The 109,210-nt window shown below is 41.6% G+C and overlaps 1 protein-coding gene and 1 non-coding gene across 3 annotated transcripts; both read right to left on the bottom strand.

The window, feature by feature from the left end:
* Nucleotides 1–16,282: 16,282 nt before the first annotated feature.
* ACTR2 (actin related protein 2) lies at nucleotides 16,283–53,652 on the bottom strand. Of its 2 annotated transcripts, XM_038751100.1 has the most exons (10): nucleotides 53,561–53,652; nucleotides 40,940–41,050; nucleotides 38,294–38,308; nucleotides 33,871–34,086; nucleotides 31,223–31,295; nucleotides 28,520–28,656; nucleotides 25,255–25,404; nucleotides 21,905–22,050; nucleotides 20,854–20,986; nucleotides 16,283–19,029 (listed from the first exon to the last, which is right to left on the bottom strand). In XM_038751100.1, the coding sequence occupies exons 1-10, from the start codon at nucleotides 53,606–53,608 to the stop codon at nucleotides 18,859–18,861; spliced, it is 1,200 nt and encodes a 399-aa protein (XP_038607028.1). In that variant the 5' UTR covers nucleotides 53,609–53,652; the 3' UTR covers nucleotides 16,283–18,858. The 2 variants fall into 2 exon arrangements, with proteins under 2 accessions (XP_038607028.1, XP_038607029.1); XM_038751101.1 differs by lacking the exon at nucleotides 38,294–38,308.
* Nucleotides 53,653–89,237: 35,585 nt separating this feature from the next.
* Nucleotides 89,238–89,375, bottom strand: LOC119932688. Its single transcript, XR_005452429.1, has one exon. It is a non-coding gene; the product is annotated as a small nucleolar RNA SNORA7 (small nucleolar RNA).
* Nucleotides 89,376–109,210: the final 19,835 nt, after the last annotated feature.

The raw sequence follows: 109,210 nt of genomic DNA, 5'->3' as shown, positions 1-109,210 counted from the left end.
TCTCCCAGGTGTTGTGTGGGAAATACCACTCACTAACATTAACTTGACTTACATTAACATTAACTTGTACTTCCCAAGCGCTTAGTACAGTGCTCTGCACACAGTAAGCGCTCAATAAATACGATTGATGATGATAACAAACTCCCTTGATTGAGAAGATTGAGTTCCGGCATCGCCAACCTCATCTCCTCTGTGATAAAGCCCACAGAGTTGGAGGTTCCCCATCAGATACCGGTTGCCTTCTGGAAAGCAGGGCTTACTCACCAATCTTGGCCAGTCTTCTGCACGTTTCCTCCCAGGCTGAAGAATCTCCCCAGTCTGAAAGCTGTCATGGTAGGCCCTGGGCAGCCTGCAGGAACCATCTGTGCTGGGAAGGTAGGGGTGGAGGACAAGACAGGCAGCAAGAGGGCAAGTGAGAGAGTGGGCTCATGGAGGAACCAACGCACTGAATCAGCAGTACCTTTCCAACAATGTCCTTCAGGCCCAGGAAGTTGTAGTTTGGCATTTTTTATAAATGGTATTTGATAGAGCACTTACTGTGTGCCAGACATTGTGCTAAGCGCTGGGGTAAGCTACAAGTTTATCAGGTTGGACCCAATCTCTGTCCCACACAGGGCTAACAGTCTTCCCTATTTTACAGATGAGGTAACTGAGGCACAGAGCAGTTAAGTGGCTGTCCCAAGGTCACACAGCAGAGCTGGGATTAGAACCCAGGTCCTTCTGACTCCAGGTCCATGCTTTATCCACTAGGCCACTCTGCTTCCTTGGCATCATGTATTGAATGAAGGGCCCTGCTTCCTTGGCTCCTTGGTGGCCCAAGTGGAAAGAAATGTAAAGCTTGTTGGCCCCAGACCAAGGGAGAGATATTTGCATAGTGGAAACTATGTCTCTCCTTTTGACTTCAGCAAATGAATCTCAACAAATATTTTTAGTCAGTCCTCTCACTCACAGCCCACCGATGTCATTCACTGAGACCGGCTTCATTTAGCGGGGTGGAGCTGCAGGAAGAGGGGACTCGTGCACAGGACAGACAGACAGGAAACTGGTGCGGGGACGGGCTGACAGAAGGGACTGGTGAGGGGGACGGGGCTCTTAACTGGTGATCCTTTCTCTTGCCAAAGTAGAATTAGCCAAAAGGAGGAACAAAAGGTAAAATGTTTTAGAATTGTGGTAAGTTAAGGGTTTGGTTTAAAATAGAACCCAATTCTACTGCTGTAAAAGGCTTCAAAGAGTAGAGGAAAACAAATCTAGAAAAACAGGAATGGGGATCAGCTACCACGAGGAGGGGTGTCCTAAATAAGTACCCATCCCGTCCAGCCTCCCCAGGAAAGCCGTTTCTAGAAGAGAAATGTGGCCTCTAGTAAGACCTGCAAGTGGGGGTGTCTCTGTCCTTTTGCCTTTGTAGTATGGCAGAATCTATGACTTGGGGCTGAAGCTGTGAAGGGATTTCACAATCAATCAGTGTGGTGTTTATTGAGCACTTACTATGGGCAGAGCACTGTACTAAGTACTTGGGAGGGTACAATATGATAGAGCAGGTGGGCACAATCCTTGCCTACAAGGAGGTTGTTGTCTAGACAGGGAAACATTTACAAAGTTACAGATCAGATGTACCCAAGGGATGTGAAGGTGGAGTGAATAACAAAGGGCTTAACCCTTAAGGGTTACAGACCCAATTGCATAGGCAACATGGAAGGGCAAACAGTGGAAGTGAGGGCTTACTCAGGGGAGGCCTCTTGAAGGAGATGTGATTTTTAGAATGGCTTTGAAGGTGGGGAGAGTGGTAGTCTGTTGGATATGAAGGGGGAAAGGAGTTCCGGGCCAGAAGGAAAGTGTGTGCAAGGGATCAGTGACAGGAAAGATGAGATCGAGGTACAGCCAGTGGGTTGGCATGAAGTAGGAGATCAGTGAGGTAAAGTAAAAGGAATAGAGCTGACTGAGTGCCGTAAAGCCAATGGAGAGGAGTGTTTTGTTGCATGTGGAGGTGGATGGGCAACCATAGGAGGGGAGATGTGGACTGTGATTTTTTTTTTTTTTTTAAGAAAAATGATCCAGGCAGCAGAATGAAGTATGCCTTGGAGTAGGGAGAGACAGAAGTCAGGGAGGTCAGCGAGGAGGCTGATGTAGTAGTTAAGGTGGGATATGGTAAGTGTTTGGATCAGCGCAGTAGCAGTTTGAAGTCTCCCAAGCACTTAATACAGTGCTCTGCACACAGTAAGCACTTCTTAATGTGATTGACTGATGGAGAGGAAGGAGCAGATATCTGCAGATATTACAATTATCACTATTATTATTGTTAAAACACTCTATTGGGAGAGTGCAATATATTTGGTACAAGCCAAACCCTACTCACAAGGAGCTTACAATCTATACAAGATAACCTGGTCAGTCCTACTGTCTGTTCCACATAAGGCTCACAGTCGAAGGGGGAGGGAGAGCAGGTATTTAATTTCCATTTAAAGATACAGAAACTGAAACTGAAGAGAAGCCAGGTGACTTGCCAAAGGTCATACAGCTGAGAAGTGGCATGGTGCCACTGACACCCCTGAATCTCAGGTCCTTGCTTCTTCTACTAGACCACACTTTCCCCCCCACTCTGTACTGTAAGCTCATTGTGGGCAGGAATGTGTCTCTTTATTGTTGTATTGTACTCTCCCAAGCATGTAGCACGATGCTCTCTGCACACTGTAAGCACTCAATAAGTACGATTGAATGAAAAATTCTTCGGGAAGTTGGGGGCAGTGCTCCAGACCTTAAGGGGTTAGTAGCCTCCAGTTCATTATCTTAATGCTGTAAGTCTACTCTAGTTTTGGAAGCAGCCAGAACCTGCTGAATGAAGGCAGGGCTCAAGCTCATCTTACTAGGCCGTGGCCTCTAGTGATGTCCCAGCCGAACTGATGGAGCCGAGTGAGTCTGTTGCAGCGGAGAGAGGAGAGTGGTTGAAGCGTTCTCAGCTTCAGACTGCTGAACCTGTCTGTAATCCTCTACGAGTCACTGCCCTTACCTTGTCCTCAGTCTCAACCCCTTGGGTTCCCAGTCTTCCTCCTGCTGCTGCTCCGCCATGGCCGCTTCACCTTCCAGTTTCTGCGACTTCTGACTTTCTTCCCCAAAAATGGGAGGCTTCCTTAGGCTGGTACCCTCCTGTGGCCATTTATTGGAACAGTAAAGTGACAGCATCCCCATGGCCTCTTGGACTTTTTCTTCTCATTATTATCATTATTATTTGTGGTATTTAAGTCACAGAAGCAGCGTGGCTCAGTGGAAAGAGCACAGGCTTTGCAGTCAGAGGTCATGGGTTCAAAGCCCAGCTCCACCAATTGTCAGCTGTGTGACTTTGGGCAGGTCACTTCACTTCTCTGTGCCTCAGTTCCTTCATCTGTAAAATGAGGATTAAGACTGTGAGCCCCCCGTGGGACAACCCAGCACAACCCAGAACAGTGCTTTGCACGTAGTAAGCGCATAATAAATGCCATCATCATTAAGAGGGATTGGTAATAATAATAATAATAATCGTCATATGTGTAAAGTGCTTACTATGTGCTAAGCACTCAGGTACAGTCAGATCAGACACAGTCACTGTCCCACATTGGGTTCACAGTATAAGAGGGAGAGCACGGGTATTTTATTCCAGTTTTATAGATGAGGAATCGGAGGCACAGAGAAGTTGTGATTTGCTCAAGGACACACAATAGGCAAGTGGTGGAGCCAGGATTAGAACCCAGCTCTCTTGATTCCCAGTACTGTGCTCTTTCCACTCGGACACTGTGCCTTATTACATACACTTAGTGATTCTCTTTCAGTATAACCTCCTTGTGGGCAGGGAATGTGTCTACCAACTTTGTTGTACTCTCCCAAGTGTTTATTACATTGCTCTATACACAGTAATCACTCACTAAATAGATTAACATAACGGCATCTGTACATGTGAGTAAAATCTCATTAGGCCAGGCCCTCTAATTTAGAATTTGCGACCAGTTTAGAAGCAGCACCTTTTTGGATGAATGTCACTTACAAACGCCCTGCTGCCGTCCTTCTCCTCCCTCCGCTAGTGCTAAAGCAAAACAAGTTTGGGCTGAAGAAGCGATCAATCAATATTTATTGAGCGCTCACTGTGTGCAGAACCCTGTGCTAAGCGTTTGGGAGAGTACAAATCAACAGAGTTGGTAGACTATGTACTCTCCCAAGTGCTTACTACAGTGCTTTGAACACAGTAAGTGCTCAATAAATACTGAGGATGATGATGGTAACAAGTTTACAGTCTAGAGAAGGGAGCTCTTGCCTTATACTCGGATAATGAAGAATAACAGGAATCTACTATATTTAATTGAAGCAGTGGGTCTCAACCAGCATGAGTGATGAAGACTTTCTGACTACCCATGCAACCTATTTAATTGAGAGAGAGAGATAAGAGAGAGAATGAGAACCAGCCATCACAAATGTTAGGCTAAGCTCAGCCCACACTTTGGGGTGGCTATCCTCACACCACTCACAAGGTATTTCTGACAAGTGGCATCTTTTAGACTATCCTTCCACTTGGACTTTTCATTGATTCAGCTAGGACTTCAACATCTCCTCCCCCATAATCACAAGTTAGGGAGGTTTTGGAGAATAGAAATTTGGCAAGAGAGAAAGCAAGGAATAGATTTAAAGCAATTCAGCTGGGCCAAAGTGCTTTCGAATTGGCAGATCTTATATATGAAGGGGAGAAAGTGAAGCCTTTTAAAAGTTTCAATTAATAAAAGTGAAAGGTTTGCATGTATTTTTAACTTGACAGTTAATCCATTGCCCCTCTAACCCAAAATCCTTTGTGGCACTTTGGTTCATGGTTCAACCCAGAGATGGTTACAATGGCTCATAGTCATCCCTACCAGACAGTAAAAGCTCTTTGAAGACAGGGCTTGAGGAACCACATCTGGTGGGGCTCAGTAGTCAGCAAAGTGTCTGCCAACTCTATTGAATTGTACTCTTCCAAGTTCTTAGTGGAGAAGCAGCGTGGCTCAGTGGAAAGAGCTCGGGCTTTGGAGTCAAAGGTCATGGGTTTGAATCCCAGCTCCGCCACGTCTGCTGTGTGACCTTGGGCAAATCACTTCACTTCTCTGAGTCTCAGTTACCTCATCTGTAAGATGGGGATTGACTGTTAGCCCCACATGGGACAACCTGATCACTTTGTATCCCCCCCCCCCCAGTGCTTAGAACAGTGCTTCGCACATAGTAAGCGCTTAACAAATGCCATCATCATCAATCGTATTTATTGAGCGCTTACTATGTGCAGAGCACTGTACTAAGCGCTTGGGAAGTACAAATTGGCAACATATAGAGACAGTCCCTACCCAACAGTGGGCTCACAGTCTAAAAGGGGGAGACAGAGAACAAGACCAAACATACTAACAAAATAAAATAAATAGGATAGACATCATTATTATTATTACAGTCACTGCAAATAGTAAGTGCTCAATCAATACAGTTGATTGACTGGTCAGAAGAGCCCATGTCCCGGCTAACCCTCCTCCAACCTACTGCCAAGAGATATCCCCACTAGACCTTCCCATCCCTTCCCCCTGACTTTCCTCTGGTTAGGGAATGACTAGATGGAAAGGCAATGTCCCTCTAGACTGTGAGCTCTTTGTGGCCAGGGAATGTGTCTACCAACTTTTTCATTCATTTATTCAATCGTATTTATTGCGCGTTTACTGCATGCAAAGCACTGTACTAAGCACTTGGGAGAGTATAACAACAAACAGGCACAATCCGAGTACAGTCTAGAGACGAGCTTACAGTCCGTTGTACTGTACTCTCCCAACAACATAGTACAGTGCTCTGCACACAGTAAGCACCCAAATACAATTGATTTGATAGCTAAACAAGCTAGTTACTGCTCAGATAGCCCTGGGATAGATATGCATGTATATTTGATAATATATTCATTTTTTTATTTTGATATTTCTTCCACCTTCACCATTCAACTACTTAATCCTTGTTCTTCATATTGCTCCCACTATCCATAAATATTTTATGTCAGTCTCCATGATCAGTACCTTGTGAACAGGGAATGTTTATTGTGCTGCTATTGTATTTTGCCAGCCACTTGGTAGAGTGTATTGCACTCTAGGTACGAAATAACACCATTACTACCCTATCAATCAAGCAGTAAATCAGTGGTATTTATTGCGCATTTACTGTGTGCAGAGCATACTACTGAGCATTGGGAAAGTACACTATAACAGAGTTAGTAAATGCAATCCCTGATCACAAGGAATGTACAGTCTACAGGGGGACAGATTAATCTATTAATTAATCTATAATTAATTAATATATTAGGAATAGAGGAAATAGTAGAATATAAGAATATTTATATAAGTACTGTGGCATATCAAAGTTCTTAAAGGGTACACAAGCAAGTTTAGTTAACAGAGAAGGGAGGATGCTTAATACTTCCCCTACTCCTCCTGCTCCCACCAGTACTATCACTAATTTATAGCCTATTTAAGTTGCCCCTCTTTTAAACCGTGAGCCCACCGTTGGGTAGGGACCGTCTCTATATGTTGCCAACTTGGACTTCCCAAGCGCTTAGTACAGTGCTCTGCACACAGTAAGTGCTCAATAAATACGATTTGATTGATTGATTAAACTGATTTCTGAGGAATACATGCAAGGCCAATTTCTTCCTTGGAGGAAAAGGAAATTGCCCTGCGCCCATCCAGCTAAATCAAGGTATTGCTCTACAAGCCAAATTTCAGAGGAGCCCAAATTGCCAAGAGGTAGATGATTAAGTGGGCATATTGAACCCCAAACCCAACTGAATTGTTCTAGTACCCTCAGTCTATGCCCCACTTAAAATAGACTCCTTTTAGGCTTATTGGCAGCACTTGTATATTTTGTCCTGGAATGACCCTTCTCTTCTCTAGCCTGGCTTCAGCCCACTTTATTCAACCCTGGATTTTCCATTCTTTTGGGCTATTTGAGGATTCATTCATTCATTCAATCAATCGTATTTATTGAGCGCTTACTGCGTGCAGAGCACTGTACTAAGAGCTTGGGAAGTACAAGTTGGCAACATATAGAGATGGTCCCTCCCCAACAGTGGGCTCACAGTCTAGAATGGGAAGACAGAGAATAAAACAAAACATATTAACAGAATAAAATAGAATAAATATGTACAAGTAAAATAGAGTAATAAATATGTACAAACATATATACATATATACAGGTGCTGTGGGGAAGGGAAGGAGGTTAGGTGGGGGGGATGGGGAGGGGAAGGAGGGGGATATAAAGGAAAGGCCCATTAGTGTGTTTTAGGATGAAATATGCTATAATTTATAAGCAGCACTATGCAAACTACTCACTTCTCCCACATTTTTGCAGGGCACCTTTAAATGCTTTTGAATAAATTCTTCTGCATGCATTCAAGAACCGAGGAGGAAGCCCTAATTATCTCTTTCCAAACTGTGTAGTGAAGCAAGCTTTCATCTGGATCAGTACTTCAGATAAAGGAAGGAGCCGAGGAGCTGATAGAGAAGTAGGAATTATTTAAAGGAAAACTGATCCTCCAAGACCTGCTCCTAAAGAACTGCACTCGAATCTGCATCTTCATTAGAAATGCAAAAACAGAAAAACTTTGATTTTGTTCATCTGAACGTTTCGGTGCAAAGAAGATTTTTGGCAGAAAAATAGAGAAGAAGTGTGGTCCAGTGGGTAGACCACAGACCTGGGATTCAGAAGTTCTAATCCCAGCTCCACCACTTGTCTGCTGTGTGACCTCAGGCAAGTCTTTTAACTTTTCCTTCCGGGCCTCAGTTACTTCATCTGTAAAATGGGATTAAGTCCCACGTGGGACATGGATTGTGTCGAACCTGATTAGCCTGTATCTACCCCAGCACTTAGTACAGTGTCTGGCATGTAGTAAATGCTTAACGAATATCATAAAAGAAAAAAAATCTTGGCTTTCATGTGCTTTATATTACCTCAGACTGATAGTTTCAACTGTGGTTGAGAGCCCACTGGGTGCTGAGCACTATATAGCCGTCTCCTGTTATAAGAGGGCTCTTGAATTTTTTCCTCCAATCTTACTTCCTGCTCTCACTCCCTTAAGAGATAAAGCAAAGTTTACTTCAATGTAAGCACTTCCCTTCCCTTTTGAAGTCTTCTGACTGACTTGACAAGAGTGATTAACTCCATTTCAATTTAGCACCAGGTCAGGACAGATCTATTTAGCATAGATAATGGCAGACCTGTGACACTGGTGTCCCTTCGGCCTTGTCAAATCCGCCTTTCCTTACCTTGCTCCTTCAGCATTCCCGTTGCCATCTGCTTTTACTCTGTGTAATTCAAAGTAGGCCTATTGAACTTCGTTGTGCTTCTGTTTTACATCTACTTTCCCCTACTCATTTACACCTATTTGATTTGATTTCTTGTTTATGCTTAATACATCACTGCTGTACTCTGAGCAAACGGGGGTCCCTGGTGGTGAAAAATCAATGGTTTTCAAGGAACCTAAATACAGTGTCATTGCTAAATAAGTGTTCAGTAAACCTATTGCTAGCTTTGGCTCCGAAAGACAAAAGACACTCGGACAAGGAATCCTTCTGCTTCGAGCTGAAAAGAACTGCAGGTATTAAAATACAACCGTGTAAATTTGTTCTTTTAACCCCCATTCACAGCCACGCCCCTCCCAGAGAGATAGATAACAGGAGTGGGTTTGAGGTCTAGTTCTTCTAGACACTTCTGATGAGGGAAAGAGGCCTACAGAAAGGGAACTTTTCCGACCAGGAACAGAGCTGGAGCTGTGGAGACAGAATTTTTAACATTTTAGAAAGTAAATGCATTCTTAGATCATTTAGCTAAAAGCTTTGGAACTGTATGCTGTATAATTCATTGTCAAGCCCTGATTTCATTTGGATGGAATTGCAGAACATACCTTATATGGAAAGTATTCTGGCCTGAACTCTATTCTATGTTTTCTAGATTTCATTTAATGTCATCTTTAGGAACCTCCCATCCCTCCCCAATCATAAATCAATCCATCCCTTCCACCTCCCAAAATGTGGATGAATTAGGATCTGTACCCTCTAAACCCATCCTCAGCCCCACAGCACTTATGAACATATCCATAATTTATTTTAATATGTCTACCCCTATACATAATTGTTGTAGTTAGATACTTACTATGTGCCAAGCACTGTACTAAGTGCTGGGGTAGAGTCAAAATTACCAGTTCAGACACAGTCCTTGTCCCACACGGGGCTCACAGTCTAGGTAGGAGGGAAAACTGGTCTTGAATCCCCATTTTACAGATGAGGAAACAAGGCCCAGAAAAGGTAAGTGGCAGCAGGCAGCAGGATTAGAACCCAGGTCCTCTGACACCCAAGCCTGTGCTCTTTCCATTAGGCCATACTGCTTCCCTAAGTTTGTACATATTTATTACTCTATTTATTTATTTATTTATTTTACTTGTACATATCTATTCTATTTATTTTATTTTGTTAGTATGTTTGGTTTTGTTCTCTGTCTCCCCCTTTTAGACTGTGAGACCGCTGTTGGGTAGGGACTGTCTCTATATGTTGCCAACTTGTACTTACCAAGCACTTAGTACAGTGCTCTGCACACAGTAAGCGCTCAATAAATACAATTGATTGATTGATTCCCTGCAAGCTCAAGGTGGGTGGGGAATCTGTCCACCAACTCTGTGGTATTGTACTTTCCAAAGCACTTAGTACAGTGCTCTGCACACAGTAAGTGCTCAATAAATACCATTGATTGAATTTTCCATAGCAAACTTAAGGTTTGAGGCCTTTTCAGTTTAAACTTGAGATTTATGACAGGATAGTTGTCTGTACCTGTGTCTTTCTTGTTTACCCAGGCCAAAGGTTGATCTGGAAAAAAAAAAAAAAAAAGGTAGGCTCTTGGTGGGGAGTTAGGTGAGCTGGTATCTTTCTAAGCTTTCCAAGAGAAGCAAAGTGGCCTCGTGGATAGAGCCCAGGCCTGTGAGTCAGAAGGACCTGGGTTCTAATCCAGGTTCTGCCACTTGTCTGCTGTCCGAACTTGGGCAAGTCACTTCATTTCTTTGTGTCTGTTACCTCATCCCTAAAACAGGAATTAAGACTCTGAGCCCCATGTGGGACATTGATTGGGTCCAACCCAATTAGCTTACATCTACCCCAGCATTTAGTACAGTGCCTGGCATATAGTAAATACTTAACAAATACCATTAAAAAAAAAAAAGTGAATCATGGTGAGCTTTAGAGAAAGGCAGTTAACCTGTGTCATAAAAACAGGCCTCTCATCCTGGTCAAAAAAGCCTCTGGGACTGTTGAGAGGAGCAGGGTGTAACCCAATGGGAAGTGATCCAGTCACAGAATACAATAGTGAAATGTCCTGGATGTACAGATTGTTTGGTCAAAAGTCAATTTTAGCCCTGCAGTGATTTCTCAAAATGCTTAATGGGCACAAACTGAAAATCATTACTAGGGTGACATTGATTATTTTTTTTCATCACCAAGTTAAATTTGACAGATCATCTTCAAGCTAATTTAACTTGGCCCCGGCTTGTCTGCCTGGTTGCTTTTGTTTACATGGACAAGACCTGCAACAAATTTGGCTAGGACACTATCCAGTCCCCAAGTCCCTGACAAGAACAGCTGCACAAGACTTCAAACTGCAACATACCATTTGGCTTAGTAGTACTTGGCAAACTTTATGCTGGGATAATTTGGTTGAGTTGTAAAATGCATACTATTTCTAATTACCAAGGTGTTTGTTTTTTCAGTTTGAAGGCCAATTAAGACACATATCCTCCTCTCTGAGGCAGTACACTTAGCAGCAGGTCAGATTGAGTTGTTTGAGTACCATGGAGGGCTTGGATTTGATTAGCAGCTTGGGATCTGTGACCTCAAGAACACTGAAAACACGGGATAACCTAAGATGCTAGCTCAGTCGCTTCCCTTCCATGAAGGGATTTTGATTTGATTTTGACTATTATAGAGTGGTCTCTCAGCAGTATAATCATTTTACCAGTTAATTCCCAGTGGAAAAAAAAAATCAAACATTCTCCATACTGCAAACTCTCTGTGGTCAGGGAACAGAACTACCAATTCTATTATAGGGTACTTTCCCAAGTGCTTCATACAGTGCTCTGCACACAGTAAGTGCTCAATACAATTAATGTGTAGTTAAAATGATTAATATGTGGATTAGGATGTTTAAATTGACAGAAACATGGAACTGTTCTGTTTCTGATGCAGCTTTCAGGAGAGTGACGCTATCCCTTAAGCAAATCTGTATGACTTCAATTTTATTGGAAAAGCATTTAATATTGGCACTGAACCTCAGACCTCCCACAAATATCGGGATTTACAAATTTTTGCTCATCATAAGGGCCTTCCTGAAGCTTTTTGTTTTTGTTTTATTTATCCTACGCAATTTCCTTCCTCCTTTCCAGTTCATTCCCCCGGTTGTGGTGGGGAGGATCTCCTACAGACTAACATCTATTCATGCACTCCTGCCCTAGAAGCCCAGATACAGGCTTCCTCCCTCTGCTCCCAGTCAAAAGGAGGATGTAAGTAGTAATGGTGATCGTGAACAACACTGCTATTCATTGTTTGGGAGATCTGGGGAATATTCTTGAATTCAGCTAGCTAAATTAGCTGCCGCTTGAGTGTCTCACAGCTGCTGCGGCCTGGTCCCAAAACATCTTACCCAAAATGCAAGAGCTCTGGTTACATGAGCTATTCTTCACATATGGGCCTTCCATTAAGTTGTCATCACAGACGTATACATGAAAGTGTTCCCTTGGACTTACCCCTTTCCGAAGGGGCTCAAAGGGAAAGTCTAGTTCTGGGAGATTTGACCTGGTTTAACGTACTTCACGACTGCTCCTCCTAAAGTTTGGATGACAAGGGCTCTCCTAAGCCTAATCACTTGAGATGCTATTTCTTGCCTTACTGCTGTGATGGAAGATTTGGGAACCCCATTCATTTACTCCCTTGTCTAGCCCTTCCCCATGTCAAAATGAACACCTGCTCTTCTAAGTTAGTTCCTGCTTTTAAAAAAAACCAACACTGATCCTAGAAGTGTGACAAGTGTCCAATTTGATCCAACATGCTATTTATTAGTTAATGGCTAGGGCTGCCATTTAATTTTCTTCAGGGGCAGAGCTCACCAGCTCTAAGCAGAATAGCCCGCTCTTATGAAGCACTTCAATATCAAAGCCCATTTCCCACAATAATTGGGCCTCAACCACTCCTGTAAAGCCTGTGGCATTAGACCCACTTTTTTAGTAAGTTAAATTAAGGCATAAAGAGGATAAGTGATTTTTTTTCCAAGGCACTTAGCCGGCTGAGGCTGGGGAAAATACTTGGGCCAACTGAATTGGGCACACACTTCTTCAACCCCTCGAGCACTGTAGAAATGTCACGTCAAGTGGAGATGACCATCTATTCCACATTTCTCATAGCAAGAAGTCAGTGTTCCCCCCCAGAACCTGGCACTCTAAGACAGCCCATCCATCACCTTTCTCCTCCAGCCCCAAAGCTGAGCTGGAGCAGCCGAAAAGCGCAGCTGGGAGGAAGAGCACAAGGCTTCTCTCACAAACCTGCGGCTCACGAAAGCCCCCTTAGACTAGATTTTTCCAAGTTCAAGACAGTTGAAGTGCCTGATTACACGTGCTGAAGAAACCTTGCCCCTTGGCTCACTTCTGAAAGTTGTGGTTTAAAGATGCCACATGAGCCTGGCGGCCAGCTCTTGGGCCAAAGAAGGTCAAGGTGCAGGAGGCACAACGGTTGAAATGACCCATCTGTCGTTTCTAACTGGAAATGGTTTTCCCAGGGATTGTCACACATCCAAGGTATCTGGGGTTAAATGGTTTCCTCAGCTTTTCCCCTTAAATCAATCTACATTTTCTTGGCAAGCCCTGGGACTGCATGGTAGGCAGCTGTGATTCAAGCAGACATTTTTTTCCTTTTCTACTGTCCTAGTCTTCCTGTCCTGTGCAGATGTGATTCTTTCCCCTGTCTGCCGAACAGCTAATTATTTTAGCAGCAGGCCAACAGCCTAGAGAAAACAGACCATCCATATTCTCCAGTGTAATAACTCTACTAAAAGCTAAGGCCCCTCTATCTGCCTCTTCCTGGACAAAACCTACTTGAGCAGCCACCATTTGGGGTATTTTGGGGCATTACTTTATACTTATTCTAGTGTTCATCCTTCTTCCAAACCTCACAGTTCTTTAACATTTTATTTCCCGAGCCTTCCTCATCAATGCCGTACTTCGGAAGAGGGAAACCGCTAAATGATCCACAGAGTTCATCTAGTTGCCAGAAAGATCTCTCTACGTTGACGGCTCAGCAATGGTGACAGCCACAGTCCCCAAATCTCTTCCAACCCATCTGGGTTAGTATATGCAAGGGGTACAGATGTGGCAGCAAATGGCACAGCGTCTGCCACCTTCCCCAAGTCTCACCTTCTAAATTCCGTTTCCAAATCACTGATAGGTGGCAAAAGCTGGCCTTTCCTGGCAACCAAGCAGTGGTATTCACTGAGCGCTTATTGTATGCACACATTCCCTGCCCATAAGGAGCTGACAGTCTAGTTGCAACCCATCTGATGAGAATCCTGATTACATTCATAATGCAGTTTTTCGACATGTTGGATAATGCACTATAACAACAAAATAAGCAAGACCAGGGAATTACTCTATCACCCCATTATAATAAAATCAAAATTATCAGGAAAAAGGCTAATCTTACATCCGGGAGTTAAAATATTGCAGCACTACTTTCTTTCTTCCAATGCACAATGGTATCTAAAGACATATCCTGCAGGCATCAAGTATTCCACTTCAGAGAAAACATTTCCAGATTTGCTGTCACACAACATAAAGTAGGATCATGAAACTAAACACTATAGAGTGCTGCAACAAGACTTTCGGAAGTTCAGTGTGAGGAACTTAAACCTTATCAATATTTGGCATGCATTTTTATAGCAATCAATCAATGGTAACAAATCAGTGGTATTTACTGAGTGCTTACTGTGAACAGAGATCACTGTATTAAGCACTTGGGAAACTACACTATAAAAGAATTGGTAAAGGTGGTTCCTGACCACAAGGACTTATAGTCTACAAGGGGCGACAGCCATGAAAATAAATGACATAAAGGGGAAATAATAGAGTATAAGGATATTTACATAAGTGCTGTGGGGCTGGGGTGTGTATAAAAATGAAAATGCGGATTCCAAAATCCTCTGAGAAGGAACTGATTGTCCTCTTTGCCATTTTCCGGACCTGAAAGCAAAAAAGCAACTTAAAATACAGGGAACCTGATCAGTGAAAAACAGAAACTATAACATGGTGGGAGACATGAAAGGGGCAAATAAATTAAGTGGGGTGGGGGTGCAATGTATGTATGTAGGTAGGTAAGTTCTTGAATATTAATACCCAGGAACTTGGGAATCCTGAATTACGGTAGCAATATTATAAAGCCTCCTTTTATCCTTTGGGTGAAGGAGGACAATATTACGATATTTAGTATTTGCTTGCACTTGCCATAAAAGGTATATGATAATATTTCTGGGCAGGGATGGTATCTACCAACTATTGTACTGTAGTCTCCCAAGCACTCAGTAAATACCTCTGCTGATTTACAACTCTCCATCAGCTCCTCCCATCTTATATAACAGCTCATCTCCCATTATTCCCCAACTTCCATTCTTGGTGCCCTCTAAGCTCATGCCTCTTACCACACCATTCTTCTTCCTCCACCTCTTGCTCACGCTGTCCCTGACCTCCCTCCCCAACCCAAATCAAACCACAGCCTGCCATTTTAGAAGCTCTTCTATCCTACTTCCTCCAGGAAGCTTTCCTCAAATAATTCCCAATACAGCCATAACAACCCAACAGCCATGCCGAGTACCCACTCTTTGCTGGCCATAGGAAAGTTAAGCACTTTGCTCAAGATCTTACACAAGAACTGAAAAGGGGACAATCCTTCTATGGCTTGCCTAACTGTATAAATTGGATTGTTCATGCCAGAGGGAAGTAGTGAAATAAAGAAATATCTAGCAGACAGCTCTTTGTCCAGCTTGCATCTGGTTTTTCCCTTAACCAGTTCCAATATGGCATCCCAGTGCCCTGCACACAGTAAGGTCACAATAAACATTATTATTTTTATTTTAGATGTGCAGCCTCCCTCTCCTACAGCTTTTGTCACTACGGCACATAAGTAGAGCCTGTGTTTACAGGGACCTAGATTGTAAGCTCTTTGAAAGCAGGGATCATGTCTACCTACTGACTTGTACTCCCTTAGTACAGTGTTCTTCACCCAGTAAGTGCTGATATACCACTGATTGATCAGGTCCACTCAGTCAGTCATATTTATTGAGTGCTTACTGGGTGCAAGAGTACTGTACTAAGCACCTGGGAGAGTACAACCTAACGATAAACAGATATTCCCTGCCCATGAGCCCAGCGATACACTCAAGAAGTTTATGTGAGTTCTGTGAACTTGTGTAAAAAATACTTTTTTCCAATTGTCCCTTTGATTCTCCTATGCAGGTTACGCCACAAGGTCAGCAACAGGTGAAGTGGAGATGGGAGGACAGGGACTGGAATTCTTTAATGTGGTAATAACAATAATAATACTAATTTTGGTATTTGTTAAGCGCTTACTAAGTGCCAAGCACTGGGGGAGATACAAGGTAATCAGGTTGTCCCACATGGGGCTCACAGTAATAATCCCCATTTTCCAGATGAGGTAACTGAGGCACAGAGAAATTAAGTGACTTGCCCAAAGTCTCACAGCTGATAAGTGGCAGAGCCGGGATTAGGTGGTCACATTAAATATCTAGCCACCCCCCTGACAGCTTGGAACCCTTAATCCTTGAAATAGGATGGTTAACAATTATTTACTGTCAATGCTATAGAAAGCATGATTGCTTTCCCCCCGACCCCTTCAAGACATAGTACTTACCCTTTGAGGAAACTAGCAAGCTTAACCTCAGTTAAAACTGTGACTTCTTAATACTGTCTTATAAAACCTTATTGAAATAACATCAAAATAACTTAATATACAACCATGGAATCTGACATATTGATCTTTGAGCGTCTCAGCCAAGGATTCCGGACCCACTTACACAGCATTAGCCAGTGAAAAGAGTTTGGGTGTTGGCTAGCCTGGCTTTCCTCCCAGCAGACTACCCAGGGTCATATGTCCATCACAGTTCTAGGTCAGGAGAAAAGAAAGCATGAATGAAAATGAAACAGCAAAAGAAAGAAAAACAAAATGTAAAACTACTTTGAAAAATCTGGTTTTATTTTTTTTTTAATCAAAGAGGTGTTTTCAAATTATATTTAAACTGCTATTTAGATTTCCACTGATGGTTTTAAACTGCTTTCCAGGTGTTGTATCATTTCTCAAAACTGTATTGAAGCCTTTGTAATAAGCTACCTTGGTTAACAGCCTAAATATCATTGTTGGGGGTGATTTTAGAGACACAAGTTTAAAAGTAGGACGTAACATGAAGAACACGTTCAAATGTCAAGGCATCTCAATTTCTAATTTCAAAAAAATGAAAGTATTTCAAGCTAATTGCAAACTTTAATTTAGGTGACTATGGACTTCCAAAGCTAAACAAACCCTGGCCTGTTTCATAGCAAAGTTCTAAGCTGTGAGGGCAGGAAGAAAATACACTGAGGGAACTTCTTCCTACCCACTGAGAACTCAAAATAAAACATCTATATCCAAAGGGATACATTTTTTTCTAAAGTCATTTTCAACCTGGAGTACAGAACATGGCCTTAGTTGCTCAAAGCACCAAGAAGTTTAGTTAAAAAAAAAAAAATCCTGCCTTTATGAAATCTGAACATTTTTGTGTTTTTCTTTTTTAAAAAAGGTCCCATTTCTTTCTTTGGTTTAGTCCATGGTTTCAATGGTGTGTCCAAAGGTAAATCATTCTATTTATGATGAAAACAACACCTAGTACTTGTCTAAATGCAGGTTCTCTAAAAGTTGACACATCTATGATACTTGTAAGAACATCTCACCTACAGAGTTCACTCAGAAAACTTGAGGAATTCAAGGTATCCATAGCCCTAAAACCTAGTAACCGTTATAAGTGCATGTACTGAAGCATGTCCAGCATGCCAGTAAGTTCAATTTGTTCAAGTTCAGGGCAAAAAGACTTCAAATGCCCTCATGAAAACATCATTGCATAATTACAACTAATTTTTTTGTGCTTGTTTCATTCAAATAGACGACTTTTGACTTAATTCCCTTCTCTAGCAACGCACAGCAATTCTTCTTTAGGTTTTAGTCAGCCAAGAGAAAGAGTTTTCCTAAATAGATCATTATTTGCAAATACACATTTCTGGAATGAAAGGAAGCTTTGTGTCTTCTTTTGCAGTTGGAAGTTTAAAAACTGATAACATTTTTTATTTTATTCTCCAGCAAATCTGGAAATAATTCACGTATGAATGATACTATCAGTTTTCTTCATAAATACCATACAGAAGTAGTTTATGGATTTGGTTTCCTGGCATTGACAGAGTTTGCTATGCATTTTCTTATACATTTGACTTACACAACTCATTTTGTAAGCATAAAGGATGCTGGATAGATAATTAGCAGTTCTTTTTCCATACAATTAAGAACTTTAATCTTGTTTTTTTTTTTGTAAACAATATTTCCAACAGATTTCACCACTTCTCCTTCTAGGTATCAAATCAAGGCAAGCAAAAATGACTTGTGGATATTTACCAACTGGCAACAAGTCCCATAACTCAGTTGTTTTTAACCGAAGCAAGTAAAGGTAAAGTTTTGTAATTTTCTGCCAGTGACTATAAATTTCTGCTCACTTTTAAATATGCACTGGTCATTTTTCTGGATGATCTATTTGCAAGAACTGTACTTGGCACTGGGTTATTGTAATTGCGAATTTTAATAGAAGTGCTTCGGAAATAAACAAAAGCACTTACAAAAATACCAACTTTTACAAGGTAATGCTTTTATCTGTAAGCAGAGTGATCACAAGCATTTTTGAAAATGTTACTTTTCAATCGATGGACTGCAGGGAACCCAGTCCCAGATTTTTATTTATTTATTTATTTTTTAAACCATAGCTCTTAGCCACATGGCAAGGGAACAAATAACATAATACTACTCTTACTCTCTATCATATGGAAACGTATCATGGCATACCAGAATTAATGGAAAACCTACAAAATAAAGTACTGTAAAGTTCACCCTACATATCCCATAGCAGAAAAGATATACAGCTCAAAAACCACCCTCCCCGCAAAAAAATCCAACAGAAACTGATTTAGTTCATAGTCTGACGTTTCCCAAATAAGATGATAATACTGGAGGCTTTATGGAAGTTTTGTAGAGTTGTAGCAATAATTACTTAAAGCTCCACACTACAGGGAAACGCAGTTTAGGGTGTAAAGGCACCCCTTCCACACTAATGTGATGTCAAAGCTGCAGTTAAAAGTTTTTCTTATGCTAAGAAAGGCAAACCACCTGGTGTGCTAAAGACAAAAGCTAGCAGCATTATAGCAGTAACCTGGAAATAAAAAGCCTACCGGAATTATCCAAATGCCTACTGAGAAGGAACAATGCAGCAGACAGGCCCTTTGGCTCTCACGGTTTGTTTGCGGGGGAAGTGGTCGAATTAAATAGTCAAATTTAGCCACATTAACAAATATTTAACAAAAGCTTCCCCAAGGAACCAGAACAAAACCTGACCTTTCCAGTCAAAGGGCACAGACAGGCCTTTCCATGTCATGTAGCTGAATGAGTTCAAAGATTGGCAATAAAGGAAAAAAAAAAAAAAAGAAAGCTTTAGGGACGTGATGGGAACAAGCTTTTGGGTTTATCGAACAGTCACACCAAGTTTCTCCAGCACACGCACACCCTTTTCTTGGTATTCTTGTCGGGTCATCCAGAAGTTGTCTTTGTCTTTCATGATGTCTGCTAGAACAGCCCCGCCCAGGAATACCATGTGCTTTCGGCGTGGAGGGTCCTCAATGCGGATCTTAAATTTCTATAAAGGGAGGAGGGAGGAGTTGTTAAAGCCTGAAAAGGTAGACTAGTACACTAATTGGATATTCTCTTCCCCTTAATTCACTTTTCTATTGAATTAAAAGGCAATATTATAGAAAACAAAATGGGATCTTTAAAAAAATCATAATATGGGTTTTTGGAGTCACTTATTGGGAAGTGCAACTGATAAGGTTTAAAAAAGTCTAGGGAATGCAGTAAAGAAAGCAGCCCCACATCAACTGTTGTGTTACAGGACCTGACCACTTCTTGAGGCAGGTGATGCCCTCAAACTACCCAAAATACGTGGTGAAACCACCCATTGTGGGACAACTGGCTACGCAGTATGACAGATACTGAAAAAGTCTACAAACAAGCACATCCATCAGCATTTAAAAAAAAAAAATAGCACCCTCAAGAGAAAACTGGCAAATCATGCACGTAGTACAGGGAACTCCAAAGCAATGGATTAAAAAGACATCAATCTCAGAGGGGACTACACAATGGAACAGAAGAAGAGAGTTTTGGACATTCATCTGCCTGCTGCAGTATTTGCTTTTGCCTGTTTTTCACTTAACAGATTAACCACCGAGGTATCGGGCTCAAACAGGAAACAAACGCAAAACTCCAAGAGTTTGCAGCCATTCTTTCCATCTGCTTTATACTCTTTAACAGAATTTCAAATTAATCTAAAAAATTTAGCTATAGATCAAATGAAAGTACTTCAATGAAAGTTTTCGGTGTCCTGAAAACTTAATGTTGTTGAGATACTCTTAAATTAAATATATGCAACAGCCTAGGAAGACTTTCACGCCAAACTGATCATTCATTCATTCAATCGTATTTATTAAGCGCTTACTGTGTGCAGAGCACTGTACTAAGAGCTTGGGAAGTACAACATATAAACATATAAAATACAACATATAAACACGGTCCCTACCCAACAACGGGCTCACAGTCTAGAAGGGGGAAACAGACAACAAAACAAAACATGTAGACAGGTGTCAAAGTCATCAGAACTAAATAGAATTAAAGCTATATGCACATCATTAACAAAATAAATAGAATAGTAAATATGTACAAGTAAAATAGAGTAATAAATCTGTAAAAATATATATACACAAGTGCTGTGAGGAGGGGAAGGAGGTGAAGAAAAAGAGATCACCGAATTTGGGCCACACTGCCTCTTTGTGGATTCAACTCCCAAGCGCTTAGTACAGTGCTCTGCACACAGTAAGCGCTCAATAAATACGATTGATGATGATGATGATGAACTTCAATCCAGGAAGACCCCTCCACTGTTATATTTGGATTACACTGATCTCTAGTTCATGATTTGAGAGTAGATTTCCTTACAAAAAATTAAATAATTAGTTATAATAAACTGGATAAACATGTATGCAGAACTTCTTCCAACAGTAGAAAAAGTCCTCCAAAAAAAATCCTGTGAGCCATGAGAGAAGACGGAATAGAGTGTCAATGTAGTAGGCCAGCTAGGTCTGTAGAGATGGATTCCAGTTTATCCAAGTCCATAGGACCCCACTCCATTCACTCACTTGAAAACACGTTGAATCATAGAGGATGGGCCATAACTGAACTGGGCTCTGGATTGGGGATGGGGAGCTGAGGGTAAGATTTGACTGATGGAGTGAGGAGGCTGGCTAGCAAGAGGAAAGAGGATACAGACCAACCAACAGCTACTCTTCACCTCACTGCAGCACTTTCTTCAAACTGGAACGGGGTTCCTGAAGGCTATGAACTCGACCTGGCTCCCTCTGGTAGTTTTCAGGACTTCTCCTCAAAATTAACCACCACGCTCAAGACTCACCGAGAGTTTTTCCACATCTCCCTTTAAAACTCGTTCCAGATAAAGCTGTTTAAGTTCACGTTCCAAACGCGAAGGCAGCCCAGGATACATAGTCGAACCCCCAGAAAGCACAATGTGCTTATAGAATTCAGACCTGGAAAAGAAACCAGATTTTAATGCTTAGCAAAACCCACAAGCCATCAGGACCAAGAAGAATAATGTCAACAACAATTGTGGTATTTAAATCCTTACAATGTATCAAGCACTATATTAAGCCCTAGGGTATGTACAATGCAATCAGATTCTGCATAGCCCCTGACCCACATGGGGCTTATGGTCAAAGCACTCTAAGCACTTATAAATTACTTGCAATTAAACTAGTGTACATCCTATACAAAGATAACAGATGATACATACTGTCTCAGTATAGTTCAAAATAATGCCTTGCACAGCATATGTGCTGGAAGTATTAAACAGCACTGAATGAAGAAACCCCACAAAAATCCATTTACGTTGACTAATGTTTATATTGTTCCTTAAACAAGACTATCTACACAATCCTCTGTATTAAGAGTTTATCATGATTAGAAACAATCTAGACAAAAAATCTGACAGTCTTCTGTTAGCACTCCAATTTGATTTGTCACTCCAGCACACATCTTCCCCTACTCATTAAACTACCAACTCCTTTGTGCAAAATATTGTATTCGGCCCTGAAGGGTATTATAAAAATAGGCAGGTGTCTATTTGAGGAGTTTACCACCTGTGTGACAATCTAATCTCTTGTTCATTTTCGATAGTCATTTTCTGCCCCAGATATCTGCTTAAAATCGGAGCCCCTGAAAATCCTCCAAAGCAATAGGATATTAGACAATAAGTGCTTAAAGGTGAATCTCAGAATTAGGCCATTATTACATAATTTAATTTATTTGATGGTCACCAGCACTTCATCAAAAAAAAATTGTATACTAATTCTCACAATACCAATAAATAACGTGCTTAATCACTACTACCCAACTTCTCCTTTAAGCAGTTCTGAAAGACCAAAACAGCTTAAATGTTCTGCTCTTACCTAGTGTCAATGTCGGCAGCCTGAATTGTGTTAAACAGTAATTCAGCGACACCAACTCCCTCTACATTGATCAAATGAGGCTGGAATAAAGCTTCAGGTGCTTCAAACCTCTCACCACCAACTTTGATAATTCTGCCATCTGGGAGCTGGAAAAGGGAAATCCTAAATTAAAACCTATATTTTAAATATTTTCACAAGCCAAATGGCACACCCTGAAATGAAAATCTTTATCTTTACCATTCAACAGATGAGAAAATGGAGAACTGGACTGCATTTCTATTTTATTAAGGGAAACTGTTGTTGGGAATGCCCTCTAATGCAGTTTAGATCACTAGACTGAGCTACATACCAACTAAGTCTAGCAGCATATTGGCATTTACTACATTTCAGCATGTGAGGCTAAAATTAGGTGCAGTATTCAAATATAGTTGTATTTAAAAATTGTATCTTACTTGATAGTCAATCATTTTTTGGAGTTCAATAAAATTAGTCACAAATACAGATAATCTGCTCATAACAAAAACAGCTCAAAGCAACTCCCAATTAACTATCCTGTCCTGATTAATCATTCACACAGAGTGTCTAGTCACAGAGTAAAGAGAACAATGCAGGAGCCCAAGTTTACTACCATACACTGAAATACCTGAAGTTTCACAGAGAAAATATTTCTCAATATATCTCCTCCTCAAAATCTTATGTGATTTTACAAACCACAGTGAAGCTTGCTTAAAATAAGCTCCAGAGGATTGGGGGTGGAGGGAAGAGGTTACTGTAAACATGGTTTTGCTTGAGGAAAGTTCCTTCCTCCCCTCAGCTTCCCAAGCATTTCAACCTACCTCAATCAATCGTATTTATTGAGCGCTTACTGTGTGCAGAGCACTGTACTAAGCGCTTGGGAAGTACAAGTCGGCAACACGTAGAGACAGTCCCTACCCAACAGCGGGCTCACAGTCCAGAAGGGACTCCTGTACCTCCCACTTCCCTCTTCCACTTCCTTGGTCCTGCAAAGTTTCTAAGAGTCCATCACCTCGCTGTACAATGAGGTAAGTGGGAGTTTAATGAAGGAAGTAGAAAATACTTCACTGCATTCAGTTCTGGAGTAAAAAAGGACCGCACTGTGCATTTAGTCACCAAGGGGCATTTTACCCAACTAGGGAAAAGTGAATTAAGATGGGATGTAGAAGGTCCTCTGCCTGGACAGAGTGCAATGATTACTGGAAAAAAATCCAGCCACAGCAACTCTGATAACCAGCTGAAATGTGCCATGGAAGTGAAGTTAAAGATTTCTTCTGATGGACAAAAATCAAGCAAAATAGTTCCTCTGAAGGGCTTCACCGACTCAAATGAAACAGCGCCACCTACTGAACTAATCCAAGCCACCAGTTGGGATAGTTTTCTTATTAAATCACGGTTCAATACTGGCCCCTTCTGTCAAAAGTAGATAAAGATTATAGCAACGGGGGGGAGACTTTCACCTTCCACCTTCTATTAAAAAAAAAAATCTGAAAATAATGTGGGTAAAACAGATTCATTCAATCGTATTTGAGCGCTTACTGTGTGCAGAGCTTACTGTGTACTAAGTGCTTGGAACGATCCCTGCCCACACCGAGCTTACAGTCTAGAAGGGGGACATCAAAACAAGTAAACAGGCATCAATATACATAGAATTATAGATATATACACATCAAAACAAGTAAACAGGCATAAATATACATAGAATTATAGATATATACACATCAAAACAAGTAAACAGGCATTAATATACATAGAATTATAGATATATACACATCAAAACAAGTAAACAGGCATTAATACAAATAAATAGAATTATAAATACATATATACACAAGTTCTGTGGGAGGAGGGGGGTAGAGCAAAGGGAGCGAGTTGGGGTAATGTGGAGGGGAGGGGGAGCTGAGGAAAAGGGGGGCTTAGTCTTGGAAGGCCTCTTGGTGGAGGTGAGCCTTCAGTAGGACTTTGAAGGGGGGGGAAGTGGGATTGGCGGATTTGAGGAGGGAGGGCGTTCCGGGACACAGGTAGGACAAGGGCCAGAAGTTGACAGCAGGACAGGTGAGAACGAGGCAGTGAGGTTAGCACCAGAGGAGCAGAGTGTACAGGCTAGGATGTAGGAGAGAAGGGAGGTGAGAGGTGGCAAGGTAATGGAGAGCTTTGAAGCCAATAGTGAGGAATTTTTGCTTGATACAGAGGTTGACAGGCAACCACTGGAGATTTTTGAGGAGGGGGGTGACATGCCCAGAATGATTCTGTAGAAAGATAATCCGGCAGCAGAGTGAAGTATAGACTGAAGTGGGGAGAGACAGGAGATTGGGAGGCCAGAAAGGAGGCTGAGGCAGTAGTCAAGTCGGGATTGGATGAATGACTGTACTAACATGGCAGCGGTTTGGATGGAGAGGAAAGGTGGACCTTGGCGATGTTGTGAAGGTGAGACCAGCAGGCTTTGGTGACAGATTGGACATATGGGGTGAATGAGAGAGCGGAGGCAAGGATGACACCAAGGTTGCGGACTTGTGAGATGGGAAGGATGGTTGTGCCGTCCACAGTTACGGTAAAGCCAGGGAGAGGACAGGGTTTGTGAGGGAAGATACGGAGCTCAGTCTTGGACATGTTGAGTTTTAGAGGGCAGGAGGACATCCAGGTGGAAATGTCCTGAAGATATTAGGAGATGTGAGCCTGGAAGGAGGGAAAGAGAACATGGGAGGAAATATAGAGTTGGGTGTCATCCGCATAGACATAATACTTGAAGCCATGGGATTGAATGAGTTCACCAATAATAATAATAATAATGATGGCATTTGTTAAGCGCTTACTATGTATGAAGCACTGTTCTAAGTGCTTCAGCACTGTTCTAAGAAGGGAGTGTAGATGGAGACTAGAAGGGGACCAAGAATTGACCCCTGAGGAACCCTTACAGTTAAGGGATGAGAGGGGGAGGAAGAGCCCGTAAAGGAGACTGAGAATGTACAGCCAAAGGGGGTAAGAGGAGAACCAGGAGAGGATGGAGTCAGTGAAGCCACAGTTGGATAACATGTTGAGGAAAAGGGGATGGTCCACAGTGTTAAAGTCATCTGAGAGGTCAAGGAGGATTAGGATGAAGTAGGAGCCATTAGATTTGGCAAGGAGGAGGTCATTGGTGACCTTTGAAAGGGCGGTTTCCGTGCAGTGGAGGGGGTCCAGGAAAGAGTTGGAGGAGAGGAATTTGAGACAGCGAGTGATTTCTTACAGATGATTTCTTACCAAAAAACAAAAACTATTTGGTTTAAAGTAAAAAAAAAAAAAAGAATCTCTGCTTATGGCAATTTTAAAAGTCACTGAAAATCTCATATACTTACTGTGTACGATTCAACTAATACTGTGGTTTCTAAGGCCAGTTTCTGCTCCTGCTCAATATTGTATCCGACATAACACAGTTTTTCCTTTATCATGCGGACGGTTTCAAAATCAGCAGAATGGTTGAAGGCGTATCCTCGGAGCAGAAGCAGCTGATGTGAAAACAAGTGGGTTAGCAATAGATTGAAAGATGCACTTAGTCTTATCTCCTGGCTAACAGTGCTCGCCAACTACATACCAAATAAAAACAAAATGCGGTGAAAGAGAAATTCCTCAACTTCATTCCCTGTTCTCCCAAAAATAATACAGATGCTACTTGTGTGAACAGAAGAATTAAATAATGGCTCAAAAAGGGAGCAAATGATTTAGAGAAGCAGCACGGCCTAGCAGATAGAGCATAGGTCTGGGAGCCAGGAGGACCTGGGTTCTAATCCCAATTTTTCCACTCATCTGCTGGGTGACCATGGGCAACTCACTTAATGCCTCTGTGCCTCAGTTACCTCATCTGTAAAATGTAGATTAAGACAGTGAGCTCCACATGGGACATGGACAGTGTCGAAACTTGATTGGCCGTATCTACCCCAATGCTTAGTATAGTGCCTGGCACATGGTAAGCGCTTAACAAATACCATAAAAAAGGATGATTAAATAGAAGGTTGAAGAGATGTGTTGATCTTACAAGGTGGATATTTTTTCCAGAGTGATTTTAACAATGAAAACTGCTTTAACTTAACTCTCATTATGACCTCATACTCAAAGTCACCTGTGCTATATTTTCTTGAGACTTGGTTTTTCAGTGTCTCTTGAAGACTAGACAATCAATCAATCAATCATATTTATTAAGCGCTTACTGTGTGCAGAGCACTGTACTAAGCGCTTGGGAAGTACAAGTTGGCAACATATAGAGACAGTCCCTACCCAACAGTGGTCTCACAGTCTAAAAGACACAGTAAATGACATTCAGAATACCATAACTGGAACCTTTTTAATACAAAAGCTCTTTTTGAATTAAATTCTTAAGTGATAGACCATTACATATAGTCAGACAAGTGAGAAATCAAGGAGCTCACCAGGCCAGAGAGGGAACTAATATAAGACCAAATCACAGACATCACTACAGAAAATGAACCAAGGTTAAAGCTCCCCACAAAAATAAATTCCTCTAAATATTTTCAAGCCCATGTAAAATTTATTCATTTTGAGTTTTATGTTACATTTACTTCTAACAATAACAGTCTTTACCATTCTAAACTAAATTACCTGTATGTGCATTTTTATAAACGAAATTTCTCAAAGAGGCAAATGCTGCACCACCTAACAGAGCACGATGACTCAATTTTTCAGTAAACCATCTTCTGGTATGCTCTAATGTTTTCAGAAGTCTGTTCCATTTCAAAGATGGATCAAAATTATGGTTTGAAAGATGCTCATTCACACAAAGTTCTTGGTAAAAAGGAAGAGGCAACAAAACGTTTTTCCCTGCTGTCTGTTCAAAAACAAAAGTTTCCAGTTCATAGTAGTACTTCATTTCCTTAGTGCCTTCTGTGTGATAAGTGCTTTACTAAGTCCTGAAAAAAAATACAGAGGTAAGGTCCCTGCCCTCCAGGGGCTCACAATCTTGTAGGGGAAGAGGGGACTGCTCACAGAACCATAAGGAAAGACAGAACATCACAGAAACATAAATGACAACGACAAATACTAAAAATACAAGAGCAGTATGGTACCGTAGTTGGAGATGCAGAGCTTTGGGCTCCTCATGGCTCAGAATCCAAAAATCACGTGGCTAAAATAGCAAGTTACAACCTACCCCACATCCTAAATTGTGTGGAGGCTGCACGCTGCCCCTACTTCTGTTCCTCCTGTCCTTATGGGGGGTAAGGGTGATATGGGTTACCAGCTCTAGGCACATCTTCCCACTCCTCAAAAACCTCTAATGGTTGCCCATCCATCTCTGCCTCAAGCAGAAATACCTAATCAGCAGCTCTAAAGGAACAGTCAGCTCTCCTAGTCCTACCTACCCTCACTCCTTTCCCATGACAACCCAGCCCCCATACCTGACTCCCACAACACCAACCTACTCACTATACCTATCATCTCTCTCACCACTGACTCCATGCTCATGTGTCTCTCTTCAGCCTGGAACTCCCTCCCTCTTCGTATCCGACAAATCATCACTTTCCTCATATTCAAAGCCTTACTGAAATCATATTTCTTCAAGAAGCCTTTCCTGACTAACTTTTCACCTCCTCACCTTACTTTCCCTCCTCTTCTATGCTGCCTATGAACTTGGGCCTGTATCCTTTAAGTACTTGGATAATTAATAAGTCATATTTATTGAGCGCTTACTGTGTGCAGAGCACTTTACTAAGCGCTTGGGAGAGTACAATATAACACATTCCCTGCACATAAGGAGCTTACAGTCTAGAGGGGGAGACAGACATTAATACAAGTAAATAAAATTACAGATATGTACATAAGTGGCATGGGGCTGGGATGGGGGGTGAATAAGGGGAACAAGTCAGGAAAAAAGGGTTTAGGCAGGGATGGCCTCTTGGAGATGTGCCTTCAATAAGGTTTTGAAGTGAAGGAGAGTAATTGTCTGTCGGATATGAAGAAGGAAGGCATTCCAGGCCAGAAGGAGGACGTGGGTCAGAGGCAAGACAGATGAGACTGAGGTACAGTGAGAAGACTAGCATTAGAGGAGTGAAGTGTACGGGCTGGGTTGTAGTACAAGAGTAACAAGGTGAGTTAGTGCTTTAAAGCCAATGGTACGACTTTTCTATTTGATGCGGAAGTGGATGGGCAACCACTGGAGGTTCTTGAGAAGTGGGGAAACATGGCCTGGACGTTTTTGTAGAAAAATGATCAGGCAACAGAGCAAAGTATGTACTATTTGAAAGGTGTCTTGAAAGTAAGTAGTTCTTTGTAACATTCGATGGTGAGACTAGCCTAATACTAGAATCCCCGAACTCCAACTGTATACTGAGTAGAAACAAAAGCAGACTAAAGGGGCTCCAGATATCTGACAATCTCAACTAAAATTATTGCCAAACACAAGTTAGGAGTGTGTGAATCTTTTAAGTTTTCCTTGACTCAGGAGGTAGATGAGGAAACAATAAATATCATGGGGAAATACAAAAGAAATAACTATTTCTGGTGAATGGTGTCTAGTAGTAGTAGTGTGGCCTAGTAAGCCCCCCAGTACACTGGACTGTTAAGTGATCTTTGATCTTCAAATGACAGAGTAAACTTCCTCTTCCAGCTTACCTTGATAAGGTATCTAGTAATATCCCTCCCAGCTATGTCCAATCTTCTGGTAAGATGAGGAAGGGAGAAGCCTTCATAGACTGGGCAAATATGAGTTACACCATCTCCGGAATCCACAACCACACCAGTCAGGAGACCTAGGTAAAAACAGTAACATTTGAAATAAAAACAATCTGGCAGTGAGTCAATCAATCAATTGGTATTTATTGAGCACTTACTGTGTGTACAGCATTGTACTAAGCGCTTGGAAGAGTACAATACAACAGAGTTAACATCCAGAACTGGATATCAGGTTTACTGATAACAAATTCTTGGGTTCTCTACAATTTGCTCCAAAATTTTATTCTTTTCAGTATAATTAAGCAACTTTCCTACTTCTGTAACTGAGACTGACACATAAGTGTATGCACAGTGTTTGCTCTAATACACTAAACAACCTGAAGGAGTTACTGCTTCACCCAAAACACAACTTACTACCAGGGAGAAACAACAGACACTGGGATGATCATGAAACACAAAAATAGTAATCAAACTACAGAAAAATGAGAAAGCATTTCACTGTTTTAACTTAATTTTACCTTGTTTTAAAATGATATAGGGTATTATCTGAAAATTTTGGAGACTTCACTGGATGCTTTCTTTCCTATATCATTTTAAAATATTAAATACAACTTAAGAAGGTACAGAGCCTAAGGGGACAGGACTGGGAGTCAGGAGACCTGGTTTTGATCCCAGTTTGCCTACTCTGTGACCTTAGGCCAGTCACTTAACTTATCTGTGCCTCAGTTTCCTCACCTGTAAAATGGAGATCAGATATGTATTCTCTCTTTTCCCAATCTCTTTGTGAATCCCTTGAGGGTCAGGGACTGTGTCAGATACAATTATCCTATATCTATCCCAGTGTTTAATACAGTGTTTGGCACATAGTAGGCCCTTAATGAGCAGCACAATTATTATTGGTGCTGGCACTGCTTCTTGGGGGAATTGCCCTGTATAAGAAATTCTTGATTTACAACATTTTGAGTTACAATGAGAAGCATTTTCAACATTCTAATTCACACCCTGTTTCAGCTGTAGAGTGGTTCTGACTTTACAACACTAGTCTCCCTTAAGGCCCTATCTCTATTTACTGCTGATGGTTACTTCATTGGGAGGGGGTTGGAAAGCATGCAAGGGAGTGCCATTTGTAACACTGTTACATAAGAAAATTTGTTTCCACTTAAAAACATTTTGACTTTAGATGCAGTTTCAGGAACCAAGTATGTCCGTCACCAGACTGTCAGGTCCTTTCCATTATACATAACTAAACCCAGAAGTGCTGTTATACACTATTTAGCATTCTTAACTGTCTCACTGGAAATAAAGACTTTAGCCAAAGAGCTCTAAAGGATAGTTTTCCACAGGAAATAAAGTGCATTAATGTATTCCCAAGAGCCAAAAAAATTGTCTTTTAATACATTTATATTGTTTCAGTCAAGAAATTATAGTTATGATCAAATAATGAAAATACCTAGTTCTATAGTGTGAGAGAAATATTCTTGCAAAACCATGTATTATGGAAAACTCACACGATAAATAATGACACCTCACACGAGTCTAAGAATGGTTTCTTTGGACATAGTGACGTACCACATCCCAATATGTTCTTGCTGTTGGATGAATACTCTAATTCCCTAGTCAACACGCTAAGTGAAAATATGTGCTATGGCGCAACTGAATATACCAATAAGACTCTGAATTATTTTTTGTGTGAGGAGAGCAAGTAAGCTCTAATTGAGTGCTTTAAACCAATGTTCCTGAGTTTCTCCTTAATGCAGAGAGAATAGACAACGATAGAAAATTTTAGAGGAGTGGGGAGACGTGCAAAATGATGTTTTATAGAAAACAATTCAGGCAGGAAAGTATGGACTGAAGAGGGGAGACAGTCCAGAGGCAGAAAGATCAGTAAGAAGACTGATGCAATAGTCAAACTGGGGTATTACAAGGGCTTGCAAATATGTGGCTATTTTAGTAGTTGCCAAACTTTAATGTTTTCTCAGCCCCTTTCTTCCCACAAAGGCAGGAGAGGGGGAGAGTTTTTTGCTATCCATTTCCCACTTGCATTTAAATCCTCCAGGTGTGACAATGTCACATCCAGTTCTCCTCTACTGCAGGGGGTGCACTCTTACAGAACTTAATAATAATAATAATAATGGCATTTATTAAGCGCTTATTATGTGCAAAGCACTGTTCTAAGCGCTGGGCTTCATGTTAAAGGAAACGCTAAGTGCATACACCGGCCATTTCTTCCACACTGCATCATTTCATATCCAGAAGGATATGTGTTGCTGGAAGGACATTCCATTACAATTTTCTTTTTAGGATATTTGTTGGGCGCTTATTATGTGCCGGGCACTGTACTCTGTATTCTGCCATCTCACTCCTCATTTTGGATACAGTGTCAATACCCACTCTAGCCAAACTGAGTGTATTACAAAGGTAAAAATTAGCTAGGGTTTTAAGGTGCAGACAAAAATGAACATTTTTATAGGAAATATTTTATTACTTTAGTTCTAAAAATTTATGGGGTGTACAACAGCTATGGTTTGGAAAAGCTTTGCAGTGTTGAAATGGATGATTTATATTCAACTATATTGTCCTGGAATTATTTGAACAACAATTGAAAAATGAAGTGAAAAATATTGATGGTCAAATTTAACTTACCCTGTGCATACAAAGTAAGAACAGCCTGGATGGCTACATATACTCCAGAAAATTGGTAAGTCTCAAACATTACCTGAAAAACAAATTAAATGTAAATATAAATGTCTTGATGAAAGTGAGGGAAATAATTTAAGTATTAGAGAAATTACGATATTGGACTTGTCCAACATCAGAGTGAAGCAGTGGCTCAGAACAGAAGTCTGGAGTTTAAGTATTAGTGTCAAGATAAACCCCAACTACTATCTTCAAACCAACCCTGTGAGCTACAGACAGGTATGTATTATATAGGTAGATGATCCGACTGAAGAAAGACTGATGACTTGCCCAAGATTGTCCAGCTGGCAGGGGCTGAACAGGACAAGAATCCAGGTCTCCTGACACCTACCACTCTGTACTATAGAAACCTATTAGTCTATAGCACTTGTATTTATTTACACCCAACCTCTGCTCTTACACCAGCAAATATATATATATACACACACATATATCCAATTTATTCTGATATAACTGTTTTAATCATTTCATGTCTATCTCCCCCGAAAAAGTGGAAAGAGAACATATCTTGTGCTCTGGGTGTAATTTCCACAGCCACTTGGTCCAGTGCCTTCTACTCAGTAGATGCTCAATAAATATGATTCCTCTCACGATCTCCTTGAACCATGCACTTTTCCCTATACCTTCCTGGCTTACCATGTTGTTGAGGTATGTAAAATCTGAAGCTGCCGATTTTCAACTTCTCTGTATTTATGTACAACACTTAACCACACTAAGTATTCTGACAAACATGTCTTCCAAACATCCTCTTTACAAAGGCAGAAACGATGGAAGACAAGTTAGTTTCTCTTGTGTCATTTGATGAATCAGATGGCAAATAAACATTTACTTAAAGCACTAAAACAATAAGACTTCCCTGATGAGAGTATTAAAGTAGTACATTACGAACCACAGTACAGATAAAAGCTCATAATCTAAATACTACCAAAGTATTATGCAAACTACATGATAGTACAGTTCCTAAAGGCTTTAAACTTATGATAAAATGAAAATTATTAATTTGTGAGTAAACCTCCTTCAAAACCTCAGAACACAATGTGGTTATATGGACTGCACGGACTTTATGCTATAATAGCAAGAAACAAAAACCTCTTGAGAAAGTAAACTGGGAATATTCAAATTTAATGATTTGTTGATATAGCCATGAGATGGCATAGAAGATTTTTATGTTCTATATATCTGTAGATTTAAGTTTAAAGAAAAATGAACAGCTTCTCATGCTTTATGAAGAAATGCTTAAAGCATGTATATTATACTACAGCTTCATGAAATCGTTTACAGTATAGGCAGTTCTTAACTCGACATTTCAAGTTATGACAAATGGCACTTTCAACATTTCTAATTTTACATTCTGTTTCAGCTTTTACAACCTATGAATTTTAACTTTAGAATATCGCCCTCCTTTATGGGACTAACTCTGGAGGTAGAAGGTGTTTGTAGGTGGGGGCACTTGAGAGATGTATAGACGTGGGGAAACAATTTTAAAGTTTCAGTGGGGGAGAAAATGCGGAAGTTTAAAGATATCATTGGAGGTTGAGAGATGTATAGACGTGGGGAAACAATTTTAAAGTTTCACTGGGGGAGAAAATGCAGAAGTTTAAAGACATCACTGGGGGGAGAGAAGAAGATGCAGTTACCTAATGGCCATGAGGAGTCAACAAAGCAAAAGTCCAAGAGAGTAAAATTCAGCTACCCTACTGTGGAACCTCTGTGACCTAATGTAGATTCATTCAATCGTATTTATTGAGTGCTTACTGTGTGCAGAGCACCGTACTAAGTGCTTATAGTAAATGCTTAACAAATACCATTATTATTATATAGATACATTAATGTAGATATATTAATCACCTATAATTAACTAAATACACAATTATGGGTCACTGGGTATCCAGCCTCCTATTTATGACATTGTTTCTATGAAAAAATTGCTTCTGACTTCTGCGGTTTCAGGAACTATGTCATAAGTTGGAGGACTGCATGTGTCTTTATGCCAGTGTACCTATCAACAACACTAAAGGCTTGGGAAACATTCAAAAAAAGAAATATGATACCTTCCCTCAGGAGATTATAATCCAACGGAGGTAACTGATTAATATACATACTCACGAAAGATTAGAAACGATAGACACAAGAGAATGCAGCTTTATCTGAGAAGCAGAAGGGAATCATTGAAAGTTTTTTCTGAAGGAGCAATGAGCAGAGATCTACACTTCATAAATATCATAAATGCAAATGCAGGGTTACGACCTACTTAAAATATTTCACGAGTTAAGCATCTAAATTGTGGATTACCCAAGTCTCTGTTTTTTTTCCTGTTGCCCAACTTTTGATTGTTTTCCACTGATCATCTATCTGCCTCTCACTTTGGAGATAGGGATGAAGAGGAAGGGGAATATTGTATGCCCAGACTTCCAAATATTACTTGAAGTGCAGTCTCTGGCAATCCCAATCATGGGGGCAAGCTGGTGGTTCCAATTTCCCTGCTACCTGGTTGAAGTTATTACTTACAAGATAAAGCTGACGGATTATCTATGGATTTTGTTTCCCTATAGGCATTTTAAAAAAATGAAAGCATTGCACCACCTAAAACTTACCTCTACAATCTTCTCTCTGTTTTTTGTTGGATTCATAGGAGGTTCTGTGAGCAAGATTTTACAGTTTCTGGTATCAATGTTAAGTTTTTCGGGTCCAAACGTGTAATCCCACAGATGTTTCATATCATCCCAGTTTCGGACTATGCCATTTTCCATTGGATAATTGACCTCTAACATTGAACGCAATTCACTTGCTTCATCACCAACCATAAGATCCTGCAGAGTCACAAAATGGAAACTGTAAATTAACCACACTACAGAAGAAAACATGACTTCACTAAATTCTCAAATTACTGAAAATAGGGCCATGGTGTACTTGAACTGTTTTTCAGAATTGCAAGTTTTTCTTGTAAAGCATGTTTATAAATACTGAAATTGATCTTACCTTTAATAATTATGCTTCCAAACAAGTAAAGGGCTGTATACAAACCCATTCTTTTCCCCCCACTGTAGAACATTGTATTCAAGTAGTAAGGTTCACAATAATGTACAACAGCATACAGAGGACAGAGAGGTTGGTAGAAAGTGTTCCACGCATGCAGCAATTTACCAAAAAAATGAGTGCTGCAAAGCATATGGAACAAGTAGCAAAAGCAAAAAGGACCAAAAATTTTACAATAGGTGTTAGAGTAATTCAGGCATACTGGTCTATTAGGCAATTCAACTTATTCATGCCACACCAGTATTTGCTAATCAATGTGTATGTTTTATGAACTATAAATTATAAGCTCTGGGCCTAGGTAGAACACAACTGATGAGAATAGTTAGCATTTATGAATCCGATCTTTTGACTTCATAAAAGAACATTAAGTGATGGACACAGGGATAATCGTGTCTGAAGAAAACAGCCCTTCCTATTTTATCCACCTCAGGAGTGCTAATTTTATCACTGAAAAATGGCTCTGAAAAAGTACATTATCACTCACTTATAAATTCACAACCCACAAGCTTTGCCTCCAATAATAACTTTTTAAGATAGACCTCCAGTGAAAAATTTCCTGAAGCTATTTCGGGGAGAGAGGTAGGGAGGAAAGGAAATCCTATTTGGAAATGTATGAAAATGCATTTTTAAATTGTTATTTTAAAACTACCGACCCAAACAATTTCCGCACACATCCTGAAAACTCTTAGACAGCCATCACTAACCCTATTAACTTTAATACAACAATCCATTATTAAAGATGACAACAACTGTGGAATTTGTTTCCCCACTCCACTCCAAACTTCACTCTACCGGATCATTTCTGTACAAAACTGTTCAGTCTATGTTTCCCCATTCCTCAAGAACCTCCAGTGGTTGCCGATCCACCTCTGCATCAAAGAGAAACTTCTTACCATCAGCTTAAAAGCACTCAATCACCTTGTCCCTTCCCACCTCATCTCATTACTCTGCTACTACAACCCAGCCCTCACATTTCGCTCCTCTAATGCCAACCTACTCACCCGTACCTTGATCTCATTTATCTCACCTCTAGCCTGGAATGCCGTCCCTCTTCATATCCAACAGTCTCTCTCCCAACCTTCAAAGCCTTACTGAACGAGCATCTCCTTCAGGAGGGCTTCCCTGATTAAGCCCTCATTTCCTTTCTCCCACTCCCATATGCACCACCCTTGTATTTGGATTTGCACCTCTTTTTCACCCCTGCCTCAGGCCCACAGCACTTATACACATATCCCTAGCTTATATTAATGTCTGTCTCCCCCTCTAAACTGTAAGCTTGCTGTGGGCAGGGCACACCTCTACCAACTTTCTCCCAAGCGCTTAGTATATTGCTCTTCGCACAGTAAGTGCTCGACAAATGACTTGATTGTTTAGTGCTTACTATATGCCAAGCACCACTACTAAGCATTGGGGCAGATCACAGGCCCTGGTCCTACGTAGGGCTCACAGTCTTAGGGAGAGAGAGGAGAAAGGTACTAAAACCCCATTTTACAAATGAGGAAATTGAGGCACAGAGAAATTAGGTGACTTGCCAAAGTCACACAGCAAGCAGGTGGCTGAGACAGAATTAATACCCAGGCTCTTACTGCCAGGCCTGTGCTCATTCCACTAGGACAATCAATTATTGAGTGCTTAGTATGTGCAGACCACTGTACTAAATACTTGAGAGTACAAAACCAGAGTTGGTAGATATGTTCGCTACCTACCAGGAGCCAACCTCATTTGATCAAGTGTAACAAGTATTTACCTATAAAAATTTATTTTTAAAGGAGTTTATTGGTCTACACAAGTCTGATATTTAAAAGGCAAACTGCTTTATTTCCCTAAAGGTCACAGAGAAAGGTTGGAGGGGAGAAACAGCAATAATAATATGAGGCCCTGAAAACATGATAAAAGTTGCCTATTTTAAACATCACACATAAGAAATAGGCTGCAAATAGGAAACTGTAGGTGAAGGGGAAAATACAGTCAAAAATATTCAAAAGAAAAAGGATTTAATCACTAAGTTGTGGGTTTGACATTTAAAATAAAACAATGTGTCATGGACATCTGTACCAGAAAATAAATTTTTGGTTTGATTTTATATTTGAACAATTCATATTTTTATATTCTATATTACCCAATGTCTTCAATATTTTCTACATAATGATTAAATAACTGCCCTCCAAAAAGGAAGCTTGCTTTTAACTAAGAGTGCTTCAAGATCTGTATTTCTCCTTTTTAAAGACAGCTGATTTCAATTCAATAGAGATAACAGCTTTACTGGGCAAAAAAAGGGACCTCAGAAACCCAGGTCACTCAGTGACTTTGGGAAGACAGGGTTCTGAATATCTATTTCTACTTCTTTACAAAATGAACTACTTTTGTTTTTTTAAAGAGAGAAATTTCTGGCAAAGGACAAAAAATAAATTATGATTATCTTCTCCACTGTTCATTACAGTGCTATGGTCTTGTGGAAGCTCAATAAATGCATTTTGAATCACTACGCCAAAACAGATGGGAGATTTGATTTTTAAAAAAATATTCTGAACAATTAAGGTAAATCTTACAATCACTTCAGGCTTATTATTCAGGTGTGATTCTGAAACAAATAAAAGATATGGGGAGGGGGGAACACCATTCAAGAATATTGAGAAAATTGAGCAACTTGACCCTAAACCTCATTCATTCAACAGTATTTGAAGAGAGAGCTGTAACCGGTGCTTAAAAACAAGGTGTGTCATAAGGTCTAACCTCAGGTTTCACTAGCAAGCAACCAGCCTTCATTGATACTGAAGCCTGAACACTACCTTTAAACTGAAAAAAACTTCATTACAAAAGTCATTATGAAGACGCTAGCACAATGTACAGCATGATTTAATACAAAACATGGGCGGTGTAGATTATAATCTCATTTCAAATTTAGGCTTCATTTTGAGCTGAAAGTTAATAATCACCTTCAAGAACTTCATTCCACTTTCTTATCTTAATTCTAATTAATAAGTATATCTACATAGACTTTGTTTTAATATAAAATCATAATGATCTTCATAACTATCTCTAAGGTAAATGATGCATTTCATTATAAATTACATCACTGCTTTATCTTCTAAATTGAACGCTTGTTTTGGTCTTCAAAACTGAATATGCCATTTTTGACTACTAAGGATTTTTCCACCCTCTCCAACTTCTGTTCTCTTGTAAGAAACAAATTTCACAAATTTCAGGCACTAGCTTGGTTAAAATAATATTCATTACAATCATATGACATTTATCTTCTAAATCTGAACTTGATTATATTTTTTTACTTTCAAAATCAGGTAGAAAGAAATAAGGCAGCAAGGCCATTTTCATCTTTTTTTCCATTTGAAATAAACTTAAAAACAATCACTGAAATAAGGAGTTTCCAATGACACCACTTCCTCCCCAACATACCATATATTCATATTGAAATGTTATTAAGGAGCTGAGTTCATAAGACATTATATTTGATGCAAATTTATTTTCACATTAGAAGGCTAAGCAAAATATCAAACTTCTGCCTAATTCTCAAACTATTTTTTCCCCCAGCACTTTACACACAATTGGATCTTAAAAATACTACTAACTACTACACGGCAACTATAGGGAAGAGGTTGAGGATGGGAGGACTCTCATACTGAAGGAAATTTTTTCATACGCAATCCTATTAAAAGCTACTTGTTCACAACAAACACCACAATCCATTTAAACTAACAAAGATATATGAAGAAATGTGTTCTTACAGCTTCATCGGTTAGCACATATTTGGCCCTTTGCACATGTTGCATTCAGAAAAGTACAAGGCTTAAGTTAGTTGCTACTACATAAAAGCAATGAAACCAAGTTAAATTAAATGACTTTAAACATAAAATATGGGAAAAAGGCCCCAAAATATATTTTAAAAGGGACACAAAAGAACGGCTGTAGGTCCCATCAAGCAGAAGTGGAAAACAAAGAGAGCATATCTGTAACCTCACTTACCATCTTTTTGTTATTCTACTTCAACAGGTCAAGAAAGATGGAGAGAGAGAAGAGAGTCAGAAAAGGCCAAAATAAAATCCTCACTAAAAAAATTTAAACACATAATCAACAGAGACAAATTAAATAGAAGACAGGTGCAGTTCAGCTACTAACATAGAATTAATAATTCTGGGCCAAGTGAATAGAGTTGAATATCAATACTCTGATGGAAATGGCTCTAAGTAACAGTTTCATGAGTTAAATTTTAATTACTTTTTTCTTTTGTATTATGATGCCAGATAGGAATGCAAAAATGACATTCTAGTTAAAATATTTACCGGATTTGGGATTTCAACAAAAATAGAACTGTTTGTGCTCACTGATGGGATTAAGGAATTAACTTCTGATTTTTTGAAAGTTAAGGAAAATAAATGAAGACAAGTGGGGGAAACACTCTGTGGGTGGCTGCAAGGTCAAGTACTTAGGGCTTCTATTCCTTATTCCAGAACTAAAGATTAGTAGTAATATTTTATCTTCAGTATTCACTTATCCAATGCAAAAGATGAGGGACAATCATCTCTTGCAAGATTTAAGAGAGGATGGCCCCATCCAACTATGAGCAGACGTCTTAGATGCCAGAATGTGGATAACAGACATATTTCACCGCAGATCTCTGCATGAGAGCATGATGCCTAGGAATGCGAGTTTACTTTTCCTAGAAAGAAAGGGGAGCAGGCAGGGGAAAGGAGGTAGAGGGTAGAATGGAGAGAAGGGAGAAAGGGGAGATACAGGAAGGGAGATGGGGGAGAGAGATTTTATATTTACAGTCAGCTATGCCAAAACATAGGTTTTCTTTAGGCATTGTGGATATAATTTCTAATGAGGAATAAGGGAATGGTCTTTCCACAACCTGCCTCTGGACTGTTACAATGTTATGTCAGTATCAGAAGAAACGGTTTTTCAAAGCCCAAGTACAACGCCATGCAAGTCCTACAACATGAGGTTGCTCAGGAACAACACCCTCATGTTACAAGAGAACTGGCTTTATAGAGCTTTGTATACACACGTTCCAGGGGCAATCACTGTTGTGTATCATGCAGTAACCTCCCATGTTAATTAGATTACTAAGGGCAATGGGCCATGATGCTTTTCAGCCTAGGCATTTATATAAAGCATAATCTAACATCCTACTAGATCTTTTTTCCAATGAAACTATGCTCATTAATTACAAATGATAAAAACAAAGCATATTTCAATGTTTACTAATAAGAGCATTTCTTCATTAAAATGGTCAATAAGTGGAATGGTTAATTTGATGCTATTCAAAATTTGCCAAAGGATAGGGTTTATTCACTTAATTTTTGACTGAGCTCAAATTTGGAATTTAAGATAAACGTTTTTAAGACTGGCACTCTCAAACAAGGGAGATTATATACCTGCCTATGGTAAAAGGTTTAGATTTGCCATAAACCATTTCCTATTTCAGTTTTCTGGCTCTACTATGAATAGGATTGGGAGAGAGGAGGACTGCCAAAACCAAGTACCACAAATACATTTTTCCACTGCAATCCTAAGATTAGATACAACTTCAAGGAAAGTCTGCATTTAACCCACTTCCTAATCACCAAATGAGATAAGACTATAAAACTTCAATCCTACTCTACATTACATATCATCAAAATCGCTGTGGCTGTATTCCAGCCCAAACAGTGAAAAAACTCAGTTTAGTTGCTCTATCGCTACTCCAATCACTTAATGTTAAATGGGACCTAGGAGATAGAGTAACCAAGATAACTACTACATGGACAATTAACAAAGGCAGCTCCTAGCCCCTTTTAAATGATCCATTTCTTTCATAATAATCTACTTCCCAGCCCAATTAGAAGTATTTTGTTATTCTGAAGTACTAATGTTCTCCCTGCTTGAATATTCTGATATTTGTTTAAAAATGCCCCTTTCTCCCTATTCAAATCTTCTTTTTCAGTACGTATAGAAAGGAAAGATCTAGAATTCCTATATGTTTCCTTATGTTAACTCAACTGTGTCAGCAATAATGCCAGACACATGTTAAAGTATATGGGCCCAAATGAAGGTCTGCACAGCCTTTTCCAGCATACTAGGCAGGATCATGCTGCTGCAATAGCTGTAAAGCAGAAGAGCCTACGAAGCTTGCAAAACCCCAGACTTTCCATAGCTATATTTTGTACTGGGAAAGTAAAAGACCAGCACTTAGAAATAATTTAAGTTCCCCTATGGTGGGGGGAACCCCACAACTTTCTATACGGTAAAATTGAGAAATGACCATTTCTCCTTCTGAAACATCTTCCTCCACAAAAAGCCTATAAATTTCCCATTGTCTTAACGCACTTCAGCTAAAAACACGCAGAATATGGTTTGACTTCAATTATAGTTGTTACACTACGAGCTGCATCACACTGATATTGTTTGGCATTTTCCCCCAAATTCAAGAACAGAAGTTGCAGAATCAATAACATATATAAAACCCAAAAATATATTTTATTATTTTATGCAATTATTTGTGCCAATTTTCCCAAACATTTCTAATATATATTCAAAAGAACTGTAACACTTTCCTACTCACTGCATTTTAAATGAACAATTAAAGCATAATTCACCCCTGAGATTTCAGGCTTTATGATGCATTACCTTGATTTCGATGTTTCCTACTTTAGTGGTGGATCTGATAATAGGTCTTCCAACCAAAGCTGGGAAGATGTGTTCTGGAAAATTAGAGCCAGCATAGCCGCACTTCACAAACTGAAAAATAAAAAAGGGATATTTACGTCAGTGTGCTTACTGTGTAGCATCAACACTGAAACAAAAACTTTAATATTATTGCAAAATGAAACATTTTTAAAAAAATGTATATTTGAAAATAAACTGTCTGAAGATAAGATGAACTCTCCTGTTTTAATTCTGGCTCTCCTACTGGCCTTGAGCAAGTTAACCACTCATGCCCATCTTCACAATTGAGGAAAGTAGTTTTCTCCCTTGGGTATTGTGAACTGGTGGGCAGCAGCAAGTCTAGCATCATGTGGGGATTTAACATACTATCAATCAATCAATGCTATTTACTGAGCACTTACTATGCACAGAGCACTGTACTAAGAACTTGGGAAAGTACAGTACAGCAGCATTAGCATACGTGTTCCCCGCCCACAACAAGCTAAGAGACTAGGTTATAATTTGAATGTTAAAATATTTTAACATGGTATTTAGTAACTGGCAGCAAACGCCTAAAGTTTACATGTAAACTTTAAAAAGTAAATAACAATACTTTCACACAATTGATCTCAACAACATTCCTGAGGGGGAAGCATTATGGTTTGCCTTTCACAGACAAGAAAACTGAAACCTATGGAGATTAAATGACTTCACTTTAGTCACACAAAATAGAACTCAGGCTGATTCCTGGTTCGATGTTTTATTCACTAGATTATAGTGCTTGCTACCCTAAAAATCTACAAAATACTCAGAGTGGGTTCAATGCCTAAAACTGAAAATAAAGCAATAACAACAACTGCTTTCAGAAGGATTATCAGTATCTGTCTAAACAATATTGCTTTGACATCCTATAATTTCATATGGCAGTGTGGTTTATAAATACCTATATTTTTGAAAGTACATTCTGTTTGTTCCACTCTGGATTGCCTCGATCAAAGCAACAGGTACTGGAACACAATCCCCCCTCAGCTTTCTGTTTTTTTAACTTGAATTTTTGCCTTTTCAGTTATTCATCTAGGTACCTAGGTATAGAGAAGCAGTGTGGCTCAGGGGAAAGAGCACGGGTTTTGGAGTCAGAGGTCATGGGTTCAAATCCCAGCCCGGCCAATTGTCAGCTGTGTGACTTTGGGCAAGTCACTTAACTTCTCTGTGCCTCAGTTACCTCATCTGTAAAATGGGGATTAAGACCATGAGCCCCACGTGGGATAACCTGATCACTTGTAACCTCCCCAGTGCTTAGAACAGTGCTTTGCACATAGTAAGCACTTAATAAATGCCATTATTATTATTACTTACATCCCATTTTAATATCCCATTTTAGAATCCGCAGAATATTCATCTGAAAGTCCACCTTGTCAACACAAAGAATTACAATAATAATGTCTGTGATATCTCCTGAGCTTCGCAATATGCCAAAGCACTGTGCTAAGCACTAAGGGTAGACTTTAAATAATCAGATTAAGCACAGTCCCTGGCTCATATGGAATTTGTAACCTAAAAGCAGGTTTCTTATCCCCATTTTACAGATGAGGAAACAGACACAGAAGGGTAAACATTCTGCCCAAGGCCACAGCTTGCCAGAAGCATAAGCAAGACAAGAATCCAGGCCAAGTCTCCTGACTTCTAGTTTTATGTTCTTTCCACTTGGACATGCTGCCACTCCTCCAGAATCTCATCTGAGGTTAATTCAGCTGACCTCAGACCCAGGACTCCTATTTTCTTTTTTAACTTCATTCATCATCAGAGGCATTTATTGACCGCTTACTGTGTAGTTTTAAAACTTAGTGATTAAGCTAGTCGTGTATGCATCTAACATACACATACTCCAGATGATTGTCTTTTGGAATTGCAGATAACACAACTGATGGTTAGACTTTTATCCAGGGGCAAGGTTAAAACCATATCTGCTCCCCAGCCTTAACTGAATGGTATCTATTTTTTGGAACTGATTGATTTTGGATTTCCTCACTAAGATTAAAAAAAACCCCAACAAACTGCTAGAAGGTTTAGGTCAGCATTTGAAGCTACTATTGATGATTTGTGACCCCATCCCAACAGCAGACAAGTAAAAAAAAATATCTCCTAGTTCTAAATTTTCTTCAACTTGGGAAAAAGTGTTGACTAAACTTTAACCAACACCCCCAAAATAAAAGAAAGACTTTTTGGTGATGATTTTTCTCAAGAGTTAAAAGATATCTACGTACCACAATATTTCACCTCAAATTTGTTGTCAAAAACCTAACTCCACATCTTTCCCCCTAAACCCACTCCCTCCAACACCCAACTTTCCCATTTCAATAGTAGTAACAGTATTTATTAAGTGGTTACTGTGTGCAGAGCACTGTACTGAGTGCTGGAAGAGAATACACTGGTGGGAATTAGACACGATCCCTGCCCCTCGGGGTGGGGGGAGGCACTCAAAAATCTAAGAACACAATCAGTCAACAATACCATCCTCTCCATCCCAGCAACCTACAGACTTGGTAAAGTGATTCCACGTATCATTCAGCTCCCCCATGCAGTTCGCTGCCAAATCCTGTCAATTTTTTCCTGCGAAACGTTTCCCTCATTCACCCAGGTACAACCTCGGGCCTTGCAACAGCTGAACTTTATATTAGCCTTCTCCCTGGTCTCCCAACTTTCAGGCTTCTCTCTCCTGTGTGCCCTCCCCCTCCAATCTGTACTCCATGCTGCTGCACAGATTATTCTCCTGAAAAATCACGTGGGCCCACATCTTTCCTCTCCTCAAAAATCCTCCACTGGCTCCTGTGCCTTTTCACATCAAATAAAAACTCCACAGGCTTCCGGGCTCACCAAACCGATCTGCGCTCTTCTTCCACTAGTCAACTCACGGTTTTTATTCCTCACAAGCCAACCTTCCAGGTTTATCTCACTCTAGACTCTCCTGCCTCCATCCCTTCAAGCTGTTACCCCAGCTTTGAATGCCATCCTTCCTCGCGGACATACTTTTTATTTTTTGGATTATTTGTTAAATGCTTACTATGTGCCAGGCACTGTACGAAATGCTGGACTAGACACAAGCTGATCAGGTTGGACCCAGTCCCCGTACCACATGGGGCTCACATATCGTATCTCCATTTTACAAATGAGGTAACAGAGGCACAGAGAAGTTAAGGGACTTGTCCAAGGTCTCACAGCACGCAAGGGGCAGAGCCAGAATTAGGACCAGGGTCCTTCTGACGCCCAGGCCCATGCTCTATACTCTAGCGACGCCGCTTCTCTCCCCACATCTCCCCACATTCAAATCCCTCTTAAAATCCCACCTCCTCCAGCAAGGTTTCCCAGCATCTTCAGCCCACTCTAGCATTTATGAACTTACTTTCACTTTCTTTAGCATTCAGGTATAGATGTCTGCTTCATTTTTGATTTAAGATTTTTATAATTGTCTCCTCCATTACAGTATAGCTCTGTATGTACAGGGAATGTGTCACTTTGCTATTCCTTGCTCCCCAGGCATCTAGTACAGTGCACCACACCAACTGGGCATGCTTAAGTGCTACCACTACTGCATTTCTCATCTTTGCACCTATAAGGTTCCCCCCACCCCCCGACATTGCATCCATTGATGATAATTAATAATGTGGCATTTGTTAAGTGCTTACTATGTGTGTCAGCGTTGGCGAAGATACAAAATAATCAGGCCACACAGGGCTCACAATCTAAGTTGGAAGGAGAACAAGTATTGAACCCCCATTTTACAGTTGAGGAAACAGGCACAGAGAAGTTAAGTGACTTGTCCAATGCCACACAGAAGGCAAGTAATAGAGCTGGGATTAAAACCCAGTTTTTCTGAGTCCCAGCTCATACTCTTTTCACTAGACCATGCTGCTCCTCTAATAATTGAAAGATAATTGAAAGGCTCTCAGGAATAAGCATTTATCTGAAAATTGAAAATCTTTAAAATAATGAACAGAAGCGATGCAGACCAAAATGGGCAAAGCAGGACAGGAAGGTGAAAGGGAGAACTCTAGACCAGTAGACTTACTTCGGCAGTTTAAAAATCAACCACTAAGATCAGGTAATTTGGGACTTCACTGAAAATTTTAAGAATAAATATATAATCCAAAATTCTTAAATTTGCAGACAAATACTACTTCATCAATTGATAGTATTTATTAAGCATCTATGTGTGCAAAGCACTGAACTAAGAGCTTGGAAGATTCCATTAGAATTAGTAGACATGATCTCTTCCCAAAGGGAGAGACCAAGATTTGTGAGCACCTTGGAGTTTAGGTAGCATAGACTTATGCTGAATGGCACCTGGGGGATATAAAGTGAGGAAATTCGAAATCAATAGGGGTTGCCCTCCTGGAGATGTGATTTCAGCAGTTTAAACTAGAAAAAAAGATTTACATTCTACCTAATTCTACCACAAGCCCAATGGAATTGTTGATGCCTTGGCACATGAAAATACTGATAATCAGAAATGTATTGATAGAAAATAAAAGCGAGGTAGCAAATCATTCCTAGTATTTCTTCTCAGAATTAATACCCAGACCAAAAAAAAAATTGCACCATACTACGGCATACATTGTCATTCACTTCATAGTTTAAAGCACTCATTTCTTCCATAGAATGATTAGAGTTCACTCCATATTTCACAAGAGTTAAAATGACAATGTTCTTTTTTTTAAAATGGCATTTATTAAGCACTTACTATGTGCAAAGCACTGTTCTAAGCGCTGGGGAAGTTACAAGGTGACCAGGTTGTCCCACAGGGGCCTCACAGTCTTTATCCCCAGTTTACGGATGAGGGAACTGAGGCTCAGAGAAGTTGTCACACAGCTGACAACTGGCAGAGCGGGATTCGAACCCATGACCTCTGACTCCAAAGACCGTGCTCTTTCCACGGAACCACGCTGCTTCTCATATAATGATGGCATTTATTAAGCACTTACTATGTGCAAAGCGCTGTTCTAAGTGCTGGGGAGGTTACAGTGTGATCAGGTTGTCCCATGTGGGGTTCACAGTCTTAATCCCCATTTTACACATGACATAACTGAGGCACAGAGAAGTGAAGTCGCTTGCCCAAAGTCGCACAGCTGACAAGTGGCGGAGCCGGGATTTGAAACCATGACCTCTGACTCCAAAGCCCTTGCTCTTTCCACTGAGCCATGCTGCTTTTCCGAATGCAACATGTGCCACTTCTACATGATCAGAATTCTTCCTAAATCCTTAAAACATTAGTACTAGATTTCAATTAGAAAAATATTGCATTAGCACTCCATGCCTAATATATATATTTTATTCTACTTTGCTCCTCAGAACAAAAGCGCTCACACGCTGCAAATGCTTACAAACATACATCTTAGTTCTTTGATGCTAGCAAAAAGGACATATTTAAGAAATAGGTTTTACCATATATAGCTTCCTCTTCATAGCATTGTGGTTTGAATCAGCTTTCTTACTTCCCACTGAGTCATCAAATGGTAAGAAGCACAATAGAAATATTCCCTCAAGCAAAAATTAAGCCCTCTGTCTACAGATGCTCAAACACTGCTTTTCCCCCATCTCTTACAGTAAATAGGTATATATTTATGTCCCAGTTCAGTTTTACAGATCGTAACTGGAAGCTGCGGGACTTGACAGAGCACAGGTCTCGGAGTCAGGAGATCTGGGCTCTCTTCCCAGTTTTGCCACTTGCTTCCTGTGACCTTGGGAAAGTCACTTAACTTCCCTGTGCCTCAGTTTCCGCATCTGTAAAATGGAGATTAAATACCGTTTTCTCCACACTTAGACTGAGAGCCCCATTTGGGACATAGCCTATATCTGATCCGACTGGATACCTACCCCAGTTCTTAGTAGTGTTTGGCACTGTATCGACACAAACAATCACTTATATACAAGTATTATTGTTTCAACTTCAGTTATTTTATCTAAAAATTTAAAAGTGTTCATTGTTACCCTCTTTGTGTTCCCAGGCCAGACCACATCCTATTTGTTCCAGAAATTTGTTCAGTTCTTCTGAAGTCAACTTTATTTTTAAAACTGGTATAGCTTTGTCAGTGTGCCTATCTTTTTATTTCATGTGCTTTAATATAGCCATTCAAATTAGGGCATGTCCTCAAAAGCAATCAGGTCATGGTTAAGAGTTTTATTAAAAACTGAAAATATGATTTAAAGCACTGGTTTTAAACTTTGTGCTGATAATGCCTGCCAGTGAATCAGTGAATATACCTGGGAGTAAAATTCCTCACCATCTAGATTTCCTACGGGTACCTGAACCCGGCCTTCCCAATCTTTTTTTTTTTTGGTGGGGGGGGGAGAGGGACGGAGACAGTAATGGTATGTTAAGCGCTTACTATGTGCCAGGCAGTGTAATAAGCACTGGAGTAGAGACAAGATAATCGGGTTGGACACGGTCCCTGTCCCATAGAGGGCTCATAGTCTTAATCCCCATTTTACAGATGAGGGAACTGAGGCACAGAGAAGTGACTTACCCAAGTTCACAAAACAGACAAGTGGCTAAGGCAGGATTAGAACCCAGGTCTTCTGACGGCCAGATCTGTGCTCTTTCCACTACATTACATTGTTCCCCCATCTTCAAAGAGATGTATTATTAGACTCCTCCCTCAGACTTTCACCTGCCAACTCGTCTATTTCCAGAGGGGGAGAAGGAGAAAGAAGATCAGATGGAGATCAGATGGTAGACAGTACTGAAATAATGAGTTTCTTCTCTCTTGCCATGACCCTTCTCCACCTTTACTTGCAATTGGGATCTTAAGGGTTAGGTGCTGGAACTGTGTGCCTCCATGGTAAAAAAATTTCCGATCCTTTTTGCACCACCCACTTTTCAGATCAGTTTCAGGGTGGAGTGGACAATTCTCAATTCTGTCCACAATGCAAAGGTCTAATGCGAGTGTGGACCTTTGGGGCATCACAGTTGTGATAGCACATTATCGTTATCATTCTACAAATTATGAAAAGAGCTCAGGCAAATATAGGTGACTGGAAAAAAAAGATGTATGTATGGCCCAACTAGTTCATTCCAGTTTTTGCAACCTAAGAGGCTGCTCTTGTATTTTAAGATCATAATGAATCTTTTGAGGTTCTAAAAATTGAGGTCATTCAAAATACTTCTGCAGGTATGGGAGAGAAGATACAAAATTATCTTCATTCTTTCATTTCAGTAAGTTAAGGAATAAGGTTTATTATAACAATATGCAACTTTGCTAATCCTATAATGATGACTAATTCTCCTAGAATCCAGGTCCACCAATGTAAACACTTTTTTTTTTTTACTTCAACAAACCAATCACTTTTGGCCGAAAGTGATCATACAATTTTTCCTGAAAAGGTAGGAAAGTCAAATTCAGGATTTAGAAGTACATTTTACCACAAATCATTCAATTCCTCAAAACAACTGTTGCTATCTGTAGTTTTTATGTTTATTTCATAACTAATATTTTCGGTCCTTTTTCTCTCAAAAACCTAAATTTTTTTTAAGTCACAACAAATATACTTCACAGAGCTTAAAAATACCGTCCATCCAGTGGAACGCTCAACATTCACTGAACATGAAAACTGAAACAAAAATTTTCGTTCACTGTTGAAGTAAAAATGCAACAGAAGCTGCGGTTAGCACATTCATATTTTAGATCGTAACAGGATGTCAGAAAGAACTCATTTACATTGTAAAGAGCCTCGGCACCTCAACAAGATAAAACCTGTTTACAAGAAGCCCTAAATTGCTAAAATAGTTTTGAAATGCACCTACATTCCACATTTAAATGTATTTCTCATTATTTCACAATTCCTTTTCTCATAATCCTGAATGAAGAGCAACGGTGCCCGAGAATTATAAATCTCAACGTTTGTGTTTAATCTCATTTTTAGAGGCCTCTTCTACTTAACAGGAGGAAGATGTTTAACCAGGGGATCTAAAAGACCATAACATTTTCAAATGAAGACTGTGTCACCCTGGCTTGTTCCGTTTATTCATCCCCCTCTCCCAGCCCCACACCACTTAAGTACATATCTGTAATTTTATTCATATTAATATCTGTTTTATATTAATACCCGTCTCCCCCTCATGGACGGGGAATGTGTCTGTTATATTGCTACACTGTACTCTCCCAAGTGCTTAGTACATCACTCTGCACACGGTGTAAACTAAAACACGACTGACTGAATCATAATTACTGGATCACACTCAAAGCAAATCACATTTCAATCTTGTGGCCTGCTCTTCATGATCCTGCTGCCAAGAAGAACCCAGTCTGGGAGATCACCGGATTTCTTTTTTCTTTTTTTTTTTTTTCCCCAAGGGGGCCATCAGAATGGGTCACTACTAGTTTGGAAAGTTACAGTTTGTTATGCCTCCTCCTACCCGGGGCCATTCTGAGACACTTTACAATTAACGATCTGCGTTTTCCAGTTAGGGGAAAGAAAAAAAAAAAGAGGAAGGAGGTTCAAGTTAACTTCCCCTTAGGTCACTGACTCTTGGACTCCCATTTGGTCCTCTTCACCAGTTCTAGGCGACCCCTGACCACCCGCACCCCTCTGTCCACCACCACGGGGAGGGTCTGAAAAAAGCATCCCACCGTGGCTCAATGATGATGATGATGGCGATGGCATTTATTAAGCGCTTACTATGTGCAAATCACTGTTCGAAGCGCTGGGGAAGTTACAAGGTGATCAGGTTGTCCTACAGGGGGGCTCACGGTCTTGCTCTGCACACAGTAAGTGTTCAATAAATACGATTGATTGATTGATTTTACAGATGAGGGAACTGAGGCACAGGGAAATTAAGTGACTTGCCCAAAATCACACAGCTGACAGTTGGCGGAGCCGGGGTTTGAGCCCATGACCTCTGACTCCAAAGCCCGTGCTCTTTCCACTGAGCCACGCTGCTTCTTTCAATGGAAAGAGCCCGAGCTTGGGAGTCAGAGGTCACGGGTTCTAATCCCAGCTCGGCCCACTGTCGGCCGTGTGACCTTGGGCAAGTCACTTCACTGGGCCTCAGTTACTTCACCTGTAAAATGGGGATGAATCAATCAATCGTATTTATTGAGCGCCTGTGTGCACAGCACTGTACGAAGCGCTTGGGAAGTACAAGTTGGCAACATAGAGAGACAGTCCCTACCCAGCAGTGGGCTCACAGTCTAAAAGACGGAGACAGAGAACAAAACCAAACGTACTAACAAAATAAAATAAATAGAATAAATATGTACAAGTAAAATAAATAAATAGATTAATAAATATGTACAAACATATATACATATATACAGGTACTGTGGGGAAGGAAAGGACTTAGTACAGTGCTCTGCACACAGTAAGTATTCAATAAATACGATTGAATGAATGAATATTTATTTTACTTGTACATATATATCCTATTTATTTTATTTTGTTAATATGTTTTGTTCTGTTGTCTGTCTCCCCCTTCTAGACTGTGAGCCCGCTGTTGGGTAGGGACTGTCTCTAGATGTTGCCAACCTGTGCTTCCCAAACGCTTAGTACAGTGCTCTGCACACAGTAAACGCTCGATAAATACGATTGAATGGGGGGGATGGAGAGGGGGACGAGACTGTGAGCCCCACGTGGGACCACCTGATCACCTTGTATCCGCCCTGGCGCCTAAACAGTGCTTTGCCCGTAGTAAGCGCTTAACAAATACCATTATAATTATTATCACCTCAACCGTCTGCTAATAACCAGAGGCAACGCCGGGCTGCTGCAGCGTGGCTCAGTGGAAAGAGCCCGGGCTTTGGAGTCAGAGGTCATGGGTTCGAATCCCGACTCCACCACATGTCTGCTGTGTGACCTTGGGCAAGTCACTTAACTTCTCCGCGCCTCAGTTACCTCATCTGCAAAATGGGGATTAAGACTGTGAGCCCCACGTGGGACAACTTGATCACCCTGTATCCCCCCCAGCACTTAGAACAGTGCTCTGCACGTAGTAAGCGCTTAATAAATGCCATCATTATTATTACTATTATTCCCTCAAGACCTGCTGCAGCAGCTCGAAGCTCCCTCACCCCATCACTTCCTTTTTTTCCTCTCTCCGTTTCCTGCCTCGGCCTCCTTAACTACAATTTACAGGATAAGAGCTTAACAAATACCATTATAATCACTATCATCGAATAGTCTTCTAATAACCAGGGGCACATAGTAAGCGCTTAACAAATACCATTATAATCACTATCATCTAATAGTCTTCTAATAACCAGGGGCACACAGTAAGCGCTTAATAAATGCCATTATTATTATTATTATTATTATTCCCTCAAGACCTGCCGCAGCAGCTCGAGGCTCCCTCACCCCATCACTTCCTTTTTTTCCTCTCTCCGTTTCCTGCCTCGGCCTCCTTAACTACAATGTACAGGACAAGCGCTTAACAAATACCATTACAATCATTATCACCTCAACCGTCTTCTACTAACCAGGGGCAACGCCGGGCCGCTGCCCCGGCTCCCCTCAAGCCCTGCTGCAGCAGCTCGAGGCTCCCTCACATACTTGTTACTCTATTTATTTATTTATCTTACCTGTACATACCTATCCTATTTATTTTATTTTGTTAGTATGTTTGGTTTTGTTCCCCCTTTTAGACTGTGAGCCCAATGTTGGGTAGGGACTGTCTCTATATGTTGCCAATTTGGACTTCCCAAGCGCTTAGTACGGTGCTCTGCACATAGTAAGCGCTCAATAAATATGATTGATTGATTGATTCTCTGTCTCCCCCTTTTAGACTGGGAGCCCACTGTTGGGTGGGGACTGTCTCTATATGTTGCCAATTTGTACTTCCCAAGCGCTTAGTACGGTGCTCTGCACATAGTAAGCGCTCAATAAATACGATTGATGATGATGATGACGATTACAATCATTATCACCTCAACCGTCTTCTACTAACCAGGGGCAACGCCGGGCCGCTGCCCCGGCTCCCCTCAAGCCCTGCTGCAGCAGCTCGAGGCTCCCTCACATACTTGTTACTCTATTTATTTATTTTACCTGTACATACCTATTCTATTTATTTTATTTTGTTACTACGTTTGGTTTTGTTCCCCCTTTTAGACTGTGAGCCCAATGTTGGGTAGGGACTGTCTCTATACGTTGCCAATTTGTACTTCCCAAGCGCTTAGTACGGTGCTCTGCACATAGTAAGCGCTCAATAAATATGATTGATTGATTCTGTCTCCCCCTTTTAGACTGTGAGCCCACTGTTGGGTAGGGACCGTCTCTATACGTTGCCAATTTGGACTTCCCAAGCGCTTAGTACGGTGCTCTGCACATAGTAAGCGCTCAATAAATATGATTGATTGATTCTCACGGTGCTCTGCACATAGTAAGCGCTCAATAAATATGATTGATTGATTCTCTGTCTCCCCCTTTTAGACTGTGAGCCCACTGTTGGGTAGGGACCGTCTCTATACGTTGCCAATTTGGACTTCCCAAGCGCTCATTATGGTGCTCTGCACATAGTAAGCACTCAATAAATATGATTGATTGATTCTCTGTCTCCCCGTTTTAGACTGTGAGCCCACTGTTGGGTGGGGACCGTCTCTATACGTTGCCAATTTGGACTTCCCAGGCGCTTAGTCCGGCGCTCTGCACATAGCAAGCGCTCAATAAATATGATGGATTGATTCTCTGTCTCCCCCTTTTAGCCTGTGAGCCCACTGTTGCCAATTTGGACTTCCCAAGCGCTTAGTCCGGTGCTCTGCACATAGCAAGCGCTCAATAAATATGATCGATTGATTCTCTGTCTCCCCCTTTTAGACTGTGAGCCCACTGTTGGGTAGGGACCGTCTCTATACGTTGCCAATTTGTACTTCCCAGAGCTTAGTACAGTGCTCTGCACATAATAAAAGCTCAATAAATATGATTGATTGATTCTCTGTCTCCCCCTTTTAGACTGCGAGCCCACTGTTGGGTGGGGACCGTCTCTATACGTTGCCAATTTGGACTTCCCAGGCGCTTAGTCCGGCGCTCTGCACATAGCAAGCGCTCAATAAATATGATGGATTGATTCTCTGTCTCCCCCTTTTAGCCTGTGAGCCCACTGTTGCCAATTTGGACTTCCCAAGCGCTTAGTCCGGCGCTCTGCACACAGCAAGCGCTCAATAAATACGATTGATGATGATGATCACTTCCTTTTTTTTTTTTTCTCTCTCTCCGTTTCCTGCCTCGGACTCCCTAACTACAATTTACAGGAAGAGGAAGGCCCCGCGTGCGGTGGGGTGGTTTTTCGGCTTTTCTCTCTCTCATTTTTTTTCTCCTCCTTTCGGCGTTCCTCTTCTGCGATTACGAGGCGCCCGCTGCGGCTGGTGCAACGCCCACCATGTTCCCCGTTTTTCCTCCTCCCTCACCTCGTCCCCACCTCGTCGGGAGACCATCTTTCTCCTGAGGCGAGGGGGCGGCGGCACGGGCCGCCCTGACAGGCGGAGGGGGGGGGCGGCGGCGGCGGCGGCCGCAGGCCCCCCGTCCCGCCCCTCGACGCCCACCCTCCTGAGGAGAACCGTGACTCCCCCCCTCACACCTCCCTCCCTCCGTCCCTCCCTCGGTGTCACCGGGGGCGCTTACCCCGGTGCCGTTGTCACACACCACCACCTTCCTGCCCTGGCTGTCCATTGTCTGCCCTGAGGAGAACGGCCGCCGCTGCGATCGCCGCCGCCGCCCCGGCTCCTCTTTCCTCTTCCTCCTCCTCCCTTCCCCGGCCCCTCCTTCGCTTCAACTTTCTTCCCCCAACCGGAAGTGGCTCCCCGCCCCTCCCGCCTTTAACTGACAAGTCGCGCGCGGGCTCGTGAAGGACGGCTCTACTACCCAATCAGCACCCAGGAATCAGGAGGCCCCGCCCACACCCGTCTCCATGGCGACCGCCCCCGCCCCCCCCGCCTTCCCCTCCCGTCGCTCCGTTCCGGGCCTGCGCATGCCCGCCGTCGGCGGGGCGTTGCCATGGCTACCGCCGCGGCGGAGACTTTGGGCCCTCTCCTCGTCAATCATTTATAATAATAATAATAATAATGATGGCATTTGTTAAGCGCTTGCTATGTGCAGAGCACTGTTCTAAGCGCTGGGGGGGGATACAAGGTGATCGAGTTGTCCCTCTCAATCCCCATTTTACAGATGAGGTCACTGAGGCTCAGAGCAGTTAAGTGACTCGCCCAAGGTCACACAGCAGACATGTGGCGGAGCCGGGATTCGAACCCGTGCCCTCTGACTCCAAAGCCCGGGCTCTTCTCCACTGAGCCACGCTGCTCCTAAGTATTCATTCATTTATTCATTCATTCAGTCGTCTTTATTGAGCGCTTACTGTGTGCGGAGCACTGTGTACTAAGCGCTTGGGAAGTCCAAATTGGCAACATAGAGAGACAGTCCCTACCCAACAGTGGGCTCACAGTCTAAAAGGGGGAGACAGAGAACAAGACCAAACATACTAACAAAATAAAATGAATAGATATGTACAAATAAAATAAAATAAATAAATATAGAGAGTAATAAATATGTACAAACATATATACATATATACAGGTGCTGTGGGAATCATTCATTCATTCATTCAATCGTATTTATTGAGCGCTTACTGTGTGCAGAGCACTGTACTAAGCGCTTGGGAAGTCCAAATTGGCAACATAGAGAGACAGTCCCTACCCAACAGTGGGCTCACAGTCTAAAAGGGGGAGACATCATCATCATCAATCGTATTTATTGAGCGCTTACTAGGTGCAGAGCACTGTACTAAGCGCTTGGGAAGTACAAATTGGCAACATAGAGAGACAGTCCCTACCCAACAGTGGGCTCACAGTCTAAATGGGGGAGACAGAGAACAAAACCAAACATACTAACAAAATAAAATAAATAGATATGTACAAATAAAATAAAATAAATAAATATATAGAGTAATAAATATGTACAAACATATATACATATATACAGGTGCTGTGGGAATCATTCATTCATTCATTCAATCGTATTTATTGAGCGCTTACTGTGTGCAGAGCACTGTACTAAGCGCTTGGGAAGTCCAAATTGGCAACATAGAGAGACAGTCCCTACCCAACAGTGGGCTCACAGTCTAAAAGGGGGAGACAGAGAACGAAACCAAACATACTCACAAAATAAAATAAATAGAATAGATATGTACAAATGAAATAAAATAAATAAATAAATATATAGAGTAATAAATATGTACAAACATATGTACATATATACAGATGCTGTGGGAATCATTCATTAATTCATTCAATCGTATTTATTGAGCGCTTACTGCGTGCAGAGCACTATACTAAGCGCTTGGGAAGTCCAAGTTGGCAACATAGAGAGACAGTCCCTACCCAACATAATCATCGTCATCATCATCAATCGTATTTATTGAGCGCTTACTGTGTGCAGAGCACTGTACTAAGCGCTTGGGAAGTCCAAGTTGGCAACATAGAGAGACAGTCCCTACCCAACATCATCATCATCATCATCAATCAATCAATCAATCAATCGTATTTATTGAGCACTTACTGTGTGCAGAGCACTGGACTAAGCGCTTGGGAAGTCCAAGTCGGCAACATATAGAGACAGTCCCTACCCAACAGTGGGCTCACAGTCTAAAAGGGGGAGACAGAGAACAAAACCAAACATACTAACAAAATAAAATAAGTAAAATAGATATGTACAAGTAAAATAATAGAGTAATAAATATGTACAAACATATATACATATACACAGGTGCTGTGGGGAAAGGAAGGAGGTAAGATGAGGGGATGGAGAGGGAGAGGAAGGAAGGGGCTCAGTCAGGGAGGGCCTCCTGGAGGAGGTGAGCTCTCAGTAGGGCCTTGAAGGGAGGAATCAATCAATCAATCAATCAATCATTTATTGAGCGCTTACTGTGTGCAGAGCACTGTACTAAGCGCTTGGGAAGTCCAAGTTGGCAACATATAGAGACAGTCCCTACCCAACAGTGGGCTCACAGTCTAAAAGGGGGAGACAGAGAACAAAACCAAACATACTAACAAAATAAAATAGATATGTACAAGTAAAATAAATAAATAGAGTAATAAATATGTACAAACATCATCATCATCATCAATCGTATTTATTGAGCACTTACTATGTGCAGAGCACTGTACTAAGCGCTTGGGAAGTACAAATTGGCAACATATAGAGACAGTCCCTCCCCAACAGTGGGCTCACAGTCTAAAAGTCCCTCTCGGTGCATGCCTGCCGGGCCCAACCCGAGGAGGCTGCGACTGCTCCGGACTCTCTGCAGGAGCCCTCAGCAGGTGATGGGGGCAAGATGGATCATAAATAAATCATTTATTTTATTTTGTTAGTACGTTTGGTTTTGTTCTCGGTCTCCCCCTCTTAGACTGTGAACCCACTGTTGGGTAGGGACTGGCTCTATATGTTGCCAATTTGTACTTCCCAAGCACTTAGTACAGTGCTCTGCACATAGTAAGCTTACTCTGTGCAAAGCACTGTTCTAAGCGCTGGGAAGGTTACAAGGTGATGAAGTTGTCCCACGTGGGGCTCACAACCTTAATCCCCATTTTCCAGATGAGGGGACGGAGGCCCAGAGAAGGGAAGTGACTTGCCCAAAGTCACACAGCTGACGAGTGGCGGAAGGGGATTAGAACCCATGACCTCTGACTCCCAAGCCCGGGCTCTTTCTACTGAGCCATGCTGCTTCCCTAATAAATAAGTATTTATTTATTTATTTATTTTACTTGTACAGATCTATTCTATTTATCTTATTTTGTTCATATGTTTGGTTTTGTTCTCTGTCTCCTCCTTTTAGACTGTGAGCCCACTGTTGGGTAGGGACTGTCTCTAGATGTTGCCAACTTGTACTTCCCAAGCGCTTAGTATAGTGCTCTGCACACAGTAAGCACTCAATAAATACGATTGATGATGATGATGATGATGATGGAGCAGATTGCCATGGAGGCTTCTCTCCTCGTCCTGGCTTTCAGTCATTCATTCAGTCATATTTACTGAGCACCTACTGTGTGCAGAGCACTGTACTAAGTGCTTGGGAAGGACAAGTTGGCAACATCTAGAGACGGTCCCCACCCAACAGTGGGCTCACAGTCGAGAAGGGGGAGACAGACAATAAAACAAGACATATTGACAAAATAAAATAAATAGAATAGTAAATATGTACAAGGCCTTCCCAGACTGAACCCCTTCCTTCCTCTCCCTCTCGTCCCCCTCTCCATGCCCCCCATCTTACCTCCTTCCCTTCCCCACAGCTCCTGTATATATGTATATATGTTTGTACATATTTATTACTCTATTTATTTATTTTACTTGTACATATCTATTCTATTTATTTTGTTTTGTTAATATGTTTGGTTTTGTTCTCTGTCTCCCCCTTCTAGACTGTGAGCCCACTGTTGGGTAGGGACTGTCTCTATATGTTGCCAACTTGTACTTCCCAAGCGCTTAGTACAGTGCTCTGCACACAGTAAGTGCTCAATAAATACGATTGATCGATTCATTCATTCAATCGTACTTATTGAGCACCTACTGTGTGCAGAGCACTGTACTAAGCGCTTGGGAAGTACAAGTTGGCAACATATTCATTCATTCAATTGTATTTATTGAGCGCCTACTGTGTGCAGAGCACTGTACTAAGCCCTTGGGAAGTACAAGTTGGCAACATAGTCATTCATTCATTCAATTGTATTTATTGAGTGCCTACTGTGTGCAGAACACTGTACTAAGCGCTTGGGAAGTACAAGTTGGCAACATATTCATTCATTCAATCGTATTGAGCGCCTTCTGTGTGCAGAGCACTGTACTAAGCGCTTGGGAAGTACAAGTTGGCAACATATTCATTCGTATTTATTGAGCGCCTACTGCGTGCAGAGCACTGTACTAAGCACTTGGGAAGTACAAGTTGGCAACATATAAAGACGGTCCCTACCCAACAACGGGCTCACAGTCTAGAGGGGGGAGACAGACAACAAAACATCTAGACAGGTGTCAAAGTCGTCAGAACAAATAGAATTAAAGCTATCTGCACATCATCAACATATGTGAGCCCACTGTTGGGTAGGGACTGTCTCTATATGTTGCCAACTTGTACTTCCCAAGCGCTTAGTACAGTGCTCTGCCCACAGTAAGCGCTCAATAAATACGATTGATTGATATGCACATCATATGATAATCCTGGTGTTCGTTAAGTGCGGTCGAAGGGCTCACTTCTGGGGTTAACGTCGGGGTAGAGCACAATCTCTTCGTCCTCGTCCTGGTTTCACCACTAATAATATCGGTCAAGGGCTTACGAAGTGCCAAGCGCTGTGCTAAGGGCTGGGGTAGATTACAGGCAGATGATAGTCTCTGTATCCCAGGGACTCACACGCAGTCTGAGGGAGGAAGAGCAGGTATTGAATTCCCATTTTCAGGTGAGGCACCAAGTGATCGAGGTCACCCAGCTGGCAAGTGGCAGAGCCACCGTTGGAACCCAGATCTTACTCCCAGTCTTGTGCTCCTTCCACTTGCCAAGAATGATCATGAAAGCAGCCTCGTAGCCTTATCTGTCTCCAATTGCTCATAATAATAATAATAATAATAATAATAATGTTGGTATTTGTTAAGTGCTTACTACGTGCAAAGCACCGTTCTAAGCGCTGGGGAGGATACAAGGTGATCAGGTTGTCCCATGTGGGACTCACGATCTTAAACCCCATTTTACAGATGAGGTAACTGAGGCACAGAGAAGTTAAGTGACTTGCCCAGAGTCACACAGCTGAAAAGCGGCAGAGCCGGGATTTGAACCCATGACCTCTGACTCCCAAGCCCGTGCTCTTTCCACTGTCAAAGAGGGGGGTAATGGCCTTCCTTCCTTCTCCAGTCTCAGCTCTCAGGGACAGAGTAGAAGGGGAAAGGAGTCATGGTAGCCCAGCCCTTGGTGGAATCTACCCAGTGAGGTTGTCTGGTCTCAGCATTTTGTATTCCAACCGTCAGGATATTCTGGGACCAACCATAACCAACCACACTGTCTTCAAGGGTTTACATTCACTTTATTTACAAACACATATTGAACGCTCCAGTGAATACCTTGACTCCTAGACTCATAGCAGATAGTTAGAAAGGCCCTCAAGAGATATCCTGACCTAAGACCCTGCTTCCAGAACAGGTAGTTGTATGAAATTTTCTTTAATATCAGACGAGATGGGCACTCGGTAATTTCCCATGGTAATCTATTGCAGAGTTTCATGATCCTGATTGGATGTAAAAAACAACTTTTTTGACCATCAGAATCTTCAGACCACCAGTACGCATTTGGGAGAGGAAAATACAATCAATTCTCTCAAAGCATGTTTGCACTAACATTTTGTGTTGAACACCACTGGGGAATTTGGGAATGCTCTTTTGACGGTGTCTGGAAAGACATGATGCAATGTTGGAAGAAATTATGATGAACATGACACATGGCATTGCTCAACTTGTAGACAGAATAGGGCATAAGCTCTTCGAGGACGTAACTCCTGCATTTTGGGAGAGCTGTCTGCGCAAGTACAAATCACGGGCCCTCACGTACTACCCATCTCCTGTCATGACATTCTCAGGGTTCTCTTCAAGATAGTAGGTGGAAGTGAAGCTCGGATGTGTTGTTAGGTGGGTCCTTTCCATCAGTCTAGGTGATTTCTTACTGGGCCCAATAGGATTTTTGTTTGTGCAAAGGGAATTGTCAGAATCATCATCTCTGTAGGCCCCAGATCTAGACTATAAACTCCTTGTGGACAGGGATTATGTCTACCAACTCTATTGTATTGTATTCTCTCAAGCACTCTTTTAGACTGTGAGCCCACTGTTGGGTAGGGACTGTCTCTATATGTTGCCAACTTGTACTTCCCAAGCGCTTAGTACAGTGCTCTGCACACAGTAAGCGCTCAATAAATACGATTGATGAAGCACCTAGTACAGTGCTGTCCTCACAGTAAGCGCTCAATCCATACCATTGATTAAGAAGGAGCCCAGCCTGTTGGGATTTTCAGACAGTGTGGGTTCCATCAATGAGATGAGCTCATTGTGGGCAGGGAGCGTGTTTACCAACTCTGCAGTATTATACTCCCCAAGTGTGTAGTATAGTGTTCTAAACACAGTAAGCACTCAATAAATACCGTTGAGTGACTAATTGGTTGATTGGTCAGTTGATCAGCACTGAGACTGATGTCAAGTAGCAATTGAAATGAATCTGGAGCCTTTGCTTTCTCCAAAATCTTTATCATCTTTCTATTCTCGAGCCTGGGAGTCAGATGACTTGGGTTCTAATTCCCATTCTGCCACTGTTCTGCTGTGTGACCTTGGGCAAGTCATTTAGTTTCTCTGTGCCCCAGTGACCTCATCTGTAAAATGGGGATTGGGACTGTGAGCTCCATGTAGGACTGATTATCTTGTATCTACCCGGTGCCTAGTACAGTGTCTGGCACATAGTAAACACTTAACAAATACCATTAAAGAAGAAAATTCAAAATGAGGATGGTCAGTCTGGCTTGTATAACACTGAATTCTGGGCTGACCTCGGGCCAGAGTGACAATTAGCAGGACACCTCACGTGAAATCATTTTGAGCAAACTTGAATTCACCCAGGCATGAGGTTTTGGTTTTGTGGAAGATCTTTGCTGAGGTTCTCAAGAATGTGTTCTGTTTTTCTCAAGGCCATATAAGGGGCTGTCCATGTGACATTTATATACATGTTACACCACCTAAAAAACATGTCTATACTTGTGGTTTTTCAGCATGTTGGGAGAGTAAAAGAAAGCAGCCTAGAATACTGTTTTAACAGTGAGTTAAAAAAAATCCCCAATCCTGAATAAATGTCTACCTGCCCAAAATTTCATAATTTTAATCAAATCTCTATATCCATATAGGTGTGTTATAAAAGGGGAAAATATCAGAATTTGGGACACTGCCTGAAAGTGTGGTCTGATGGGCTCACAGTAGGAGTAAACCTACAGCCCAGACCCCAACCAGTGATATTTATTGAGCATTTGCTGTGTGCAGTGCACCGTACTAAGCACTTGGGAAAGTTACAATAGAGTTAGTGGAAATGATCCCTGCCCTCAAAAAGCTTATAGTCGCACTGCAGCCCACTTTTCCAGATCAACAGAGCTGTGGTGAAAATGGCACAGGGAAGGAAGAGGGCAATAACTTTGCTCTCCTGCTGCAAATAGGGTCCTTTCAGGAGGAGGATGGGCTGCCCACTTCTAATATCTTGACTGATGGAAAGACTTTTCCACAGCTATATAGCCCTCAGCCTCAATCAAACCATCAATCAATCACACTGTACTAAGCGCTTGGGAGAACACAATAGTGTTGGTAGGCACAATCCCTGCCCTCACGAAACTTACAATTGAGTGAGGGGCACCAACTTCTGCCCACTAAAATATCCCACTTCTGCCCCTAAAGTAGCAGAAGCTCCTGCAGGCTGCCAATCAGCCAGCCATCTCAATCGATCAATCAATCAATTAACCAACCACACACATCCTTCCCATGCAGTCTTCGTATGGGAAGTTTATTTATGGTATTTGTTAAGCACTTATGTGCAGGCATTGTACTAAACACTAGAGTAGATAATCTACTCTACAAGATAATCAGGTTGGACACATCTTCTTGGAGGCAGAAGGCTGGACTTCCTAGTCTAAATCATATAATAATATAATAATAATAATAGTTGTGGTATTTGTTAAGCACTTAACATGCACCAAGCGCTGTACTAAGCTTTGAGGTAGATAGGTAATCAGGTCCCACATGGGGCTCATATTAAATAAGGAGAACAGGCCCATTAGTACAGTGCTCTGCACACAGTAAGCGCTCAATAAATACAATTGAATGAATGTTCTTTCAAGTACGGAATCCATATTTTGCCCAAGGTCACACAGAGGCATATGGCAGAGCTGGAATTAGAACCCAGGTCCTCTGATTCCCAGACCTATGCTCTTTCCACTAGGCCACACTGCTTCCCTTTGTTTCAGGAAGGTTTCTTGTATGGATTCCCAAAGGCCAGCCCACAAACATGTCTGAAAAAATCACAATGATCATGTTTAAAATGGAATAATGTGCTTAAGGTTTTTTTTGTTTGTTTGTTTTATGGGATTTGTAAATACTTACTATGTTCCAGGCCCTGTACTAAGCATTGGGGTAGATACAAGATAATCAGGTTGGACTCATTCCATGTCCCACATGGGACTCATAGCTTTAATCCCCATTTTACAGATGAGGTAACTGAGGAACAGAGTATAGTGATTTCCTGAAGGTCACATAGCAGGCAAGTGGTAGAGCCGGGATTAGAACCCAGTTCCTCTGACTCCCAGACAATGCTCTTTCAACTAGGCCACACTGCTTTCACAAGTAGGAGGAACAGGTTGCAAAGAGGCATGTTGTGAGCATATATATAAGAATATGCTATAGAATAATAATAATAATAATGATTTTGGTATTTGTTAAGTGCTTACTATGTGCCAGGCACTGTTCTAAGCACTGGGGGTGTTACAAGGTAATGAGGTTGTCCCATTTGGGGCTCATGGTCTTAATCCCCATTTTCCAGATGAGGCAACTGAGGCACAGAGAAGTTACGTGACTTGCCCAAAGTCACACAGCTGATAAGTGGCAGAGCCGGGATTAGATGACTACTGACTCCCAAGCTCGTGCTCTTCCCATTGAGCCATGCTGCTTCTCTTATATTTATTGCTTATTATTATTCTGTGGGAGAGGACGCTTATTTGGGACCAGCCTAGCATGATCCCATTTACTGAGTAGCCCTCAGTGAAACTCCAGGAACCCTGGCTCGGTGATAAAGCCCTAGACTGTAAGCTCATCGTGGGCAGGGAATGCATCTGTTTATTGTTATATTGTACTCTCCCAAACGCTTAGTACAATGCTTTGCACACACTAAGCGCTCAATAAATATGACGGAATGAATGAATGAACTCTTTCAATCCAACGTGCAAGGAGCGTGGATTTCACTGGTAAATGACGTGATTCCTCTATTAAACAGGATTTTCTTTCATTTTGCAAAATAGGTAGGTTCTGGCTCTTGGGAATCTGGTTGAGAGGTACAATTTTAATTTCAAGACATTGTCTCAGATCCTTTAAAGGAAACACAGGAAGGAAAGTTTGACTTTTAGTAGGAAATCGACAGGTAAATGACATAGCCAGAGGAGAGAACTACTAATACTTTTGTACCAGGATCCCAAAATGCTTCTAAAAATAGCTGTTATTTTATTTGCTTTCCTCAGCAGGAAAATCAGTAACTAGCCACAGAGAACAATATAGGTTGAGATTCTAAAGTCCATATGATCCGCCTCACCTTAACAGGAAGTACAGGAAGGTTCAAGGTAAAAAAGTTCCTGGCTTTGGAATCATTCCTGAGATCCCAGAATAGGGAAGAGAAGAAACCAATACCAAGAAATCGTAAGCTGACGATTTTAACCTCAGTGGAACATTTGTTATGCCTTCAGTTTTGTGATGCAGAATTTAAGGTTGATCATGTGTAATTGACAAAGAGAGAACACAAAGCCTGAAGTAAATTTAGGTCTCTAGCTAAGGCTGACAGAAAGGGGTGTAAAAGATAGCCTAGTCATCCAGCAGCGGGGATCTGGAACTGCGTGCTCTTTCTCCCAAGCTGCTGAATGTCATGAAGCTTTAAATAAACAAGACTAAAATCAAAACAAATGCATTTATAGATCTGAAAAATAACTAGGCCCTGATGAAACTACTTCACTCTTTTTTTTTAAAATGGTGTTTGCTAAGAGCTTACTACGTATTGAGTACTGTTCTAAGCATGGTGGTAGATGTAAGGTAACCGGGTTGGACACGGTCTTGTCCCAAATGGGGCTCACAGTCTTCTTCCCCATTTTACAGATGAGGTAACTGAGGCACAGAGAAGTTAAGTCACTTACCCAAGGTCACACAGCAGACAAACTGTGCTGCTTAGATTAGAACCCAGGTCCTTCTGCCTCCCGGGCCCATTTTCTATCGACTAGGCCATGCTGCTTCTGCTTCTCCACTCTTAATGCTCACTTATTTCTCATCTCCAGTCTGTGCTCTTATTCTGACTGGGTTCTTTTTATAGGATCCCCTGATGACAATCTTTGGAGCGGAGCAGCGTTTGAGCTCTGACTCATCACTTTCGGCCTGCATTCTTGCTGGGGTGTGGACCCTCAGAGGATTCAGAGGTAAATTAACTACCTTGCAGCCAGAACCAAAGCAGGATCAATAACAATAATCCTGCTGTATCTTTGCTTTTGTAGAGTGGAGCAGGGAGATTCAAGGCCCTGCTGAGAGCTCACCTCCTCCAGGAGGCCTTCCCAGACTGAGCCCCTTCCTTCCTCTCCCCCTCTTCCTCCTCTCCATCCCCCCATCTTACCTCCTTCCCTTCCCCACAGCACCTGTATATATGTATATATGTTTGTACATATTTATTACTCTATTTATTTATTTATTTATTTTATTTGTACATATCTACTCTATTTATTTTATTTTGTTAGTATGTTTGGTTTTGTTCTCTGTCTCCCCCTTTTAGACTGTGAGCCCACTGTTGGGTAGGGACTGTCTCTATATGTTACCAATTTGTACTTCCCAAGCGCTTAGTACAGTGCTCTGCACATAGTAAGCGCTCAATAAATGCGATTGATGATGATGATGATGATGATGATATACACACCCAGGGGTAATACCTGGCTCCTCAGAGCCAACCAAGGGGTTGAGATTTGCTAAGTGAGCCTTCCAATTCCAGAGCTAACCGGGGCCTCTTCTTCCTTCCCTCTCTCTATCTCCCATTCCCCCATCAAGTCTGGGCTCCGAAATGATCCCAACCTTCCCAAGCGCTTAATACAGTGCTCTGCACACAGTAAGCACTCAATAAATACGATTGAATGAATGAATGAACTTCCTGGGAACGTTCTAAGTAATAAATAACCTTAGGCCACGGGGCTTCCAGGAATAATAACAATCAATCGATCAAAGGTATTTATTGAGCCTTTACTATGTGCAGAGCATTGTGATTGGAAGAGTGCAATACACCAATAATCTGGATCCACCTCATTTAGGACCGTTTCTCTGCTGGGTGGTCTTGGGCAATTCTCTTAAATTCTCTAAGCCTCAGTTTCCTCATCTGTAAAATGGAGATTCAAGATCTGCTCTCCCTCCTGCTTAGGCTGTGAGCCCATGGGGGACAGGAGCTGTCTCCAACCTGAAGTCCTTGATCTCTTCTGTTCTGAAGAGTAATACCACTCCACTGGCTGCTGCTTGGCAGTCATGGGTAACTCAACCTAGTCTGCTGGTTGGAGATGCACTATGGCTTTTGCAATCTACCGCTCAGTAGTATTTCTCTGTACAGAACACTGTACCAAGTGCTTGGGAGTGTACGATCATGTCAATAGACGTGATGCCTACCCACAAAAAGAGCTTATTTACCATACATTGGGATAAAAAGGGGTTGTGAGAGAAGATAATGAGCAGTGAGAGCTGAATCTTGCCAGGTAATTACCCACACCACAGGAAAAATGATGTTTGCAGTCAATGTGTTGAGTTAAAAGTTGATGCTATGCAGTCCCTATATACTAGGTCCCTATATATCTCTATATACTAGGATCTTACAATAGAAAGCGTAAGCTATGGAATCAGATAGACTACTAGAAATGGAGTTGTTGTATCCAAATACCATCTGGAATGGGAAGGCTGAAATAGAGTTTTGTTTGATCCGTTTTTATTTTTTATAATTAAATAAGTTGTGCTGCTTCATTCCTATGGGTGAGAGAAGGGAGGAGAGGGGGAACGAGAGAGAGAGAGAGAGAGAAAGAAAAGGAGAGGGAGGAGAGTGTAAGGAAAGTGGTATGGGGGATGGGATAGTAAATGCAAACTTGTCAGGAACTCCCAGAACACAGACCAGATGGCATACTACCATCTAACTAAGGCAGTTAAGATTATCTCTGTTGAGAAAAGGAAAGTACCACAGACAGGAAGTGCTGTGGAGAGCCTGTAATGCTGTCCATCTCAAACCCATTCTCATCTGCTTTAACTCTGCCCGGCAACATTATTTCTCCTTTCCTCTGTACACAGTAAGCGCTCAGTAAATATGATTAATTGAGTGATCCTTATTGACTCCCATGCCCGCTGCCCATGCCAGCTGTTTCACACATTTAACTCTCTAATAAAAACCAGCAAGGGCCTGGGTTCTAATCCTGGCTCCACCTCTTGTCTGCTGTGTGACCTTGGGCAAGTCACTTAGCTTCTCTATGTCTCAGTTACCTCATCTGTAAAATCGAGATTAAAACTGTGAGCCCCATGTGGGACGTGGATGATGTCCAAGCTGATTAGCTTCCATCTGCCCCAGGGCTTAGTACAGTTCGTGGCACATGGTAAGTGCTTAACAAATACCACGATTATTATTAATTGGGGAAGGGGTCTTGGAAGCAACGTGGCTCAATGGAAAGAGGCCGGGCTTGGGAGTCAGAGGTCATGGGTTCTAATCCCGACTCTGCCACTTGTCAGCTGTATGATTTTGGGCAAGTCACTTCACTTCTCTATGCCTCAGTTCCCTCATCTGTAAAATGGGGATTAAGATCTTGAGCCCCACGTGGGACAACCTGATTACCTTGTAACCCCCCAGCACTTAGAATGCTTAGCACATAGTAAGCGCTTAACAAATGTCATTATTTTTATTATTATTATTATTATTATGTGACCTTAATAAAGCTTTGAAGATGGAGAAGGTGGTGGTCTGGTGTATATAAAGGGAGAAGGAGTTCCAGTCTAGAGGGAGGATGTGGGGAAGGGGTCGCAGTGAGATAGATGAGATCAGGACACAGGGAGTAAACTGGCACTAGAGCAGTGGAATGTGCAGGCTGGGCTGTAGACAGAGATTAGTGAGGTGAGATAGGATGGAACAAGCTGATTGAGTGCTTTAAAGCCATTGGTAAGGAGTTTCTGTTTGATATGGAGGTGGATGGGTAGCCATTGGAGGTTCATAAGGAGTGGGGAGACATTGCTTGAATGTTTTTGTCAAAAAATGAGCCATGCAGCAGAATGAAGTATGGACTGGAGTGGGAAGAGACAGGAGGCCGGGAGTCAGTGAGGAGGCAGATGCAGTAGTCAAGGTGGATTAGGCTAAGTGCTTGGATCAGCATAGTAAGAGTTTGGGTGGAGAGGAAAGGGTGGATTTTAGCAATGTTGTGAAGGTAGAACTGACAGGATTTGGAGATAAGTTGAATATGTGGATGGAATGAGAAAGATGAGTCGAGGACATCCTCAAGGTTACAGGCTTGTGAGATAGGATAGTGGTATTGTCTACATTGATGGGAAAGATGGTGGAGGACGGGGTTTGGATGGGAAGATGAGGAGTTCAGTTTTGGACAGGTTTACTTTGAGATGGTGCGTCATCCCGGTAAAGCTGTCCTGAGGGCAGAAGGAAATGTGGAATTGCAGGGAAGGAGAGCAGTCGGGGCTGAAGATGTAGATTTGGGAATCGTTTGCATAGAGATAGTAGTTGAAGCCATGGGAGCAAATGAGTTCTCCAAGGGAATGGGTATAGAGGGAGAATAGTAAAAGGGGACCTAGAACTGAGGCTTGAGGGACCCCCCACTACCAGAGAGAGGGTGGGAGGCTGAGAAGGAGCCAGCAAAAGATAGTGAGAAGGAGCAGTCGGAGAGTTAGGAGGAGAACCAAGCTAGGACAATGATAGTGAAATCAAGGTTGAATAAAATTTCAAGAAGGAGATGGTCAACAGTGTCGAAGGCAACTAGAGGTCTAGGGAGATTAGGATAAAGTAGAGGCCATCAGATTTGGAGAGAAGAAGGTCATTGGTTACGTTAGAGGGGGCTGTTTCTGTTTCTTAACAAACCCTCCCTTGACCCTGGGTTTCCTCCAGTTATAATACCTTCTCCCTCCTCCCATTCCACTCCACACTCCTTGAGCGAGTTGTCTACACCCACTGTTTCCACTTCCTTTCCTCCAATTCTTTCCTCTACCTCCTCCAATATGACTTCTTCCCCCGCACTCAATGGAGACTGCCCTATCTAAGGTCACCAGTGAAATCCTCCTTGCCCAATCCAACAGCTTCTACTCCATCTTAATCCTCCTCAACCTCTCAGCTGCCTTTGACACTGTGTACCACCCCCTTCTCTTGGAAATTTAATTATCTAACCTTGGTTTTGCTGACTCTGTCTTCCTGGTTCTCTTCTTATCTCTCTGGCTATTCTTTCTCAGTCTGTTTCACAGGCTTCTCCTCTGCCTCCTACTCTCTGACTTCGGGAGCCCTTCAAGGCTCAGGTTTGGATACCCTTATGTTCTTCATCTACACCCACTCCCTTGGAGAACTCATTCCCTCCTTTGGCTTCAACTATCATCCCTAAATGGATGATTCCCAAATCTACCTTTCCACTCCAGTCTTGATGTCTCTCCTCTGCAGTCTTGCATTTCCTCCTGCCTTCAGGACATCTCCGTTTGGATGTCCCACCGACACGTCAAACTTAACCTGTCCAAAAGAGAACTCATCTTCCCACCCAAACCCTGCCCACCCCAGCCTTTCCCATCACTGTAGGTTACCACCACTATCCTTCCTGTTTCACAAGCCCATAGTCTTTGATACTAATGGTATTTGTTAAGTCCTTACTATGTGTCAAACACTGTTCTAAGCACTGGAGTAAGCACAGGTCAATTAGGTCAGACACAGTCCCATTCCCACATGGGGCTCACAGTCTAAGAAAGGAGAGTAGGTATTGAATTCCCATTTTACACTTGAGGAAACTGAGGCACAGAGAAGTCAAGTGACTTGCCCAAGGTGACACAGCAAGCAATTGGCAGATCTGGGATTAGAACCCAGGTCCTCTGACTTTCATTAATTCATTCAATTGCATTTATTGAGCACTTACTGTGTGCAAAGCACTGAACTAAGCACCTGTGCCCTTTCCACTAGGCCATACTGCTTCCCAATCTTGGCATTATCCTTAACTCATTTCGCTCATTCAACCCACATATTTAATCTGTCACCAAATCCTGTCAGTTCTACCTGCAGATCACTAAAAGTGCTACTACTCTGATCCAAGCACTGATTGTAGCCCACTTTGACCACTGCATCAGCCTGTTTGTGACATGCCTGCCCTCCTGTTTCTCCCCGTTCCAGTCCTTACTTCACTCTGCTGCCCAGTTCATTTTTCTAAAAACCTTTCAGTGTGCATCTCTCCACTCCTCAAAAACCTCCAATGGTTGCCCATCCACCTCTGCTTCAAACAGAAACTCCTTACCATCTTCTATGAAGAACTGTCAGCTCACCCCCTCCTATTTTACCTCACTGATTTCCTACTACAACCTAGCCTGCACATTTCGCTCCTCCAACCCCAACCTACTCATTGTGCCTCAGTCTAATCTATCTTGCCACCAACCCCTTGCCACACCCTCCTTCTGGCCTGGAACCCCTTCCCCGTTCATATACAAGGGACCACCACCTTCAAAGCCATCCTAAAATCACATCTCTTTCAAGAGATCTTTCCTCACTAAGCCCTCATTTCCCCTTCTCCCTCTCCCTTCTTTAACACCTATGCATTTGGAAATGTACTTGATATTCACCCCGCCTTTAGCCCCACAGCACTTATGTACATGTCCATAATTTATTTTAATATTTATCTCTCCCTCTAGACTGTAAGCTCCTGCTGGGGAGGGAACATGTCTACCAACTCTGTTGTATTTTATTCTCCCAAGCGCTTAGTACAATGCTCTGCACACAGTAAGCACTCAATACATTTGATTGCTTGATTGAGAAAACTAGATCAGGAGCACCGATGACTCAAAGTGGGAAAATCTTACAAACACACAAATAATAAAAAAAAATACATGGTGGAATCGTTCATACACGCAAACATTTTTTAAAAAATATGTAGTGGTTGCTATCTGTGAAGATACATTAACTAAAACAAAATCTACTTTTGTGTCAGAATTTCTGTAGAGCTTAAACCCGAACCTCTGTGAATGGGGAAGGTGAAAAAGATGGGGCTTCACTCATAAAAAGATTGTATCTCAAATGAGTGTCAAGTATTCCAATGTTCATTTTTACTAGGAAACACATTAGTTAGGAATATCCTAGAATTTCCAGAAAGATGCCTTGACATTCTTTTCTTAAAATTTAAATCTTAACTGGAAAATATTATAATACCTTGATTTTGTTATGATAATCGAAATAACTAAAATATTTTTCTATTCTTTCATCATAATGCAGAAGGTATTTATGTCAGTTCAGTTGATTTCAGAAGATAAACCAAGGTGGCAATGCTTTCCTGGTGCATGAAAAATAATAATTTTTCCCCAATTTTGAAGCTTTCATGCATCTTTAAAACATTTTTGTCTTGCCTCAAATATAGACAATGAGGTTTGCTATAAAAGACAAGACTTGATTTTTGTTTTACTTTAGCACATTTAAGCTCCAAAACTTACAAGGTTGCTTTCAGTTATAGTGCAAAGTAAAGCATCTTTATTATTTAGCATTGACTATGACTCTTAGCTGGCAGAATCATTTATTATGTGAGTCTTGCAGATTTCTCTGAAATAGATGATTGAGGACTCCAATAAAGTCTTTGTGTTATGGTCACTAGATCAAATTTTAAATTGGTTGTTCTGTATTAGGCAGAGATTAGCGTCAGTGAAACAGCTCCAGGATTTGCAGAAAGTAAGTCAACAAACAGGGCTAAGACTATACTAAGATTTTATCTCTAAAGCCAGTCAATATCTCACATATAATAGAAACAAAACCCTGTTTCATCTGATAGCATTATTGTGGCCATATTAAATACCTCGCTTGTGGAAAATTAATACATTTACATTCTTAAGTACACTTGATTTTCAATTAGTTTTTATAGGCTTTGTCCTTTTATCTCACAGGGATGTTTAGAAATGAAAACAAGCTCCCAAGGACATGATACTTTAGTAATTAAGTCATGAATAAAGCATTTTATGAAAGCTCTTGATGACTTAAAGGACTATTAATGGGTGCAGTTATTTTTTAACAAGCCAGACCATAAATTTCTGGAAAGGCCCATCCCCATACCAAAGTTTGCACCTGCCTACCCTCCCTGGAATTCTCACTGCAAGGGTGCCGACTTCATTTGGAGTATGGGGGGGAATTGGAAAGAAAAGCTTTGAGGGAACAGCAAGGAAGAAATGGGAGGGAGGAAGAAGTCTTCTAGACTATGAGCCCGTTGTTGGGTAGGGACTGTCTCTATATGTTGCCAACTTGTACTTCCCAAGCACTTAGTACAGTGCTCTGCACACAGTAAGCACTCAATAAATACGATTGAATGAATGAATGAGAAGAAAGGAAGAGGAGAAAAAGGGGGAGAGAAGATGAGGGAGAGAGGAGGAGGAGAAGGGAGAGGAAAGAAAGAGGGAGAAGAAGATGAAGGAAAAGGTATTTATCTTTGTTACTTCTCTTCCTCCAACATATTTTGTAGCCATACTGGAGCTGGAGACTGTTTTTGTAATGGTATTTATTGAGTTCTTACTATGTGCCAAGCAGTGTACTAAGTGATTATAAATTAATCAGGTTGGATACAGTCCATGTGCCACATGAGGCTTAGTCTTAATTCCCATTTTACATATGAGGTAACTAAGGCTCAGAGACATTGAGTGACTTGTCCGAGGTCACAAAACAGACAAGTGGCGGAACAGGATTAGAACCCAGGTCCTTCTGACTCCCAGGATTGTGCTCTATCCACTAGGCTGTTCCTGTCACCCCTGGTCTGAAGAGAAAACCCCACCCACCTCATCCCTATTCTGGTCTGCCAGGCAGCAAGAGGATCTATTGGGCACGGGATGGTGAAACCACCACAGCGTCCAACCCATAAGTGCCACCCATGGGCCAGAGCTAGGATCTCAGCAGTTTGGAGAAGGACTCAAAGTGGCACAGTGCAGGGCTGTGGCCCTCCCAGACTCCCATTGTTAAGTGCTTACTATGTGCCAAACACTGTACTAAGGTCTGGGGTCGATACCAGGTAAACAATCAATCAATCAATCAAATTGTATTTATTGAGCGCTTACTGTGTGCAGAGCACTGTACTAAGCGCTTGGGAAGTACAAGTTGGCAACATATAGAGACAGTCCCTACCCAACAGTGGGCTCACAGTCTAAAAGGGGGAGACAGAGAACAAAACCAAACATACTAACAAAATAAAATAAATAGAATAGATATGTGCAGGCAAAATAAATAAATAAATAAATAGAGTAATCAATCAATCAATCGTATTTATTGAGCGCTTACTGTGTGCAGAGCACTGTACTAAGCTCTTGGGAAGTACAAGTTGGCAACATTACAAACATATATACATATATACAGGTGCTGTGGGGAAGGGAAGGAGGTAAGATGGGGGGATGGAGAGGGGGACGAGGGGGAGAGGAAGGAAGGGGCTCAGTCTGGGAAGGCCTCCTGGAGGAGGTGAGCTCTCAGTAGGGCCTTGAAGGGAGGAAGAGAGCTAGCTTGGCGGATGGGCAGAGGGAGGGCATTCCAGGCCCGGGGGATGACGTGGGCCGGGGGTCGATGGCGGGACAGGCGAGAACGAGGTATGGTGAGGAGATTAGCGGCAGAGGAGCGGAGGGTGCGGGGTGGGCTGTAGAAGGAGAGAAGGGAGGTGAGGTAGGAGGGGGCGAGGTGATGGACAGCCTTGAAGCCCAGGGTGAGGAGTTTCTGCCTGATGCGCAGATTGATTGGTAGCCACTGGAGATTGGACACAGTCCTTGGCCAATAAATCCTCTTGCTGCCTGGCAAACCAGAATAGGGGTGAGGTGGGTGGGGTTTTCTCTTCAGTCCAGGAGTGAGAGGAACAGCCTAGTGCATCGAGCACGGGACTGGGTGTGATTAGACCCTAATCATGGTCTAAGTGGTAGGGAGAACAGGTATTAAAATGTTCAGTACAGTGTTTTCAGTAAATACCCTTGAATGAACGAATGAATGAAAGCCGCCATCGAAACACCCTGTTCCATTGCCATGACTGTGGTTTCTGGCTGAAAAGCAGCAGGGTATTTGTGTTGTCTCATAGGGTGCCCAGTATGGCTTCTGCAGCTTCAGAGCTCTGACCCCATCCCCCATTCCCATCTCCGATGGAACCCCCACCGGATCTGCCTGGGCAGACTAGGTGATAGACTCCTTCTCCAGGGGGTGTAGGGCAGGACTGGCTTCCTAATCCCGGTGCCACTGAGGACCAGAGTTATCGGTATCTTCTCCCTCCACCTCCATCTTGGCTCCATTTCTCCAAGGCTTCAGGTAGGTTAGCTGTCCACCTACTGTCTTTCTGTCCCAGGCACTGCCTGCCTCTGGGTAGATAGACCTTTACTGCTCTCTGGTGGCTCAACTGCCCCAAACTATGCCCACTGTGACAGGATTTGGCTACCAGGAATTCATTCAGTCAGCCCACTTTTGGGTGGGACCATGAACCTAAACCGGGTCGCATCAGATAAGCGGCTTCCAAGAAATCAGCCAGTCTCACCGTCAGGCCCTCTGGCTCAGTAAAGGCACAGCCCTATATTTACCTTCTCACACCATCCCAGCGCTTAGAACAGTGCTTTGCACATAGTAAGCGCTTAATAAATGCCATCATTATTATTATCCTGCTTCCACATCATAATCTTCTACAAGCAAGTGATAATTTTTACGCCGTCTTTTCAAATTTGATGTTTCCTGAGTTAATAGATTCTTTTAATAGACTCTCTAGACTGTGAGCTCATTGTGGGCAGGTGTGTCTGCCAACTCTGTTGAACTCTCCCAGGTGTTTACTACAGTGCTCCACACACAGGAAGCACTCAAATACAATTGATTGATTGATTAATAAGAATAATGTGCTATTTGTGAAGCTCTTAGTATATGCCAAGTGTGGTCCTAAATGCTGGGGTAGCTTATAAAGCTAATCAGGTGAGTCACAGCCCATATTCCCTGTGGGGTTAACAGTCTAAGTGAGAGGGAGAACAGGTATTGAATCCCCATTTTACAGATGAGGAAACTGAGGCACAGAGAAGTTGTGACTTGTCCAAGGTCACTCATCAGGCAAGTGATGGAGTCTATATTAGAACCCAGGTCCTCAGACTCCCAGGCAGCTCTTTCTATGCTGCCACATAGTTCTTGTATATGTTTCTGTGGGTTCATGGTGAGCATATACTTTTTTGCTAATATGAATATGTATATTGTAATAATATAAATATGTATATTGTAATAATATAAATAGGTAGATTGTAATAATAATTTTATTTTAATAAATTTCAAACACACTGTTGGAAGAAATCTTGATTATAAGGACAATTCAGCCACATCTCAGGAACAATTAAGTCTCATAGCACTTATCCAAAGTAAGACTAGAGACTTCGGTCCTTTCTTTTAATTGACTAAATTATTCATTATACTGTTAATTGTCTTGGTAATAGCATACAATTTTGTTATCTGCTAAGTAATCATAAATATCAGATTGATTTCCTTAAGGCCCTTAGTGAATTCTAACTAATTGAGCTATGTTGTTATCGAAAATAAAATTCAAGACTTTTAGTAAACTGTATTTTTAGAGAAATTATTGTGCAAACTATGTAATATTACCACTAAAATGACTTCCAAAACCATCAGATGCAATTTACTGATTCGTCACCTGCTAACTCAGAATTATTTCAGACAACTTAGGCCACAGCTATTGCTGACATGAACAAGATGATCTCGGTTAAATCTGAGGTTATATTTTTGATTTTTCCATTGTAGGTTTCAGTGCCTTGGATGTTCGTGGAAACATTATTGTGGGTAGGAAAGAGCTAAACATAGGCTTGTTTATCTTTATGAAAGTGGTTAGGCAAGAATTTGGGAGAATTATAGTAGAATGGTTATCTGTGCCAAAGACTTTCTATTCTTGTTCGATCTTAAAATCGGCTGTGCTTTTCTTGGTACAGCAGTGAAAAGGAAAAAAGAGGCTGCCAATTGTTGCTATCCCTGTTTCCATAGGTGTCTCTACATCTGGTGTTTCCTTTAACTCTCCTAGAAGAGTTGGAAATTTCCCTTGCCGGGGCTTAATATTTGTTAAGCGATTACTATGTGCCAAGCACCGTACTAAGCCCTCAGGTAGATACAAAATAATCAGGTCTCACGTGGGACTCACAGTCTAATTAGGAGGGAGAACAGGCATTGAATTTCCATTTTGCAGATGAGGAAACTGAGGCACAGAGAAGTTAAGTAACTTGCCCAAGGTCACACAGCAGGTTAATGGCATAGCCGGGATTAGAACCCAGGCTCTGACTCCCAGCCCGTGTTCTTTCCATTAGGCCACACTGCTTCTTTTAAGACTCCTTTCTTTGTTATGCTCCACCACTTCTGAAATTTAAAAATTCCCAAAAAGTATCCACCTTTGCTCTGTTCTACTCTGCCAGCACTTCTTCAAGCTGCAGAGTAAAGGTGGAGGGCAAAACTGGAAATTGGAATAGGAATGAGGGGATAATGTATTCATTAGACTGTAATCCTTGAGGGCAGAGATTGTGTCCACTTACTCCATTGTATTCTCCCAAGGATTTAGTACAGGATTCTGCACACAGTAAGCGCTCAATAAATACCACTTATAGACAAATTGGTAAGAATTCCCTTAGGGCAGAGTTGGAGATCCAAAAGTGGGAATTGAAGCCATGCTGCAGCTATTCTGCTGCACTCCCCACCAATAATAAAAATTGGTATTTGTGATTATTATCATTATTACTACTGCTATTAATAATAATAGTTAAGTGCATACTAAATGCCAAGCACTGTACTAAGCAGTGGGTTAGATAGAAGATAATATGGTTGGACTTAGTCAAGTCAAAGTGGGAGGAAGAACGGGTACTTAATCCGCATTTTACAGAGGAGGAAACTGAAGCACAGACCAGTTGAGTGACTCACCCAAAGTCACACAGTAGGCAAGTGACAGAGTCAGAATTGACTGTTGTATTGTATTCTTCCAAATGTTCTACAGTATAGTACAGCACCCAATAAGCACTCAGTAAATGCCATTGATTGATTGATTGATTGTAAGCCAGATGGTCAGACTCCCAGCTCTTTTCATTCGACCACACTGCTTCTCAAAGGCAAGGTGGTTTCATGATTTTTAAATTAGCTCTAAACTCAGGACCACTTGGATTTAGCACTGCATACATTACTCCATGTTGGTAAACCTGATTATCCCCCGTCATTTAGTACAATGCTTGGCACATAGTAGGCGTTTAACAAATACCGTAATTAGGAATTAGAACATGGTGAAGTCCTGGAACTTTTCTTCTGAAAGGTCAGTTTGTGAGTTACCACGCAGGAGTTTGTGGGAAATAATGAACAGGATTAGGAGTTCGGATCACTGCACCTAAGGTGGGACTCATCCCCTCTTCCCCTCTCCCTTCTTGAAGCGGCTCAGACCCCAGTTCACAAAGCTGTGTGTGAAGGAAGTAGCTGTGGCTACTGGTGGCAAGTTCTGGCAACAGAGAAGCAGCATGGCCTGATCAATCAATCAATCAATCAATCAATCATATTTATTGAGCGCTTACTGTGTGCAGAGCACTGTACGGAAAGAGCAAAGGTCTGGAGCACTTACCGTGTGCAGAGCACTGCACTAAGTACTTGGGAGAATAGACTGCAATTGAGTTGGCAGGTACCATCCCTACCTACAAGGAGATTAGAACCAAATTATCGTTAATAGAAGCTCTTCACAGGATAAAGCATGCTGTCAAAAATCACAAACTGGGCCAGAAAGCTGAAGCTTTGAGCTACTTGAATTTCCTCCTTAACTCTGGTATTAATAAAATGTTCCACAAATAAACCTCATTAAGGAACATCAGCATGAGCCTTACAACCTATATTCAGTGTTCTGGTTATCACAGATCAAAGTGGAACAGTGCCTGGTAAAGTTTTTCCAAACTTCATTTTTATTTCTGGAAGCAAGGGGATTACAGTCTGCAGTGCTGTCTGTTAAGGAAACAGTGATGTAGAGGTTTCAGTTCAGAGCCCCAGTCAAGTCTGACAAGGCCAAAGTGTGCTGATGGCCACATCCGTTCCACTTCCCTGCTCCGAGCATGTAACTGACTCCCACCACTAGCCACAGGCTCTAAAAATAGTCAAGGAAGGAGAGAATGTCTGCAGAGTCAGGGATGTGTGCCTCCTTTTCTGAGTCAGGGGCCCACCCTGACTAACCGTCATTTCCCGTCCACATTCGGATCTGTAACCCTTAGCCACTTGCTGTCCACCTCACCCTCAGCCTCACAACACTAATATGCATAGTCTTACACTCCACTATTCTCCTATCTGTAGTTTATTTTAATGTGTGTCTCCCCTTCTACACTGTAAGCTCCTTGAGGGCAAGGATTGTGTCTACGAATTCTGTTGTAATAATAATAATAATAGTGGTAATTGCTAATGTACTTCATGGGGCTCACATTCTTAATCCCCATTTAACAGTTGATGATGATGATGGTATTTGTTAAGGGCTTACTATATGCCAGTCACTGTACTAAGTGCTGGGTGGACACAAGAAAATTGAGTTGGACACAGCTCCTGTCCCATGTTGGGCTCACATTCTCAATCCCCATTTTACAGATGAGGTAACTGAGACTCAAAGAAGTGAAGTGACTTGCCCAAGGTCACACAGCTGCTTAATACAATTCTCTGCCCACAAGAAGCACTCAGTAAATACCATTGGTTGATTGATTTAGACTGTTGTAAATTACTGAAGCTCTGAGGAATTCAGACTAGTTTTCCAACATGAGTTTTCAGCTAAACTATGCTTAGTGAGCTGCTGCTGCCACACACAGACAGCACAATTAAATTAAAATGTCCGGGCAGGAAGACATGGAAGCCTGTTAGTTTCCAAGGAAGGTTTTATTGTTTCCTTCTGCTGGGACCTTTAAAGGGAATGTAAGGCAGTTTTTTTATCCTCATGGTTTAGGTTCAGGCCTGCTAGGAGACAGGAGATAACCTTAAGACCTCTTGAGATTCTTTCCAGCCTTATGCTTTTATGTTCCTCTGAATTGATCCAAAAGGAGGATGAAGTTGGAGGTGGATCCATATGGTACATAGAGTATTGTTCAGAATTATAGCTTTGGGTGCCAGGTGGGTGGAGAAGTGTAGACCAAAATAGTTCATCAGAATGGACTGTTGAGATGCCATTTGAAAATCGCATCATGCAGAAATAAGCAACAGATTTAAATAGACCGCAGACAAAGAGAAGCCAAGATCGTGACATTTCTTCCTTTTTAATTCCTATTTTCCATTTGGGTTTTTTTTTCTGCGTGAAAGGGTACTAAGTTGGCTATCTTTCTACAGCTATTAATTCAGTATTTGCAGAAATAATGGGCCAAAATAATATTGAGGATCACAAAACAAATAAAATGTTAGCATCAGTTACCAGCATATGTACCCATTAATAACAGCATATTTGTGGAAACACATAGAGATATTACTATTTCCTTTATAGAGTCACCTAAGTGAAACGTTAATTTCCATTATCAGGTGCACTTCTAATCCCTTGTCATTATGGGAAATATGTGTGGAGAAAGGTGACAGACATAACTAAATATAACCAGGCATAATGAGGCGAATAAAAAGTCTTCAAAGTATGAAATAAGTAGGATGAATTAGAAGGTAATAAACAATTTTAATAATTGCAGAATTTGGAAAGTGCTTACTATGTGCCAGGTGCCGGGTTAGATGCAAGATAAGCAGATCAAACACAGTTCCTGTCCCTCACTGTCCAAGGGTGAAGGGGAATAGGTATTGAAATCCCATTTTACAGATGAGGAAACAAAGGCACAGAGAGATTAAGTGACTTACCCAAGGTCACATAGCAGACACATAGCACAGCTTTGACTAGAACCCAACTCCTCTTACTCCCAGGCCCATGCTCTTTCTGTTAGGCCACACTGCTTGTTTCCACTTCCAAATGTTTATCACCTTCAGTGAAATGTATAGTATCAAGGGAACTTGCTCATTCTAGCTGAGGACTTTTCTCACCTTGACAGAGTGAAGAGCCCTTGTGTCGGCACATTTTCTTGTCCCAAGTTACCTTCCGCAAATTATGTTTCCTTGTTAATCAAATTTAAATTGAATTTTACTTCCTTAAGCATATTTTTAGCAGCTAATATCTGCCTTCTCATATTCCCCTTCCTCATTTTCTCTTTCTTGTTTTTCTCCCTTTCTTTTTGCCTTTTTGCTCTTGTTCTTCCTCCTCTTTCTTGACTTCTTTCTCCTCTTTCTGGTTTTTGGTCTTATTTTCTCTTTCTTTTTTCTCTCCTGAAACCGTCTGTATGACGTGATTCCATGAATGATTCCGTTCCTCTTAAAGAGGAGGTCAGAGTGGTAGCTTTCTTCTTTATTACTCAGCCTTCATTGGTCTTCATTTCAGCATGCAGGAAGATAAGAGAGTATCTTAATGGAGCATACACTTCCAATTCAGATGAAAATCAAAGAATCCGTTCTTACTTTCGGTTTGTTCTTTCCAATCCCAGCCTATTCCATTTTGATGACTGTTTGTGATTTATTCAGTGTGGTCGTGTCCTGTGCTTCTCGGCCCAACTCTTCCTTCCTCAGACAACATTTCTGTTTCCATTGATCATCTTGCAACCACAGACATTCAAGTTTTGAACAGTAGTGTCCAAAATTTATATCATCTTTAACAAAGCCCAGCTCAGCTTTTTATCCTAATTTGAAATTGGAGTATTTTCTGGTGTTGGGATTCTATCAGGTGTTTGATTATCTTTGCAAAGGGCTAGTATTATCTCTTAATAATAATAATTCAGCATATTTTATGATTCTCTCTGGGGCTAAAGTAGGCTAAGGAAATTGTAGGAGATTTTTTGAAACAAATATTACTTAGATTTTAGTACACTCTATGCTGATATTAAAAAGTTAAAATGTGATTTTCATTCATTCAGTTGTATTTATTGAGCATTTAAATAATCTCCAAGAGACTTTCCCCAAACAAGCTCTCACTTCCCCTATTTGTCCTTCCTTTTGTGTTGCCTATGAACTTGGGTCTCTACCCCTTCAATGCTTTCCACCCCTCCCTCACAGCACTTATGGACATATCTATCTGTTTATTTTTTATTTAATTTAATGTTTGTCTCCCCTTCTAGCCTGTAAACTCCTTGCCAGCAGAAATCATGTTCTTCTACCATATTGTATTGTTCTCTTCACAGTGCTTAGGACAGTGTCCTGCACACAGTAAGAACTCAATAAATACAATTGATTGATTGAATGATATAACACCCTGATAGGCAAAAGTCCTTCCTTATGTCCATCCTTCCTTATCATCCTCCTCAGAAAAACTCTTCATATATTTAAAGACTGTTATTAAGTAATTCTTTACTTAGGCTTCTTTTCCCCAGGCTAATAATCTAATCCCTTTTACATTTCCCCTTACGACCTACTTTTTCATTCATTTTTGTTGCCTTCTCTGGATTCTTTCCAGCTTACCCACAAAACTATTAGAGTTCAGAGACGAAAAGCCAACACAACTTCAGGAAGGGCTGATGGTCGTATTTCTTTCCAGCTCTTGCTGGTCTTTTTAGTTAATACATTCCATTCCAGTTTTGAGTTTTTAAAGAATGGAACTACACTGCCAACTAATAACTTTGGTTGACGCATGGTTAACTATGACCCTTTTAAATCATGAAATCAGTAGTATACACTGAGCCCTACTGGATGCAGAGCATGGTACTAAGTGCTTCGGAGAGTACCATAAGGGCAGTAATCATTATCCCTACCCACAAGATGCTTACAAAATTAAATGGGAGATGGATAGAAAATAGTTTATGAAGAGGAGGAAGTACTCAGATGCAGTAAGTATAGAAATGGTAGGGTTTTTTTATGGTTGTGCCTAGCCTATCTTTGCTTTCTGGTCCTATTGTACCACTTAATGCCTGTTCCTGTTGAATTATTCCTCTTGAATTTCATCCTGTTTTGATAGGATCATTTATTTCATTTTCAAGAACACTTTGTTTCTGATTCTTGCTTTCCACACCCTGACTAATTTAGTATCATCTGCAAATGTGTTGAGCTTAACTCTTGATTCCCTTGCCTACCTCATGAATAAAGATAGAGTTACAAGTCAGAGGGAAGAAGGGGAAAAGAGGTTGTGGCAAGCTAAATGAGATTAAGGTACAGTTAGAAAGTTGGCTGTAGAGGAACAGAGTGTGCAGACTGAATTGTAATAGGAGTAAAGGTAGTAGGGGGTGAGCTGATTGTGTGCCTTAAAGCAGGTGATAAGGAATTTCTGTTTGATTCATAGGTGAATGGACATGCATGAAGGTTTTTGAGGAGTGGGGAGACATGGACTGAGCAGTTTTTTAGAAAATCGACAAAGGCAGCAGAGTGAAATATGGACTGGAGTGGGAAGAAACCAGAAGGCAGGGAGGTCAGTGAGGGGGCCGTTTCCCCCTTGTCTTCTTTTCCCTCCCATCATGTATCTTAGGAGGAATGAAATGTGTGACACAAAACAATGTTGGTTGTTTCCTAGTAGCCTAGACTTTTTTAGTTATTGCAAACTAATTGTTTGGTGACTTGCTGCAGTATCTTCTTAAATATCCATATTAAGGTAATTGGCTTATAATTCCCATCACAATGAGTTTTTTCTTATCTACTGATGGACACAATTATTATACTTTTCCAGTCCTTAGGAACTTCCTCAACAACAACTCTCTCCTCGACCCCCTCCAGTCTGGCTTCCGTCCCCTTCATTCCACGGAAACTGCGCTCTCAAAGGTCACCAATGACCTCCTGCTTGCCAAATCCAACGGCTCATACTCTGTCCTAATCCTCCTCGACCTCTCAGCTGCCTTTGACACTGTGGACCACCCCCTTCTCCTCAACACGTTATCTGACCTTGGCTTCACAGACTCCGTCCTCTCCTGGTTCTCCTCTTATCTCTCCGGTCGTTCTTTCTCAGTCTCTTTTGCAGGCTCCTCCTCCCCCTCCCATCCTCTTACTGTGGGAGTTCCCCAAGGTTCAGTGCTTGGTCCCCTTCTGTTCTCAATCTACACTCACTCCCTTGGTGACCTCATTCGCTCCCACGGCTTCAACTATCACCTGTACGCTGATGACACCCAGATCTACATCTCTGCCCCTGCTCTCTCCCCCTCCCTCCAGGCTCGCATCTCCTCCTGCCTTCAGGACATCTCCATCTGGATGTCCGCCCGCCACCTAAAGCTCAACATGTCGAAGACTGAGCTCCTTGTCTTCCCTCCCAAACCTTGTCCTCTCCCTGACTTTCCCATCTCTGTTGACGGCACTACCATCCTTCCCGTCTCACAAGCCCGCAACCTTGGTGTCATCCTCGACTCCGCTCTCTCATTCACCCCTCACATCCAAGCCGTCACCAAAACCTGCCGGTCTCAGCTCCGCAACATTGCCAAGATCCGCCCTTTCCTCTCCATCCAAACCGCTACCCTGCTAATTCAAGCTCTCATCCTATCCCGTCTGGACTACTGCACTAGCCTTCTCTCTGATCTCCCATCCTCGTGTCTCTCTCCACTTCAATCCATACTTCATGCTGCTGCCCGGATTATCTTTGTCCAGAAACGCTCTGGACATATCACTCCCCTCCTCAAAAACCTCCAATGGCTACCGATCAATCTGCGCATCAGGCAGAAACTCCTCACCCTGGGCTTCAAGGCTCTCCATCACCTCGCCCCCCTCCTACCTCACCTCCCTTCTCTCCTTCTACTGCCCAGCCCGCACCCTCCGCTCCTCCACCACTAATCTCCTCACTGTACCTCGCTCTCGCCTGTCCCGCCATCGACCCCCGGCCCACGTCATCCCCCGGGCCTGGAATGCCCTCCCTCTGCCCATCCGCCAAGCTAGCTCTCTTCCTCCCTTCAAGGCCCTGCTGAGAGCTCACCTCCTCCAGGAGGCCTTCCCAGATTGAGCCCCTTCTTTCCTCTCCCCCTCGTCCCCCTCTCCATCCCCCCGCCTTACCGCCTTCCCCTCCCCACAGCACCTGTATATATGTATATATGGTTGTACATATTTATTACTCTGTTTATTTATTTATTTATTTATTTTACTTGTACATTTCTATCCTACTTATTTTATTTTGTTGGTATGTTTGGTTCTGTTCTCTGTCTCCCCCTTTTAGACTGTGAGCCCACTATCGGGTAGGGACTGTCTCTATGTGATGCCAATTTGTACTTCCCAAGCGCTTAGTACAGTGCTCTGCACATAGTAAGCGCTCAATAAATACGATTGATTGATTGATTGATTGATTAACCACCAATGATTCATTCATTCAGTCTTATTTATTGAGCACTTACTGTGTTTCATGTTTCTCTAACAATACCTGCCAATTACTTCAGGCCTCGCCAGATCCAACAGATTTAAATATATCCACATACACTTCATTTAGGGATTGGTTCTTGACACTAATATTTGTTTTCATTGGATGAAATCAAGGGATAGTTTCACAAAATCCTAAAAAAGAAAATACGGTGAAAATAGTTTTCCTCTCTATGAACACCTTAGGAAAAGTTGAACACCTGTGGTTAGTTCTGACATTCTTGGGATGTTATAAAGGATCAAGGCTGGTGGAATTCAGGGAAACAGCTGGATTTCATCTGTTATTATGGACAGGACATAGATAAGCCTCTCTAGGTTTGTACATTAGGCAGATGTGTTACAGTTTGTTCCGTACGTATCATTATGATGGGGAAGCGTGAGGAAAAATGGAATTCACAGGAACTATTAATGATTGCAATGGTAACAACCAAAGCTGAACAGCCAACCAACACAAAGTCAAAGCTTATGTTACATTTATCAGACCACATATATTGTTGCCTGAACTAAGCCATGCCAGCTGGTCCTTAAATTTAAGTCTTTCACCTTCGAGACTCTGGCTGTATGTTGTTTTGTCGATTCCCATTTATTATAAAATGTGTGAATGATCTTAGTCCCACATATAATTGATATAGTTTGTTATTATTGCATGAGTCATGAAGAAAGGCATGTTAGTCTCTGCACTGTGGTGTCCCAAGATTTAATGAGAAGATTACTTCCAGTCTCCACCAGCAGGCAAAATCTTTGAAGGATCTGAAGGATTTCTAGACTGTGAGCCCATTGTTGGGTAGGGCCCGTCTTTATATGTTGCCGATTTGTACTTCCCAAGGGCTTAGTACAGTGCTCTGCACACAGTATGCGCTCAATAGATACGACTGAATGAATGAATTAGCCCCACAGTCAAGGAACACAGTGGAAATTGGCACTGTAGCTAACAGTGCTCTATCTCTGATGTAACTTGTAGGATTGAGATTCTCATCAGCAAATGGACAGCATTTCACCACAGACACCTTCATTTTGGGCCTATCACTGTAAAGGAAACTGTAGAATCCTATGATCTAGTCCCCAAATCGTGTATTTCCAGGCTCTTTCTCTCATTTTCTGAGTTAGCCATAAAAATAATAATAGTGGTAGTTTAATTGTTATGTCAGTCAGTCAATCATATTTGTTGAGTATTTACTCTGTGCAGAGCACTGTATTAAGCACTTGAGAGAGTACAGTATAACAATAAGCAGACATATTCCCAGCCCACAATGAACTTACAGTCTAGAGGACGAGTTTGCAGCCTAGAGGATGAGCCAGGACTGTGCTAAGCGCTGGGGTAGATTTAGGATAATCACATCAGACACAATCCCTCACCCACTTGGGGCTCACAGCTAAAGGGGCGGGGAAGAGGTATTTAATTCCCAATTTACAAATGAAGAAACTGAGGCACAGAGAAATACTTGGCCATGGTCATACAGCAGGCAAGTGTCAGAGTAGGATTAGAACCCAGGTCCCCTGATTTCCTGACCTGTGTCCTTTCCACTAAGCCATGTTGCATCCCAACTCAGATTATGAGGAACAGTTTTGAGCTTGTGAGAAATATTTTTGGCTCATTACTTTTTCCTATTCAAAACAGTGAGCAGAGGAAGTAACTTTATCTCATAACTACCTTTGCCCTAAACAGACCCATGAAAAATGAACTGAGTGTAATGCCTTTTTGAATAATGATGTCCCAGTTGAATGCCTCTCTCATGCCTACTGTTGTGAAAAAGTTCTCACTACAGTATTTCTTCATGTTACCCCTTTATGAATGGTCAATTTATGAATGATCTCATCGTTTGTATAATTTTTCCTGTTATATTCTACTGTAACACATATTGTTTTGGTGTATTTAATTGATTTTACTTAGAACTTAGAGAAGCGACAGGCCTAGTGAAAAAAGCACGACTCTGGGAGTCAGCAGACCTGGATTCTAATCCCAGCTCAGACTTTTGCCTTTTGGGTATCTTTGGCCAAATCATGTATAATCCCTCTGTGCCTCAGTTTTCTCATCTGTAAAATGGAGATTACAGACCCACCCTCCTTCCTGCTCAAACTGTGAGCCCCAAATTGAACAGGTATTTTGTCCTGTCTACTTGTATTGTAATCTTACCCTGGTGCTTAGTGCAGTGCTTGGCACATAATAAATGCTTAACAAATACAATAATAATAATAACTTCATGAAAGTGAAATGACAGTATACTCTTTAGAAGTGCCAGTGTGCTCATTGGAAACTAAGATTTATCCATATTTGAAATAATAGAAGTTGAATGAGGGTCTCAAGTCATTTCTGGACTCAGCCTAGTTTATTAAAAAAATACCACCCACAGTTTCTGTTCAACACTCAGCAGTAAGCGAAGCCCTTTCTTAACCACTGATTCTGAAACCAGGCAAAAACATTTTGATAATAATAATTATTGCAGTACTTGGTAAATGCTTACTATATGCCAAGCATTGTACTAAGCACTGAAGCCTAAACAAGATAATCAGTCCCTGACCCACATGGAGGGAGGAGAACAAGCACTGAATCTCCATGTTACAGATGAGGAAACTGAGGCACAACAAGTTAAGTGCTCAAGGTCACAAAGCATGCATACAAATGGCAGAGCTGGAGTTAGAACTCAGTTTCCCAGGCCAGTGCTGTTTCCACTCGGCCAAAATTCTCCTTAACCTTTTCTGTCTATTCGCTAAAGTAGCAGAGGTAGAGCTATTGTAATGTTCTCAGGTAGGGATATTTATATACTGTAACTATGAGCCTGACTAAAAATAGCCTGTTAAAAAGCTGTTTCCTTTTTGCTTTTCAGTTTGACCTATTTACATCTAAAATAGCTTTTCCAGCCTATCTGAATTCAGTCCTGAGCAGAACTCATAGATTTGAATGGACAAAGATCCAAGTGACTGTAAAGGAGATTGATCAATCAATCAATCAGTCAATCAGTCGTATTTATTCAGGGCTTATTGTGTTCAGAGCACTGTACTAAGCCCTTGGGAGAGTACGATATGACACAGAGTTGGTAGACACGTTCTTTTCCCTCAACGAACATCCAGTTTAGAGAGGATAGTGGACTTGGACACAGTTCCTGTCCCACATGAGGCCCACAGTTTGAGTGGGAGGGTGAATAGGGATTGACTTCCCATTTTATAGTTGATGAAACTGAGAGGCAGAAAAGATAAATGATTTGCATAAGGTCACGCAGTAAACAAGTGACAGAACTGGGTTTAGAACCCAGGTCCCTTGACCCCAAGCCGGTGCTGTTTCCACTAGGCCACATTCAACAGTAAGGTTCAGTTCAGGATCTCCTCATCTTGCCAAGGAGTGAGGTATACCAAATTCTCGGTCCTGACAAAGGATGAAGCAAACCCTGGAGGAGCCCCAGAATGAACCAGTTCTGCCCAGCATTCTTTGTTTTCCTGAGATCCATCCAGGAAAAAAAACAGAGAATCTCCCCTAGTCTTCCTGCCACCCCCATATTTTAATGAATTTTAAGTCTGATAGAGTATTTGTATTCATTAAAATTCGTTTCCACTGAAGCATATTTCATAGAGAATGAACTGTGTTTACTATCATTTTTTCTTCTAAATTTTGATTATAAACAGTGCAATTTGTGAGCTCTAGTAGTGTACAGATTAGAAGTTAATGTCTTTTCTCATTTAATTTTTCCTCTACCAGCAACAGAGAATGGAGATAAGATTGTGTGTTTCTGTTCTTACTTTCATTTTGTTCTACCAATAGGTAATATAGAGACTCTTACTTGTTTTAGAAGCATTGTTATGGTTTTATACAGTATTAGAAATTACAGTAGAATATCTCTCAATGTCCTCTCTGAAAGGGATGATGAGAAATACTTCTGTCAAGAGAGATGGTTTCTTTTAATAAAGGTCATTTGGGATGAACAGCAGTCAGCACTATTCCAGGGATGATGTCATGAGCCAGAGATAGTAAGTGAAGAGGTTATAATTATACTTTTCAGTTTTAGGTCTAATAATGGCAGCAGATAACCCCAGGGACCACTTAAATTTTAGTGCAGTCCAAAGAACTGCATTCCTAGGAGTCTTCAGACTTCTCAGACCAGGTGGGACACTATAACTTGCCCCATGAATTTTATTCTCAATCCACACAAGTAAAGCAGGATTTTCTAGTAGGTAGATACCAGGCCCCCGTCTTCTTCGAGCCTAAGTTTCACATTGTAATGGAGAAGTAGCTTCACAGCAGGGATGGATCAATAAATATTATCAATCAATCAATGGTATTAAGCACTTACTGTATGCAGAGCACTATACTAAATTCATTCATTCATTCAACCTCATTTGTTGAGCACTTACTGTGTGCAGAGCACTGCGCTTGGAAAATGCAATTCAGCAACAGAGACAATTCCTGCCCACAATGGGCTTACAGTCTAGAAGGGGGGAGACAGGCATCAAAACAAGTAAACAGGCATCAGTAGCTTCAAAATATATAAATAAATAGAATTATCGCTATATACACATCATTAATATAAATAGAATTATAAATATGAATATATATACACAAGTACTGGGCCCAGGGAGCTGGGGGTGGGGGGAGTAGAGCAAAGGGAGTGAGTTTGGGAGAGTACAGTATAACAGAGTTGGTAGTAACATTCCCTGCCCACAACTAGCTTCCAGTCTAAAGAGGGAGACCGACATTAATACAAATAAATCAATTATGGATATGGATGTAAGTGTTATGGGGCTGAGGAAGGGGTGAATAAAGGGTGCAAATTCAAGTACAAGGGCGATGCAGAAGGAAATGGGAGAAGAGGAAATGAGGGCCTTGTCGGGGAAGCCCTCTTGGAGGAAATGTGCCTTCAATAAATCTTTGAAGTTTATTGATTATTGATTATTAATGATTGACCGACCAGGCATTCAGAGTTCATCAGGGATACCAAAAAAATTTCATCCTTGCCAATGGCAGCATCTAAGATTTTTGTGCTATTTTGGTCACCAAAAGGAGAATATTAAACAGGAATTTAGAATCTGAGGGAGATAGCATCAGCACAGCAAATTCAAGCAGTGAATAAACACAGTCATCTTGGCCCAAGGCAGGAAAGAGCAGATTTTGCTTTGGGCAGTAATTAGTGATATTTCTTTCCCACAGTTTGTGCAAAAATCCCCAAATTATCCCCTTTAATGAAAATCTTTTTGATGATGTGGCATCATCTTCCCTCACATTATCTTTGGTTGAGTCAGGGGCAAACAAACCTCCTTAAGCCCTGGTCACATCTAACCAGACAGTGCAGTTTTCAAGCAACTACCCAAGTGTTAATGAAACACTGGAAGAAAAATAATTTCATGAAGTGTTATCTTTCAACTGAGGCTTCTACTTAAACATTATTTCCTGTTATAATTGAATGTATATACCTGTTTCATTACATTTATCAAGTTAGCATAAATGATAAATATTGGGGCTGCACTTGTGACCCTTTAAATTGTTTTAGGTTTTTCTAGGACCAGTATTTCAAAACAGCATGTCAGTGGAAGATTTCTTTTCTTACTTAAATGCAAAATGAAAGTATTTGAAAGGATTGTGTAGGTTTAGTGTCAATTACAATTGGAAATAAACACAGTAAAAGCCAGCACTCATTCATTGGCACAGATACAGCTACCTAGTTGAAGAAATTTGCAAAATTCAATATTTATCTTGGAACTGCCAAATCTACAAAAACTGGGCTAAGGTAGATTTACTGCCTTTATTGCAGAATTATTGGTTTACTCTTATGCCATCGAGTCACCTCTGACCCGTAGGAACGCCATGGACACAACTCTCCCAGAACGATCCACTTCCATCTGCAGTTGTTCTGGTAGTGTATCCATAGAGTTTTCTTGGTAAAAAATACAGAACTGGTTTACCATTGCCTCCTTCCGTGCGGTAAACTTAAGTCTCCATCCTCGACTCTCTCCCATGCCACTGCTGCCCAGCACAGCGGAGTTTTAACTTGTAGAAGATTGCCTTCCACTTGCTAGCCATTGTCCAAGCTAGGAATGGAGTGGATATGCCTCTGCTTGACTCACCCTCCTGTAGCCGAGACTGGTAGAGTACTGGAAACTCTCCAGGTGTGACCCTGAGAGGGGGACTGGTTTATTAGATATGGTTTTATGTCAAGAATCAAAGGACTCATATTTCTTTCATATTTTCTTATTTTATGGTATTAGACTGCCCGGGATTTAGAGTTTTTCTGTTTCAAGATTTATGTCCCAAGAATGCATGTGACTCATTCCTTCAAAATATTTTCCAACAGTTAGGAAGTGAAAATGTATTTGAATTTGGCGTCATTGCTATGAATGTGGAGGTTTAGCTAGCTATGTAATCTTCTGAGAACCCTTTAATTTCCAAGACAGTATCTAGAGTTACCTATCGCAGTGGGCGTCACTTCATTCATCCCCTGGAGTCCAGACAAAATTACCGATGGTAATCTGACACAACCACACTAGTGAGTCAGGTTACATACCAAGAATAAAAAGGACTTTGAAAAAATAATAAGATAGCTTAACAGTTTTGAAGAGACTGATTCATCGTACAAAAATTTGACTCCACGCTACTCACTTGGGTATTGATTTTTCACTTGCAGCGTCAGCACTGTAATCATAAGAGGCTAATCAAATATCACTAATTTTTACAATCACACTTTGCCCAGCCAGATACTGCTATGACTAATTTGATGAGGATATTTCTGAGGTAAAATGACTTACAGAGTTACTACAATCTTTGTAACACACAGACTTTACTATTAAAATAAACTTCTTTAGGACTTACTGAACTTGTTTGGGTTAGCAATTTGCGATAAAAGCACACAATAGAATCTATCAATTTTAGAAGACATTAGCTGAAGGATTACATTAAGCACAACCCCTTATCCTGAATTCACAATTCTAGTTCGTAACTGGAGGGGCCTGCTTGTGTATGGTTAGTGTAATGATAAAAAATAACAGTAAATTCTTTCATTTGTCTCCTGCTAGGCCTACATCAGTTGAAGGCAATTGAACAGTCTCATCTGATGCTTATTCTAAAAGCACATTTCACAAATCAACCCTTGTTGAACTTCCATCTGTTTTCAGAATTGCCCCATTTTTCCTCGACTAAGGCTATCCAATCCCACGCGTGTACCCTTTTCAAGTCAGTCAGATGTACTTACCAATCAATCAGTGATATTTATAGAGCCCTTATTGTGTGCAGAGCACTGGACTAAGCAGTTGGGAGAGAACAATAGAGTTGGTAAACCCAATTTAGCCTTTCTTTCTCATAACTACCAGTGGATGAAATCAGGCCTCTGTTGTTATTCCTTTGTTTTGCTTTTGGTGGGGGGGTGGGTGTTGGAGCTTCTTCATCCTTACCGGTTCAGGTCTGAGGGAAAGGATTCAGTAGAATAATTAATTCACCTCCCCACCAACCATGAAAAATACAATTTAAAGTAAAATGTCTCATCCATTCGATTACCCTTGTAAACCTATTAAATAGAGAACAGCTGAGGTTTGAATTAATGTGTCTGAGTAAGTCAATTTCCATGTGCACATTCAGAACCTATAGTTTTTGTAATTTCATTGTATCCGGCGTTCATTTTTCAAAGATTATTTTGTTACTGCTGCAACATATTTTTTCGGACAGAAAATAAAATGGCTTTATTGAAATTGAAACCTGCTTTCTCATCTGTTGTTTAGCCTAAGGCACCCAAGTAAGAGGTTCCTAAGGTGATGCCAGGACTGGAGGCAATTCACACCCTTTGTGAGGGAATAAATCTGCCAAGGTGGGGTTGGGGGGGCCACTAGATCCATCCTGAAATCTTTCTCCCCACAGACCGAGCCCATGAAGCCAGCATTTTCTAGCCATGATATGCAGTGGTAGGACCTCACGTAGGACATTCTTCCACAGAGACACCTCCCCTGGCCCCTAGACTGTGAGCCCGTTGTTGGGTAGGGACCATCTCTATATGTTGCCGATTTGTAATTCCCAAGCGCTTCGTATAGTGCTCTGTACACAGTAAGCGCTCAATAAATAAGAGAAACAGCGTGGCTCAGTGGAAGGAGCACGGGCTGTGGAGTCAGAGGACATGGGTTCAAATCCTGGCTTTGCCAATTGTCAGCTATGTGACTTTGGGCAAGTGACTTAACGTCTCTGTGCCTCAGTTACCTCATCTGTAAAATGGGGATTAAGACTGTGAGCCCCCCAGGGGACAACCCGATCACCTTGTAACCTCCCCAGTGCTTAGAACAGTGCTTTGCACATAGTAAGCACTTAATAAATGGCATTATTGTTATAAATACAATTAAGTAAATGAATGAATACCTGAATTAAAAGCACTCTCTTTGCTCTGTAAATCCTGGCTAACGGTTCCCACCCCTTTTTTCCTGTCCCAGCTGCCCGAAGGGAGTGGACACTTCTCTCCACCACCCCAACAAGGCACGAGGCCTGAAGCCATTGACCCCAACTAACCCTATCCTGGGAGTGGCTCAGTTGCCTAGACTAGTCCAGTCTTTTTAGCGAAATGCTTGTTTGCTTTGTACCTTTAAATAATGTGATGTTAAAATATGTCTCCTGACATTGAGAAGTTAAAGGGTATTAATAAAGTGTAAAATGCTATTTGTCTTCTAAGCAGAGGGACTTTTAGAAGTTTTGGGCCCAAATATGACCAAAGATTCTGATTCTGGAGAAAGGACCTACAGGTTGAGGCGAGGACCTGTCAGAGGTGATCCCCTTAATGAACACCTCCATGCTCTGTGGAGCACACATCTAGCCTTAGATACCCATTCACAGACGTCTGTCGACTGAAAAATGAACAGCTTCTGTGTGACGAGCGGAAGCAGGAAGGCAGGAAACATGGAGAACAGAAGCATTTTGAAGCCACATTGGACAAGACGTCACGTGTTGTGGTGTATCTGGGAGTCTGCTGATCTGGTAAGAGCCATTGGGAACCAAATCAGTTTCCCCAGGACTTCAAGAAAAATGGAAGGCCAAGAAACAAACTGAAAATGAAACCAGCCATTTGGGGTAAAGGGTATAACAGTGTAGTAGGGGATAATCTTTTGGTGCCCACAGTAGCGGAGGACTTGCTGGTCGCGCATTGGTCTTTTGAGCTACACTCCACCTGGTTGAACTCTCAACTTCAATAGCATCACTGAACCAAAGCATAGATCACCGGATGTAATGCTTAGTCACAAAGAATGAAAAATCTTCTAGTTCTTCAATAGCAACCTGATGAAGATCTGCAAAATAATTCAATATGTTTAGAAGTGTATAGTAAGTGAGCTATAAAATAATGGTTACTATATTCATTAGAAGAGCAAGTGGCTTACAACACCAGTTGGTATTTTTGAGCTACAGTGGTCTGACCTAACCTGTGTCCACACTCAAGGGCTTTGAATTTGTTGATGTCATCAATATCTACTTTGGATTAAATACTACTGAATGAAAGATTGCTTTCTTTCATACAATTGTTTTTAATTTGATACATTGAATGAATCCCCAAACGATTCCTCTTCTGGAGAAAGAAACTGCAGTATTCAGTCTTTCTAATTATTGACAGAGTAAATCCATTCCCCAGGCTTTTGTGTACATTTTAATTACCTCAGCTCTGTGTAGTCTCACAGAGAACTAGGATTACTGCAGAACTGGGAACGTTGATTTTTTAAACTATGCGCTCGGACAAATTTCTGGCTCTAATGACCTGAATGACATCACATTCCTTGAGCTCACCTTAATTTTCAGTGCCCTTTGTATTATAGGAAATCTAGCTCTCACCGGCACTTTAATATATAAAAACTCGCATATTTTGTCTCCTGGATCCTGAATTTATTACAAACTGGAAATAGCATGTTTAATTTTTAACCATTTCAAATGAGTCTTCTAAATCTAAACAAGAATATTTATAGATGGAGTCTTGTAAATAATCTTAGGAGAGTAAAGAATAAAAATATCTCTGTTTTTGAAGCACATATTATCAAGGATCTCAAAGCATTTTAATGTTTGGAATCATGTTTTCTCAGGAACAGGCACAGAAAGATGCCAGTGAATGATGAAAAGCATCCCAGCCTGTTAAAGATGGGGTAAATGAACAGTTCCGTAGCAGTGAGTGTCCTCTCTTGATTGTTATTCACTCTGACACACTAGATAATCAGTCAATTAATTGGGTTTATTGAGCACTTACTGTTTGCTGAACACTGCACTAAGTGCTTGGGAAAGTACAATACAATAGAGTTGGTAAACATGATCTCTAATTTCAGCAGGGGAGATAGAAATTAAATACAGATAGAGGAAACAGCAGAGTATAAGGGTATGTATATAAATGCTGTGGGACCAAGGGTAGGTGACTATTAAGTACATAAGTGGTACGGATCTAAGAGGAAATGAAAATATAGTCAGGAAAGACCTCTTGAATGAGATGTGATTTTAGGAAGGCTTTGAAAGTGGGGAGAACGGTGGTTTGTTTGATATGAAGGGGGAAGGAGTTCCAGACTAGAGGGAGGACATGGCCAAAGGGTTGGCGGCGAGATAAATGAGCTCAAGGTACAACCAGTAATTTGGCATTAGAGGAGCAAAATGTTTGGATTGAGCTGTAGTCAGAGATCAGTGAGGTAAAGCAGGAGTGGGTGAGCTGATTGAGTGCTTTAAAGCAGATAGATAGTAATGAGTTTCTGTTTGATGCATAGGTAGATGAGCAGTTTTTTGAGAATGGGGAGGTGTGGACTGGAGGTGGACTGATAATGCAATTGGAGGACATATTAACAGGATGGGAAAATTTTTGTTTACAAGACAGTGATTCTTAAAAAATAGAATTTTACATTGTATCTCAAAATATTAAGTTCCACTGTCAATCAATTATATTTATTGTGTAATTACTGTATGCAGAGCATTGTACTAAGTGCTTGACTGTACTAAGCGCTACATATAGGTGAGCAACTCTGCAGGTGTTTTAGAGCCGGATAGTTCATATTTTGTTTTGAAACAAATGTTCCGGCATAAAACTGGCAAAAAGGCATCCAGGCAACAAATAGTTTGCATTACCTTGAATGAAATTTTGAACTGGCACGAAGGAAACAGTAACAAATAAAGTCGTCTTCTCTTTATTCAAATTCCTAAAGTGAATCCTTGAAGGAGGTCTCAGATCATGTCATGTTGTTCTCTCTTCCTATAGACAGTAAGCTCTTTGTGGGCAGGGATCACGTCTACCAACTCTGGTATTGTACTTCCAAAGTACAGTGTTCTGCATACAGTAAGGGCTCAATAAATACCATTTATTGATTGATAGGATGATTCCATTGATTATGTTGGATCTGTAATCAATTACCATTGATTATAGAAGCAGCATGGCCTGGTGGAAAGAGCATGGGACTGGGAGTTAGAAGGACCTGGGTTCTAATCCCAATTCTGCCACTTTTACCGTGTGTCTTCGGTCAAGTCACTTAACTTCTCTGTGTTGACTGATTGACTTCAGTTCCCTCATCTGTAAAATGGGGATTAAGACCATGACCTCTTTATGGAACAGGGACTGTGTCCAACCTGATTAATTTATATCTATCCCACTGCTTAGTACAGTGCCTAGCACATAGTAAGCACTTAAGTACCATACCAAAAAAAAGGGTGCATGGGAGTGCTAAGCCTCCACTCAGAGCCATGCATATCTTTCCCCCACCCATTATCTCCCTCAGGAAGAGCTGGTTTGGCCGATTCTTGGGGCGGTGATATACCTCAAATATGTTAGGAATTTTTTTTAGGTATTTAAAACCCTTCTTATCAAGCTCCAGCTCAGAAGCATCATATCTGCATGTCATAAAATTATAGATGAAAATGTAAACACCTCCAGAAATGACTGCTGTCCTAATAACCTAGATGGAGATGCAGAGTATTTGTAACATAAGAGCACCACTTAATTATACTTAATTTATTGCAGCTTTTAATTTAAGCAGCACTTAATTAATTGAGAAGCAGATTGGCATAGTGAAAAGGGCATGGGCCTTGGGAGTCAAGAGAAGTGGGTTCTAACCCCAACTTTGCCATTTGCCTCTTGTGTGACCTTGGGAGAGTCATTTAACTCCTCTGTGTCTCAGTTTTCTCATTGCAAAATGGAGATTCAATACCTTTTCTCTCTCATACTTAGCAAGAGCCCCATGTGGAACATGGACTGCTTTCAACCTGATTACCTTCTATCTACCCCAGCGCTCAGTACACAGTGCTTGACATAGAATAAGCACCTAACAAATCCCACAGTTGTTATTGTTATACTGGAGAGGTGCCAAGGTGTTGAACAGCAGCAAATGGGCAACTCTCCCAGGGAGTAGCAGCAGTTCCATTTCTTGTACCTGCCTTCGCTTCATGGATAATTTGCTCCAGATCCCCAGGTTTGCTATGGGCCTGGCCAGCATCCTTTCAAAGGGTAAAAGCTCCCAAGATTGAATTTTGGCAATCCTGGATCAGCTCAAGAGAATCCTTTGGGTCCACTAGTTAATGACAAGTTTTAGCTGATTTCAACACCAGACCTCTTTCTGGGTGGGAAAAGGATACACACTTTCACTCCTCTCTCTGGGTCCTTATCTGAAAATCTTTTGAAGAACAGTCAAGGATGATTTCCCTCTGCCTATCTGGGGCATACCTGTTTACATGTTTCCCTGTTATAACACCACATGTTCCTCTAGACTGTAAGATTGTTGTGGGCAGGGAACGTGTCTACCAACTTGGTTATATTGTAGTCGTATTTATGAGCGTTTACTGTGTGCAGAGTACTGTTGTAAGTGCTTAGGAGAGTGCAGTATAACAATACATCAGATACATTCCCTGCCCACAACGAGTTTACAGTCTACAGTCTAAAGTACCAGTCTACAATCTTGTACTCTCCCAAGTGCTTAGTACAGTGCTCTGCACACAGTAAGCACTCAATAAATACGATTGATTGATTGATGGGTCAAGGCAGAATGCTGCTGAGCTTCCCAGCTTTTGCCTCAACCTTACTGTAATGAGCAGTACATTGTGTATCTGCCACAGTGCAGCATCCAATGCAGTAAAATAGCAGTGAGGGGTAAGGGAGTAAAGCAGTCTGTTCTTGGGGACAAAACAACAGTATTGAAAAATGTCAGTTATGGTGAAGTCTTCGAATCAGTACTCTCTAATTCATTCCCATTGAATCGATGGTTCTTTTGTGAATTTCCACATAAAATGAGTTCTTCAAGAAGAAAACCCCTGCATTATAGGACTCTCTGGATTAAGTGGACTATGGGGAGTTCCAGAATTGATGGTACCAGAGCCTGGTAGTGCTGCCATCTCTATTCAGGTGGATTATTTCCGAGTTTCTGGAATAAAATCTCACTTGCAATCATGAGATTTCTCATCAAGTCTCAGGGTGTAGTGGCAAAGGTCCCTTCATAATAATAATAATAATAATAATAATAATTCTCGTATTTGGGAAACACTTACTGTGAGTGCCAAGCACTGTACTAAATGCTGGGTTGGATACAAGCCAATCAGGTTGGACACAATCCCCGTCCCCCGTGGGGCTCATAGTCTTAAATCCCAATTTTACATATGAGGTAACTGAGGTACAGAGAAGTGAAGTTACTTGCCCAAGGCCACACAGCAGACAGGTGGCGGACCTGGGATTAGAACTCATGACCTTCTGACTCCTGGGCCCATGCTCTATACACTATGCAACACTGCTCCTCTCAACCAGAACTAAGTGGCCGCACACATAGATGTTCGTTCCCTAGTCTTTGGAATCATCATCTGAGTGGCCACTCTCTTATTATTATCGTTATTGTTATTATTATTATATGTGTTAAGTGCTTACTATGTGTCAAACACTGTTCTAAACAGTGGAGTAGATACAAGTTAATCAGGTCTGACACAGTCCCTGTCCCACATAGGCTCACAGTCTAAGTAGGAGGGAGAAGATGCCTTGAATCGCCATTTCACAGTTGAGGAAACAGGCTCAGAGAAGTTAAGTGCTCTTTCCACTGGACCACACTGCTTCCTGCTTCCACTAGAATACACTATCCAGCCTGGTTGTGTAATCATCTTGCCTTAATAGTTGGAGAGACGCACGATAAACCCAAGGAGAAATTTTCTATTTTCTATTAGTATCTGCAGAGATTATGCCTCTACCTAAATTTCTCTGGCTTATTTTCAGCTAGAGAAGAGAGGAAACATCATTCAGTTCCCATTTTAAAGCAAGGCAAGGTTCCCAAAGCAGCATTAAATTAACCAGTTTGACAGGAAGTGTGAGCTTGTGTAAGGAGACTTCCTGAAACTGGTTTTGCTGTTGTTGAGCAACAGCTTGGACCTATTATTGTTATTGTGGCCCAACAAAGAGGAAAATTCACTACCATACCCCCTTCAAAGCAATGAGGTTATCTGGCTTTAATCAAACTACCCCAGGACACAAATCTAAATGATCCAAGATGGTCATTCATTTTTTATACTCACTGCAGTCTAGTGGAAAGAGTTTGAAACTGGGAGTCAGGGGGCCTGGGTTATAATCCTGGCTCTGTCACATGCCTACTGTGTGCCTTTAATTTTCTGAACCTTGGTTTACCTGTAAAATTGGGATTCCCTCTTCCTTAGACTGCAGGCCCCATATGGGACTGGTATGCAACTGACCTGATTATTTTAGTATAGATTATGTTTAGTATACTGCTTGGCACATAACAAATACTACAATCATTAAATATTGCCCACCCTCGAGTTTAGCAATATTCAGAAAAAGTCTGCCCATATGAATGGAGGCAAAGCCTCCTTTCTGATATTTCACCTCATTTTTCTGGTAATCCTTCTCAGATGCGGTGGAAAAGAACCTTTCATCTCACTTCAACCCAATTCCAATGAGCAAGTTAGCCTTCCAAAGTGAATAACAGCACAGGCCCTAAACTTGCATATCACATAAATGCTCACTGGACAATGCCTTTCCTGTGGCCTCATCTCTCCATGTGTCACTCAGTTGTTTATTTTGTTGGTCGGTGATTTCACAAGTTTGTCAGCATCGCTGTTGCCTATTTAGAGTTGGAAACACCAGGAGAGTCAGGGCTTGCTGTACTCATTGATCATGCACTTGTAGACCCTGATAAGTATTATCTGAAGAGGATAATGATAATAATAATTATGGTTCGTACTAAGCCCTTACTGTGTGCCAAGCACTGTATTAAACAGTGGGGTAGATACAAGATAGGTTGGCCACAGTCCCTATCCAAAAGGGGCTACAGTCTAAGAAGGAGGATGTAGGATTTAATTTTGCGGTATTTAATCAGGTTGGACACAGTCCCTATCCCTCATGGACTCATCATCAAAGAATGTTGGAGCACCGGTATCTAACTCCTATTTTATGTGAGGAAATTGAGGCACAGAGAAGTTAAGTGATGTTTTACTCATGTCACACAGAAGACAAGCAGTGAAGTCAGGAGCAGAATTCAGGTCTTCCGTGTGACTTCAGGTCTTCCCAGGTCTATGCTCTTTCTGCTAGGCCATGCTGCTTCCTAAGTGAGGATGAGCCCCACTTAAAAAGAGCCAACAGTGAATGCATTGCAATCAATCAATCAATGATATCTGTCGAGCACTTCCTATGTGGAAAGCACTATCCATCTCGTGGCCACTAGCCTCATCAGGAAGAGGCCAGCAAACAAAAGGCGTTATTTCATGATGTCAAGCCACTTGGAATACCTTCTGAATGGTTCTGGTTGTTGCACCCACCTCCACAGAAACTCCTTACTGTCGACTTTAAAGCACTCAATCAACTCGCCTCATCCTACCTCACCTCACTGACCTCCTACTGCAGCCCAGCCCACACATTCTGCACCCCTAGCACTGTGCCCTGATCTCATCTATTTTGCCACCAACCCCTTTTCCCCATCCTCCCTCTAGCCTGGAAATCCCTCCTCTCCATATATGCTAGACCACCACTCTCTCCACTTTCAAAGCATTATTAAAGTCACATCTCCAAGAGGCCTTCCCCAGTTAAACCCTCTTTCCCTTACTCGGTCTTCCTTCTACCTTGTCTATGCACTTTTATCTCTGACCTTTGGACATTTGATATCCACTATGCCCCCAACCCTGCAGGACTTATGTACATATCATTAAATTATATATTATAAATAAGTCATTTATCATATTAATGCCTCCTCTCCTAGAGTGAGAGCTTGTTATGAGCAGGGAATGTGTCCACTAATTATGTTGTATAGGGCTCAGTGCGTAGTAAGTGCTCAATAAATACCATAGATTGATTGAGGATATAATGGAGAACCCAAAATGATATAGGGAGTAGGAGAAGCTGCAGTATGAAAACACTGAAAAAAATCACACTCTGTAGTTTGCAAATATAGAGATAAAAAGGAGACTTGATTGACGTTTACAAACTCATGTTGTGAAAAGGGAAGACACGGAATTCATTGTCAAATATAGGAACACCAGGGTAAAGTGGGTTTGAAAATGGGCAGATCAAAATAAATAAAAGGAAATGGTGGACATAGGAAACTTAACCTGGGCACCGTATCAGCAGATTCAAAAAAGGTTTGGATGTATTTGTGGTGAGGTTTATTGTAGGTTATTTGAGGAAATATTAGGGATGCAAAGGGAAAAGTTTGAAATATTAGGAGACTTGAGAAGGGATAGATACGTGGCTGATAGGATCGTGATGATACATTAAATGGAAAAGTTAGGGATGTTAAATTCAGCTCTTCCCTAACTATAAGGATAATCATAATGATGGTATTTTTTAAGCGCTTGATATGTGTCAAGCACTGTTCTAAGCGCTGGGGTAGATGCAAGGTAAACAGGTTGTCCCACATGGGGCTCACAGTCTTAATCTCCATTTTACAGATGAGTTGAGGCACAGAGAAGTGAAGTGACTTGCCCAAGGTCACACAACAGACTAGTGGAGCAGCCAGGATTAGAACCCACATCCTCTGACTCCCAAGCCCGTGCTCTTGCCACTAGGCTACGCTGTTTCTCTAAAGATGAATATAAGCAGGGCAACCATCACACTCTTCCTTCAAGAACTATTTAGTGCCAGTGTTAAGAAGATCAATCGTATTTATTGAGCGCTTACTGTGTGCAGAGCACTGTACTAAGCGCTTGGGAAGTACAAGTTGGCAACGTATAGAGACAGTCCCTACCCAACAGTGGGCTCACAGTCTAAAAGGGGGAGACAGAGAACAGAACCAAACATACTAACAAAATAAAATAGAATAGATATGTACAAGTAAAATAAATAGAGTAATAAATATGTACAAACATATATACATATATACAGGTGCTGTGGGGAAGGGAAGGAGGTAAGATGGGGGGATGGAGAGGGGGACGAGGGGGAGAGGAAGGAAGGGGCTCAGTCTGCGAAGGCCTGTAGTGGTGGGGACAGGGAGTCAGAAGGTCCTGGGTTCTAATCCCACATCTGCAGGTTGTCTGCTGTGTGACCTTGGGCAAGTCACTTAACTTCTTTGTGCGAGCCCAGTGTGGGTCAGGGATTGTGTCCAACCTGATTAGTTTGTATCTACCCCAGGGCTTTGTACAGTGCCTGGCACATAGTGCTGAAGATACCATTGAAAAAAAAGCAGCATTGCCTATTGGAAAAAGCTCAGACCAGGGTGTTAGATAACCTGGGTTCTAATCCTGGCTCTGCCACTTGTCTGCTATGTGACTTTGGGCAAGTAACTTAACTTCTCTGTGCCTCAGTTACCTCAGCTGTAAAATGGGGATGAAGACTGAGCAGCATGTGGGACAATTTAATAGATGTGCATATAGCTATAATTTTGTTTATTCTGACGGTTTTGACCCCTGTCTACATGTTTCGTTTTGTTGTCTGTCCCCCCCTTCTAGACTGTGAGCCCATTGTTGGGTAGGGACCGTCTCTATATGTTGCCGACTTGTACAGCGTGGCTTGGTGGAAAGAGCCCAGGCTTAGGAGTCAAAAGTCATGGGTTCTAATCCCAGCTCCGCCACTTGTCAGCTGTGTGACCTTGGGCAAGTCACTTCACTTCTCTGTGTCTCAGTTCCCTCATCTGTAAAATGGGGATTGAGACTGTGAGCCCCAGGTGGGACAACCTGATTACCTTGTATCTACCCCAGCACTTAGAACAGTGCTTTGCACGTAGTAAACGTAGTAAGCGCTTAGCAAATACCATAATTGTTATTGTTACTTCCCAAGCGCTTAGTACAGGCTCTGCACACAGTAAGTGCTCAATACATACGACTGAATGAATAATAGAGATAATCAGGTTGGACACAGTCACTGTTGCATTCAGGATGGACAATTTAAGAGGGAGGAAGAGCTGGTATTTCCACTCCCTCCTGAGGCCCTCTGATCTGGGGACCTCTTGGGTAAAATCAAACCTGTCTCCGGGAATGGGAGGCAGAGATGGGGTGAACCACCTTTGCTATGGTGAATTCTCCTCATGTTAGATTATATCCAATATGCTTGTTTTTTTTTGAATGGCATAAAAACTAGCCAGAGCAGGCAGGGATGTGCTGAACTGAGGATGTTTTCAGAACATGTTGCAATCAGGCTTGAGAAGCAGCGTGGCTCAGTGGAAAAGAGCCTGGACTTTGGAGTCAGACGTCATGGGTTCAAATGCCGGCTCCGCCACTTGTCAGCTGTGTGACTTTGGGCAAGTCACTTAACTTCTCTGTGCCTCAATTCCCTCATCCATAAAATGGGGATGAAGACTGTGAGCCCCACGTGGGACAACCTGATCACCTTGTATCCCCCCCAGCGCTTAGAACAGTGCTTTGCACAGAGTAAGCGTTTAATAAATGCCATTATTATTATTATTATTATTATTACTATTAAATCCCAGCATCACTTTCAGGGAAATTGGACCAAATTCTTCTTCGTGTGTGGGGAAAGCAGTAGATGACATTTCTTCCCCGGGCTCAGATAAATGGTCCAGAGGGTAAATATTTAGCTTCCCTTCTCTTTTGTGCTCTGCTTTTTTCCTACAAATCCAAAGGAATTGATTTTTCTTCAGTACCATCCCTCCCTGCAGGCTGGGAACTCCATGGACTTGAGCCCATTAAAACTTAGTAACACCATTCTGATCAAATAATATTGAAGCCTTACAGTGACTAAGGATGTGGTGTTTAAAAAAATTCAAGGCAAGCCCTCTGTCCAGCTAATTCTTTCCGAAGGAATGCTGTCCTCTCTGCCACAGATGATCTCTTTTGCCATAATTCTTGTGCGCACTTTGCAATGGGCTGCACCCCTGCCGGCTCCTTGCTTTTTCATTCATTCATTCAATCAATCGTATTTATTGAGCGCTTACTGTGTGCAGAGCACTGTACTAAGCGCTTGAGAAGTACAAGTGGGCAACATAAAGAGACGGTCCCTACCCAACAACAGGCTCACAGTCTAGAAGGGGGAGACAGACAACAAAAAAAACATGGGGACAGGTGTCAAGTCGTCAGAACAAATAGAATGAAAGCTGAATGCACATCATTAACAAAATAAATAGAATAGTAAATATGTACAAGAAGAGAAGCAGAGTGGTTCAGTGGAAAGAGCCCAGGTTTTGGAGCCAGAGGTCATGGGTTCAAATCCCGGCTCTACCAATTGTCAGCTGTGTGACTTTGGGCAAGTCACAACTTCTCTGGGCCTCAGTTACCTCATCTGTAAAATGGGGATGAAGACTGTGAGCCCCCCGTGGGACAACCTGATCACCTTGTAACCTCTCCAGCGCTTAAAACAGTGCTTTATAATAATAATAATAACGGCATTTATTAAGCGCTTACTATGTGCAAAGCACTGTTCTAAGCACTGGGGGATACAAGGTGATCAGGTTGCCCACGTGGGGCTCACAGTCTTAATCCCATTTTACAGATGAGGTAACAGGCACAGAGAAGTTAAGTGGCTTGCCCAAGACCCCACAGCTGACAAGTGGCGGAGCCGGGATTCGAACCCATGACCTCTGACTCCAAAGCCCATGCTCTTTCCATTGAGCCACGCTGCTTCTCCGTGCTTTGCACATAGTAAGCGCTTAATAAATGCCATCATTATTATTATAGGAAGAGAGCTAGCTTGGCGGATGTGCGGAGGGAGGGCATTCCAGGCCAGGTGGAGGACGTGGGCCGGGGGTCGACGGCAGGACGGTGAGGAGGTTAGCGGCAGAGGAGCGGAGGGTGCGGGCTGGGCTGTAGAAGGAGAAAAAGGAGGTGAGGTAGGAGGGGGTGAGGTGATGGACAGCCTTGAAGCAGAGAGTGAGGAGTTTTTGCTTGATGCACGGGGTTTTTGCTTGCTTGTTGCACCCAGTGCCCCAGTGAGACCATAACTGACAGGGTCACAGGAGTGTGAGTGCTGTTGTGCAAACCCCTAGCTCTATAATCAGTTTCTTCACACAGGGTCATAGTCCCTTCTGTGGCAGCAGGGGCCCCCTCCCCATCTGGGCCTGGGCTGAGGTGGAAACAGTGACTGGCTACTACAGTGCAGCTACCGTGACTGCCACTCCTCCCAGCTACCCTCCTTCCCGCCCCCCAGGACCACCTGCTTGCCACTGCCCACTTGCTAATCGTTAGTAATTGTCATATTTATTAAGCACTTTGGCAAAGCAACAGGCTAAATTCTTAACTCTAAAGGGGATAGAGAGCAGTCATTTAATCCCCATTTTACAGATGAGGAGACTGAGGCAAACGTAAATTAAGTGACTTGTCTAAATCAATCAATCAATCAATCGTATTTATTGAGCGCTTACTGTGTGCAGAGCGCTGTACTAAGCGCTTGGGAGGTACAAGCTGGCAACATATAGGGACAGTCCCTACCCAACAGTGGGCTCACAGTCTAGAAGGGGGAGACGGAGAACAAAACCAAACATACTAACAAAATAAAATAAATAGAATAGATAGGTACAAGTAAAATAAATAAATAAATAAATAAATAAATAAATAAATAAAAAGTCTAAAGTCACACAAGCAGGCAAGTTATTGAACTGGGATTAGAACCCGGGTCTACTGACTTTTTTATCGTATTAAGTGCTTACTATGTGCCAAACACTGTACTAAGCAGTGGGGTAGAGACAAGCTAATCAGGTTGGACACAGTTCCTGTCCCACATAGGGTTTCTAATCTTAATCTCTATTTTACCCATGAGGTAATTGAAACACGGAGAATAATGATAATAATAATTATGGCATTTATTAAGCGCTTACTATGTGCAAAGCACTGTTCTAAGTGCTGGGGAGGCTACAAGGTGATCAGGTTGTCCCATGGGGGGCTCACAGTCTTAATCCCCATTTTACAGATGAGGTCACTGAGGCACCGAGAAGTTAAGTGACTTGCCCAAAGTCACACAGCTGGAGAAGATAAGTGACTTGTCCAAGGTTACACAGCAGACAAGTGGCAGAGTTGGGATTAGAACCCAGGCCCGTGTTCTTTCCAATAGGTTTAATGGAATTTATCTGCAACTCTCAGCCAAATTATGTTTTTAGTTTGTGGTTCCCCACTTTATGAAGCTGGGCCATCTCTGAAGAATACATTTTTCCTGAAATTTCCTGAAAAAAAAAATGCAGGATTGAAGTCACTTCAAAATTATTTAATTCTTAGAAGTATCATTGAAAAGCAGCAGCTATCTCAGTGAAAGAAATTCTGTAATGAATGCCCCATTCTGAACAAGATTAGTTTATTGTGCAGAGATGAAAAATTATTTATTTCCAATCTAAGACTTTGAAATGATTTTAAGACCTTTGCAGGTGACTTTCTCATTCCCTAGAGCAAGTTGGAAGATAAACTTTGGTCACCGTATTATATAGTATGCCCTTTGTAATTAAATAACCCAAGATAATGTGTGTTTAGTGGGGATTTAAATTCCTGAGCTGATTAAAAGGAGCTGTTAAGACTTGCAAGGTTTAAAAATGTCCTGCTAATGCCACTAACAGAGTTTATTCACATTATGCCACAGTAAATTAAATGATATGCCCTATCAATTATTTTGCATAGCTTCTTTCCAAATCCTTCAGGTGGGGAATACACATTAACAAAACAATTAGTAAAGTATAATTTGTAATGAATAAAAATAATTTACAGTTTCATTCATTGTGGCTTTTACCGCAAAAACTAAAAACAGAAATGACTGTGGGGTTAAATATACATTATTTTAGTATAAAGAGACCACTGTACATGAGAACTTTCTGCCAGATCCTTTTGGGGGGTATTGCCCTACTTGTAATTTCTTTTAGTGCTTACCTCCCTCAATAGCCTGCAAGACGCTTGAGGAAAGGTAGCATTAGTACAGTGCTCCGCACACAGTAAGCACTCAATAAATACAATTGTTTGAATGAATATCTACTCAAATGCTTAACATAGTGCCCTGTACAGAGAAAGTACTCAATGAATGGTACTGACTGAAAAAAAGTAGCTCTTGAATTTCTGTTCTTCCTCTCCCTTAGACTGTGAGCCCTGTGTGGCACAGGAATTGGCTCTGATCCGATTGTATTGTATCTACTCCAGAGCTCAGCACAGGGCTCAGCATAAAAAATACCACAATTATTATTATTATTATTCTCATTATATCTCACCAGCTCATGTAAACCTAACTAGAGGGGTGCCTGGATATACATGGGCCTGTGGCAGGGCTGAATTTCTTACCGCTTCCCTCCTTTCACCATTTTAAAAGCCTCCACCCTGGTAGACCACACTCCCCTTGCCAAACTTCTTATTTCTGATAACTACCTCTTTGGTTTTCTCTTCAGCCTGGCTCTGCTAGCCGATGAACTTTTAGTACCATTTTAATCACTGAACTCCCCAAACATCTCCCCTTCCAAGATTCTTGGTAAGAACAACTCAAATAAGTCTTACCTGGGGGCAAGAGAAAGGGATAAATCAGTGCTTCTCTAACCTTTTTGTGAACCCAACGCCCATGGGAGCAGGGGTCGGTGGGAATGGAGTGGGAGCAGGGGGAAAAAGGACTTTTTTAAATATGCTATTTGTTAAGCCCTCACTAGGTGCCTGGCACTGTACTAAGAGCCGGGGTAAATATGAGATAATAAGGTTGGACACAATCTGTGTCCCTCATGGGGCTTACAGTCTTAATCCCCATTTTGCAGAAGAGGCAACTGAGGCACAGCGATATTAAGTGACTTGCCCGAGGTCATATAGCAGACAAGTGGCGGAGCTGGATTAGAACCCAGGTTCTACTGACTCCAGGTCCACGCTGCTTCTCAGACTGGAGAGGAGTTCCAGGCCCCCTCATCAATGGCCTGGTCCCCATTTTGTTATGTCTTCATTTTTCACCTGACAGTGTGCAGGGGCTGTAATCAAGCGTGGGAGCACGGTCTTACTGGTCCCCAGGAGTTCTCAGAGCATACAAGGAAGTTCCCCAAGCTGGACTTATCAAGAACCATTGATCTGATCTTTCAACTCTAGGATGAATTCCACCATTTGATTCGCTTGCCCATTGCTCCTCAAATGCATTGGGCTCCTCCTGCTACCTGTAAATAATTCAGGCCTGCCTGCCTTCCCATTAGAGGGCAGGGAACATGCTTTGGCTTCTGGTGTATTCATTCATTCATTCAATCGTATTTATTGAGCACTTACTGTGTGCAGAGCACTGTACTAAGTGCTTGGGAAGTACAAGTCTTTAGTACAAGTACAAGCGTACTCTCTCAATCAATCAATCAATCAATCAATCAATCGTATTTATTGAGCGCTTACTATGTGCAGAGCACTGTACTAAGCGCTTGGGAAGTACAAATTGGCAACATATAGAGACAGTCCCTACCCAACAGTGGGCTCACAGTCTAAAAGGGGGAGACAGAGAATAAAACCATACTAACAAAATAAAATAAAGTACTCAAGTACTCAGTACGCTGATCCGCACAAAGAAGGCACTTAATGAGTACCATTGATGATGAAGATGTACACTGCACTGTACTAAATGCTTAGGAAAGTACAACAGAAGCAAAAGATTTGACGGCAGGGAACAGGGAGCTTACATTCCACTGGGTAGGGCGGACAGGGACCATATCCAGGAGAAGTGGGCTTTCTAAAAAATGCATTTTCCTCTTAAAGATAACAAGCAACACTCTTCGGCTTAGACCCTCAGACTAGGAACCAGGTTTCCAGTTCCCCTCATTGGTAGTGCATACTTTGGGCAAGCCGATTTCATTTCTAGACTGTGAGTCCACTGTTGGGTAGGGACTGTCTCTATATGTTGCCAACTTGTACTTCCCAAGCGCTTAGTACAGTGCTCTGCACGCAGTAAGCGCTCAATAAATACCATTGATTGATTTCTGCCTCTCTAGTCAAGGGCCTCGTTTCTTTAAGCGTATATACATACATACTGTATGTATGTATATATGTTTGTACATATTTATTACTCTCTCTATATATATATATAAACATACATACTGTATATATGTATATATGTTTGTACATATTTATTACTCTATTTATTTATTTTACTTGTACATATCTATTCTATTTATTTTATTTTGTTAGTATGTTTGGATTTGTTCTCTGTCTCCCCCTTTTAGACTGTGAGCCCACTGTTGGGTAGGGACTGTCTCTATATGTTGCCGACTTGTACTTCCCAAGCGCTTAGTACAGTGCTCTGCGCACAGTAAGCGCTCAATAAATACGATTGATTGATTGATTTACTTGTACATATCTATTCTATTTATTTTATTTTGTTAGTATATTTGGTTTTGTTCTCTGTCTCCCCCTTTTAGACTGTGAGCCCACTGTTGGGTAGGGACTGTCTCTATATGTTGCCGACTTGTACTTCCCAAGCGCTTAGTACAGTGCTCCGCACACAGTAAGCGCTCAATAAATACGATTGATTGACTGATTGATTGAAACCAGCTCCTAAATCTTTCCTCTCAACATCCTGTCCTGAAATGACACAAAGTGGGTTTGGCTAGCCGAGAGGCAGGCAGCAGACAGGATGCTTTTCCAGTGTCCCTCCTGCTTCGGTCAATCAATCAATCATATTTATTGAGCGCTTACTGTGTGCGGAGCACTGTACTAAGCGCTTGGGAAGTACAAGTTGGCAACATATAGAGACGGTCCCTACCCAACAGCGGGCTCACAGTCTAGAAGGGAGAGACAGACAACAAAACAAAACGTATTAACAAAACAAAATAATAGAATATGTACAAGTAAAATAGAGTAATACATACAAACATATATCATCAATCTTATTTATTGAGCGCTTACTATGTGCAGAGCACTGTACTAAGCGCTTGGGAAGTACAAATTGGCAACATATACAGTCCCTACCCAACAGTGGGCTCACAGTCTAAAACATATCATCATCACCATCATCATCAATCGTATTTATTGAGCGCTTACTATGTGCAGAGCACTGTACTAAGCGCTTGGGAAGTACAAATTGGCAACATATAGAGACAGTCCCTACCCAACAGTGGGCTCACAGTCTAAAACATATATACATATATACAGGTGCTGTGGGGAGGGGAAGGAGGTAAGGCGGGGGGGATGGGGAGGAGGGGGAGAGGAAGGAGGGGGCTCAGTCTGGGAAGGCCTCCTGGAGGAGGTGGCGTCCGCCAGATAGAACGCATCATCAATCATCATCAATCGTATTTATTGAGCGCTTACTATGTACTAAGCGCTTGGGAAGCACAAATTGGCAACATACAGAGACAGTCCCTACCCAACAGCGGGCTCACAGTCTGAAAGGGGGAGACAGAGAACAAAACCAAACACACTAACAAAATAAAATAAATAGGATAGATATGTGCAAATAAAATAGAGTAATAAATATGTACAATTTTGTACACATTTTGTAATATTTTGTAATACGTACAATAACGCGATGCTTTATTTTATTTTACTTGTACACACTTACTATTCTATTTATTTTATTAATGACGTGCGTTTAGCTTTATTATTCTGACAACTTGACACCCGTCCGCATGTTTTGTTTCTCCCACCCAGACCCTTCCTCCTTTCCTCCTCCTCCCACTTGGAGTCCCCGACTCGCCCGGCTGCCACGTCTCCC

This window comes from Tachyglossus aculeatus, chromosome 9, assembly GCF_015852505.1.
Source record: "Tachyglossus aculeatus isolate mTacAcu1 chromosome 9, mTacAcu1.pri, whole genome shotgun sequence".
NCBI classification, from domain to species: Eukaryota; Metazoa; Chordata; class Mammalia; order Monotremata; family Tachyglossidae; genus Tachyglossus; species Tachyglossus aculeatus.
Note: the sequence above shows the minus strand (reverse complement) of the source record. Positions and strands in the feature narration are given on the sequence as shown.

Bases quoted from the DNA above. Each gene is read 5' to 3' on its own strand.
- ACTR2 (XM_038751100.1), bottom strand. From the start codon at position 53,608: ATGGACAGCCAGGGCAGGAAGGTGGTGGTGTGTGACAACGGCACCGGG. The intron at 28,657-31,222 runs GTAAGTTAAATT...GTTTTTACCTAG, and splicing joins TCTTACTTTGTATGCACAGG to GTCTCCTGACTGGTGTGGTT. The intron at 20,987-21,904 runs GTAAGAGCAGAA...TTTCTTTTCCAG, and splicing joins GCTGCCGACATTGACACTAG to GTCTGAATTCTATAAGCACA.